Source organism: Lepisosteus oculatus, chromosome 2, assembly GCF_040954835.1.
Source record: "Lepisosteus oculatus isolate fLepOcu1 chromosome 2, fLepOcu1.hap2, whole genome shotgun sequence".
Lineage (NCBI taxonomy): Eukaryota > Metazoa > Chordata > Actinopteri > Semionotiformes > Lepisosteidae > Lepisosteus > Lepisosteus oculatus.
In genome coordinates this window covers 73,870,887-74,015,065 of record NC_090697.1, presented here as the reverse complement: position 1 = coordinate 74,015,065, position 144,179 = coordinate 73,870,887, and the positions used below count along the sequence as shown (strand labels likewise).

The 144,179-nt window shown below is 38.6% G+C and overlaps 1 protein-coding gene across 1 annotated transcript; it reads left to right on the top strand.

The window, feature by feature from the left end:
• Positions 1–23,883: 23,883 nt before the first annotated feature.
• On the top strand, positions 23,884–132,772 carry gfra2b (GDNF family receptor alpha 2b). The gene is made up of 10 exons (XM_015341258.2): positions 23,884–24,508; positions 27,988–28,302; positions 54,598–54,657; positions 62,571–62,627; positions 90,583–90,964; positions 108,532–108,641; positions 109,488–109,628; positions 112,559–112,740; positions 126,473–126,523; positions 127,037–132,772. Exons 1-10 carry the CDS (start codon positions 24,469–24,471, stop codon positions 127,178–127,180), a joined length of 1,482 nt encoding a protein of 493 aa, XP_015196744.2. The 5' UTR covers positions 23,884–24,468; the 3' UTR covers positions 127,181–132,772.
• The last annotated feature ends 11,407 nt before the right edge of the window (positions 132,773–144,179 follow it).

Below are 144,179 nucleotides of genomic sequence, written 5' to 3'. Positions count from 1 at the left end.
TATGACTCATAAAGTTCCTTGATTAACAGCTATTGCTTTGCAAGGCAACTAAAGATGTACTGTACAGTATGTGTCATTTTGTTGCTGCATTAATTTTCATGCTTGTGCACAACTTGATTCACACAGCAGGAACACTTTTTCTACCGTGTCTGGATGCATGTGAAGAGTATTAATGAGAAATTAGATTCAAAATTGAATTTAAAACGTATGTTCAAAACCAGAATGTGCAAGCCATTTGTGCCTTCGTTGTTTTCTTCTGCATTGCAGAGCCTTTTGGTGTAGCAGTTCTGCTGCTAGCGTGCTTGTGTCCACGAAGACACACTGAAGAGCTGTATAAGACAGATTTCCACTTACTTTGCACGTCACAAACGTGTGAGCAATTAACTAATGTGATATGGCTGAGGAAGAGACCATCTGACACAAAACTGTGCTATTTTTCAATGGTTATGTGGTGTCTGTAAATTTTAGAGGATATTTAAATTCAGTTTTCAGTGACTCCCCTTAAATTAAAAGTTTTACTCACATGTAAAGGAAATAGACAGTATATATGTGAAGGTAACAGGATCTTATAAAATTACCTGTGTGACCCTATCTGACAAAATTAATTTCAGATGATAAATGCAATTTTCTCCCCCCTCTGTAACCAAACATGGCAAGATTGCATGTAATAGGATCAGCAGGAGGCCCCGAGAGCTGTGAAAATTGAAATTGCTTACAGTAACCGGCCACAAAATTAAAGCAATTCCTGGTAGTATGTATAAACGGTTCTTAAAGGGCACACCTGCAATTTCATTCTCTTTCTTTCCAGTGCAAGGAAAATCACAAAAAATGATTGAAAAAGGTCTACAAGGCTTTTCAGAAACTTAGGGGCAAGCAATTATTCCTGTGTGACAGAAAAAAAGTTTACAAAAGCGACATACAGTACTGTACAGTAGTTATCATCTGTAAATTTAACAGCTTGTGATTCCAAAGATTTGTATTGCTCAGACGTGTCTTTGACTATAATAAAACCTGTATGGTAAGGATGTTACCCTGGGGCTCAGACCCTGTTTTTATTAAAACAAAAGGAATTTCAACATATTTTTTAAAACAAAAAAAAACAGCATCTATGTTTTTCATTATGTTTTACAAACAGAACTTCAGTCCGAAGTCTTTTGGTGTTTTGATTTGAATATGCTTTCAACAGGAAGATCGCACATTTACATGGGCAGAAAGATTAAGTGGTCTATCAGGAGAGTCTGGGGACACTCTTAAACCAGAAAGTTAAGAAACGTGCTAAACGACAAGATGAGCCTGAAAATGTTGTCTTTTCAACTCAACTTCACTGTAACTAACTGGATTATAAGCCTATCTAGCAACAGTTTACGAAGTCAAAAGACATGAAAACTCACTCAAGTTGTCTCATATCACTCAAGCACAATATACTGTATTAAGAACAAAAAACAATCATTCAAATTATTCCTATTTAATTGGCTTTGCCTGCTCTGGAATTGCTAAAATAATTAATTATAATTAATCCGCAAAACCTACCATTTTGGAAATTATTATTTGGCTTCCCTTACCAGTCTTCTGACTGAAATATCAGACCCACTAGAGCACTTTTCACAGTGCCAAGCAACTAACAAGGATTGCTGTTGTCATTCAGTGACCTGCGGTTATCTTGGCCATTTCAGCCAATGACATTCACACTTGAACCTGTCACATCTGGACTTGATGGCTCATCCTCTGTTCTGAATGTAGCTCTTTACATGCTGTGCCTCTTAAAATCAGCTGCATACTGCAGGGTGATAGGCAGCATTCTGTAAATGTACTGTAGATATCATTAGCATTTTCCAAGCTTCAAAGGGAATAAATTCCTTTGCTTCAGTTGGCATTGCTGAAAATCTCACCTCCAGCCAGACATTAGCCCACAAACAGTGTCTGGGAAGATTTGGCAAAGGTGATCACCTACAGGGACAGAGAGGCAGTCTGAACAACAATGGCTGAGTAGCACAGGGATGAAGCATAACACACACACACAACTGAAGGAAGGAGGGAGGCATGTGCTGTATTCATACTGTTCTGAGATACATGTTTCCTCTGCACTGAGCTTGAACTTCATTTTCCACTATGCTTCATCCACGGCCTTTAAACCCCGATTGAAAACCTGAGTGCATTTTTTTTTAAAGAAGAGTAACATTGGATATGTGCTGCAGAAAGCTGAGAGGCTGATTTCAGGAAACACAACACTCACAAGTGGCAATAGATTTCCATTAATGATTCTGTAGCCCACATTTAGGGGAGTCGGCGACAGTCAAGGAAATTGCTTCAGAATTACCACTGTAACAGTTTATAATGGCCATTGATTTTTGTTAAATTGTAGGATGAAAAAGTAAAAGGAATTGATGTATGTGTGGCTTAAACATACTGTTGCCTTAAAACATTAGCATGGTACTGTATATTGACATCAACAGATTTTTAAGGAAGACTGTAACTGTAACATACTGTACAATGTGGTGGAAACGTATGCACACCCCTTATGGTATAACATATATAGAAATATTTGTCCTCACCAAGTCCTAATAGTAGATTAAACTATCCTCATTTGACAAAAAACACAATAATTCTACATTGTCATTATCTATTAGGAAATTCTGGTTGCACCCTTTGATTCAGTAACTGATGGCACCCCTTTTAACAGCAATGACTTGAATTAAACATTTCCTTTAGAGTCGATCAGTCTCTCCCATTGCCTGGGAGGAATTCTGGTCAACTCTCCTTACAGAACTGCTTCCACTCTGTGATGGTTGAGGGATTTCTTCAGGTCCATTCATGGCATCTTGTGGGGTTTAGGTCTGGACTTTGACTTGGTCCAAAATCCTGAATTTCGTCTTTTTGAATCAGTCTGTTACAGATTTGCTTGTGTGTTTTGGATCACTGACCTGTTGCATGATCCACTTTCAGTGCAGTTTTAGCTGCACTGTTGTACTATGGATTTCATGGTAGACTCAACTATATCAAAGCCAGGTCCTGAGATGCAAAGCAGGACCTAACTATCACCACTGTTCTTGATGGTTGTACATTATGGCCAGACAACTCAACTTTTAACTCATCCGTCTAGAGGACGTTGTTCCAGAAGTCTTGTTTTTTATTCAGGTGCTGTTTTGCAAACTTAAACAATGTTCTTCTTGGAGAGAAAGGCCTGTAGATGCCTGGATGGAACCTTGGTGATCTACAGTATAAGGCTTTTAGGAGCATTTTTTAATCAGATCTTAGAGAGAATTTGCAAGGAATGATGGACTTCAGATTTTTTGCAAATGGCTTTGTACAGCTTCCCAGACTGATAGCAACAAATCTTTCCCTAAGACTGTCACAGATTGCTTTTGATATGGGCACGATGTATTTAAGACCAAACTGTCTAAGTTTCTGATTTTATTTACAGATGGAATCACTTCCTGATGACCAACTAATCATTTGTACATGTTTTGGTGCACCTAATTCTACATACCCTTTTCATTGAGATAGTTGAACTCAGGGTTTACTTACTATTTCACACAAAGACATTGAGTGCTGGCTGATTTATTTAAATACATAATGACAAAGTAGAATTTATGTTTCAAGTGAGTCGATACCTGATCAAATGTGCATTTCATGTATATACTGTATTTTGATAGAGAGCTTTGAAAACTGAAAGCTGACTTTATGGCTTTCATCCAATCCAGTAAGATTGATCTACAAGAAATGGGTTTGCTGCTTTAGAAAAACCCTATTGCAAAACCATCTGGGAGTAGAAAGTAATAGATCAGTACCTGAACCTTATTTGGATTCACTTTTGCTGAGTGACGAGATTCCAAATGTTTCCTGAAACTATTTTTAAAATGCAGTGAACACAGAATGTATGAGTTCAAAAACAGAGCAAATCTGCCAGTATTGTCAGAGTCTGGACTGTGAATCGTCAGATCAAAACCATTTTCCATGACCACACAATAGCCATACGCCACTCTCTAATCTCTAATCACTGAATAGAGTCAGGACATGTTGAAAGGAGCACTTCAAATCACATGGCCCAGTCACCTCATACCGATGATGGCAGGTATTTCCCAGCTACAGGGCAGATCCAGACATACCTGTCATCCAGGAACACCTTTTCCCAAAGCCACTTTATTAACATGGAAAACATGTTCTGGGTTCCCCAAATTCCCCAAGTCTCATTAAATAAATATTTTAATAATTTCACTCTTAAATCTTCTTAGATTCCTAGATGATTAAACAATCTATCTAATGTATATTAAATATCATCTCAAATCAAATATTCAACTTTTTAAATTACCAGCATCATTAGGCCACAATGAAGAGGTAAACTGGTGTAGTTGAACCTTAATTGGATCACTTTAACCCTTCTGGATTCCAAAAGTGGAAGAATATTGCATACATTAAGTGCAGTTAGGGTACGAAACAAATTCTGCAAAATTCTACAAATAAAGAATCTGGTAGTCACTTTTTTATGTTCTGTTGAAGGAGACTTGCAAGCATATGAAAGATTCCACAGCTGCACTAGAAAATCCCTATTGGAACAGCTTTTGGAAAAGAACACATGGGGTTGAAGATGAGCGCCAAAACATCCCCCCTCATTTGTGAGGAATGAACCAGAGAGACAGCTACAAGTATGAAGTTGGGATGGAGTGAGGGGATCTAGAAAAGTTGCTAGCAAAGTTGTGAGCAGCCAGTCAGTATTTATATTTAAATTCAGGAAGAGTGGAAGTGTGAGATAAATAACATAATTTCTTGAAGAGGGATACCCTCTTAAATGTTATCTCTTTTCCTGTCAAAACAGTAATAAATATTGAAAATGAAGTGTTCATATGCAAATGGCCTTCACAGCTTATACATGAATAGACTATCTATTTATATTTGTATCTGCTGTCTACAAAAAAAGGTGAATGCAAACATCTTGCTTTACATTTAAATACGTTGGGTGGTTGATAACTTAATGCTGTAGACATGAAACAGCTGTCACGTTATATAGCAAGATATCAGGTTTTCTGATTTTTCAAGACATTGCCAGTGTTAGTTTAGAATGTAAATGTTAGTAATGTATTTTCTTTTACAAAAATCTGAAAGGAAAATCTCAAGATATGTAATTCTATAAATTCTATGTCTCTGTAATCATGCAGGAAACATCTAGAGAACAGAGAGATCTCAAAGTGACACACACAGTACATCTAGCTTGTTTTAATCCAACCAATTATTACTTGCTCCAATTAAAAATCAGCACATGGTAGGGATGGTTAGAAATAACTAGTGTGATTCTTGCACTAAATGAGTGAAGACCACTGTATGATGCTGTATCTATTTGGCACAGTATCCCTAGGTACAGGGATAAGGGCATCCTTTGTAATTTCAAGGTAATTACTACACAGTTTGTACCGAATGGTGACACTCTTCAAAATGGGTTAACCCCCGATATTAATCTTCACCTTAGCAGGCTGACTGTGTTCACATTTATTGAATAAAGAGCACAGCTTTATCACTGAGAAACCAAACAGATTGAGTTTGATTACTACTGCCTTTACCAGAGAATAGACAAGGGCACATTAAGAACAAAAACAAAAACATTTGCACAATTGGTTTTGAATGACAAGAACTACAATAAGAAAAAAAAAATGTTTAGAAACATCTTTGATTCATGTATGCTGTTGAATGGTGCCATTTAGTTATAAAAGGAAAATCGCAGTGGGCTGCACGTTTACACTTGAAATTTTGTAATTTCTGCACAAGAGTTATGCATCTGAGACAGATATAAATCCTTCATCATTCATTAAGTCTTTGTGACCTTTCATTAACATAAACCAGGATTTTTATTAACCATAATAATAACTCCCTTTTGATGAGTTTTAGCCATTTATATAACCAAGCATCATATCAACGCAATCTCAGTCAAATACCTTGCTCAAGGGCTCAACAGCAGAAACCCGCCTGAGACATGACCCAACAACCTTCTAATTACACATCCAGAGCCCTCACTGCCACTCCACACTACTGCTGACCCAGGTGATGCACAGGGTTATATTATACTGTCTATAGAAATTAAGAAGTATATAAGGAAATAGTGCTATGAGTGATAAGCTAAGAGAGATACACAAAACATAATTTACTGTAGCATTCACAAATTCAGGAAATCAGTTAGAGGTACACAAACGCACACAATCAGCTCATAGACCATACTTTTTCTTAAAGATTTGTTAACCAGAAAGCATGTTAATGGATTGATGCACTCCTTTAAGAAAATGTACAAGGAATATTTAAATAATGGTTATCCGCCTCAGGTCAGAAAAGGGGGTTTATTGGGGAAAATGAAGTGATGGTGATATGACATGTACCATGGTTTAAATATGCATTTTGTATTCCAGTTTCAGATTCGACTAAATAAAAATACAAAGATCTACCCTTTCCCTGTATTCCAAGAAAGGCCTTAGTGCTTGTTTTCTATACAATATCAGTATCATCATATTGGTAAGAAAGCACACTAAACTCTTATAATATAAGTAATAACAAAACAACTTTAAATGACATGTTCTTTTTATTAAATCGGCACAGCATGTATTGGCACGTGTGCTTTAAGGGGATTTGGGATATAATGAAAATATGCTTTTTATTTCCAAGGGATATCAAACAAATGCATGGTGCTTGAATATTCTTGATGATAGAAATATCTTATTAACGCAAGCACACTTTTCTTCTGGATCCCATCATCTGTTATAATGGCATCTAAATTCTCGTGGCTTTTGCAAAAATGCCTATTAGTATCTACAGAGGAAGAAGCAGTCCGTTGTTAACAACACTGGTTCTCCTTGTTTCCTTAATAGATGGTACAGACCCCTTTTGGTGCAATCCGCTGGATTTTCCATTTTCTCATATGACGCTTTTCAGAAAAATGTCCCATCATTAAAAATGAAATAACCCATTTTTAGTGACAAAGCAATTCAGGTGTGAAGAAAGCCATGAGCAAATGAAATTCAGACTCCAGATTGTGTTTTCCTACTTTTCAGATTTATACTTATGTTTGTCTTTTTCATCTCATTTTGAAGTACCTTAAGAAAAAAACGTTCTACATTACTTGACAAAATTCTTAGTGGTTTTAACGCCTTAAAGAAGTAGTGGTAGCGGATGAAGTTGTTTTGCAATTGGAAATGCAGGTTTATTTTGCTGTGTATGTTTTTTTTAAAAAAAAAAAGCACAAGTCATCAGATGCTTGCACTGATAGACTCATTTGGAAGCCAAAAAACAAAGAAAAAAATCTGGCAGTGAAGCAGAGCTGTCAGGCCCAAGAACTGCACAAGAACAGACAGGAGGCTGAGATAAGTAACAGGTCAATTGTTTTGGTTGTTATCAGTGCTCAACAATGAATTCTGTGCCAATAAATTTAGGTCTTCAAATCTAATCACATTGTTAAAAAGACAACGCAGGAGGCTGGAGCTGCCCTGTGCTGTAATGAAATAGAAGGCGAGAGCTTTCAGACCTGCCTAGAGAAAGCAAATTGCAGTAACCTTTCATCATCCCACCGAAATCGGATTAAATGTGCTCCTGTTAGCTCTTGAAAGCCAGTACCCACAAAAGATTTCTGAAAGTTTATATATACAGAATAGGCTTGGATTCGTGTAATGAACGCAAATTCTGTGCAACGAAACCCTATCAGAGCACTTATAGAAGTTGTTTTCGTTTTCCGTTGATGCTAAAAGTCTGAATTTCTTTACTGGATTGTCTCTTGTGAAGAAGGTCCAAAAAGAGCCCTGCACCAAAGATTAGATCCATTTTGGTGATGAAAACAGAGGTGAAGGAACCATTAGGGAGCCACGATCACATTACAGAAGTACATTTAGAAATTGTACAGATAGCATCCCAAAACAGTTTACAATTTTACACTTTCAGGGAAGCAGAATATTGCCATGGCAAAAGAACAGCAAAGGATGGTGTATGGTGTCGTAGAGCCTCCCAGGAAGGGAGATGAAAGTTTAACAAGAAGGAAGTAGACATCATGCCTCAGGCAACGCAAAGGCAAAGTCCTGCATTAGGTAGTATTAGCATAATAAAGACAAAAGTGTTGCAGGTATTAGAGGAATTTCAGATCAACAGATCTCCAGGGCCTGTTTGTGTTCCAGTTGTACTAATGGACATAAGAGACGTCTTTCACAGAGCATTTAAGAATCTCTTCCAGCGGTGAACACAGGCAGGGTTAATATCAGTTGATCAATACCAACAGAAAATTGCCATTCTATTGCCCATCCGTTAAAACAATATTTGAGAAAAATAATTATAGACCCGTGTATCTTACTCCTATTATCTGTTAGGCTATGGAAAAGATAACACGATTTCAACATCTGTATAGCAAAAGGATTCTTGGGCATAGTCAGCATGGATTTGGAAAGACAGGCAATGCTTAACTAATTGATAGAGTTTTTTGAACTAGAACTAATGCATCCAGAGTAAGGTTTCTCAGAAAAGATTAACTACTGGCAGTAGGCATTCAGGAATTGAGAACTGGTAAATGGGTAGAAAACAGATAAGTAAAGATAAGTCAAAAGATATCCTGGAAGGTTAATTGGCTTCTGTAAAAACTGGTCCTGGCGTGAGTATGTGTTTGTGTCAGTGTGTACCCTGCGATGGACTGGTGTCATGTCCAGGGTGAATCCCGCCTTGCACCAAATGCTTCCTGGGATGGACCCCTGCCACCATGACCTGAATTGGATAAATGGTTGTTGAAAGTGATGAGATGTTTGAATGAGCTCCTGCATCAATTAGCAACTAGAAATTAAATGAGCTAGCTGGGCAGAATGCCCCCTCATTTGTAGTGTCTTTCTGTGTTCTTCAAGGAAATTCATCATCATTTGGTACAATGAGAATACTTTTGCACTCTGTTACATAAGCTTAGGAGAAACACTGTCACTGGAACGGATCACTACAGTATCTAAAGATGAGATTCCTGCAGGATTAGGTCAGGTTCTTCAAATCATGATATGTGGTCTCTAAGAAAATACACAAAGCCTTGAATTCCAATTTTAGCTCATGATATGAATTAAGTCTGTTTTTTTATGTGGTACTGTGACTGGAAAAGAAAAACAAATCAAGTTGCAGTTCTGTTTTTTTTTAAATTATTTACAGCTGTTCAGACTATGAATGTTAGCCCTTGGATCACATTCAAAAAAATTCACCCCCTATTAAAATGAAATAAAACAATCACAGCTAAAACTGCTCCAGTTTTTCTAAATTGTTTGTAAAAAAAAAGGCAGATAAAAAATGTGTTGCATCTTTGGATTTATTTTTTCTTCGAATTACTTTCAATTATTTCTAGCCTCTAGTCCCCAGCCCACCCACCTAGTGAGAGAAAGCCATTTATTTTTTCATAGAAAGGAAAGAAAACTATAAGTCAGCATCTGTGTGACACAGATGGCTTATCTAAATTAGGAAAGGGACACACACACTGCACAACACACTATTACAAATGTATGACCCCTGCTTCCTCGTGATAGAATTAGGCATAAATACCACATAGGCAGAAATGCAGGATAAATTCCCTCTTGTTTAAATTATTTTCCTCCAAGTGGAAGAAGGAAATAATCCAGTCACTCAGATCAATAGATGCTCTATAAGTGTGGAAGTAGTGGACTTCCAAATTATTCTGTTGCAGGATAGTGACACAACCAACTTGTTAACTGATTAATTAATAATGGATTCAATGCCACATGTAAGGAAGTGGTTTCACCAAAGACTGGGAATGGAATACATTAGGAGGTGTGTGTTTTGGATACTGCTGTCTTATAACCTAAAGCACTGTCTTCATGTTATTCCTTCATCTCCACCAGAGGAGTGCGACCACTGCACCCAGTACCAGTCTAGCATCATACATTACGTGAAGTTACAAAAAACATGTGTTGCTATTGTGTGCTTGAGCAAAGCACTTTATTCCCACTGTTCCACTGAGCTGTACAGCACGGGTATTAGCACCTCTGCAAGCAACCTGGCAGTACAGTAGTGTCCTGTAGAAATCTGACTCTGGCCTGGGGTCATTATTCCTGACCTGGCTTTTAAACAGACACCTGCTGTATGTCATGTGTCAGAAATAACTGTTGTACCTAACATCTCAGAAATAACCAAAAAGCAGGGTTGACATGATCAAGAACAGCCACTCTGCCGTAAATTCTCCGGTTCCAATATGCCACTCATAAACACTGTTCATGGTAAAAACACAGGGTGATTATGGCTGTACCTGGACTAGAATTTCTGCTGAAATTCAGGACACATTGGGGGATGAACCTCGAGTGTGCCTTCTCCCAGTATTCTCTGGAATTTTTTGTCACAAATTAAAACTCATCCCAAACGTTCACCAAACTGTGCTGGAAAACTCAACGCATTCCTAGAGTCCCTTTCAGGGAATCACATATCCACACTTCTCACAACACTACAGAAACATAAACTCCAGCCCGATGACTGTTTAAGTTCAGGTATGGACCATGCCACTACTTGCTACCTTAAAGCTACCTCTCTCACCTCTGGATTCAGTCACAACCAGTCACAACATCTACGACACCACAGACAGGCAGCCAGGCCAGCAAGACAGCGAGACAGAACTTTCCGTGACTTTCAACAGTACTAAAGTTACCAGGAATCCCAAGCTATTTCATTAAAGCTACGTAGCAGGGAGCTTTCTTTTTTAGCAATTCTCTTTGACTGTCGAGTTGGAATAACGACGCTAAGTCTGAAACGCTCTGCAGGGGCTACAGATCAAGGGTCATTTCAGTGAAGCAGGTCTTTTTCGAAGTGTTTTGCCTAGGGGCAGGATTTTAGACTACGATCTCCAGCTTTGGTGTGACAGTTGCCCACTGGCAGTGCAAAAATCTGCATTGAGAAGCTTTTCAAGCCCCATATTCACTGGATGTTGGGGAAATATTTGCATTATCCATCACACTAGTCTTTATTCAAAGAATCTGAGCGCACGAAATACTCACTTTTTTCCCTACATCCAAACACTTTGCTTTCTCATTGTCTATTTTCTTTTCTTTCATTTCAGCAGTTTAAGAAATCAATAAAGTATTAAAGGGTAAATCTTTAGTGTGCTAGTAAATGTATCAACATATAGATTTTTGGATAAAATACAGTTGTGGGAATGGTCCAGGTCAGAAACACCATTCACATTTGTTCTCATTCAGCTTGAATAAGCCTTTTTCCTGTTTTCCTGGTGCCGTATGGTAACATGGAGAAACAAACAAAAAAACAATTCATACACTACCACCTGCAACACCCAGGCCATTAAATTAAAAATTAATAACGTTCACAGCGATTTCTTTTTTCTAATTAAGATTGCGATTCAAAAATCATTTCTTTTCCACGTCTTCTCCCATTTCACATTACTAATTGTTAATCAGCTCCAGTCACCTCTTCGCCCGCCTGTAACAGGCAGAACGAATAACGCCAGCGAGAAGCCTTCTTAAGCTCGCCCTGTGCTGTGACACACTAGTTTGAGTGCAAAATAAGGGAAAAAAACACTTTGAAAGTTTGTTCCTGCAGTTCCCGGAATCAATAACACAAATGTATATACAGAAGGAAAAGTCTGCTGCTCTCCTGACACAAGGTGCTTCTTCTATGGCTCATCAGTCTTTTTGTCTGAGGCTTATGGCTCGTCTAGAGGCTTTAATATAGACCACCAGTGACCAGCTAGTCTCCAGTTTGGCTTCCCCACCCTGCTGAAGAGCGTGTCCATTCATATAGGGAGAATCACAGCTGCTGCTTGTCAGGGCTGTGATTACTGGCCACTGTGACCTCTCTGCCGAAAGGAGCTGACTGCCTGTCACAAGTACCTGGCTTTCCTCTGAAAACTGTCATCTTGAAGAAGTGTTCTCCCATTCTTTGTGAGCCCCTTGGAGTGGGAGTCAGGATGGGGCTAGAGGAGTGATCAAGCCTAATTGTGGTCAGCACTGGGATCTAGGAAAGGGCAGGATGTTGCTGTTAACAGTGATGATAGACCAGTAGGTGACACCTTCTCTTCTAGATAGGGCATTCCAGCCCAATGTCCTAGTTCCTGATTGCCTGTGGTCATTGAAGATGTCACAGCACTGTTCACAAGAGCAGTGATGTTAACTTCGGATTTTTAATCTCTGATCAGGCTTGCTCAATTCTACCCATCAACCTGTAAATTCAGCTGGTGACGCTGGGGTTGTAAAACGTTTTTCAAGTAGTGCGTGCTGCTAGGCTGCGAGTTCAAATCCCAGGTGGAGCACTACTGTTGTACCCTTGACTTAGGCTCTCCAATGAGAGTGCTTCAGTAAAAACTGCCCAGCTGTATAAATGCATACAAATGTAAGTCACTTTGGATAAAAGTGTCAAACAAAGACATTATTAATTATTAATAAGCAATTTCTCACTTCCTACTTGATCTGCTGTTTAGTGGGGCTTCTGGCACTGAATAGCCGCTGTGTGTCACAGTGGTCTGGGAAGTGCTTTTGACATCATTGGGGATGAAAAGCGCTATACAAGTGCAAGCAATTGTTATTAACCCTAACCTGCAAAACTACAGGAGCCAGGAAATCACGGGTTCGGCTGTCATGTGAAGCACCCCCACCGATTCACGTCCACTGAATCCTGGCTGCTGTCAGACTGTCATATAACTCTGCTTTGAGAAATTAGCCCAACTCAATGACATACCCTGCCTGGATGTAGTAATACCTGGACAACAGGGCTGAGCCTGTACTCTGAACTGGAGACTTTGCCAATTGAGTCAGTCAGGAGTTGTGCCAGACACGCAACGTACCATAAGAAAGGTAACAAATTAGAGGCTATCCTGGTTATCTGCTTTTACCTTTTGGTAGTACTGTAGATACTGTACATGATTCCAGGATCTTATCCAGATGTATCCTGAAAGTAGCCAGCTTCAACAGCATGGCTGGGTAGCTTGTTCCATACTCCCACCACCCTTTGAGGTAAACAAGTGCCCCCTGTTGTCAGTTTTAAATGCAGTTTCACTTAGGTTCCACTTGTATCCTCTGGTTCACGGTTCACTGTTCATTCTGAAGAAAGACACTTAGCTTTGTTAAGGCCATAAACAACTGTGTGAACAAGCCAGTCGTTCATGACCTGGATTTTAATGAATGCAAGAAATTTGTTTTTTAAAAGCCTGTAAAAGCAAGCATATGGAGAATCATATCATATACTTCATATGGATATTTACTGCTCAGACCTCATGCTTCTGATCTAGTAACTGAAAATGCTGTAATTAATGCACAGAGCATAAAATAAATATGCTCCATCCTATTAAAAATGTTCAAATAACTTCTGGGCATTGACTAATAAAACTGATAATATATGGTTTTCTTCCTGACTCTGTACTACACTAGCAAAAACAGTGGTAGCAGATATCCATAAATCCCAGGTTTATGGTGAATCAGAAATGTAGTTGAATTTCAGTTTAATCTGTCCAGAGAATCTGGAAAAGTTATGAAGAACCAGAGGGTTTAAGCTCCAGAAATTCTTGGTTGCCGTTGGTTAAACACAGCTATCTTCAAAGCTTTGGGAAACAAAGTTAACACTTTATATGCCAGAAAGTTACTGTAATGTCAGCCCAGGGGATCAGTTTTAGATTAATAGTAAAACAAAGTTTCAAATACAAGAAGTACTTTGTTACACAAAGGAAGAGGTACGTCAGTGTCCGAGACTTCAAAAGCAAGGTCCTGATTGACATCCGGGAGTGCTGGGTGGATCAGGAAGGCGAAATAAGGCCTGGAAAAAAGGAATTGCTTGGTACCATTGCTGTATGATTCACAAATAGCTCAACTGTGCGCAGGTCGAACACTATTATCCTGGTGTTGCGGGTTCAGGTCTGTGTCATGTCATTAGCTGAATATGACCAGGTTTGCCCAAGTGGTGGCCCACAAACAGATAACCACTATTGTGGCTGGGTGGGAGTAGTTGTCCTGGCATCTCCGGGCTATTAGTGACACAGTAATTCCTGTGGCCTATCAGGTGCCTGCAGGCAGGCAGTGGTGCCAATAAGAGACAAGTCTATCCTTGAATCAGAGCTGATCCTCCACTTGGGGGTGGTGCTACCTGTGATGTGTTCACAAATGAGTGGCTGGAAGGTGGGTGTGTCAGAGGACTCTGTATGATGTCACAAGGGACACAGTCATGACTGTGACGAGATGGGAAAAACACACAAATGACTATTCGAAATTGGGTAATATTCTAAAAATATACAGTATATTGTTTTTGAAAAAAAAAGTACAAAATCTTAGAATCCTTCTAGAAATGGGTAAATATAGATTTTTTTGATCAATAAGCTGTTTGCAACCAAAAATGTAAAATGAGCTGAGTGACTTCTTGTTTGTTAGAATTTCAATATGTAGGTAGTTTAATTTTAATATTTCTAGTATTCTAGTAAACGTGAAGCCGTGATTTCAGCTAGTTCTCAAGTGGGACATATTTCAATATTTTTAATCAAGAATATTTTGATACGGTGCTTTTATTTACGACTGACAGTCGTAAATGTTCATATCTACAGTACCTTACTTCATAACAAAGAAAGACAAATGTCCCCAACTATTCTATGCAGAAACAGTGCTGTGTCATTTTGTATTTAATGTTTATGTTACGAACAGAAATGCACTGGCAAAGGAAATGTGTGGTTTGGTGGTAAAAAGCATTGATAGCAGCATCTTAGAGAAAGCATATACTGTGTTTCAGTTTTCAAATGGACTACAACTCCAGAGTCCTGTACGTGAAATAAGCATTCAAGCTAAAATGAAGCATTATAAAATAATTCTCCCCACAGGGACAATGCTGGTAGAGTATGTCTGCAGGGAAATCTCAGCTGCTCATTGCATTATTACTGGTTCAGGAGACAGAAACATCCAGGTTGCATCACAACATCTGGGCTACACTATCCTCACCTGGTCAGGCATGACCTTATGTGCATGTTTTACAGAAATTAACATCCTGTGCCTATTTAATTCACTGGAAACAATGTGGTTGGTCTTATTCATAGTAAAACTGTCTCATCATGCTAGAGTATAAGAAAGCAACAGACTACTAACTACTGAGTCTTGATAGAGATTTCAGTCCAATGTCACAGTAAATGGCAGAAGTGACATATACTGTATAAATGGCACAAGAACATTGGAGTTTGTAAAGGAAAAGGTACAACAACTACTCATCCTACTATTTATAAAATGTGCCATATCAGAAATATTAACCATTGACTACAAAGTGTCACATTGTCTTCATTGATCTCAGCGTTTGAGTGGCATATGCAAGGAAACAAGTTTTCCAAATGTGAAATAAGGCTTCAAATCATAAAACCCACTAACTTTGCTACCTTCTAAAGTGCTTCTGTTCTGTAGCTTTCTTTTGGGCCTGTGCCACCACACGGTTTTTATTTCCTGACACGTCACCTTGCTTGGGCCAAACCTGTTGTCACCAACTGATTCTTTTTATTAGTCGTTTACAGTAGTGCTAAAAGAATATCATTCCAGGGCCTCTGATTCCTTATACTGTATAGAGCTCAGTGAAGACAGAAAGAGCAGTGATGTGTGGCACCCTAGTGATTTATTTGTTAGCTGTGGTCTGTACGTCGCAAACACAGGCACACAAAAAAAACACACAAAATGCTCCCTTAGAGAGACACTACACTTGTCATCCTGTTGTGGTGCTTGCACCTGCTATACAGTACTTGCATTTTCATCAGTCTGAAAAATAGGATTTTGGCCCGACCAGCCATCAGCTGAATCATTTCTCTTCTCTGAACAGCAACGGCTCTTGCCAAGATGATGCTTGCGCTGTGAGCAGAAATAGGCCGAGTTGCTTCACGAGTGGGGAGTCATGTTCACATAAGCAAGAGCACAGGGCCTCCCTTCGTGCCTTCCAGCCAAATGCATTACTCAAGCAAACTATTTTAGCTGGAGGTAATGAATCCATTCTGGAGAAGCGTCATTTCTGCATGCTTTGATATTTGTGAAATGATTATAGCGATGTTGCCGTTATAAATCTGGATTTTTTTTACATTCAGCATCCACCAGGTGGTGATACATATGAGTGTAAAATACAAACTTACAACGTTCTGTAGGAAGTGCACTCAGTTCTGTTTCAGTCACATACCCACCCTTTTAGACAGAGTGTGCTGCATTTACATGTTGGATGTGAAAACATTTTGGTGTAATGCTTTTAAGTCATGACGCTCAGTGCATACTATTTCATAACAGAAATGCAGCTTTTGGAGACTTTTGATGGCAGGTTGTTTATGGCTGTTCCTCTCCAAGAATAAAAAAAAACAATTTTTTCAACATGAAAAGTATTTTTTAGGCATGACACGGGTGAACAGATTCATTAGAGCTGAATGCCATGATAAGCAGTTCAAATTCATGGCATTAAATCTTCTACACGCTGTCGCATCTCGGCCAACTGAGGAGAGATGAAAGGTCAAGAAGAATACACATCAAATCCTCAGTGAAAGAAGACAAGTGGCACTTGATTAAATAAAGCAATAACAAAAAGCAGCAACATCAACATCTGTCCATTGCCCTCAGAATGTTCCATCACAAAACAGTCCCTCCCCAGAGGAGGATGAGAAACAGACCAGTGTCAACAACAGGTCAGGCCATCCAACAGACTCCTGCAATCGGCTGATCATGTGTTTCTGCCCACCAGCACAATCCCCGTAGTGGAAGGCTGACACAGCCCATGCCAGTCACACAAGGCCATCTTACAGTATTACAACGCTGTCCATAGGAAAGAGCGGCCGTCAGCCAGGACTTCAATCTGAGGAAGAGCTTCTTGCTCATTAAATAACAACAGCTAATGCAAATGAAAAGAAAACAGGATGCATACAGTACTATTTTGAGAAACATGATCACATGAGCACCAGAACAGCTTCAAGCTGTAAGCAAAGTCTGAAGCCCTGAAGAACATTATCTCAGATTTGAGGTAAGAGGAGGTGATTGCTGTTCAGGCTGGGCTCCAGTTGCTATCAGCATGCCAAACAGTCAACATATGGTATTAGCAGGTGTAGGAATCCAGATGCCCAGAGTCTGGCAGGATTTCGAAGCAAAATACTGGGTAAATAAGGGACTCACAGAAGCAGAAGGGGCTGGCTTCAGGATTCTCCACACTTAATTAGAATTAATTCTGACTTTTAACAGCTTTTATAACAAGGGGCATCTTCAGATCTCATCTAAATGATTCAGTGTAACACACTTTTTTCGCTCTGCAAGACCTCCATGTAATTCAAACAGTTTGCATTACAAGATGTTTGAGAAAGGGCAACTGTCCATATTGTGCACAACAGGTAGAAAAACACACTAATGACGTAAAGTTAACTCTTCCACCTTCTACAAGCAAAAAAGCAATAACTTTGTTGCTGCAGTGCAAGTTACTGTACTTTATCAGGCTTCAAGCCTCCTTTCATGTTCACCATTCACTTAGTTGTACATATCATATACTGTACAGTATATCTTCACTTTTGTATTGGCTATTTTTGCACATTTTATTATTTGCATTAATAAAACTGTGTATTGCATCCTTGTAATCTGCGTTTCTGTGTCACCATTTGCTGTGGTTGATTGATTCCTTGAAGCAATAAACATTAACTCACAATTTACTGTTCCAATTTCCAATTGTTCCAGGAAACTCAAACCACCATCACTACAAAATGTACCCCTTATGACTCCAACAAATTCACTAAGCCATTGTGAGACTAATGCCAGTCTTTTAGAATCAAGTGTACTGACATTTAATTGAACAGATAGTGCATAGGTAAATTCAGTATGCCTGTTGACTGGTCTCTGGGTCGTAGATGCCACACATTATCCCATCTCTCTCATCCTATAAATGTTCAACAGGACTGAAAGTCTATTATATGCTGGCTAATTGAGCATCTGCCACGTAACTGTCACATCTCGACATGAGCAGGGTGAGGATGTGCGTTGTCCTTCTGGAGATGTTGTCATGCCAGAATGAGCACACTGGAAGACCAGGAGGTCCCAGGACTGGATCAATGTAGCTCTGTGTAGTTAGGTTGCCATCAAGAACTACCTGTGGAGTTCTGCAAGTGAGTACATGTCTTTCCAGATCACCACACTGCTGAACACTACAATTACCATTACAGTATGTCTATGCACCTGACTCTCTGAAGTTCATGAGACTGACCTACACAAAACCTTGAGTCATCACTAGAGAGCATGGTTCCACTGTTGGTGAATCAACCAGGTGAATCAATCCCCCTAAGAACACACCAATGGCACAAAGGTATTGTTTGCTTGATAAGCAAGGTGTGTTGGCTGCTTTCTGTTATTCTTTCTAGAGTTTCACCAGGTTTGCCATTCAAATCACCTTCTCACTTAAACCCAATCAGCTCCCCTAATTATGTGGTTTACTGCACCTGCAACAGTCAATCACTGGAGTGTATCATGGTCAATGATGAATGATCAATGTATCAAAACAACACCAAAAAATAAAATCAATTTCACAAATTTGCATGCTATATTTATTTCTAAAACCATACAGGCATAGTGTGGGATTTCTTTAGATGCTTTGCATATACAGTAATAAAAAAGATCAAATCCACAGTATAAATGTAAATATATTATTATTTATTCTTGCTATTATTATTTTTTAACATCATGGAGGAGGGTGTGGATGAAGGCCACCCATCTTTAACACAAAGCTTAAACAGGCAGTCATTACCCTAGCAATAAAAGAGCATTTACAGTCTTAACATAAGGGAACCAACTTGCGAGAACTTAAGTCATATACTATAACTGTAAAAACACAACTTGCAGACAGAATAATGAGTACATCTTAATTGGCTTTATTAAGCAATTAAATTACAATGTAATTTAATCAAATGTGCAGTGATGCATTTACAACAATTACACAAATGACACAAAATAGTACTTCTCTAAGTCATTATGGACATAGAATTAACATAACACCTTTGTGGTGTTGCCCAAGAGGCTTGACTCAGTTCCTTATATTGTGTGCACACACATTCATTCTTGGTTCAGCTGTGTAGCAAAAAATATCTTGATGTTTCCCCACTGTCACCACGAAACCAGGCTATGCTCTAGCCAGTTAAACCAGTTCTAGGAAGTATCTGAAGACGTACTGAGAGAATAACACTCACTCCTAATAGCTCCGTGTAGTGCAGGCAAAAATGAAATGAGTCAGTTTTCCCCTTGGCCTCCACTCCCCTCTTGACCCGAAGATCCCTGATAATAAACTCAAATGAGAGCAGAGCCTTCAGCATCGCTCTGATTTCCAAGTAGTGTCATTTCTCTTTTGTGTATAAATTTGCATAGTTCTTGCACTCAAATTGTAGCAGTTTGTTTAAAGTTCATCCCTCACACATGCAACACATCTCTTGTGAAGAGGAGTGATTTTGCTTTCACCTGAGACACCCGGGGCACTTCAATCGTTAAACATCATACTGTAGGTCATTTTCCTACAATGCTCCGACATTTCAGTTACGATCTGTCTTTTTAACTATTCTTGGGATGAACAATCCCAATCAAAATTTTGTCTGACATCCACTAATGGACTTTTCGCCAAAAGAAAAAAATACAAATATCAAAAATAATATCAGACTTCTAGAACATCCGCACTCACAAGCTGACCTAGTTTTGCTGGATTGTGCTAAATCGTTCATAAAACGCAACAGAGGTGAGATGCGATGTGTAATTACTTGATCATGTCACTTCTAATCCGAAGTGAAAGGTGTGAAAAAAAGATCTAGAGCGGTCGTTCGTTCTCAGTCCTGGTCCTGAAGAGCCTGTGTCTTGTTTTTTTTTTCACCTGTGCTGATTGGTGCCTGTGACTGACCTGTTTTTAATTTCCAACATCTTCAGCACGAAATGTATGCAGTCTCTCATCTTATTTCTGACTCAACAACTCAACAAAATAGGTGATCAATTGATTAATAACCTCCCAACTTCAGTGACTCAGCGTTTTTCTTCTGCCGAAAACCAGCAGGTTATATTTCTGCTACTGTAGCTCATCTGAATCGGGGCCGTCCTGAAATTTGCTAATTAAGATGAGAGTATTACTGTTACCGATTACAAATCGATTACAAGCTAAAAGCATTTTAATAGGGGTCTCAAATTCAAAGCTGAAATAAACTGGACCGTGGTTAAGAACTGATGCGGACAATCAATCAGGAAGACACAGGGGTCGCCTACGACCAGGACTGAGAAGAACTACTGTGAATAGTTTTGAAACTGGGAGCAGAAAAAAGCCGAACCCAGCAAGCGGAGTCTTGAGTAGAGCTAAAGAAAAGAGACGTTTTTGAACGTTTGGGTCTGTGCTTGCTTGTCCTTTTGTCCGACGGAGTTGATGTCCGATTGGTTAGGGGCTTTTGTCTTGAAGTTTAATGGTCGTTTTCCCAAAGAGATTCGAACCCTGCTCTGCAAGGCAACCGCTGTTGTTGTAAACCGGAAGTCTCCATTTAGTTTGTTCAGGTTTTCGTCACTGTGACTGGATTAGGTAAACACATAAACGTTGAAACAACCCCCAATCTCCCGCAGAGTTAATCATGTAGCGACTAAACCGTCGCTGCTTTTCAAGTGCAGAAATGACAAAGCGTCCACGTACTGTAACAAAAACGACCAGCTGCACCAAGCTAAATGTCAATATAGACTTATAAATGTATTACTTCCAGCTGGGAATCAATTCAGACCTGTCTCCATACCACTCATTATTTTCGCTTACCTTCCGGGTGTAATATACTTAATTAACCTTTAGTACAACATCCAATGTGTTTATGAATTTGATACTTAAGAGACGTCTTGAAATAAACATAAATTTACAGGCTTGAGATCATCCGAGACATTCTCTTAAAAAAATCACCATTTCACCATGATGGCGCGTTAGTGAATTTAAAGCAGCGTGAGTTCTGATCATTAATTCGCAAACCGACATGATTGAACCTGCAATGAAACGTAGCATGCAGTTGTCTACAATGACTAGAGTTTCTGATGGAGTCTTTTGAAGTCACGGATGCAACACGCGTTACACGCGTTTCTGTGTCGCTTTGCGAGACGAGCTGTTCTTGTAGTGCTCCCGAAAGCGTACTCCAGAATGTACCGAAGAAAAAAAAGCGATCTGTTAGAAACGTACCAACGTGCACATTCCCCCGCAGGGCTGTTCCGGAGTCGATCTGGTCTGGCACATGTAAAGTAAAGGCTGCTGGTACTGTACATCATTGCGCCTGAGAGGGTTAAATAAGCACAAGAGCACCGGGGGTAATAGAAATTAAGTGTCACCAAGGACACCGTGCAAATCTGTCAGCGGAGCTGTGTCAGACGAACGAAAGTGATCTGGAAAATGGGCGCATTTCAAAAGCCTTACAGGTTGACTTTCGTTAGACTAAGGTTAATGCTTTTACGCTGCTGTGCAGTGCCCTTCCATAACTCAAATCAAATCAAAACGATACCATGGGATGACATTAGTCTTGACTACAAGGCAAAGGAGACTGTCTGCTCACTGCTAATAACGGATTTTTTTTTCTAATGCATGAAAACCCTAATACAATATGTCCTAATAACGCTGTAATCGCTGGCTTCTTTCGTCATTCCTGGGAGTATCTGACCAATATTCTGTTTCAAAGATTAATGTGAGGCTGATGTATTTTCGGCAGTGGTGTAAAGCAGGGCTTTTCAGTAATGTAAAACACATGGTTCTGGTTTCTGAGGAACTACTGCATCATGTGAGACGAGCTCTAATTTGCGTATCCTTGAGCATTTGTCACGACAACGATTCCTTTTTCAAACTTCCTTTATAATATATAAATTGTATATAGAAAGAAAGGGGAACAAAGTAGTTCTGTTCGTTTGTAAATGATGTATCACCCAGAGACGCGCGTCCATTAACGATTTAAGACCTACCTGTAGACATCAATTCGTTTCATCTGTATCAAGTCTGTTTGCATCTTGTCAAGTGGCGTGCAACAGGCGGTGACCTGGATAAACGACGTGTGCCAACGAGTCAGAACGGAACCAGTGCTTATATTATTTCTGATGCTTCAGTTTAACTGCTCCAAGACCTCAGCAGTGCTCCAAGAGCCTTCACAGACACAGTCAGGGTGAATGCATGGAGGCTCATGGTTTATGTGATATTTGTGGGTTATTTCTGTAACTAGTTGTTATGGCAATAACGTACAGTACTGAACTTGAACTGAACCGCATGAGGGCTTTGTAGAGAAACCCCTGCTGCAACATTGTATTTAAAAAGGCCCGTGCAGGCCTACTCACCCATGTTACGCAATCACAGGACGCAACTGCGTTTTGATTTTTTTTTGTCAACTTAAGGTGAAAGTTGTGTATCGTGTGTCATCATTTCTAGATGTGGTAGATGCTGAATCCAGTCATACAACGTTACGGTTGTTTGTGGTATATTTCAAGTGGTGAATGCTTTTGAAACGTTTGAAAAGGCGCTCCATCATTGTCGACCTCTCCTTATTTCTCATTTCTGATTCTGTCGGGAAGCGGGTGGGGAGATTCTTCCTCGTCTTGTGAAAAGGATTGCTTTTGCTTCCGTCTGTGTTTCTAGCAATGACACAATGCCAGACGGAGACGCTAGCCGATACCTCCAGCAGTCCTACACTATGTGACGTGCCCAGCCCGTTTATCCCTTGCAAGCACACCAGGCACTCGCTCAGTCTGTGTGCCTCCGCAGTTCACTTGCTCTGAAAATATCATTCGGACTGGTGATTTATCTCTTTCGCCAACCTCTGCTGGGAATCCCTTTTAAAATACGGGCTAAACACACAACAGAACCTCAAATGGTGTATGCAGGAAACATGGACTTTATTATATGCAGCACAGTACAAATCTTTCGTTGTTCAAGTGCCCAGGTAAACGCAGACATGCTCCTGGTTTGATCGATAAATGTAACCTCTTAAATTAACTGGGCGGGACAAGACACAGGTGAGGTAACTGCGTTATCACTGTTAGTCGAAAGAGATTGAAAAGGTGCCTATAGTACAGCAAGAGCCGACGAAAAGAGGACTAGAAATTGTTAAAAGGTATAATTCACAGTCTCCGGTTGTCTTGACACAAACAGAAACCTCGCACGCTGTGTGCCACAGACTTGACAAATTTCGGGATTGCACTCTACTTTGTAGCTTCTACCCACTGTCCCTCCTCTGTGTAGACGCTGAAGATTGTTAGTTGGGAGACAGCATTGGGTTTTTGGCATTGGGGGGTGTTTTGACCAGTTTCTGCTCGAGAGCCCGGACGGGAGCGGGCTACGGCGCTCCGAGCTGAAAGCGCCTCTCTCGCGTCTGTCTCTGCGTGCGGCGCCCAGCTTGGGAACTTGGGGACTCGTCACTGGCTGGCGAGGTGCAAGCAAGCGCGCCTCTCGCTGCGTTGGGTCTGACGTTCAGACCAGCCGAGGGGGCTGAAGCAGCACATTTAAGCAAAGAGACAGGGGGAAAAAAAAGATCCAGGTTGCTAAAAAAAAAAGAGAGAGAGGTCGAACACTGACGCCGCAGAATCCGGACTTTAAACAAACCCAACATTTTTCTCACCCCGTTTTGCTACCCACTTTTAAACAGATTGCAGTTTTGGCTTCTGTTGTGTTGGTTTTACAATAAAGCCTGCTTGAGAAAAAGCAACATGACAGCAGAATACCCTCTCTTTTCTGTGCGATGATCTTGTTTTCCCTTCCGAAGATGCGTGCGAGGATTACACATTGGTTTATGGAAACTGATGGTTGCGAGTTCTCTCCCCAGTCTCCTCGCTTTCGCTGTGGAATGCTGTTTGCTGTGTAGTTTCTCCGAAACCAGGGGCGCGTCCAGATAGCCCCTTGAAAGCTATTAACGACTTGATTAACTCACATGCGTTAAGGGGGCAGTTCGATCCTTTAATTCTAACGACGGAGATCTATAAGAAGAAAAGGGAAAAAACAAGTTACCATTTCCCCCTTTATACGCCACACGCCTTCTTTTCTGTAGATTTCTCCCGGCGTACAAAGTTGGTGGCTAACAGGATCCGTCTGATTGGATTTTCATTTAAAGAAGACAGTTGGATGAAGAAGCGATACACGGAAGAGGACCTCCTGTATAACTACTTCATTTGACAAATCATACCGTTTTTGTGCCGTGATTTGGAAAACTAATGCCCGGCTTTCGAAGGATGTTGCTTATTTTACGCTGTAGTGAATAAGCGCAGCTCGCAGGAAACCTTGGATTGCCTTTTCCTTATTCTTCCAAACTTATTCTTATTTTTTTCCAAGTTTTCCAGAATTGTGGATTATTCCGAGGCTGCGGGTTGTGTCCAGCACACCTATAGACCAATGTCGGGGACATGCTCGGATATTTAGATTTCCTCGCCGCTGGAATCGCACTGGAGTGCTAACAAGTCGAGGGGGAGAATTTTCATAAATCTGTCAGGAGCGAAGAACTCGAGAGGGGCTCCGTTGGTTTACAGTTCCCTGGCTCGAATTCCTGTTGGATTTATCATGATTTGTAGGAATATTTTCAGCGTCCTGTTTTTATTAGGTGAGTGTAGCTGTCTTCGTTCGAACGCTTAATTTCAATTTAAAAAAAAAACGTGAGCTAACCAAAAAACAGGGCAGTTACACATAGATCGTAGTCCAAAAAAGTCAAATAAAACTGCATGTGGTCAGTCTTTTCTAGTTTTTTTTTAATTTATTTTCAGCTTGTATATTTATTTATGTACATTTGCGGTCAGGTTATTTTTATGGCGAAGATTTCTGTTTTCTTTTTAATTTTGACGCGCAGCTTTTTGCCAAAATGAGCCTCTAAAATCATTTTGGGTGCTGAATATCTTTATTAATGGGAGACACGGTGAAGAATACCTTTACTAGCAGCGTATGCCAACGGGAAGGAGGAAATTGAGCAATTGCGTAAAAAAAATATTAACGTGTGGTTGTGAAGGAGCCGATACGAATGAGGTTTGTGTGTCTGGCACACTTTGTGTCAATTGAAAAGCTCTTCGATGCGCTAGCGTTTTCCCGCTTTCCGAAAGAATAATGTTATAAAAGCCTTTCCGTGAATAAAATTAGGCTGAAAACAAAATCCAAACAAGTGCCGAACTGGCAGTAGTTTTTAATAAATCATCACAAAGAAGGAATCTGGCTTGTGTCAGCCTTCCTTGGTCTCTCATTGAAACTAACCTGTTGTGAAGCGCGAACAGAAGTTGTAGCTTCACCTTCGCTTCCCGGCGAACGGAAAAAACCACACTGCAGGAGAAAAGAGAGCCGAGCGGCCGGTATCGTTCTTCACAGAGAAGTCGCGACCGTGGCGACTGGAACCGTGCTGGTGATCCAGAAAGTCATTTAGTTACAAGGGTTAATTTGCTGAACGTTTATCATAGTATGAAACATGTCACTTTCGAAGGAATAAATCTTAGACACCTCTTCTCTATCCAGCTAATTCGGGACGACAGCTTCCATAACACCCGATTTCCCATCGTTATGGCAAAATAATAAAAAACGGAGCATTTTTGCAAGCCGAGATCACGGATTCGTCCCTTTAGTGTGCGCTGTGTACGTGTACAGTATGTGTGCAAGGGAATTCTTGAAAGTGCGTTTATAATAGTTATAATACAGGAATAGATTTGTTTTGATTGAGTAGAAACATTGTATTGCTCTGCATTTAAATCTGGCTTTTGTTATGACATATATATCCTGGTTGTTGTTACTTTGTCAAACAATTGTAAACCAGTTTCAATATTGTACTTTTTCGTCGTCTGTTTTAGTCAGCAACACAATTAGTTTACTTTGAGGACTAGCAACTGTATCTCAGCCTAAGAACCGTCAGGACAATCCTGTTAGCTTGGGTTCCCATAACCCGTAAACAACACGCGACTCAAAGGTAGTGCAGTCATTTCAATGATATGTAAAATTCTACTTCTTGTAGTGAAAGTAAATACACATTTTGTGCTTAGCATCGGTTCTGGGGGAAATATGAACGGCACTGCTCGGTTAATATGAATAATCCTGCGTTTATGGTTGCGAAATTAAATGATGCTTAACTCACATTTAGTGTTTCATTCAGAGATTACAATCTGTACCATCTAGTGGCGCCTGCGCTGCAGCCTGTAGGTGTCACTCGTGTCCAACTGTTGGAGCTTTTATTTTGGTCTTGAATACTTCAGCAGCGCGACTAAATGTTAGCTTTAGCGGAGAAGACCCAGCAAATATTTCAAGAGATTTCGTTCTTCATGCGCAAGTTGCATTGACTAATTTGAACCGATGAACCCCCCCCCCACACACACACACGTACACAAACAAATATGTGATATGCTGTTTACTGTTTCTCTATTAGAGTTTTATCAAAACTGCATTTAATCATGACGTGAGCTGTCCGTTCCGCTTTGGAATGCACAGGAATCATAACTCTTAAGGCTACACTGTACGCTGCACGCCTTGTAAGACGATGCTCATGTCCATACCTTAATAGCCCGCTGTTGAAACCTTAGACCTCACATAAGTCGTTAGACGACTGTAATACCTTACCGGGGTATAGTACCTTCTAAGGTAATTAGTTGGCTTCAGTATGGCCAGAACTGTAGTTTATGTACTACGTGCGCAGAACCAGAACACAGGTTAACACAGGTTCTCTTTAAATTACACTGTCCCCCTGTGAAATGTGTCGTAGACTTTAAGGTCTTCTTGCTCGCGTACAGGGTAAAGCTCTCAGTGGTGTAGCGCCGAGGACTTACCTCAAGGATTTACTGCAAAACCACAGTATAGTACAGCTTTTAGCCTTCGATCCACACAATGCTCCATACAAGGGGCGATAGAGCCTTCTTAGACGCAGCACAGCGTGTTAAACCTATGACTACGTGTGTTAAGTAGAGACACTGCGAATGTACAGTACAATACGGTAGATATTTTGTAAAACGGCGTGAAGACTTTTTTTTTTACTAAGCTTTTAATGAGTGGTTTAGCTTATCGTAGCTTCTGGATCTGTTGCACTTTTACATTTTTCTGCTATGCCCGCTGGAGAAAGTGTTGAGTTTCCTTGAATCGAGTTCAGCAATAAAAGGTGATAATTATAATTATCAGTATCAGTGCTAGGTTAATCATGCTTTCCTTTGAGTTTGTTCAGATTGTTCCTGTTCGCGAGCGGTCTGTTAATTGTAGCGTACGTCTCTAAATCAATGGTGGTAGGACGCAAAGTAGAATAGGACAGAAGTGGGTTTTTTTCCCCCAGATGATTGCGCATTTTTCTGATCATTAACAGGCTTTTGAAAATGAATAATTGTCGCATCAATCAGAGTGTTAACGCCCTCTGCACTTGATGATGGTGCCGCGACTCCGTTTTGTCAACCTCGCCGGTTTGGGGGCTCCACTAACGCGCGCTGAGGCGCTCGCTGGGCAACACCGCGCAAGCTTCCCCAGTGTGCGTGGTATAAACTCCGGAACTCTCCTCGACTTTGTTTCCTGCTTAGTGTTTCTAATCATGTTACGCTTTTAAACAGCGCGATTCTGCCAGTGTCGATCAAATCCAATAAATATCCCTAAAATTCATCGCGTTAAAATATAATTTACATTCTTCTTTTAGATGAACACACGACTGAAAACACACGTGAAGCTTCCACTTATTTGTTTGAAAGCCTAGGCCAATGGGTAGGTTAATTCATCCAAATAGCGTATGACCTGCACACCAGTTATTTCTCATTGTGCAAAGTGCCTCCACTGTTAGGGCGGTAATCCCCCAAAAAACAAAACCGGCACAACACAGTACTGGCTGCCCTTCTGACAGAATCCTTCCGCTGCCCCTATAATCCTGTCCGTCTGTCTGTAGACAAAGACCAACCACTCGAGTCAAGTCCCATAATATAGACGTCAGTCTCTGCAGCCTTTACTGTAATACCAGAAACGCCAAGTCAGAACGAGTGGGGGATGGATCCAGGAGTGTTTCATCAGAAACTGCGGTCAACACCTGTCAGGCGGGGCCCGAGACCCGTGACGGCCCCCCGGCGGTCACCCTTCTTTCTCTGTCCGCAGATGAAGCCGTGCGCTGCGCGGGCAGCTCTGCCGCCGTGTCTGGGAGTGGGGCTCACGGCTGGAGGGCGCCGGTGGACTGCGTGAAGGCCAGCGACCTCTGCAATGTCAACCACCAGTGCAGCTCCCGCTACCGGATCCTGCGCCAGTGCCTGGCGGGCCGGGACAGGAACACCATGCTGGCCAACAAGGAGTGCCAGGCCGCCCTGGAGGTGCTCCAGGAGAGCCCGCTGTACGACTGCCGCTGCAAGCGGGGGATGAAGAAGGAGTTGCAGTGTCTGCAGAACTACTGGAGCATTCACCTCGGCCTGACGGAAGGTGAGGGCAGAGCGCCGCCCCTCAGACAGGAAACCCACGGGTGGGAGAGGGGGACAGCTGTCACGGACGTCCAAAGGGACATACCGTGGGGAGCAGGAGAGCGGAAAAAGACCCATATGCGTAGCGGCGAGACGGGAAAAAGGCCCGGGCTCATTAGTGCCAAGAGTTCAGGAATGCCGTATAGAAACCTATGCCCTCAGGGAGCGGACGTGGGGCGCCCTGGTGCTAGGCGGGTCTCAGGACATCCAAACGTCAATGCTGAGCGAGGACAGAGTGCAAGACCCGGAAATATATAGCCCAAGGGAAAGAGAGAGACAGGAAGGACAGCAGACCGGAAACTAGGGACAGGACAGAGAAGGAGCGCCCTCTGGCTGCAGAGGGCGTGACAACAGCGACGACGGGCTCTCCCCCTTTCCCTTCCCAGTCGGGTTTTAATTCTGCTTTCCCCACTGCTCGTGTTTCTGTGTGGAATGTTTTGAGCAGAATACGGGATCCAGCCTTCGTTTGTTTCTCCCTTGACTCTCTTGGCTTGTCCGCCCTGCTTCTGTTTATCTCGCCTTGTGGACCTTTTCAACACCCACTGTATGTATCTACAAATAGACCATAAATAATGTTCTCTCTACACACGTACTGCAGGCCCCTGCTGGCTCTGCCGGTCGAGCACGAGACTCATGATCTCGGGGTGGTGGGTTTGTGTCCCACGTCGGGCGCCAGGTCCTCCATGTTGGAGGCTGGGCACAAGGCTAACCGCCCTGTCCTGTTAAAACAGTATATGGAAACAGTAACAGGATGTTGCTGCCCTAAATGCCGGAAGGCATAACAGGCAAACATCCATCCATCTACAGTATACACACATAAGTGAAGCGTTTAATCCTGCAATAGTAAGTGCATTTAGCATGTCTGTAGCGTGTCTTTAACCCCTGGCTGTAGGGGTGATCTGGCACTGACGATGAAGACTCTGGCCCAGATTAAGGTGAGCCACAGGGCTTCACACCGAGGCAGTGGGCCGGGCGTGATGAAGCCGGCTGAGCAGCGATTGCAGGAGAGGAAAACTGCTCTTGTGTTTATCGCGATGTGATAACAGGTGATTGGTAGGACAATCGGCATTTGTCTCCCTCTTAAACCTTAGTTAATGACTCTATTTAATGACTCCATTTGATAAAATGTCACCATCTAATACACCTACCTCTTTACCCACCACTGTGTAAACATCTTCATCGTCTTGCATCTTGTTTTGTTCCTTTCACTCAGTGTTTACGCTTTTTTATGCAGAAGTGCGATTCAGTGATGATGATGATGATGGTCTGTTGAAATGCTCACCCATTATGTCCAACAGTTCATTCTGGAAGATCTGTACTTTACACTACAAAACAAAGCGGCTTTTGAGCTGGGTGGGTGTGTAGTGAGGATCAAAGCTGTTAACAGTGAGGGACACCTGGCAGGAGTGAATTCTATTTGATTAGTAAATGTGATTGATTAGTAACTACAAGGCTTCATATCGACTGCTCATATAGTTTATAGTTTACCTTGAGTTATCAGATGTGTGAAGATTCTGATCAATGTGAATATAAGATTGCTACTCTAAATGGCAACACAGAGTTGTTATAGTAGAAGAAAACACTAGTGGAAGCTTTGAGTGAATCACTCGTGCTCATATACAGTACTGTATGGTAAATCCTGAATGTCTAAGACTTTTGCATATGTATTTGTGGTGTGTATAAAACATATGTTACCAGCTATCCTTTCTTTGATTGAGATTTCAAAAGCTGGTGTGTAGCAGGTTTGCAAGTGCAATTATATTGTGTTTTTTGGTCCTTCTCTTACTTAATTTCATGCACCTTTGCAACTGTTTGCAAAGCAGGTGGGTTTGCATTTGACTTTCTATTCCACTCAGTTTACAGCCATGATGGTGAGTTTTAGTATATTGTCAGTGTATCGTCAGTGTTTAAGGACCATTCATGGTTACATTTCTGAAAAATTGCTATCTATGTAATAGTTTTCTGTCCTGTGGTTATGCATTGGTATATTATATATTGTATATTTAAAGGATTAATATTTTCTTCTCATACCTTTGCACATTGATAACTTTGAGAACATGTTGTTTGTTTGTGTACTGACAGAACAGACTTCTTAAGATGTGTATTTTATTTGGCTTTTTTCTGTAAGAAGGAGACTTGCTGAATGAGTGTAACTATAGGCTGCCTTTATAAAAAGCATTGAAAGAGCTGTAATCATTAGCTTACAATACTGTTAAGCACACATTTATTTTGGACACCACTACAATGCAATTTGATTTATAATTGTCAGTGCTGGCAGGTTTTGAAGACCACAACAAAAGCCCCCTATTGATACAGCTAATCAGAAAAAGCTTTTAAAGCAAATGTTCTTCTTTAGCTAGACATTTAAATGGAGATTTGAGGTCCATGTCTGTTGGAGCATATTAAAGTGCTTGGGGAAATGAGTACATGCTCAAATATATCGGTTTTAGTCTAGTGCAAAAGCTGCCTCTCACTTTCAATTTCAAAGAATACAAAATGTGCAACTTAAAACCCCCCCACAAAGGTGCGACTTCTGCCACCAAAAGCAACCATTCCACAAGTTTCACTGATGATTCAAGGGTATTTCACTAACAATTGAGATAGATGGGAGCTGTTCTTTCTTCTGGGGTGCTGAAACTGCAGTTCACCTGAAACATAGCTCTTTCCTCACTCGGTAAATTCCAGTAGACTGTCCTTTGAGAGCCGGGACCTTATTCCTAAGGGGAACCTCAATATCTGCTGTTTTGTGTTCCACATGGGCTGTGTAGTCAGTCTCTGATGCTAATTCACACCTTAAAGTGTTCTCCATGCTTGTCTAAACATTTGTTTTGCTGTCTCTGCATTCAGTCACTGGTTTTAAAAGTATAGAACTTTAACCATATTTTTCCAAGAACCCCAGCATATGCTGTCACTCCTCAAAGTAAAAGTTCAATTCCTTATTTCTGTCAAAACATCTCAATCAATTTCTGATGAACAGACACAGGTGGAATGATTTATGAAACACTTTTTTTCTTTCAGCAGAGGTCCGGTTGGTAACTATTAAGATAATGCAGGTTCTGTTGCTCAGATATTAAGTAGTCACAGAGTTGATACCAATTACACGTCCCATACAATTCATTTTAATGCTGTTACTGATGTTATTACTGCTGTATATACTGCTTAAAATGAAATGAAAAAATGAAAAGCGTAACTATTTGCAAGCACAGCTGAAGACATTTGACTTCTATATGTGCCAGGTTTTGGCATTCAAAAATTTAATTTTCTTAGCATTATAAAGCATGTTCCAAAATGCCAGAATGCAAACAGATGGCAAAGGATATTAATTCTAATCAGGAAATGGTGGGATTAGAGTTAATTGTTAAATTGCTATGATACAGTTTCAGCGGTCCTTCATGAATAATCAGTTGGTTGCATTTCAGTTGAGCCCCTCAAGATCAACTTCAGCTGAAGTAACACTGACAGAGGAGATTACTGGAGTTACATGGAATTACATGAATTACTGGAGACTTGAGCAACAGGGAAGTCCTTTAATAATGATAATTAAAGGTGAATTGAAGGCAGAAGGATGTGATGCAAAACAGATTATACTGTCAAAACATTGCACACCACCATCACACAGGTTTTATTGATAGCCAGGACAATTCAACCAATGTGAGCATGTACTTATGCAATCTAATGTTCTGTACATTTCTCAGAGCAAATCTGAACAGAGCTTGCTTATAGAATGCCATATCTAGATTGTTCTGATTGTAAACAAGCCATTGTTTAGATCCTTCTAATGTTACCAGAGTACATGGGATTCTTTTTAAATGTAAGCCACTTTTTAACTCTTTTGTTTCACCTTATGGTTTAATTATAAAAGAACATATAAAAAAGCACTTTTCAGATTATGATGCCAAAGACTTGGCTGTATGAAAAGGTTTTCTGCCAATCCACTACCCAGCCAGGCTGATTTTATTAATGGGGAGCCATTCACCCTGCTGCAGATCATCTTCATTGAAGTCTTACTGTACAGTATATGCCATAAGCACAGAAGGTCATCCCTTCAGTTATGCTGGACATTCACAGCCACTTAAAAAGTAATTCAAAACACTACTGGAAGCTGCTAATGTCATTGAGCCAACACAAGCACCGCAGTGTTTCCTCAGCAGGTATGCACACATTTATAACCCTGCACAGTGTTTCCTCTGGTCTGGTGCCAAACAGTATGTGGACAATACCAAATAAGGAGAAATCAAGCTGAACACATAGCTCAAGATCACATGGGCTTTGCTGTGTTGTGAGATTCACTCTGAGTCTTAGTACACAGATAGCTAATCTTCATTTATTTCTACGATTTAAAGGCTATTGAGACACACCATAGGGCAAAACTCACTGCTTACCACTTCTGTATTCCAGGGGACTCAATACATTTTCCCTTCAGTCTACACAATTGCTGCATCTTGATTTAACCAGCTCTTTTAAGATAAGATAAGATCACTTTATTGGCCGTATACAATTTCTTGTATTAGGAATTTGTTTTTTTGCATACCCCAGCTTGCTCTCCATGAGACACACAGACAGGGAGAGAGAAGCTGGGGGTCAGAGCGCAGGGTCAGCCATTTATACGGCGCCCCTGGAGCAGTTGGGGTTAAGGGCTTTACTCAGGGGCCCAACGGAGTGGGATTCCTCTGCTGGCCGCGGGATACGAACCGGCAACCTTCCAGCCACAGAGCCTCCGCACTGCCCCCCCAAATTTATCATTCTAATAATCAATTAAATCATTATGAACATGGTCGTTGCAAAGTTGTAGAATGATACAAATTATATTTGTAATTTTGCTTTAAAAATGTAGTCCATGTACACAGGTACTTCAGTCCAGGAACATTGAGGAATCTGAATGTCATGCTTTTGGTTTACACTTGACCATGGATTCAGGAATCCAGAATGCTGAGCTTGAAATGTCCTGTCTGACACATGGGATTGTTTTCCAATATCCCTGTTGAGGATACAGTACTGAGAGAAAGAAAGTACAGCACTCTGTTCTCTATACTGTATATATCCAGAGTAGTGTGGATGAAACATCCCATTTTGTATGGTGTAATAGTATAGACTGTGCCTAACAGCAAGTGTTACTAATCTTTCCCATTTTTAAATTTAAAATGTATGCATTGGATGATTATGCACTTCCTATAAAATTTAAAAAAGGTACCATTTAACCTATCAATGTGGTGTCGTTTTGCATTGAAGCAATATTTGATTGTGCTGGATTAGTAATTCAACAATTAACAGCATTTGACTGCTGCTATGCATTCAATTCATGTTTTTGGGAAAAGGAAAACATAAGTGATGTTAATTTCCTTGCACAGATCTGGTAAGATTATTCAAGAGAACCCTGGATATATCAATAACTTTGGCTGTATGGAGTTAAGTGTACCAATACAAAGAGCACCGCAGGCCTTTTCTGATTAGTACATAAACCAAGGATGTTATAAACATGATGACCCTCCCTTGACATAAATGTAGGGACTGATGAAGCATTTGCTAGCTCTGACATATGGACAATCCCACAATGATAGGAGAAGGAGACTCTTGTAATTAAATTAATGAGCCTCACTAATGGGTTCTAATATCCATTGTTTTAACTCTTAACATCACCACCACAGCTTGTCTTTTGTTTTATCCTTTCCTTTAGTATTACTGAATCAAAGTCCCTCAAAATATACATGATGTATATGTCAAGCATAGTAATAAAAATATATACCCTACATGGCACTTCTTGAAAGAGATCAGTTTAAATGCAACATGTACGAGGTTTATCCTGACAATCATCGCCAAAGACAAATGCTCCACATAACCGCTGCCAGAATTTTAGTGTTTCCCTAATGAGGACGTAAAACACAGAAATACAGGTTTTAGCTCATGAGACTGTATAAGAATCTATACTACTTGTATCCCCATCGATTTTTAACCTTTAGATGCAATATTAAAAATTAAAAAACATTTTCCCAGTGATGTCACAGCAGTAGTTTTCTTTGTTTCTTGTGAATAATTTAATGAATGCTGCGCCAGAGCAGCTGAGGTGCTGATATGATCGTCTCATTACCCTTTGGGGTTTGCAGTGATTTATCTGATTTTGCAGTTCGAGACAAATAGATCTTTCTGTGACAAACCCCATCCTGCAATTTGCAAATTTGCAGTCGCTTCTAATTTACACTCAGTAAATGTAATCTGCGACTCCTGGAATTTTCCATTTGCCATTGTTGTTAACATATGCGGACAAAAAGCAAAAAGACAAGAGAGATGCAATTATATTTTCCTCGAAGAGACATGAGATTCTGTGCAGCTCCTTGTACTGTATTTGTACACTGAGAGAGAATAGACATTTTTCGTGTCCCTCAACCTTTATGCAGTATTGGTTTCTCAATATCTAAGATTCAAAAGGTTGAATATATACTGTCTGTTCAGTGGTCAAGATCTGAATTTAGAAGTCATGTACTGTTAGGAGGTGGAAACTGGTGACCAGAAACTGAAGACATTACTTATTTGAGAGTAAATTTGGGCCAAAGTTGCCACAAACAAACTGTTTCATATTATTGGAAAACAGAATGGAAGGCTCTTAATGAAGCCACATGTTATTCTCTTCCTCGTATACTATACAGTAGGTCCTTTGCATGATTGATTTGTCATTTGTTACATCTTTACATCTCTTTTATTTGCTTTATAGTTTTGCATGGTATTGTCAGCTGGTTTGCTATAGGGTGGAGGGTATTGTTGTTGCTTTTTATGTTTCAGGGACGGCATGTCTCATGATGGTATGGGGAGCATGTTGGGGTGGTGGGGGCTAAGGGACATTTGGGGGAGACAAAATCTCACCCCTTGCTATCATCCCCCTGTTAGGTCGTATAGGAATGTCAGGTTTTTGCTGTATTAGAAACCTTTGTGTTTCATTTTTCACTGTAAGAAAACTGATCATGTTGTGAGTGTAATGAGGAAGTGACAGGTCAAATATAAACAGGTCATTGTATGGAATTACAATCTGTTCATTCTGTCGTCCCTGCCTTTGCCTCATATTTTCAGTAAAATCAGAAACTTTAACGTAACTGGAGATTTTTAATTTCTGTACGTACAAATGCAGAGTTTTTGATAGATGTGTTCAGCTGGAGTTGGCCTACAGTATATGGCAGCTGGTTTTTATTCCAATTCAATAGATAGATTGATACTTTATTGATTGCAGTGCAACAGCAGCTTAACACAGTCAACACAGCACAGTGTAACGAATGATACAATAATAATAATACAATACAATCAGTACAGTGAGAAGTGCACTAAGAAGAGTTACTCACAAACGAACAAACCAGAACAGTACACAAAAAGTTGTATTGCACAATATAAGTATAAATATAAATGTATTGCCCAAGTCCCTGGCTTATATTGCACAAAAACAGTTGTAAACAGGAAAGCCAGATGTAGCAGACAGTTTACTGTTCAGTCCAAAAACAGGTCAGTGTCAATGTTGACCCTGCCCAGATGCAAAGTGGATGCGTTGCTTAAGACCTAATATGCCATCCTGCAGACACATCTGCTTTGCTGGACCAGAAGGCCTCTTGTTTAGTAAAATAAGTTTGGACAAAGTGGAGTTGTGTTATAAACGCAAGAGAAGTGCAACAAAGGAGAACCATTTTTCATTGCTTTGCATGCAGTAATTAAAAAAAAATGAATGCATGATCAGTTAAATGAGAACACAAATGCTAGTGATGCTTTTAGTTAAAACAGTCTGAAAAGTATCAGTATTTATAAAAGTATTTTAACAAACATACTGTACCTATTTATTACCAGACCCATTCCAAGCACTTGGCAGGTACTCCCATCATGCATTCTTCACATTATAATCTAACGAAAACATAGCCGTCGATCCAAATGCTGTAAAACAATAATATCAATATTTAATTGGTTCCAGTGATGGTCTAGCAAGCTATTTAGCTGTTTTCCTCAGTTCCATTACCACAGACTTGAGGCCATATCAGTCAGAGCCCACATCAACACGAATAAAAGGACTAATAGGTTTGACCAAAGTTATTACTACTTAAAGATATCTTTCAGTTTTCACATATGGGTGAGGTCTGAGAATGTCAAATAATATTTGCAGTGTAGTGAAGTAGGTTAGAGGAAATGTTTGTTTATACTGTACATTAATTGAGGGCAGGGTTGATCAGCTTGAATTGTAGCTCTATAAGGACACAGTGAATGAGAAGTGACATAATGTTAAAACAAGGAGGAGGCTATGTCAAAATCAGAAGGCAATCAAAGCCGTTGTTTTTGCCTACAAAATTTAAAATTCACATTCAGAGAAGGGCCTGAATTACTATACAGACAAAATTACAATTAGCAGCTTGTTTACCATAAAACTATCAAAGCAGAAAATAAGGCCAAGCTGTGTGAAGGATAACAAGAAAATGGTATCAGACAACAATCATTTCTGATGGATCAGTTTTAATAATCATCATTAAAATATTTAAATATAAAACCTCTAGGATTTTGTTTTATTTAGTTTGCCTATTTAGGATCCACTGATCTTTTTTTTTCATTTTAATTAAAAAACACTAGCAAGCAATTATTCCTGGTGATGATCAGTGATCATTCCTCTTCCGAAATAACTAGGACAGCGATCTGAGTGTGTAAGCTTTGTGGATTAGAGAAACCTAAAATAGGCAACATGTTCAGCAAAACAAAAGCTCAGCAATCATGAACCATTGTGCATCATCACATGTTTCAAGTATACAGTATGCACAGGCTTGTACATTTGTTTCCCTTAGGCTAAACCTGTTCTGATCATGTTTACTTTATGTGGTAAAGATTTCAAGTTATTTATTTCAAGGTTTCCTGGCCACTGCTTTGCCAAAAATGATCTCTTTCTAACTCCTTAGAGTGGATCAATGATGCAGGAGGTACAGTATATTCTTTGGCCCCTAAAACAAACTGTAGTCTTTTAGTGGCTGATGCAATGCATTTGATGTTTTCTGCAGAAAGCATGAAGTTGCTATTGCATCAATTCCTTCTCATCTATGACTAGGTACCTAGACAGAGCTCAAAGATGGTCAAGAGCTTGACACAAGCTCTGTTTCCACTGCTAAAGCCACTTACCTCCAAGACTTTGATAACTTAAGATGACAGCAATTTCTTCTCTGCCCCTCTAAGGCCATTTATAAGCACACATTGGAAATGAAGCTGAATGTCTTCTTAATTAAGGCAATAAGCCTTCTACCCTCAGGCAAATCATTTTACAAAACGGCTAGGAAGAGATTTATTAAATTAATGCATAAGAGCCTGAGAGCTGTTTAATAACATAATTGTAATAAGGAAAACTACAATCAATGCTTATATAGGATTTCCCTTAAGCATGCTAATGTAAAGGAAATGATAGGAAAATACCCTTTTAATCTGCAGTTTACTAACTGTATAAATTTGTCTCATACTGAACATTAAATCCAGAGCTTATTTTAAACCCACTCTTAAAGCTGAAAGCTCCTGAAGCAAAATGCTTGGATATACAGTTTGTAAGCATGATTCTGTGGGAAAAGATGAGTTGATCTTAATTTGCTGCAGTAAATTTTAATGAACTGATTTTATTCACCATCAGGCACAATCTGTTTCAGGGCTGTTGGAAAAAAAATCATGTCGTGTCAAAATAAAGGCTTTTTATATTATTTTACATTCATCAAAGTGCAACGCATGATTTTTTTATTCCTCTTTCTCCTTTTTCTGTAGCGGTGCCAGAACATGCTGTGTTTAAGTTTTGTTTGAATCTATAGAATTTCTTTCTATGACTAGAACATCCTGTTCATTTTTGTGTTTGGTTTCATTTTCATCTGCACCAGTGGCCCTCTATCCCAGCTACTGGAAGCCTCACACACTGGCTGGTTTCTATTCCAGCAGAGCTCTTTATCTGACTAGACCTTTCAGAGATCTAACATAGTGTTTTTGTGACAGAAATTTAAAGTTGAATTTTAAATGTATTTATTTATTTAAATTGTGCAATCTTGATGTGTTCTATTATTTTATTGCCCTTATGTCACGACTATAGTCCCCCCTCCTTAAGGGTGCTCCAGCCCTTTCACTAAAGACTTCATTCCCTGCACCTGTTTCCCATTCCCTGCCCACCTTAAAAGCCAGGCGCTGACGCTCTTCCGGGCTCTGCTCTGATTTCCATATCGTGCGAGTCCGGGACCAGGAAGCGCCTGGTCCCGTTAAGGTTTTAACCTCCGTTCCCGTTCCTGTTCCCCGTCCGCCGGTTCCGACCCGGCCTTCGTGGTTTTAATTCCGAGTTCTGATGGATCTCCTGGTTTTGGACTTACCTTCGTGTTTTGGATACTCTATGGATTACTCTCGGATTGTTCGCCTCGGCCACACCTCCCCCGTGCACCAGCGCACCTTGGACACGCCCCCCTGTCTTCAGCCCCGTTTTCCTGCATGACGTTTCCCCAGTGTTCCCCCACTTCGTCGGATTGTGTCGTCCGCATAGGGTCCGGAAAGAACTGTTCGTTACAGAATGCAGAGCCTACACCTGGACCCCGCGGACGGCACCCTGGCAGCCTGGATTCCATCGTTTTTTTTTTCTCCCTTTTTTTTCTTAGGGCTTCGGAGCCGCCCTGAAAAGGAGGGGCGTACTGTCACGACTATAGTCCCCCCTCCTTAAGGGTGCTCCAGCCCTTTCACTAAAGACTTCATTCCCTGCACCTGTTTCCCATTCCCTGCCCACCTTAAAAGCCAGGCGCTGACGCTCTTCCGGGCTCTGCTCTGATTTCCATATCGTGCGAGTCCGGGACCAGGAAGCGCCTGGTCCCGTTAAGGTTTTAACCTCCGTTCCCGTTCCTGTTCCCCGTCCGCCGGTTCCGACCCGGCCTTCGTGGTTTTAATTCCGAGTTCTGATGGATCTCCTGGTTTTGGACTTACCTTCGTGTTTTGGATACTCTATGGATTACTCTCGGATTGTTCGCCTCGGCCACACCTCCCCCGTGCACCAGCGCACCTTGGACACGCCCCCCTGTCTTCAGCCCCGTTTTCCTGCATGACGTTTCCCCAGTGTTCCCCCACTTCGTCGGATTGTGTCGTCCGCATAGGGTCCGGAAAGAACTGTTCGTTACACCTTACTTACAGATTCCTCACAACATCGAGGTAAAGAAAGTATTAAGTCAGAATGGACTCCCATATCCTTCTGATACTCTGTATTACCATTCCTGGATCAGTAACACCCATGCGATATCTGAAATACTGTACACATACTCCATTCCTCCATATAATGCCATGGATTTTTCCTTGTTAAATTTCCAGGTACTGTATCTGCCCAAAGTGTAATTTTCCCTGAACGAGTCCTCTTGAATTGCTTGTGCTGCTGCAGCATTATTTGAGATTCCACTTATTTTTGTGTCATCTAAGAATTTGAAAGATTTACTGACTGTACTAGATTTTAAATGATGGATATAGATTAGGAAGTGCCTCAGTCCTGAAAGTGATCCCAGCGGTACCCCACTAATTTCCTCACCCCAGGCCATAGGTGATCAAACTATTTATCTGGCTAAAGTTTTCGTATGTCTTACGTCAACTAAAAGGCATAATGGAAGCATGAATCACTTTTAATGCCTTCAAATAGCAAGGATAACTACTACCAGAAACAGAAAATAGAGTGCCAGTGAAGTGAAATTAAATTATAGGACCCTATTGTAATGTGTCGAGCGCAGACAGACTGATTAATGATATAGCTCTCCCTCTCCTGAAGTATAATTTCTGCTTTCCAATTAGTCTTGAATGGGGAAGTGAGATGAGCCATTGCAATTTTAATTAAATTTATATCTCTTTAAAAACAGGGACTGGATGAAAAAAGAATTGCAAATCCATATGCCATAATTACTGCATGTATATTTGTATCAATACTTATTAAATTTACATCAAACAGACTGCAATAGTATATGACTGTAAGTTTGATGTTAATTACTTATGGACACGAGGAAAGGGATAAGATCTGCAGTTGTTAAACACTGTTGGGAAGTACAGGGAGGCTGTAGGCTTTGTTTAATTCGAACTAAGAGGAAAGGTAATAAATATACTTAATTAAGGTGGCCAGAGGAAATTATAGTGTACATTTTATTTTAAAGTATTTTTGAAGCAAAGAAACCCACCATCATTTCTTTAAGGGCACTATATAGATCATCAGTTGTTACTAAGGGGGAAATGTTTTTTGTGATTTTCATGTTGAGAAAGTAACTACTGTTATTGTTACAAACATAAAGAAGCAAAGCAAATAATGGGGTGTTTTCTTCTATAAATGTCATGTCCTTCCACAGCAGAAACGTTGTGTTTCCTTTCTTCTCTTTTCAGCATGGAATAAACCTTTACTTGTTCCTTTGCAGCCTACGCATGCTGACGCAGTGACCTACTTGTGGTGTGGAGTAGCTTAGTTGTATGGTAGTAGCTGGTCACGCCTTTTCCACCTGGCAATCAGGCTGGTTGCCATGGAAACACAATTAGACAGGAAGCTCGCTTCACCTGTCTGTGATCATGTCAGCCCCTTCCTCCTGGTGTGGCCAACTGTTTTAGATCTGACCAAGCAGAGCTCGGCACTGTGTTGTAGTTTCACTCTGAGCTTCTGCTGTATTCCCTAGCTTTGTCTACGCTTTGTTTTGGACTCTTGGCCCAGCTTGTCTCCACTCTAGCATCAGATGTCCCTTGTCTTCTACTCAGCTACATGCATGCTGTGCTTTGTTGGACCTTGGTTTTCACACATTCCCTTCGCCGTGTCTCTCCGGCTCTGAACTTTGTTTGTTTCTCGACTACAATTCAGGACTGTGCTCTGCTATGCCTGCCTGCGGCTCATCAACTCATCTATCCCAGCTTTAGGATTCATCTTTCAACCCACAGTCCACTGTTACAATTCCACCTTAAGTAGCGGTTCATTACAATAACCTTTTTGATGTAGCATTTTCTACAGATAAAAAAACAGCAAATGCTTCTGACAGTGAAGATAATCACCTTTTCCCCTTCTATTCAATTTGTCCTGAAAGACTTATTTTCTAGTTTTCGTGTTAGTGGTTCTGCTTTCTTACATGTCTTGGGGAGAGTCCACACCAGGTGTGAAAACAAGACAAAGGAACCATCAGCGTTCTGCTTGATATCCAGTCAGAGTGATTTAGGGATTTTTTAACTTGTCTTTAGGGGCACTTGCATTTAGACTAGCATCTGGTCCAGGGCGTATTCTGTTTTATGCATAGGTACTGTACATACAGTAGATGTTCAGGGTTATGCTGACGAAGATCAGCCAGTCTTTGTTATGGTGTGAGAATGAAGGTGGTCCTCAGACATGCCCCATTATTCATGAGAATCTGCTTCTTCGCAGTTTAGAATCTGGTCGTTCTGAGCTGTCGATGTTACTGTCAACATCGGGCACTTCATGATGCATGAGGCAAGTCACTCCATGTTCCTTCCTGCTCCTTGTTCTATATGGTGTAATGCCACATACACCATGGCACTGTGGTACTGAGCTTTGTGTTAATGAGGTGGGGCTCTCTTTGCACCAATCTGTGAAGAAGTTTAAGATGCTTCACAGTTATCTGCTTTTTCCCAATGATTTTATGAGTTATCATCCATATTAATCCATGTGGCCTTCTGTTTCTCAGGGTCTGCCATAAGCAACCACAAGAGCCACACTTTCCTGCTTTTCCATGCTCTAATAGGTCTTATTGCTTGATCCCACTGTTTTTTAATCTAGTCTGCAGAATCCCCTTGCTGCAACTTTCCAGTTGGAGAATTACATTATTGATATTCTCCTTGGTATTCGCTCTTTCATTGTGGAGTTGTACTTTTTGTGTGCACATCTCTTTTAACCCTCTCAGTGAAGCTGCAAATTGATCCAATTACCCACTTGCTTTTCTGAGCTTCAACGTCCCTTACCAAGATTGAACATGCAGGTAACACAGAGCAAAGAGATTGAATATACAGTACTCTCTGTTGTGTTTACAGTACAATACATCCTGTAGCATAAAAGCAAGTACAGTATGTGCTCAGAAAGCTGTGTGCACCATTCTCCATCTCTATTTAAAAAACATATAAATCATGTGTAAAATCTCTGACAGAAGAGCAAGTCATTAACTTTCTTCTGCAGATACAATCTATCAAGAAATCTCTTTCTAAAAGAAATAGGGAAAGCAATTTGGGTCGTGTGCATGGTCTACAGCAGGGATCTCCAAATCTGGTCTTGCTGAGCTCTGTTCTGGCAGGTTTGACAGGTAACTATCCCTAAACCCTGAGGATAAACTGACTGATCACATCAGCAGCTAATAGGTTGAATTAAGTAATTTAGAGATCATTGGAAACAGAAATTGGAATAATTACATTCCTTAAGAACAAGAGATTCTTTAATTGAGCAAATGACTTGCTTAATTCATAAGTATCTTACAACCTTTTTCTGAGATCGTTATTTTAGGGTGACCTACTGTATAAGACTGATTAGATTGTGGCTGAACAAAATGAAGGTTGGAGGCCTTTGGTCTATAAAATATTTAAGAGACATCTATGCTTACCCTTTTTGCAACTTGGCTATACTGAACATCTCCAGCTTTGTGTTACACAGTATATTGTGTTAATTAGACATCTGTTTTTGACCTTGTGAAGTGCTCTGGGTGGCATGAGTGAAGTCCATACTCCAGCCAAGGGGATCAGACTGGGTCTTATTGACTGGGTTTTATCCTGGTTTCTATAACAAAGTATATCACTGCTTGCTGGATGTGTGGTTAGGCCTTGAGGGGGATAACCTTCAATCAATAACTTTTCTATTGCTGGGTGGACTGGGAGAAAAAAATCAGGATTTTGGTCATTTGTTAAAGTTAGGCTTGTTTCCATGCATTGCCTTCCACCATCTTTTGGCATGGGAACAGAACTGTTTGCACAACGTACAGTATAAGGGAGTCTGCAGGTGCTCGTGGTTGCTTTGTTTTAATTTAACCTTTCATGCTGAGCTTGTGGTGCAGGGCACAAGGAGCTTGAGAAAATGACTTATCAAGATGGAGTTTAATGCCAGTAAGCCGTTCCCTTTGTGCTTAGCTGGGGATCCTTGTTTTCCCCATTAGCTGATAATATTCCAACCAAGCGACAGCAGGTGAAAAAGGATAATTTACAAAGATGAGAGGATATTGAGGTCAAATTCTGCCATTCCTGTACATCAGTACTATTATGTTTTATAGACTTTAATAGGATCAATAGCAGAAAAAATACTGCTTACCTGTGTGTGTGTGGAGAATTTCTCTGGAAGATGTTCAGATCAGTGAATGAAATGAGGACAACCTACCTTATGAACTTGAAAATTAACATTAAAAATATTTTTGTAATAGTTTAACCTTTTAATGTGCACCTGCTCACAGCTCTACACTATGGGAGCGGTGCTTCAGTTGTGTTAAATGTATGCTATATTTGTGCATTTCAAGTTTTTTTAAAACCTTTTCCCCATGCCAGCCTCTTTCTGTGGCCCCTGTTTAGAATTTGATCACAAGTCACCTTTCTTTCTTCCATGACTTCCTCTTAATCCAGTTCCCTTTCGGCAACTTCTAGTGTTTCACTCTGACTGAGTGGCTCAGGTCGAATCGCTGTGCACCACACATCACACCAGAGAGGCCAGCTGAGCTCTTTTAAGCAACCTCATCTTCACATCTTTCAACCAGATGATATTTTCGCTTTTATGAGATCTTGTCTCTGTCAGCCCTTTTTAGGGAAGTCAGAGCTGTGTGGAACCAGCAGGGGTGACTTTGTAATTGTAGCAGTAACTGCTTCTGAGCTTCGGCTGTTTGCTTTTGCTATTTTGCTAAAGGTGACCACTGGGGATTTATCTAAATAAGCCAAGTGTACAATAAAGCAGTAACAGACTTGAAATGTGGCTGTTTACACTAGGGCTCACCATTTTATTTCCCAAAAGGACTTTGAGAGCAGAGTGGGGTCAATAATTAATTTACTGTAAATTAAAATGAGGTAGTTATTTTGTGTAGGTCTATCCTAATTATTACTACAGTAGGTAAACCTGTGTAAAGTGGTGACTAATGAGCAGGGCTAAGGATGTACAATACACAGTATTTTTATCAACTGCAAATTTAACTAGTTTTCTAACTATATCAGAACAGTTCATACCACTGCTTACAATTGCCTAATTAGCAGTTGTGCCCTTTGAGATAACTTGCTACCCTCTTTAACCAGCTCTTGATCCAAGATTACCTATGCCTTTTCATTTGAAAGTCCATTTTAGAGGACGTTATCAAAGTATTTCTGGGAGGTTACAAATATCACGTTGGATACTTTAGTTTTATCTACTGTCCTTGTTGCCTGTTTGATGAATTACAGAAAGGCAGTTACTGTAAATAGGGCATTCCCTATCTCCTGTACATACAGTACTATACATGTAGCATGCCTCTTAAAATGTTATTGCTTTCTAAGTATTCTTATAATATAGTTCTATCACTTCTAAAACTTTACCTTTTGCAGAAATAAAATTGATAGACCTATATCTAACCTTTCTTTTAATAAACCTTTAATTAATTGATGTTACAGCTGGCATTTTCTAGTCTGTGCATACTCTTGCCAAATCTCAATAAAGGCTGAAAAATTCTATTTCTGTGAATAATATCCCTTATTTTGTTATACAGTATATGATTGGGAATATACCATTATGCAGCATGCTTACTGTTTTTTTCACCTTCTATTATGAATCCCTTATTATCTCATAAAGCTTTACTTGTGCTTTTACCATTCATCTCAGTTGTACTAAGAACAAAAAAAATGCTTTGCATCGGGAAGGATGATGAAAATCACGTTATTTTCACCCCAGCTGATCGAAATAGTCATCATTCCAGATGTCATTTTCCGAAAGCCATGTATCTCATGAGTAAGCCCGCCTTCTTTTGTGCTTTCCTCCTCCACCTCATCTCCAGCTCTGCAGCTGCCCCTTGGTTACCTCTCACTCTGCCTGGGGGTCCTAGCCTCCTTCTCCTGGGACTCCGTCAGGCAGCCTAAGCCAAATCTCACTGTACCTAAATACCCACCATCAGATGCATCTAATCCTTGGATGTCATTCTTTATCATGAAACAGTAATAATACGTTAACTCTAGAGAATACTGTATATACATACAATTGTAGTTGCAGAAGTTGTGGTGCCAGAAAGCAATTTCACTGTAACATTTTAAAGTATGTTGGCATGAATGTGGTTAACTGATGCTACAATAGGCTTAGTTCTTGGATTAGCATAAACGTGAGTCTCTGCAGCTCAAGAATGCAATATTTGTGTTGCAAGGGAGAATAATAGCATAGGGCTTTTGACCACTGGTCCTCATACTTTTCACTTTATCTCGGTGTTTTGACAACCAGACAATTCCGCTGTAGCGTTGATGAGTTGATGAGACTTGCAGGCTGCTGGGGAGAGGCAAAAATCAGATCCATATATAGATCTTTAGCATGTACAAATACACAAACGCATACACACATTAGATATAACTGTGTAAATATCTGCACGACTGTATTATTAGTCCCTATTTGACACACAAGACCAATTTTGCAGATGTTATTATTGTTTTGTTTGTGTCTCTGCTCCATTTCATGGTTGATGTTTTGCCACACTTTGGCATAATAGATATACACTACCATTTGCGTTCTTACTGAGAACAGAAGGCATTTCTTTCCACAAAGGGCTAGGGGAGTCTGGAACAAGCTGCCTAGCTATATTGCAGAGCCAGTACCCTGGCTTCTTTCGTGAAATGGCTGGATGAGATCTTTGGATTTCTTAGGTGCCAAAAACCAAATGAGATAATGACAGGAATGGCCTCTTCTCTTTTGTAACCGTTTATACTGTACATATATTCAGTCTCTACAGCTGTTCATTTTAATATAGAAGGGCAGTATACTTGAGCACTGAGACTGATGATGTATAGTAGTTATCTGTTTCACTCTTCTTTTTATTCATAAATTAAATGAAAAAGATGCAGCACCATTTGTGAAACAATTTGAAGCAGATGTCAGGGTTATGACCATGTCTGCTGTGTACCACACTCTCACTCATGGCTCAGAATGGAAATGGGGAATTTAGGATTTTTTAAAAGATGCTTTTTCCATCCCGAATACAAAACCTGCTTTGCATCAGCACCCTGTACTCGTGGTGAATAAAAGATGGCAGTGTTTGCCCCTTATTGTGTAGGAAACGTGCCTATGCAAACACCAAGCTTTTGTAGAGAGTACATCAGGAAGGCAGCAAATCTGTAAATCAATAATGAGGAGCTTAGTTCAGACAGCTTAAAAATGTGGTTATTGTTCATTTTTCTATGTTAAGGGGAGTCCTTGTGATTTGTAGTACTTTTAAATTCCCAAACAATTAATTTACAACCAATTGTGCATTGTTACATTCTGAAAATAAATTGTAACTAACAAATACAGAATGTTACAGATAAATGGGACTACAAATGGTTAAGCACCCAGCAACATGTGAATATCAACCAAGGGACTTTTTGAAGCATTTCTAACCTAGGTTTAACAAAACACACTCGCATTTCTGGGGGGTGTCCTGTGAAATTGATCAGTGGCGAAAGGAGTATTCTGGGAAGGTGGGGTGACCTTTTCTTGTACTTGTTGGAAAAAAAAATGTCACTGTATTGAGCCAATATGAAATATTGTCTTTGAGAATCTAATTAAGAAATATTATCTTTCATGATCTAATTACAAAGCCATGGGATTTTTCTTAGTTATCTGACGTACAGTATGCACTGTTTGCTTTGATCTGTGTAAATGAGACGCTGTGATATCAGTCTGCTTTGGCTGTATAATGCTAAGACACTATTTTCCCACTCCAAAGTGAAGTTGTTTTAAATTTTGGATAAGCATGCAGCTGTCCTGTCATGGGTCTCTTTATTTTTGGAAATTCTTGAGTAGGCTTGTATTTTATTATTGACAAACACATGGCAGGCTGTTGGGGGGAAAAAGCATCTTTTGAAGAATAAAGAAGCTTTCTCTTCTGTGTCTTCTGACTGAATGCCTCTTCTGACTGAATATCACTGGATATTTTAAAATAATCCAGCACACATTTATTTTATATTTTTGATATTCATTTATATTTTATTAACCTTGGCATCAGAATTAGGATTAAATGAAAAAAGGAATTATTATCAGCAAAGCCAATAAGAAAGAAGTCTATGAGAGACTTTTTTTTCCGCTGAGTATTGATCTTTTCAGCAATTAAAGTCATGGCCTCTCCTGCTGTATAAGGTGGTTTAACACAGATATTCTTATAAACCACTTAATCTCACATGACAGAGAGCACATGGAAGAGAAAACAATTTGGGGAAAAAAAACTTCACATTTAATTCTTACTGCGTATCAAAACGGATCCATGTGAAATCGAAAGGATTAAAAAAATAAATTCTATTTTATTGTTTAATTCTACAGATCACTTTTTTCGGAATCAAAAGGAGTCGATTTTGAGCGTACAACTTTTGTTTTAATCTCCATTTGGCACCATTCTTTGCTTCACCTTTCTCATAGGTACTGTGTGCACCTCTAACTCAGCTGGCACATTATATGGATAGTGTCATATTTAGCACAGCACAGGCTATCTATCTTTGTGCTTCGTAAAAAGGCTAAGGAGTGCTTTCAGTACCTCGGGGAGTTAAATAAACGACTTATTCATTGTTCTCCTCATCCACGCCTGTGTCACGCATTCGTGCTCCCTCATCCCGCTATACCGTCCGCCTGCAAAGGCTCCAAAAACATTCTTCATTTTCACTTTTCATCGTGGAATTAAATTTGACACGTGCCTTTGCAGCTCGCACGCACACGCAGCTCCCCATTCTCGCGTGTTCCTTGAGTTGCCTGTAAAAAATAAACCCGCGCAGAACTTGCGATTTGAGGTGCTGCAGTGAGCAGATGCGTATTTTGTACAAATTAACCAAAGTGCGTCATTCGAGTGCGTTCTAACTTTCTGCACTCTTACAATGTTAAGCCTACAGTAGCTACAGCCGCCTACTTTAACAGGGGAGTGCTACAGCGTAGATTGAATCTGTCCGCTGACTCCCTTGTGGCCTCAGCATAGGAAGTAAAAAAAAGCGTAATTGTTAAAGCCTTTGCTCTTTGGTAAACAGTGTCTTTCCTTTGTAAGCGTCGCAGTCCTAGGCTTGCTGCCTCTCTCCAGAGAGCCGCCGAAGGCAGGGAGGAGGAGAGGCAAGCTGCAGAATGATGGACAGTTGCGGCTGCAATCCGAAATCCAGGCTCCCTGCGGTGCTGAGAAATAGCCACTTACACTATGTTGCCATTATTGTTGCCTGTTATAGAGATGTGACAAAGCTGACTGATGGGCTTTCAAAAAACCGACAGCAATAGATAAATAAAGGTAAATGAGAAACAGCAAAGATAACGATGACGAGGATAATAGCACACATGGTGAGCTCTTAGTAATAATAATTTTGGTGGTATAAAAATGTTTCATCGTTTCTCACAATTGTACATGTGCACAAACATTGTGACCATTATATAGGACAATTATTGAGCTACCAGATTCTAATTAACCCCTTAATTGTGCTAAATAAACTACATGTAGGAGTTCACTTCACATACACCAATTATTATTTTTTCTACTTCATCAGCCAATTGGTAAATATAAACCTTTTTGGTTATTTAAGGAAAGGCCTGTTTAAATTAAACAAATATCAAGGTAAGCAATTATAATTCCCATAATTATATTAGGGGTTCACAAACTTTTTATCTGCATAGTGGATAAAAAGGTAAATTTTTTATCATGGTGGTTCTGTACGTCTAAAATAATACAGTCTCAATAAATATCTGCAGTTGATTATTGTCCAGATTATAGGTAATATCAGTATATCAATATCAATATCAAACCACACATGGGAAAGAAACTTTGGAGTGACTTCAAAAATCAAAGTCTTGAACGTTATAAATGAAGAAGTGGAAATAACTCAAGTACAAGGCATGAATGAGAAGCAGTCAAGTGTAAATTGTGGGCTCTCATCCACTTGTCTTCAAGGTCTGAGCCAAAAGTAGACAGGCATGACCAATTCAAAATGCTTCTCTTAAAAGATTTTGACATTTCATAACGTTTGAGAGACTGAAAGTCTGAGATCACTGGTTTGGCTTAAGGCTAAAAAATGGAGCTAATACTTTTTTTACTGAAAGTATTCTAAAATTAAAGAAAGGATTGTGAATTGTTTCAGGTTTCTGTGTTTGAGTAAAATTCAAGGTAAACTTTCAGCAGTATTCCAGGATATACAGTACAGTAACTTTCACTTCACATTGGTAGCTTGAAACCTGATGCACACATACTGTACAGTACCTGCCTAGTCTTTCTTTTTAAAAGCAGGATTGAAAAAAATAAACTTCATGGTGGTCTGATGTAAAAGGATATGTTCAAAAGTATTTTTAAATATTGGAGTCAAATATTAAAAAAATACTGCCGGATATAGATTATATTTTATTATACAGTATGTGTTAATGTGCGATACAGTGGCGCAATGTTGAGCATTTCTGCCTTGCAACTCGGGGACACTGGGTTCAATTCCTGGCGTGCTGTTTGTGTGGAGTCTGAATATTTTCCCCATGTCTTTGTGGGATTCCTCCAGGTGCTCCAGCTTCCTCCCGCAGTCCAAAGACAGTGGTAGGCTAAGTGGCTTTTGTAAAATTGGCACTGTGTATGTGTCCGTGCTTCAGACATTTGTTAATGTATTAAAGCTGGATAACAGTGTACTGTACCTCATTTAGTGAGGTAATGCCTCCTTCTAGAAAAAGTAGTCTGATCTGTGGCAAGTTACTAGAGTTCTTTGTGGATTTCAGATAATTCCAGGTTAGGATAGTAACAAGTGTAAATACAAAATGCAATTCTAGCTATTGATTTTTAGCAATAGCGCTGGATCTTATCATTCTGTAAGTGGTTCACATACTTTTGATTTGATGTCACCGTGAAAGGTTCTGATCCTTTTGATATCACTGATAAAATAGACTTTGAAGTAAGGACCTTTCTAATCCTGCTCTCCACTTGAGATAAGATGAAGCTGAAATCCATCTTAAACACTGATTTTTTTTGCATCCCCTACTAATAGATAAGCGCCTTTTATGGTTATCAGGAATTAGGATACTGAAGTCTGTTGAACTTCAGAAACTCTGCCTAATTTGGGTTTTAAATTTGGAATATATGGAGGTACATTATCAATAAAATAGCTACAAAACAAAGGATTCCAGTATGACATTTCTGATTTTTTTTTTATTGAAACTTTTTCTGATCCGTAACTGATTCTGTTACAGTATGTGATGTTTCCTCTGTGCGTTGGGGATTGAAACACTTCAGGAGGGCACTGCATTTAAGAGGGAATATATATAAAGAAATGTAGGTATTCATGGAAAAAGAAGAACATGTCTAAATCACTTCAGTTTATTGGCAGGATAGATGTGCAAAGCAGTTAAAATCTATATTATATACTACACATAAATAAAATATAACAGAAATCCTACCATAAGAGGTGTGTGCTCAACAGATAAATAAGCACTGAAATGGACATGCTTGTAGGTCTAACTTATAGACTGTGATGAAGACAATATAGAGTTGTGACAGATGAAACCAGTAAATTTAAGATGCAAAGATCCTAAATTGATTTATCGGGCTAGCACACACAGTCCCCTTACTTGTGCGGCTGCTCTAATGAAAGGGAGATTAATTAGGTAACACTCAGACAATGTCCTTATCAACACCTGTGATGTATTGCAGAAAGGAGGGTTGTGTTATGTGTACCGTGATGCCGAGAATCTAGGGATTTTAGAAAATCTAGGGATTACAGCTAAGAACCATGAGCCTCCCTGAACATAGCTTTGCTGGAAACACAAAATGTTGTAGTTGTCTTGCAATCAGGGCTGTTGTGTGCTGAGCTGATTCTGGCTTTGAGTGAGTTGAGGGTCGGACATATGCAAGATTAGCACAAGGGGCTGTTCTTGATGGAAATAATGGCACTGTCTCTTGTGCAACTCAGGTCCTGTCAGGAGACAAGGCTAAATATCTGTCTTTTACAGGGGGTACCCCTTCGCAGGATCTTTGTAGGAAGAGGTGCACTGATAACGAGACCCTGGTCACTGCACCTGTGTTCAAAGTCTCTTCATTCTCTCTCTAGAGCCATGTTATCAGTGCTAGCCTTGAATCTCTAAAATAATGTGCTGAAACTGCTAGTTTCATCACAATATATTCTAATTGCATTTCCCACAATCATGATGGGGAAAGCTTTTGCATAAATTATATTTAGACATGCAGGAAATGGCAGAATGGTCAAATCATGTCAGTCTACCGAATTTCTCAGATTTCTCACAACGTGAAAGATTGGTCCATTTTTCAATGCATTGTAATTAGCTACCGGAGGAAATGACACATTTGTCATTCTGGTAGCAGACCAAAAGAAAAGAAGAAAAGAGCTGCAGTTACCAGAATTGCTAATCAGCCTTTTTGAATGTCCAGCTGATTGGTCCTATGAACAGAACTCTTCATTTTTGGAATGGCTCTGTCTTTACATATTTTCCATGTTTCTTTTCAAACTGCTACCCCTCTCCCCAGCACAAACTACAGAGCTGTGGAAGAAGTGGCTTGGAGATGCCCAGCCCACCGCCGTAGCCACTGTCACATGTCTAGTCAAAGAAAACCTTTTCTGGCTCCATACCCATTCTGCTCGGGGAGAATAAAGCCAATTGAGCCTGGCTCTTTGGGAGCTCGTTGTCACAGATGGGTGCTAGCACAGCCCAGATTGCAACCAGCGATCTCAGACACGTGGCACCCTTGTTGACCTTGCAGGATTAACCATTTTCCCCTCAGATCAGCTGCTTCTGAAGCCCCGAGGGCCAGCGTCACAAAGCTGTTCCCAGAGCTATTGTGCTGGAAACCCACAACAGTGTCAGACTGGCAACAGAATGAAAGACCAGCTTCAGTGTTTGTTGTAGATGGGGTTCAGCATCCAACTTAAATAGATCTGAACACACCGCAAGACAAAAGGTTACAATAACTTTGGAACCAGGCAATTTCAAAGCTAAAGCTTCCAGATGCCTTAAAACTCTCTTATTTATCCAAAGAGCTGTACAGAGCTGTTTTGGGGGGGTGGTTCATACCATCTTTTGGAATATTTTCATGAAAAGGTGTGTTTTTTGCTTATTATTTTGGGATTCCTTAATTCATGATCAAAACGAACCAGGAATAAAGCTAATCAGTTTTCTCTCATGATGTATCATGACATCTTAGATAGCTCTCATCTTCCCCGCTTTTGTTAAATTCCTTTAAGAAATGTCCAAGAAATCTTTTATGATGTGTTTGTTCCTTAGTTAACTTCCTAAGTTAATTTTTCTTTATATTGATCATCATGGTCCTTGTGTTACATGAAAGTGTCCCATAGATGACATTTTATTTTTCAATGTTCCAGTTATTGGATCATCTTAAGGGTTTGCTAGTAGATGCTTTCACCCTCCTCTGTGCTCCTACAGGGCCTGTTCTCCTAGACACTGGGCTTGTTATGTTTTTATTAGGATCAAAATGCAAACCAATTACACACTGGAGGGTTTGCTCTAAATCACATAGAACGGCTGTGAATTTTAAACAGCAGATTACGAACCATCTGGGAGTGATGTGCTGGTACACTACAGGCAGTGGATTGCTTATTCGTGATTCTCCATAAATACTCTCCCCGCACTTAAAATTCTAGGTCGCTGTTTTATCACAAGACAGACGGAGTGTATACAAAGGGAGGCATACAGTGTCAGTGCCCCGAATCTCTTTTCTTTGTTAGACATTACCACATCACTATTTTAAGCCTTCTCTTAAAATAAACAAGTAATTTGCTTTTCATTTTAACCATATCATCAAATGATCAAAGCCGTAGAATAGTTTTTAACTGTTGTGTGCTGAGCTGGTTCTGGCATGTGCAGTATGTTCAATATTTATACCTATTATCATGGTGGCTCAGGGAATGAAATAAACCTCCCATTGCACAGCAGTTCAAAACATTTCTTCATTTTTTTAGCTGTAGACTGTCTAAGTCAGCTTCAGGTGCTGCATATTTTAAAAGATTTGTACATTTGTGCAGTTCATTAGCACAAATTGTGCAAGTGCCTACAACCAAGCTAAATCCAGATGGAACTATAAACTTTGGAAAGCAAGACTTATTTCCATTCCTATGCAGGTGTATTAGTGCAACATCCCAGTTTGGCAATTTGGTCTGAGATTTTTGTGTGAAAAATACACTCACCACTGCAGTTTTTTCCTATGATACTCTATGGTGGCCAGCCTGGTGGTGCAGTGATTTGCATTGCTTCCTTGCAGTGCAGTGGCCATAGTTTAATTCCAGACCTGGAGTGCTATTTGCATGGAGTTTGTACAGTATGTTCTCCACTGGTTCGTGCTGGGGTTTCTTCTGGGTGCTCTGGTTTCCTCCCACCAGTCCAAAACCATACTGGCAGGTTAATTGGCTTCTGGGAAATTTGGCCCTGGTGTGAGTATGTATGCATCTGTGTTTGTGTCTGTGTGTTGCATTGTGTGTCTGTGATGGATTAGCATCCCTTCCAGGTTGTCCCCTGCCTTGTGCCCATTGCTTGCTGGGATAGGCTGTGGTTCCCCTGTGACCCTGTATTGGAAGAAACAGTTAGAAAATGGGTGGATGCTGTAATGTAAGGGTGCCTAGTCCGGAAGAGCCAGAGTCCAGCAGGAATTAGTGGGCACTCCATCAGTTTGGAAAGAACTGTGAGTTTTTGGTAAGTTAATGAGTTCAGTTAAAACCAAAATGTCCAGCTGTAGTGTTTCAGAGATACATACGTTTAGTATTTTCCTGTCATATTATCTCTAAACTACTCAACATAACCTGCCTATGCGGCCAAAAGCAAAATTGTTCCAAGTGTTCAAAAGTTGATGATTTCCGAGTGGCTTATGAAACCTGGTGGACTGTGGCTCTCTAGTAACAGAGCTGGCTGGGCTCTATGGTGTAAATAACATGCAGAATGTCATTGAAGGCGTGGTGACGTACAGCACAGGTGGGCTCTTGGAAGTTTGGCTAACCAGGTGGTAGAAATCGTAGTGCAGAGCTCTACAGTTCATTTTCCATTTTTAACCCCCAAAATATAGAGCTCATTTAAATTATATGGCATGCTCCAATATGTTGTCAAACATGTTCAGCGGGGGAGGTCTGGCTTAGTCCCTGTTTTACACGGTTTGAAACTTGCTCTCTGTTTTTTTTGTAGGAGAAGAGTTCTATGAAACCTCCCCGTACGAGCCTCCTCGCCTTGCTTCTATCATCTCAGGTAAGGCCAAGTGTTTCCTCTCTTTCTGTGGAGGTTTGGTGATCTGCAGTGTAAAAAATGAGGTTTTGCAAGCCCGCACTCTTTAGTTAATGTGATGTTTTTCTGTTTTGGAAGAAATCCTTTTCAGCCTGCTGTCCACTTTTGTATCGTGCCTGCAGGGCCCATTTTTCACAACTAGGCGTTTGAGATCCACATTTAATTGTTTTTTTGAATCGTGTGACTTAAGATTTGAATTTGATTTGAAGTTTGAATGCTCATTCACTGTTTGTCTAAGTACTGTTTATTTACGTACTTTATTTATATTTAAATATAAATGAACATTTGTTATATGTTGAAAAGTCCTATAAAAGCAGATATAACTCTAGACACAAACATGGGGAACTTTTATATTGACTATGGCCTATGTTTGGAGTTATTTCATTTTCTTGGGGAAGTCAAAGATAAATGTATTCCAACTTCTCTGCAAGTCATGCAAAATAGGAAAATATTTTATAATGAAGCTTGTACTCTTTAAACTATCATGTTCTTAAATTCATTTGAAATTAAAAAAATAGAAAAAGGTAAATGTACTAATGTCAGCCACTACATTTTTCAACAGAAGTGCATTGAATGAAAACATATTATGTGCCATGTTTTATTTTTTTTAAATGAGTGATTAAATAATGGTTATCATTATTAATGGTTATCATCTAATTTGAGAAACCTAGTCTCTAATTTTCTCAAATTGAGAAACACAGTAAAAGCTCAGGTATTAATTGTACTTGGCCATCAAGTGTTTTCCAAAGCAGTAAGGTTATGAACAGCATTCTAAACTAAATCAATTATATACTGAGCGTCAAAAGAAATATACCACTTGTGATTGCATAGCTGTAATTAGGAAAAGACAAACTTATTGCTAAGGGACACTGATATTCAGCAGATATGACACAGGTCAATGTATTACTGTATGGTGATTAACATTTCCCAACAAGAGGGCTGATCATCAGGGGGTTTACTGTGACAATGACAGGTTAGCAGTGTGTGGCCACTGTTGAAAGCCATATAAACAGTTCATCTTGTCTTTGGTACCAGGCTTTAGATCTTCAGATCTTTAGATTTTCAACTGCTGTCTTTTGAGATCCGTGACTCTCATAGAGCCTGGATAAGAATGCACCTGTTCCCTGATCTCTGAGCCATACGTCATGCCAGCTCATCACACTTAAGTTTAGTGTGGTTCAATGTGGCTGTTATCTCACAAGAAAGTCATTGTTACTTGAGCGCCACGAGAACATGCATTGTCCTACTGCGATGTTGTCACATGAAGATGAGCTGTCAGCAAAGTCAGTATTTGAGTCCCAGGATTTGATCAGTGTAGTGCTGCACAGTCAGGTGGCCAATAAGTGCCCAAGTGTTCTATAGGCACTAGACTCTTCTATGACGAGTATAAGACTTGGACTTTAGCAACGATCTTGGTGTTTGTGTTTAGATACGTCATCCTGACATCTTAAAAACTGTTGTCTTTGACACCCAGTTGACACATTTTGGCACTGATTTAGTCCAGCCAACCAATTGCTGATAGCATGATGGTTTTGATCCCTTCTTGATTTTCACCAAGGTTGACATTCAACAGCTTAAATTATGCATCACCTCTGCCCGAATCAACTCCCTCAGTAATGACCAACCATTATAGATACTCAGATATCACATTCATTATGAACGATCAATTAATCAAAATGACCTCCAAAACAACTAACTGCTATCCAAAATCCATATGCTGTACTTTAGTTTCTAAAAAGGTACAAAGGGAAGTACACATACAGTAGGCGACAGAAATGTCCTACACCAATGATAAGGTCAATATCGAGAAATAAAGATGTAGGAGACAAGCCAAGGTTGCTGAAATGCCAGAACATGTATTGGTAGAGGGTGTATAAAATAATTAGACTACTGCCAAGAAACTGTGGACTGATTACATAGAACCTGGAGCTTCCGTTCACAAGAGAACAGTGCAGTAGTGTCTAAATAAGATGGTCATGAATGGGCCTGTGTAGACAGATGTGTTCTTTGACAACTTGCCCTCAGAATTATCTGCTCAAGAATAAAGAGGCTGCATTCCTTTTATCTGCCTGCACACTCTTATCTGTGTTTTTTTAAATGCTTCCCAGCATGATGACCAAAATTGACCAGAATATTTCAAATGAAGAGTCATTCATAGATTTTGGAATTTTAGAACATTTTATAATCTGTTAAAATGATATAGTTTTCATGAGGTAACCCTGCATTATTTCCCCACACTATGTGCTCATGTAAGGATTGCATGAATAAGTAAATCAATGTAATGCAATTTTTTAATGATACTGCAGCAGAGAAAAATATTTCTGCACCATGTATGCTACCATACAAGTGTGCTACAGTAACTTTTATTATACTAATCAAATGTCTAAATTTTTTAAAGCACCTCTATGATTTTACTTGAAATTGTCTTTTGCGGCATTTGCTAATTAAACTTTAATTGCCATTTAATGTTTCGAAGCACTGTAGCTTCACTCAAGGGACCGACCTTGCTTATGAGTTCTATCGTTTAATATGCAGGTTATTGCAGTGAGCTCATTAGGAATTTAAGCTTCTTGTTTTGCATACACAACATTCCTGCATCGATGTTACTGTGACATCAATTTAGGAGTCCCACACTTAATGCAGTGAGAGTTATGATCATAAAATCTGTTGACTTAAGAGCTTGTAGAAGATCATTGACTTTAAGCCATTAGAAGATCTATACAGTAACTTGCAATCAGTTCCTTTCAGCTGACTCAAAAAAGATACCTATGGGATAATAAACCTGGCTAATATTTTGCCTGGAGCTTTGTATATCAGCAAACACATCTTTTGAACATCAGTTGAAGTGCAGTACTCCATTTTCATATCTTGAGGATACAACTGAAGCTTATTTCTTTCATTAGAGTCTGGCATCACCTTCCTTGCTGCTAGGCTCACCCGAGCAGTAGCTGATGAGTTAGAAAAGTTGCTGGGTAAACACACCGTGTGGGAGAAGGTTGTAACAGGAAGAATCTACTTTGTTTCAGTGTTTTGCTCCCCAAGGTATTTTCAACCTTTTTCTATGAGCAAACAACCTGCTGAAAAGGGAGGAAGTGAATTGATTTAACAGCCCCGGTCTTTCTAACCCCCCCATAAAGTTAGTTTTTTTCTGGTGTGTGTTTCTAACAAATGAACTGCTTATTTTTTATTTACATTTTAGTCACATTTTCTTAGATCTCTGCCCAAAATATGACCTGACTTTGCCCAAAATATTTTGGAGAAATAATGTGTATCACATGACCCCAAATAAGTTGTGTAGATTTTTCAGCACTGTCTCACAAAAAAAAAAACAAGTTTTCCTCCCCAGAATTCTGTTGCACTGAAGCCTCGTTAGTTTTTTAATAGTCTTCTTGCATGGTCCAGAGTTCTGGAAATGTGAAAAAAACATTATGGGATGCAGATCCAAGCAATTAGGGTTATACCTCTTATGTTGCTAAATACTGTACTGTAGGCTGGGTAACATGGCTGAACCTTCTTTTTGCTTATTTACTTCTTGACAAGTTTTGAGACATGACATTATTATACAGTACATGACATGAATCCAGCTCACTAGCTTTGAAAGTGATCTGTCCTTCAGTGCCATGGCTAATCATTCTGTCCTGCTGTATGCCTGATGTCATCCGAACTATCGGACAAAGTGCTTTTTCTCCCAGACGTGGATGCCCTGGAGAGAAATGTAGCTGGAGTCCCTCCAGCAGGAGTGAGTGACATCAGACAGCCCTGTCACACCAATGGGAAGGTGCAATCGGGAAAGCGAGCAAACCTGGGATTTATATTGAATTGATTTATTCAAACACAGGACAGTAAATAAGGAGAAGGATGAATGCTGTTGGTTTTCTTAAATGCTGTCGACAACCTGCAGTGATGCAAAAAAAACATTTTTTGGACTCTTCATAAAACCTGCATTACGAATAACCTTCCATCTGAAATTGGGAGAATGCTTTTAAGTGACACATGGATGTATCAGCTAAGACTGGCGTTTAGCCAGAGCATCAGAGCAAGACAGAGCTCAGGTCGAACAGAGTTTGAATGGCAGAACTCCAAAGCACAGCAGACGTTGTATGAAAACAATACTGGCGGAACAAATTCTCACCCCTTGGGACAGATTTCTGCCAAAAACTGTGAGCCTGGCATTGTGGGTTAGCATGCTCAAACCACCTTCCTACCTGTATTTACTGTGAATTGATGTCCTTTCTGCGTCAATGATGCTTCGAAGGTCTGCTTTACATGGTGTAGTTTGTAAGTATTCTGAAACATCAGCATGAAACCTTTCAATAAATGCTACATAAATTCTGTTGATGCTTTAGCTAATGAAAGAAAAAATATCTTTTGAACAGGGGAATACTACAGAATGTTTGTTTTTGTTCTCTTATGTATGTATTTTTATATAAAAATGAGCTGTTCATTTTTTTTTTCTTAAACCTCTGCCCCAAATATGTCCTGGGGTATAGGGAGAATAACTTGCGTATCAGATATCCCCAGATACAGTAAGTGTTGAAGGTTGCACAGTTCTGTGTCTCAAAAAAGTTGTTTTTCCTCCCCTGTTTTCTGATGCACTGACTCCTCATTATTTAAACCACAGAACTGGTAATCTGTAATCCTATTTGAGAGAGACAAGGTTGAATACGGTCGGAGTCATTTCACTTGTGACTACGTTGATCATCAATTGCAAAAAAAGATTTTCAGTCATCCCCCTCAGCCTGTAAATCCTGATATGTGTAGCCATAAAGCAGATTTCCGGCTGCTCCTGATGACACAGAGAGAGACAGTAAAATATGAGAGTCTATGAAGGGATGGGATTTTTATTACATGACATGGGATTCATTTCATGGGCCATTTCAATAGCAGGCAAAGTTATGATTTCTATAAAAAAACTGATGTTGTTTGTGGCATGGTGGTGCAGTGGTTAGGATTGCCAGCTTACCAGCACTGGGGTCCTGAGCTCAATTTGTGTGGAGCTATCTGTGTGGAGTTTGTGTCTTCTACTCATATTTGTGTGGGTGTTAATGAGGGTGCTCTGTTTTTCTCCCATGGTCCAAAGACATACTTGGATGTTAATTGGCTTCTGGAAATATTGGCCCTGGTGTGAGGGTGTATGTGTTTGTATCTGTGTGTCTGTCCTGCGATGGACACATTTTCCATCCAGGGTGTATCCTGCCTTGTGCCCGTTGCTTGCCAAGATAGGCTCGGCTCGCCCGCAACCCTGTTTTCGATAAAGCTGTTTGGACTGGATGATTGGACTCCAGTATCATAGAGTTCCCTTTTTCTGTACAGTGTGTGTACCACACTTAGTGTTTAAGTGATTAAGTTTACGTGTTTAAATGTACAGTAGCTTCCAGTTATTGGCATTTTTGGTAATGTAAAGGAGAAATGCATTTATTTAGTTCCCTTGCTTAAAGTTATGAATGCATTTTATATAGTACGTTGTACATTATTATTGACTATCTGAAATTATATAATGTCAATAATAGTGATCTCTAGAGAGTGATCATATGTTTTTTAGATTGTTCTGTCCAGTGTTTTCTAATGTAGTGGCTCAGCATAGTGTGTTGGTCCCTGGTCTCCTGGCTGTTGGGTTGTGGGATCAAGTCCCTGCTACAGACACTGCTGTTATACAGTAACTGTTAAGAGTGGTACTTAACCCCAGTTTCTCCAGGCCACCCAGCTGTACAAATGGTGACCAGCACTGTTGGGATGTGTCCCATCCAGCAGGGGGAGTCATATGCTCTCTTCTTCTGTCTGCTTAATGTCATGGAAACCCTGATAAACTCTGGCTCGTGAGCTGATTCGACTCTGATGTGGAAATGACCTACTGCACCTGTGATACTATAGGCCAAAAAGGTATATTAAACGTGAAACATTCTAGGAGGCTGACACTGCGTAGTAGAACCATTGGCATTTTACAAACTGCAGGCATTTGTACTGATGAAGCAGAAAAGCAGTGCATTTATTATTTTTAATTGAACCTGCCTGACTATGCAGAGTTGGATAAGGCAAAAATCCAGGACTTGATGGCTCACATAAGGGCCTGCAGTAATAAAACCTAAAATAGTTTAAATGATTGTGCAATTATTGTATTATATGTATCTCTGCGTATGCATTTTTTTGTTTAAAAATATTGTAGGTTTGCACATACAGTAAACGATCACACACAGATGCCTGATGTTAAAATTTTACAAGTGAACAAAGAAAATTGAAAAAATAAAGTACTATTGATTTCAAATTCTTTAATGCAAAGTCTATCAGTGGCCCATGAAAAGTTACTTAATTTCTGAAAGGAATCATCAGCATCTTATAGTTTCATTTGCGAACCATAAATTAAGGCCGGAAAAACAAAATATAAAGAAGGTAAATGATACGTTAACAGAAAAGGACTGCAAAACAGAAATCTGTGTCTTAACAGGAATGAACCACATCTTCAGTTTCTTCTGGGCTTTAGCTACAGCCCTTCTCAAGACTTTTACAAGTGATTTACCAGAATCAGGTGCCATCTTTGTGAAAATGTTTTGATGAACAGCCCATTCAAATGTTTTTATTGAAACTACTTAATGAACCTACAGTATGTAAATTTGTGGCAATATGTGTGTCTAAAGAAACGTACATTTTTAAAAGAAACAATTACTTCTAACAGTGATCTCCAATGAAAACCTGTAGAGAAAGTTACTAAGTTATATTGTTTCCATAAAAAAATTGAAGAAATAAATAATATTTTCTTGTGGCCAAATTCTGAGACATAGTGAGGTAGAATTCCACTTTTATGCTGATGGGACTCAATTTTATTCTGTTCAGCTACAGTAAATCTGATGCTGATGTGCTGTAGTTGTCTCAGTTTTGACCAACTATTTTACTGATTTTTAGTTTTAGGTGTAACAAAACTTTTTGTATTTAAAGTGGGACAACGCTGAGTTCCTTTTAAAACTCGTGTTTGGAACATTGCTATCCATTTTAGGAATGTTGATCCTTTTCATCCTTCCCTGTAAATTCATGACACGGAAAGACTAGCTCACACCTTTGTCTCCTCCCAAACTGATTATGGAAATGCTTGGGTTTAGTCCAGTACTTGCTGGTAAATCCTTATCAGATGTCCCCTATTAAATCTGTTCTTGAGTCTCTGCACTGGTTTCTAGTTGAGTCCAATATTGTAATTTTTAGGGCTTCGAATGGCTTGTCCATCACTTACTGTACACCACTGAACTTTTGTCCAGTTATATATGAACCCTTTGACGCAGGTCTCTTGTCTGTGCCCAAAAGCATGCTGTGGAACAGTGGTGGTTCAGCTTAGGTTGTCTTTGACTTTCGAATATCCTACCAATAGTATTGGGAAATGTGACTCATTTTTTCCCCCAGTTTTGAATTCCAGTTAGAATGTCTTCATGTCTTCATGACAGCTGCCACGATCATGATCATGGTTATCGTCATTAAGATATGTACATCATTTATCCCAGGGGGCTGGCAATCTTGGGCATGGGGGGGGGGTCTGTCTGCCTGTGGGTTTTCATTTCAACTCAGCTTAGCAAGCTTAATCTGCTCATTATTGAATTAATGAGACCAATTTAACAATTTAAACTGGCAAGCTGCTGCAATGAAGAGCCTTTGAAAGCCTGCAGAGACAGCAAGGTGTCCAAGACCAGGACTGGACACCCCTTGTCTGTACCACTGCTGTGCCACCAGTGTACAACATTGGAACATTAATAGCAGTATATAAGCAGTCAAGTTGTGAAACTCAGTTGTGGAAAACATTCTGGCAATATTCCACTACTGATCACATTATCAGTTTATCAATGATATTCCTGGTATACAAGTAGATGTGTACATCTTGATCTTTTTAATTATTTCAGATCCTCCTGGCTGTTTCTTCAGCATTGACAATGCAAGACTTGACCTCACACGAAAAGGTAATACATATTTAAATGTAACCTGATAAAACTGTACTGCGAATAGTGCTGGGAAGAATATGTGGATATTTAATCGGATGTGCAATTTGAGCGCACAAATACTAAATGTGTTTGTAAGGAGCAGAAATGATTCACTTGATGATAAGTATCTCACTGATATGCTGTTCCACCTTTCTATCCATTGATTGGAATTGGAGTTGATGTGGAAGCTGTATGATACAGTACAAATTGGTGAAACATGCAGTAACAAAAAGTCCCAGACTGATCCAGCCAAAGATGGGATATCAGCAGGGAGAGCAGACACATAGATAGAGAGGAGCAAGGGCAGAGGCAACAAGACTTCAGAGCAAATGTGCTTTTCCAATACAGCATTTTCTAAAAATAAATTGTATGCCCAATCTACAGAAGTTAATGTCTAAACAAGTAACAAAATCACAGACAGGTATGTGAGCATTTCCATATGCTAGGATTGTCCCAGCACTAATTGCAAATGTGCTCAAATAACTGCAGACAGTTTTGTTACAGGAAAACCATTCCGTATCAATGAGATGAAGGAGACGGCTAAGGCCAATATATTCAGTGTCCAGGATGGTACCTACAGTAGCCCAACATTTCACACAAATACAGAACTGTCGTAAGCCAGCTGGAGTTGGGGACATAAACAAGTCTCCATCAGAAACAAATGTCTTCCTTTCTGAAACTGAATCGCACAAGGCTAAGCATGGCAGTCAGTCTGAGGGGCCACATTTCAAATTCCTTTATCCTTCAGTCTGATGGAATTCAGCAGCTATCAGTGAAGACCGAAAGTGTAACCACTGACTGTGTGAACCTTCAGAGGGAGCTGAGACAGCATAGAAGATATCCTTAACTGAGCTGATAAAGTTTTAACAAAGAAATACAGACTAATACTATATGGAACAGTAAAGCAGAAGCCAGATGTTAATGTAAAAGAGCAGTGCATGAATGACATACAGTAGCAGGCAGAATTTCTTTGGTACTTGGTTACATGTTAATCTACATTAGGAGATATTCACAAAGTACATATTTTCCTTTATACTATGCAATGAATTAGATTAGCTAAATTTATACTGTAGCCTGTACAATATAAATATGTGTATTAATAATGAAAGATTTCTAATAATATAATTCAATATTCTTGTTAATAATAATGCCACTAAGTAACAAATGGGCTAGATAGTCCACATTACCTCTCATTTATTATTTTTCTTCTGTACTTTATGTTCTTGAAATTATGCATTCCAAAATACAGTAAATTAAATGAAATGATCAGTGATTTTTGATTTTTCTTAAAATGGCAATTTGTTTCCACTATACTGTATGTTCATTTTCTGTATTCTAAACATACTAAACCGTGAAACAGTGTGTACAGTACACCACCCCATCTCAGTCATGCTCATTTCTAAGGTAGTTTTGTGAACACAGGCCACAGTTCAGTCATCCCAATGAGATGCCTTCTCTTCTCTGCCCCTAGTGATCTTGTTCAGTCTGCTATCTTAAGTAAAGCCCAGCTGCAGTGATTTCCTAGTATGTTTGTAGACTTGACCCACCCAGTTTGTGAAGACGGATCCAGGAGCTTGAATGCAGAATGTTCTGCACTAAATCCTTCTTCCGTTTGGATATCCTGGTTGGTTCAGCAGACTGATTAAATGAGGTTTCAAGGGATAGATGGCAGAGCCCCATTACATGTTTTGAATGACATACTTCTGTTACTGTAAGTATTTAATTGCAGTTACCCACCAAGAAACCATCACAGCAGCTTCCACTTTGATCCCGAATGGAGGCAGCATGCGGAGATCCTGCTAATTCTTTTCTTTCACTTGTATCGATAATGACAAGGAATCTTTGATAATATTGATACCCAATTGAATAGGATCAGACTTGTACAGTATACAGCAACAGAGCTAACAAAGGCCTGTCAATGGAATCTGCCTTCAACGTTGACAAAAAGCATATAGTATGTTGTCAAATGGAAGTAGTGTGATCACTCTTCAAAATACTAATTAAAACAAATTTTATAAGGTATATTAGTATACAAAGGAGATTAGTATTGTGATCCTAATGTTCTGATGAAGGTCTTCGGCCAAATTAGTAGTAGCTTTGTGTCTCTTTCTGCTATAAAACAAGAGTTTTGCATACCACAGTGCATTGGAGTCCCCATCTTTCTTCTTTTCAGATGAGTTAATTAATAAGTTAAATACCAAATAATTACATTACATTACATTACGTAACTGCATTCACTATCACCTGGTCATGTACCATGCTATATGTTTTAGAAATATAATCCTTGCCTTTTCGAAAGCTCTTATCATGAAACTGTGGAAAAAAATACTGATCATAATAATCTTTGTAAGAGAAAATGGGGCTTCTTGTCACGCCCACAGCTAACCAGATTCCAACACGGAAACGTCCTCACCCTAGTTGCACTCCAGCACTGAGCACTTCCGGCAAGCGACATCACTCTGGCCAATCAACCAACCATGACACTTCACAAATCACCGCACCCTCCACCTCCCGGAATACTTAAACCTGCGTTACACTCTGTTCACAGCCCGGTATTGGTCTCTCCTTTACCAGCTCCTTACCTCACCTTCCAGGCCGGGTTCTCTAGTCTTTTCAGATTTGAACCTCGGATCTCGCCTTCTACCAAATCTACAGCCTAGCCCCTTTCGGATAAAAGACTGCTGAACCTTCTCCTCCGTCCTGTTCACCCACTCGTCTTTGACTGCAAAGAACACCGCACAGGGTCCAACTGCTCAGCTGGCCTGCTGGCCTCTGACACGTCTGCACTCTGAAAAATAGTGACCACTCTTAATTTGTTCCAAATAAAGTGGCCTGCTAGTCTACAAAATGAAGCTGTTAAACTGCATTACTTGTATTCTTAATCATTTTCTGCATTGGGAATAAGAATAGAGCAGAAACAAGTTGAGCAGAAGTGGAGAACTGATCTAAAAGATGATGCATTTTTTGTCAGGTTTGGTAGAGAAAAATAAACACCCCGATAATTTAACTGGCTCTTCAGAAGGGAGTTGTAATTACATCTGTGAAACATAGAATCCAATGCAATATTTATTAGGTGGATACGAAAACATTATTCTGTTGTAAAAGAACCATGTAAAAATCAGTTTAGCAGGCAGCGCGTGTCACTGTTTATGACCTTGTTATGTGCACAGGCATTATTAATTAATTCATGCCTTAAGGATATTTTAGTGGGGTGCGTAGAAGCTTGTCAGACAAGCTCTTCCTAAGCTATCCTGTTTTTTTGCACTGGCACCTTGCTTACAAACACTAAAGCCGGATGCACTGTAGGCTTGGCCTTTGGAAAAAAAAAAGCTGCAGAAATTGTTTCACACATTTTGTAATGGTTGTTACAACATTGGAATTTAAGATGTCCAGAATGCTAGAAGGCCCCAACTGCAAGTCGAGGCATATGAAGAACGTTCCCACAGTAAGACAGTGCAGTTTGTAATGATGATAGGATTCTTCAAATTCTGTTCTTAAATTCTGGAAATGCATTTTCGTAAACTGGTAGTTTTGGAGAGGAATGTCTTTCTGAATACAGTGAATTGTATGGTGATCTAACTGGATCGATGAAAAACCAAATGTCTAATCCTCAATTAGTTACTAAATCCCAAGTGTACCAAATGACCTCCTCTTGTTTGTAACCTTTGTGCTCTTATTAATCCATTTGGAATACACTGATAATCCTAGTATGGGGACGAGAAGCGTGATACAAATATCAGTACAGTATGTCTGCAGTGAACTCTGCCAGAATTCTACCTACCATCTCATCCATCTTTTCAACAAAAACTTTTGGCTTTTTATGAAGGCAATGCCATTCTCTTAGCAATACGCAAATACATTTAAAATAGAAAGCACAGTATGTGACCTTCTAGCAAAGCACGGAACCCTTCCGTTTGTATTATAGAGACTCATCAGAGCGTGCAAAGGAATCATTAACGAGCTAATTCTTCAGCTGTGACAGTTACGTAAATTCGTCATAAACTCACGTGTGGTTGAAGGAAAAAAAGAGAATGACATATTTACTAATTTAAGGAATCATTATAAGAAAAGTTCAATTTCTAAATCTAAGAAAACATAAGCAGCATGTTACTCCTTTATTTTAGTCTACCACATGGTCACAAGTGAAAACTAGAAGGTGATAAAGGCTGTAAAAAGGAAATACAGACTTTTCAAGCCTCATTCTTTCCTTAATCAAGCTCCCCAAGTATATATATTTTTTTATCAAAGCAGTGCCGGTATATTGCAAAACAGCCCAGGTGTATGAATGCATAATATTATATTAAAATGTACAGAACATGTTAGAATAGCAGGGTTTGCAGTGCATTCTTAATACCAAATGATACGTAGATTTTTAAAAAATATATACTGGAGCACTGAACCATGTGTTCAATGTGCTCTTTGAATGCTTTTTAATGTCAGGTAGTCTTTGTTAAGTGTGCTGGACAAGAATCTCACTATCAGACAGTTGACAACACAACACTCTTTCTCTTCAGGTATAATGTAGGATTGTCACTCAGTATATGTTTTTTGAATGGTTTCAAATGTACATACTGTACATGGGGAGATGGTTCAGACGGGGACATTGACTCTTCTTAATCTGGATTTTTTTTACTGAATACTGAAATGAAAATATTATACTATGCCAATGCTCTTATATAACAGTAGTATATTACATCCAGTCCTCCTTATTTATTCCTGATTTGTCTATGGATGATGAGAAGTACTGTACACCGGGAAATAGCATTCCTGTACACAATATTTACCATGGGTATACCTAATACACTGTGCAAATCAATTTAAGTAACCAAATTACAAAAGAGCATGATGGGAAATTCATCCCTGCACTGTTTCCTGTTATAGAAAGGAAGAGTATTGAAGTGAAATGAAACACGCGCCTTGACAGTTATCAGTGCGGTCACCTCCTGGAAGACACGACAAAGGAGAGGTGTGATGGGTAACGCGGAGGAAAACAAGCGCAAGTGAATTTTGAATAGAGCCTTGGGAGACAGTCTGAGAAGCCTCTGGCCTCTGTGGGTCCCTGGGAATGTTCTAGAAGATTGGAGAAGGCCTCTTGGGTCAGGCTTGGCCTGACGCCATGAGTACAAGGAACTGCAGATGAGGAGGAAGGGGAGTCGTTGAAATGTGCTCTAAGCATGGGATTAACCGGGAAGCTCTGGGAGTAGAGAACTACTACACATACTATATCAGGGTTTCTGAAAATTAAAGTAAATACCTAATGTAGTAGGTAATTAGTAAGAAGATTGATGGTGCACGTAAAATATTTCATATTAATTGTCAGTGTTTAAGAAGGGCATTTGCACGTCGACAGATCGGTAAAGCAGTTCTCCAATTCCCTTCTGAAACATCTAAAAATTTGCTCTGACGAGTCACTCTTTTTCCAGACTGACTGAACTGTCACAATGTTTATTATTATTCATTTGTTTTTAAGGAAAACTGTGCAGTGTAAGGAAGCTGCGTGTTTGTTCATCAGAATCGCAGACGTTTTTGTCCTCCTTAAAAAATGTTTCCCTGTAATACATGCAAACCCGCTTTTATCAGGTGTGTGACCCAGAATCCTGCTGCAGGAATAACTGTGGGAGTTGCAGGTGTGCTGAGTGTAATAAGACTCAGATAGGGGAAAGAGCTTTGGCAAAAGTGCATTTGCCAGTCTGCAAGGCAATGGCTCATTGTTTTAAATTTGAATGGAAATAAAAGCAAGTCCCTGATGATATTACAGGAAAGTAACAGATGTGAGAGGGAAACATCTAGGATTTAGTCTCATTTGTTTCTAATTCCAGCTTTGCCCGAAATTGGGAAAAAAAACATATTTACAACGAAAACAAAGCAAAAAACAGCTGCAAGAAAAAAAGGAAGGTGTTGACGAAGATAAAAGCAGAGTATGGTTGCAATCCTGTGCCACTTGCCTAGAATTTTCAAACAGCTGTGACAAAGGAGGTATTTAACACCTCGCAACAGAAAAAAAAAATTAAATCCTCAAGATTTAATTCCCTCACCCTTTCTTCTGCAATTCTGTATGTAACCTGTTCTCTGCTTAGTTATGTGTGCTGTGTTGGAATCACTAGAGGAGCTCCTGAGGGCCCAAGCTGTGTTAATAAGCTTGTGGGAATCTATAGAAGCTCTGACAGCAGGTCAATGTAACTGTCAGATTAGACAGATTGAGCTGGTATGTCGATCAACGCTTTGCCCCAGTCTTCTACCTTTCACTGGTGCTGGGACAGTGCACTCCAATTAGCTGTAATAGCAGCCCTCCACGCTTAGACAATTAACAAGAGAAGCACAGTTGTTTTTCAGATTCTTGAGACGGTACCTGAGAAACTGCTTCTTACAATGCCTATTTCTTTTTCTGATTTTCACTGCACAAAACAGGTACAGCATATTTCTATCTGGACTTATGAATACAGATTTTGAATGGATTTAATAAGGACTTTTATGTAACAGAGCTCCAAGTTTGCTCCATTAGCAATTATTTAGCTTTGTGTGGCTGCTCTGTCCCTTCTGGGTATAGTTAATGAGGCTAAGTTTATTGAGCAGCATCTTAATTGTTTAAAATAGTACTTGAGCTGTAGTACAGAAAGCAATATTTTAACTAGGTGCATTAAAGGGAATTGATGATGATGCTTCATATCAAGAAGCTGTTCTATATTTCATATACTTGTTCTGTACTTCAGTTTTGGTTTATAACATCCACTATATTGTGCAATGCAGAGTAGTGCTCAGGGCTCCGTTATTGTAAGCAAAGGGTTGCGGGTTCAAATCCCAGTGGGGACACTGCAACTCTAGTTGCAGGAGGAGGTGTGTCACTCAGTTTGCTCCAGTAAATATCCAACTGTATACATTACAGTATGTGGGTAGTATGTACATTTCTTTGGATTAAAGAGTCAGCCAATTAAAATACTAATAATGAGTATATTTTTGATACAAGGGGAAAGAAAGATCTTTAGAAAACATTCAAAACAGAATATAATGAACTGCAAACTCAGGAAATGGTATTGCTTAACAGAACTTCGAGAGGAGGTCCAATTCCAGTCTTGCATTTCTGCTCTCCTACGTACTGTATAAACCCTCGCTGACTGCCCACAACGCTGCGTGCATCTTATCTAGCCCCCATCCTTCCACCCCCAACTTCGTTCTTGTAGCTGCCTCCCTTGCTCATTTCTTGCAAATGAGGAAAGTTGTCACAGCACTGATCTTTGGCCAACGCTGTCATTTCCTCAGCCAGGCACTTTATTGTGAAAGTATTAAGTTGCCTATTTCTTTACATTTGTAAGCTTGTCTTGGCATTGCTCGTATTTTGTACAAACGACAGAACAACAGGGTAGTAGAAAGGTCAAAAGAAAGAAAGGAATGCTGCAATATAACATGTAAATGTAAAATAAAATAATATAATTTTTAGCACTATAACAAACAAAAGACCAGTGAAGCAAGTAGTCAAGTGTGACAGTGTTAAAACTTGGAAACATCAAAATGATGAAAGGGAAGTGGCTGATGTATTAAATTAATATTACACTTACCTTTTGCCACAGACAAAGGACAGAACATGCCTCAGGTTAAGCAAAACAAAGTATGACAGGTATTATAAGCACATCTGATACACAAATCACTAGGAAACAATGGGCATCCACCCCATTGTTCTTAAGGAAATAAAATATTGTCCATTGGCCATTTCCAAAACTCTTTAAGCTCATTAACTTCCTGAGACAAAGGCAATACCCATTCACTGGAAAATTGCTAATGTAGTGCACATCCATAAGAAGAGTAACACAACCAAACCTAATAATTACAGACTAATAAATCTTAGTCTTCTTACATGGAAGGTTAAGGAAACAGTAATTAGGACTAAATTACAGCATCATCTAAATAAATAAGGTTTTAGGAGACTGACAATATGGCTTTTAAAATGACCAGGTCTTGGTTAGCTAACTTGTTAGAGTTCTTTGAACAAGATCAGCAGTAATGGATAAACATTCCTCATGAACATAGTGCTGAATGTGGTAGGTATTGTGTGTACTTATCATAGAAATTCTTTAATGGAGAGCAGACAGAGAAGGGGTGCGTGCTGAAATTGGGAGTGATGCAATAAGTAGAGAACTGCTGGGATTTGGATTTGGATAAGGATTTTATCTGGGATAATTAGTGAACTAGTGAGGTTTGTGGATGATGCCAAAATAGTGTAGAAGCTGTGAAAAGAAATTTAAGACTTAGACCAGGACTGTGCAATCAACTGGCAAATGGCTTTTAATATACAGTTGATAAGTACAAGGTATTGCACGCAGGTAGAAAGAACAATCTATAAATAGAAATTGTGAAACATTGAGCTGGAAGAGGTTAGAAGAATTTAGTTTGACACATCATTTACATCCTCTAGACACTGGGTTGAAGGAATAAAAAGGAGAACAGAATGTTGGAATTGTAACGGACACGGACTGGAATCCGTGTCAGATCTTGTAGAAGACCCTATGCGATGCGGTAAGAGCTGGAGAAAACAGGAGGCGTGGTAAAGGGAACACACAGGGGTTTAATAGTGCACAAAATAATAGTGACAGTCCGTGAGACAGTGTACGGGGAAGACAAAACGGCATCCAAATCCAAACGGGTCCAAGGGCAGGTCAAAGCACGGTCCAAAAGTCCATAAACTGGAAATCCATCCTGGGACGCGACAAAGTTAAAATCCCCGGGAGGGGGGAGCACACGGACAAACGAAACATGGAGGTCCAAGGGTGACGGGGCGAGATCCTCCAGACCCCGGGCTCAGGGAGCGGGAGGTGTCGGGGATGAGGCCTATGCCCTCAGGAGACGGACATAGGGTTTCCTGGTGCTAGGCGGGCCTCGCGACATCTTACCCTAATGATGAGCCCCGAGGACTGGAGGAGCTGGTCATTAAATAATAACGCTAAAAGGGTACACCTGGAGAGCTAAATCACACGAACAATAATGAGAGCAGTGGAGCGCCCTCTAGGGAGGGATGTCGGGCGTGACAGGAATATATTGTTTGAATAGAGAAGTAGTACTGAAATCAAGGAAACCCAACGAAATGTTATGTTAATGTGATGCAATGCATTTACAGTAGAAGGTCTCATTCAGATACAGTGTACAATTTATGGCACCATGTTGTACAGAATATATTGATGCTCAATGCAGAGAAGAGCAAACAAATGTTTTCTTCTCTTACTGTAAGAAAATGTCCTACGCTTGACAGGCTCAAAGAGCTTAATCTTTTTACTTTTGACCAGAGAAGACTGCAGCCTGAAGACTCCATGCCTGATTACTGCATTTGGGGACTTGATTCAAATGCAGTAATCAGGCATGGACAAAGACAATTTGTGGGTCTTCCTCAGAAACTGCAGTCAAATCTGAGCATTTTAAGACTGAGGACATGGGATGCGATGGGATTTTTACACAAAGGAGTGCTGGAGTATGGGACAAACTGCCACATTGTGGAAGCTGAAACCCTGGTTTCTTTCAAGGAACAGATGGTTGAGATTTTTGAATTATTTAGGTACTCAAAACCGATTTAGCTAAATGACTACACGTGTGACTATGCACTTTAACACCCACACATATATCCATCTCACTCTTTAAAGTGTTATTACTGAGACCAGAAATAAAACAAAAACTAGGCCTAACAGTTTTTAAAGGATGTGTTTGTGATAATGGTGTACCTAAAAGCAGTATGGCTGACTGACAAAGCCAGACAACTGATTTTTATGGGGAATACAAAACAGCTCTAAAACAAAAACCTTTCATAATACGATTCTAGAATTTACATGTCCTGAATAACTAAAATATAATTTTACAGTCCAACAGTGAAGCAAAATAAAAGCCTCGCTCCGTTTCTTTTTTCACTCTTCAGTCACCAATCTTTTTATCAGTGCCTCTGACATCTCTTTTCACATGAAGGTATAAACTGCAGATATGATTTTCATCTCTCTCCTTCTTACAGCACAATCTGTAAACTAATACAAAAACCAAATACTGATAAAAGGTACAGTACCAGCATCTAATGTGAACAAGACAAACTGCGTGATATGAGGCCATTCTGAAACTGATCATTTGTTCTGAGACCAAAATCACTTAACAGAGAGTTGCTGCCTGTTCCTTTACTGAAGGTGGGAATACTGACTCTCTGGTTAGATTTTTACACAAAGCTCTGAAATATCTTGATTTTGTGCTTGGAAATTGCTTAGACCCATGATAAGGATCCTTCAGACAAAAACTGTATACTGAAGATGGAGTTTAATGCTTTTTTCATTCTGCCTTCTGTTTTGTTTTTACTTTCTAGTTTTTTAAACACACCTACTGTTTACTGTATGTGCACAAAAAGAGCTAATTTCAGAACCATATTCTACTGCCCAATTGTCCAGTAGAAAGTCCTTACCTGTGGACTGAGTGACCTTATTAAGCTTCTGCTTGACAATGTTCATCATGTTCTGCCTGAAGCTACAAGGCAAAAATGTTTGTGCCTGCTGTGCTGTGTCACTGGTAAAGTCAAAAGTTTTTAATTTCTGCTTTTGTATTTAGGCAAGAATAATTGAACTTGTCAACGACACCTCAAACAGTGCCTTGAAAATAATGAGCAGGAATTAATTAAACTGACCGCTTCATATGAGAGTAAATGAGACTGTTCTCAGAACAGCTTATTATGAAGAATAGTAAAATTTAACAACAGTTACATGATTTTTTACAGCTGTGTGAAAGGACAAAAGTAATTATCTTTGAAATGAAAATCTGCAAGTCCTCTTTAACCCTCCTAATATGATTTGGGTATATTTAAACACCAGACAGGTTCCTAATTAGCTTTTGTTGAATAATATGATGTGACATTTCCTAACTTCGACATTTTTTTAAGCAGGTCTGGCATACAAATAAGATGTTTCAGGTCAGGATTCAGGTGTGACCCATTACATTTACTGTAGCTGTGAAGCTCTGCCTGCAAGAAGAAAACAATATTTTTTCAGCCTTTTAGTCTATGGTGTTTGTCTTATTGTTATGAAAATGGATTCACCTGTCTGGAATATTTCTAAACATAAATAGTGAACACATATACACAAGAGGTTAGTGCAGGAGCATTTGAACTGCAAGGAGCAAGTAGGAGTTAATTCCACAATGCAAGTAAAGGGAAAGAACATTATACATATGTGGAGCCTAAAGTACTTTACATTACCCCAAAAAGCCAAGAATAACAATGTGATGTGACAATGTACAAGCATCCAGCACTGAGTACAAGGAATGAAGGAGAAGCTACAGATAAGTTACTTACCTGGATAAAATACTGTACTGTAACTGTATCCTACATTTTCCGAAGCATAGCTGCTTCGTAACTACTCATCATCTCCTGCAATGCTTTTGTTCTATGGATTGCTATTAGCAAGAGATGTGCAAGATTTACCCTTTAAGAAATGAAAACAGCACAAGCATCTTCTGAATGAAGAGCAGAAAGCAGCTGTGCAAATATCGCTGTTATGTTGTCCCTTGGATGGCCTACCTGACTCAGGCCTACCCTTTTCTGGTGGCAAGTCGCTAATGGATCACCGGATCTTGGGAAATGCAAGTCATGATTGTTAATGACCATATTGCAGGCTTGATCTGATGATTTATGGACTCTAGGGCCTGGAAGTGATTACTCTGACTTTGGACAAGAATAACATTCATTACTATGAATTTGTGCTTCCAAAGAAAGTGTGTTCATTACCTTGAATACAAGCAGTCCTGTTTTCACTGATGTCAGAGAAATGGCTATAGAACCATTCTTGTCAATGTTTCATAAGGCTATAAGAAAGGCTGCAGACGAGAACAGGCCATTCACCTAACCTAGCTCATTTGATTGCTACTTGCTTAATTCATCATTCAAAGAAACTTGCTTCTTTGACAACATGGCAGAGGAGATTGTTCCAGACTCGCACAATCCTTGTTGGAAAAATAATCATGTTGAAACCTAGAATATAAAGTTAGGTTTAAGATCGGATTGAAAAGTAATAAAAAAATCTCCTACAGGCAGGGAGATCATTCCACAGTTTTGGTGAGCAGGAAGCAAGGTCTCTCAGTGTTTGGAGCCTCACATTGGGAACTTAAAGAAAGCCAAACAGGCCAAGCAGCATGTTGATGTTTGGGAAGTTAACAGTTCACTGATGTAGTCAGGAGCCAAACTATTCAAGTCTTTAATGGTAAGCAGTAGTGCTTTAAATAATCTTATTCTGAAATTAATAGTGTGCCAGTGCAAGGAAACAGACACAGGTGATACAGGCTCCTGCAATTTGGTAATGGTTAAAGTCCAGGCGTGCTGCAACTTGTTAAGAACATATCGCTTTGACACTACTTGCTTGATTATTGATATTAATAATCAAACTTGTATTAGACAAAGGCTGGAACTGGATTTTCTTCAACAGACAGGGAGAGAAGTGTATGAATATGCGCAGTGCTATTAAGATAACACTTCAAAAGTCTGTGAACATGAGCTTCTAATAAAAGGGTCAGACACAACCTTGAGTTTCCAGACCTGACTCTGTGGGCAGATTCTGGGACCAGCAGAAGCTTAACTAAGATAGTCTCCGTAACTTTGGTTGTCAGGTTTCATATGTAAAAAGCTCTGTTACATTCATTTTTTATATCATATAAGACTACACTTGATTAATGTCAGGATTTCTGCAAACATTAATTAGGATGTCAATATCATATGAATGAAGGCTAATGTCATATCTGACATATATTAATATATAGATACTAAATTCTTGGACCAAGAACAGATCCCTGTGGGACACCAGATGCACACAACTTTGTAATTGGGTAATACCAGCACCCTTCAAATCTATTCAGCAACATTATATGATTAGCTGTGTCAAAAGCAGCACTGAGGTCCAGAAGGAAAAAAAACAACATAAAAACAGTTTTTCCAGCTGTCTGAAAGATATCATTATTAAACTTAATGATAGCTATTTTTGTACTGTGCTTTGATCTGAACCCAGACATAAAAGGCTCATACAGCTTATTTACAGATAAGTAACAGCCCTTTCCAGAACCCTTGCTAGAACTGACAAACGTATTGTATTGTAAATGCTGAGTAGCCTTGCATCCTTCCTCTGTTCAAGACTAGAACAAATCAGTTCTTCTAACCTGTCAGTTTCTTTAAGCACAAGAATTAATATGATACAATTTTCTGGACTGAATCCAGGAAAGCAATATGTTTTTCATCATCTGGTTGCCAAAAGTGTACACTGTATTTTAAATGATTATAATGATTCTATAGGTGTTATTTGTAATTGTACAATTTTAACATGTTGTTCCATAATTGATTTTGTTACAAATGGAGAGTTGCAAAAATTGAGAATATCAGGAAACTGACCGAGTGGATAAATCAGAAAGTAAAATAAATTATGATAATGTGCAAATTGTAAATGATTTTGCCAAGAATATACAAACATTTGGTACAGATAGAGGCATGTGAATTATTTATTCTCTGGCACAGTTTTGGTTAAAAGAGAAATAATTCAGACACACTGGGTTCAACTATTATTTATTAACAGTGACAATACACACACTACACTACACACAAGTTTCACTTTGTACAGTACAAGTTTACAGACAAAGTATTCCAGCAATATCCCTGACTCTTAACCACCAAGAAATATCCCAGACGCCTACCAAGTATTCAAGTCTTAATAAGAGAATAAGAATAAGAGATAAGAGATAAGCTATCTTCTAAACTAAATAGAATAGAACCTGTTGTTAAATCTCTCTCTGCAAACTCGCCTGCCACAAAATAAATGGGAAGCTATTTCCCTATTCTAAAATGTTTATCCAAGGCATTCTTTACTCAGAAAATCAGAGTTCCTTAAAACTACAGAATCACAAGCTCTCTTAGCAAGGTTCAAGTACTCAGCTGCAATCTGATCTTTTTGTGGGTGAACTCAAATAAGTACTGTACCTCTCACCTGGCACATGCTTTATATTCTGTCTCCTACTGTCTGTCACCCTCTGTGTTCTGTTCTGTCTTGATGTGATCTTATATGGCGTCTTTCTGGACTGTTGATTGACACTTAATCATTTACCCAGAACTTATTTCACTATGGTAAAGCAAGGTTAACTTCACCATTGCTTTGAGCACTGAAAGTGGACTCCCTACATCTCAGCAAACATCCCCTTTGATTTGAAGCTGGAAATTACCTGTTGTTTCTAAATTCCTTGTCACCTACAGCTGTAACAGATTAGCTTCTGTATATATTGTAACATTCTGTTCTCCTTTATTGTTTTTAATATTTTATGTATCTTCCTCTGTTCTTGTATGGATTAAAAACCATATCTTTCTGAATGGCTATTTATACAGTTCATAATCAACTAATTTGAGGAATTGTAGCTCCGCTCTTAAGAAATCACATGACTCACTTTTTTATTGACCCAAAAAACAATACTATTCAAACCACTAGCAAGCGTCAAAATCAGTTTTCATTATACATTACTGTACTGTGTCCATACAAATCTAGTATTATTCACAAGAAATATAAAGTGTAAATATAATTCACAGGACAAAACTGGTTGAGGATAGCTGAAAGAAGCTTGTGAACTAAGCTTGGGGAGTCTTACATGCAGGAATGGATCGATAAAACAAAACATTTTTGTCATTTTTATTCGGTGTTAAAGCACATAAGGATCTTAATTGGATCCAAGGACACAGAGAGAAATTTTAATGCCATCTCTAACCAGTTTCCCCAAGAGTGAAAAAGATTCTGCAGTGGGAGCTAATCGGAGAATTTGCATACCAGTTTCTCCGTGGGTTGACCTTAACTGTGACCCAAGCATCTGAGGAGCACGCCTGGATGTAGGATTGAAGTAATTTATTGAGAATAAATAAAACTGTTGTGCTAGATCACAGCTCTTGAATCCTAATTTCCAGTACTGTGGCTTTAATGGATGAAAACTCTGCTACCACTGTAAAATTAATATGATCTTTCTGCCAAAGCGTAAGACACAACTGGGTCATATCTACCTATGCGACAACCCTGAATTTTCACTTCAGGGAAAACGCCACAGGTGCTTTCTAATTTTTCTCTTTCTAGTTTCGCTCATCTTATTCTTTTGAATCGCTATGTTTTTCAAACAGAATGGCAGGAGACATCCCTACTTTCAAATGTAGATCATCTTTATATACTGTACTGTGTAGCTCTGGCTTTCCTGCTATGGGTCGAACTCTACTGTTCTACTCTACTTTCTGCAGAAAAGGTTTCTCTTCATGCATGGTTTTCTACATCTAAGCTTGAATCCCGAAGAGCATTTCCTAATTCAAGGAGACCTTCTTCTCCGACAGTCGGCCTTTCAATACAAAAATGAGGGTCAAAATATAAGGCTATAGAATATACATAAGGGTATACAGCATACAATATTCTGCATATTATCCAAGATATCAAATTAGTTAAAAACATAAGAAAGATACAAAAAAGTGGCCCTTTGATCCATTATGCTTGTTAGGTTATTAATAAAAGATAAAAAGATAGAGATATATAGAGCTATAGATACAAAAGATGAAGTCAGTGTAGTATAAAAACCAGAGCTGAAACTGAAGGAAGGCCAGAATATCTTTTGGTGTCACTACCTTTCATACTAGCATGTACTTTGTATCAGTAGACAGGAATTTCCCATAATGGAAAAGGCATGCAGTATTTATGCCTTTTTAAAGGAGATTTCTCTATCTCTGAAATCGTGCTTGCCTCATATTGTCATAAAGCACATGGTAATACATAAATCTTAGACACCCAGCACTATACAAGATTGTTTATATAATAAAATAAATAATATATATATAGTCGGGCCTATAAGAGCCTGTGGGCTCACAAACTGATAAGTGCAATCTTATTATTGCCTTGGCTTTGTCGTAACATGAGCCAGGAAATGGGAAACATCCATTGTTTTAGTTTGCAGTGGAAAAAAACAAAAAACTTCACAAAACTTCTGGTCTGGCACAGTCGCTCTTTGCCTTTGCCTTGGCTCTCATTTTCCCTCTTCTGTGTAGAAAATTGCAGAGTATTGTTGCCGAGACAACAGCACCAGCAGCACCTTGACTCCCCCATGGGCTCATTCAGGTTTGGAGTGGCGGTTGAGCCCTGTCATATAGACGTTACTGATTCAGGTCCGAGCTTTGTTCTTAAACAGCTGTGACCATGTTCCCACAAGTAGAAACACACAACCTTGCAGAGCCAGGTGGTTCCAGACAGGAGTCACACCTGACACTTGCAGAGAACCTGTGAACTTGCAGTGTTTAGAGACAGCCACGGTTTCCCTCCATTTGAAGCCAGCTTGGCTGTTGGCACTGGAGATTACCATGTAAAACCAGACAGATGGATCAATACTGGACCTTTCAGAGAAAGGCATGCACAGTTCTTCACCTCTCTCAGTTCTTTGCGATGATGAGAATCATTTTGAAACAAAGCAAAGAAGCAATGATACCTAAAAAACATAATTAAGTCCTACGAAGTGGCTTACAATGTGGTCTTAATTTAGTCCCTTCTGTAATTCTCAGGAATTCTTGAACTGCTCAGGAGGGAATGAGGGAGAGTAAATGTTTAATGCTGTCCTGCTAAACAAGACATTGCCCCAGTTTTTAAACTGTCTCTCTGCCGTCCCCCGTGAGTTGTCACGAGGAAATTCTAATTATTTAATCTGAGAAAAAAATGAGAATTAAAGCAAATCTAGCTATTAGGTAGATTAAAAAAAGATCTCCATCTTACAAAGGAGAAAACTTTATCTTCCTCTTCAAAAACATAATATAAAATATGCCTTCTGTAGCTCCGCAGGCTATATGATGCGGATTATTATTTTCAGAATTCTTTCCCCAGAGCATATTCAGTCTGCAGTGCACACATTTTTCATATTCCAGGCAACACATGTTTAATGTCCTTAAGGTTTACTTTTTTTTTGTAGGGTTAGTTATAAGATGGCCATATATGTAGCACAGCTCTGAAAAACATCCCACTTGTTCCTAATAGGCAGCACCTTTTGGTATGTTTAAAAAGCTAGTCATTTTTCCTGCCAAAAACTGCATGACAAATGTCATCCTTGTCCAGGGAAAAAGACATTCCTTGACCTCCTTATTATTACACGCCAGTAAAATTGTGAATTGGTGCTTTAACATAATTTATAACGTGCAGTGCTTTACAGTTCATGACCATGAAAACACTTGGCAGAAACTGTTTGCAGCTGTCAGGCAGAATGAAACACTGACACAGTGAAAAGTGCACAAATATTAATGTGTGCCCAGACAGAAGCAGACACCTTAAAAAGGCAGGACTTGCAGTTTTGGTTTATTTTTTAATACATCAATAAGTCGTTTATTAAAGAATATAATTGCATTTAGATTTGGTTTGGTGAAAATATATTTTTCTGTGTACTGTATTGTGCCCAAACATTTGAATGTTTTTTCTATATGTAGAAATAGTGCTGTACTGTATAGTGAATGGTGAAAAATGAGTTTGTTATTAGACTGCCCATATATACTGTACTGTTTTCTTATTGTAGAGCTTTCAAGTGGTAATATATTCAGTGCTGTTCAGTGAGTTTTCAATGATTCAGTTTATTCTTAACAGGAAAGGAAAATACTTAATCAAGGAGAAATTACTTCTGAGTGAAAAAAGAGAAATTATTGTATAAAGTTTTTGAAAAATTCAGTCTGATTCCTTTAAAATATGAAATATGATGTGATCCATAATCTCTTAGTGTTTTACATGACTGTTCACAAATGTATTTTTATCATGAAAGCTTAAGTAAAACTCCACCAAAACATTCTTTGTCATTCTGTGTGTATCTTGCTGTAAAATGAGACAGTGGCTGTTTCAGCCCAGATTATTCATAATGTTCTTGGGTGTAAAGCTTCGGTTTCATTTTGAACAGTGTCTCTCTTGCTACAACTGGTTTCAGACAAGTTTGTACTGCTAGAATGGAAGCACGTGTCTCTCACGTTGAGATGGAAATGATTCTTCTCCATTAAAATGACCTTGACCCTTTAAGGTGGCTGGTTTAAATTTCCATCTCCTTTCCATTACAGATATAAAACGTGGGAACAATTTGAGGGAGCCCGAGAGAGGGCCTGCATTTGAGAAAGTTAGACCTTTGCATGTCAGACAGATGTCAACAAATTTGCTTTCTGTGTTCAGCTTTATTGCCTCAGGAATCAATTAATTGAAACGTGTTTATTCATTTCTTTCTTTACCCTTTCATTCATAAATAGGGAATAGAAAAGCTTAAAAAATCAGATGGCATTATGCCATAATAAGGTCAACCTTATTTTTCATTTATTAATTTGCTGTTTACATTACAGCCAAAAAAGCGAGATCATGATTTGGACTAAAATAGACTAAAATGGATCTCCTGTGGAACACAGATTACTTGTTGCTTTAATTGCTAAAAGCTTTAAAAGATCAGGAGTTGGTAGCTGTTTAAAACCCAACTGCAGTTAAGAAGATCTCTGTGTTAAGACGTTATCTTGCCTTAATCACCAATAAAAATCTCTGCATGCAGTCAAAATGGCATGTTTTATACTGAATTGAAAAAACCAACAGTGCCATTTCAGTCGATTTAGTAGAATTTTATTACTTTCAATTATTGCTTTGCACCACGCTATAATAATTATATTCTGCTTCTTTGCAATCTATTTATGTATGATACAGATATGATTATATGAAAAAAATCATCATTTCACTCGCTTGAGGAACCTCCATTTCCTTGTTGTTTTTTGTTCTTAAATAAAAATAAGGTGAAAAATATAGCAAGCAGAGGAAAGGTCATAAATACCTCAATGGGAAAAATTGTCTCATACCTAACAAAATCAAAAGGAATTTTTTTACAGCTAACACCTTAGGTTTCACCCGTGTTTTATGTTCACCTGCAGACAGAATCTGTGCTCGTCTGAGATTTCCTGCTGTGGGTTTTAGTGAGTTTTAAGGCCTTCCTGCAATCTTGAGAGCACAAAGCGGATCTTTCTTTTTGCCAAATGGGAATGGATTATTTCTCTCCGAGAAAATGTTTATTATTATTCAACTGCCCGGTCAAAACCCAATTGTGGCAGAGAGGAGGCATGGATTTTTTTGGGGTAACTCATCTGGCTAAGAAGAACGACGATGTGTCCAAAAGGTTGAAGCAGTCAAAATCCTCGCTTTTGTAATGAGGAATGAGCCAGGGGAGCTGCAACAAGGATGAAGATGAGGTGAAGGAAGGGATGTCAGTATGAAACGTTATATTATGTAGGCAGAAGTGGGATAGATTCAGGTTTCTTCTCCTGAACTTTTGTTTTAAGCACCATTTAGTATTATTATCATCTTGCCACCCTCTACCTTAGATGCCCCACATTAACAGCTGCAGATGGCCAAAACTGATCCAAGAGACTTTAATTTTCTGGAGTCTAATTTTTCACCCAGCACAAAGCTGCCTCTAGAATCTCTCAGAGGAGCAAAGTAGGTCTACCGTTTACTTAACCACAGGCATCGCTGTCTGACAAATCAGTCCTGCTTCTTAGGTAACTTCCTAGCTTTCTGCTACATCTTGTTCTCCCTTGACGCGTGGATGGTGTAGCATCCAGGAGATTTTTATTTTATGTTTTAAGTAAAGGTTCCTAACCCATGCAGAGCCATCGCTTTTTCACCCCCTTTCTCTGCTATCTCTACGTCTCATTCCTTTGAAAAGCGTAAGGCAGATTGTTCTGCTGAGCCGGGACCATGTGTTATTCTAATCTAAAACCTGATAACACCCGTTGGATGTAATAAACTGATATTTTTACCTGCTGCTGCAACCAAGATGGGTGTTAAAACACACTCCGTGCCTGAAGATCAGATACCCTGCTAGCAGGAGGAAGAGAAGGAGACAGAAGACAGAGATTGTTTCAGTTTTTCTTTTCCTAATTCATTTTATAGGGAACTCATGCTAAATACATCTGGAGAGTTAAAGTATAAATCTTATAAGCCGACTTCAAAATAAACTCAAATGGCTAAAGCAACAGACAAAAACAGGGGGTACCCACTATCTTTAGTGCTGCCTTATGTTACAGTTGTTTTACTTGGGGGAAAAAACAGAAGAGATTAGTATAAAATAATTGATGACAGACACCTAACTATTTAAACTATGCCAAATTATAATAGCTATTGAAGCAACAGGAAAAATTACACAGAATCTCTTAAATTGGGTCTTCAATAGAAAACACAGTAATTGAGTGTAGTGAATGGAAGTAACTGATTACTAGAAGTTAAAAGTTGTCTCAAAACATTACAGTGTGGCCTGTATTTTTATCCACTCTGGCAACATCAACATCAATCCAAATATTCTGCTCTGTTATAGGGAGTTTTAATTTTTATCATTTCATTCATCAACCTCAAGAATAGTTTAAAGCAACTATCTATTCTACATTACTTAGTGAATTTAAGCGTGTATGGACAGTAAATATAGGAACCAGTGTTCTCCAAAGAGACTGTGTTACAATTCAAATTATTTCTGACAGGCTCTTGTTTTAAAAGATAAAAGAAGCCCTTAAATCTGTTTGAAATATACATCATTTTTCAGAGATTAGACAGGAATAGATCAATTCAGTTAAATGACAGTGATAAATTAATCTTCAAGGCTGTGATTATCTTTCCGTGTAGCTGTCTCTTATTTCTTACTTAATATTGACATCTGCATAAGGAGAAAGGTTAACATTTTTCATATTTCCTTTTATTCCATGCATCTGCTATGTGCTTATCACTTTAATGAGCTCTTACTGAACAGAATGCTGTTTTGCTAGACATTGTGATATTAGACAAGTCATTTTCTAGCTTTAAGCTACATTCCGAACTCTATACAAAAATGAACAAATTCATCGGAGTCCTACAGCACTTTATGCTAATCTTTTGTTTGCAGAAGCACATACATTTTGTGAGAAAACATTTATTATGAATATGATTATTTTCTGAAATTAAACACAATTTTGTTTTAAAGACTCCTGCCTGGGAATGTACTGTTTACTTCCTGAAAAGTGAATTATTCATAAAGCCCTGTTTATTTATTTTTAAGATTTCTCTCTTTGACAAGGCATTATCAAATACACAAAATATGTTTCAAAATCAAACGCACAGCCTTGGAGGTCTCCTCTGGTTCTTAAACTGGCATGTGAGGGTTTGTGTACGTGCTTAACTGCATAATTAACACCTCATTTAATGGTGTTACTTAACAGAGATTCAGGAGGAGGCCAAATTCTACTGTCTTAATCTCTCCTATGTACAGTATGAATGCTCGCTGGCTGCTCACAACTCTGCTGGCAAATTATCCAGCCCCCTTCCTCAACCCCAACTTCACCCTTGCAGCTGCATCCATAGTTCATTCCTTGCATGTGAGGGGGGAGTTATGGCGGTGCTGATCTTCAGCCAGCACTGTCGTTTCTTGAGTCGAGCGAGTTAACGTCAAAGTTTTACGTATGCTGTCCCTTTACATTTTCAGGCCAATTTCATCATTAGAAGAATTTGACAGAACTATTGAAAAAGCAGATGTAATCCTCATTCACTACAATTTCATAGTTTTCCCTTTGGTGTACTATAAAGTTTTTTCCGCCAGTGATTCATATTTGTGTCAATATATGTATCAATAAATCTTCCAAATGTTTTATTCACCCCCCACCCCCCCATTTTTGGAATAGCCAATTCATAGTCACACTCCTCTGGCACACCCACCTTCCAGACACTCCTCTGTTAGCACATCACAGGCAGCACTACCCCCTGCTGGTGGATGAGCACTGACTGGGAAATCCTAGTCACAGTCAGCTAGTGACACAATTCAGGCTTGAACCAATAACCACGGATCCTAACCTGTGGAGAATGCACCTTTACTACCAATGAGCCATTTTTTTCTGTAGCTTTCAATTCTACAATATTTTCCATTTGCCAGGGAAAAAACATGGCACATTAATTAAAAATCATGTTTTGAGAGCTTTTAATTTTGCCATACATGACTATACAGTAGCATACAGAATTATTATAGTTTATATACTGTATCTCTTAATAGTTGTATAAATGGCACACTTTTCAGACACTTTCTTTTAAATATATGCATTTCCAGAGAATACAAGTTTTTGCAATCTCCGCTTGAAATCTGACCTTACTTTAATGGGGAGTTAAAATAATTGAATTAATTTTCATGTTCAGTCTGTTTCTTTCGAGTTACAGTAAATCCAATTATGATTGTTTCTCAAAGAACAAGGGGTTGCAACATCAATTAAACCTCTCGGAGACGACATCCCTGTCTTGTTCAAAAGTAAGAAACGCTCTGAATGGCCAGGGAAGGTATTGGCTGGGTGACATCCCTCTATAGACCTTCTGTTACAGAAAACAAGGTCATAGCAGAAAGGCATATTTCAAAAGACCTCTGTTTGCTGCTTTTGGATATAAGGTGATATAAGGTATAAGGACAAGCAACCATTCACTCAGTTTTAAATGAACAGAACTGTCTGTACTGCTTTTCTTCAATACTTGGCAGTGTATCAGTTTTTATCTACGGAAGGATACCAAACCCTAGTATCAACAAGTATACCCACACAGACTGAATTAGCTGCACCTTAGCAAGCACTGCTACTGTAATTCAAGTATTAAATCAGAAAGACTAAACATTCCTGATATACGGCTTAAGGGTGACTCTTATACCATCCTTAGCAAAACATAGATAATGACTGGAGAGTCTCCCCACTGCATGCTTTCATAATAAGCCCCAGAGGCTGAGAGAAGAGGAAGCCCCAGAGACCCCAGCATGTGCAGACACTGACAGAACATGTGAGGGATAGCCAGACTGCCAAGGCACACCACTAAAGGCCTCTTTGTCCTGTATAAATGCATATCAGCATTGCAGTGCTCCACAATAACAAAGTTAAATCTTTGCTGTAGGGAGAGAACCAGCAACGCAGGCTGGCATCTCCAGTGCTCCTCTGAAGGCCAGCCAGCACCTCCTCGATGGAGCCAGCCAAGTTCGAAACCTTTCTTTAAAACACCCAGCTTTTGATCAAAAACCCAGTCTAAATGTCACAAAAACAAGAAAAAAACGCCCTCAGGGTTTCACTGTTTGATGTTTCATGAAGCGATTTCATGATTATAAGATGAATAACACCAGTGCTCATTATCTGGTCTGTTTCATAGTTACAAACTTTGGAAACTAATGAATAATCTTGAAACTTGAGGAAAATGAACCATTAGAAATAAACCAGCTTCCTTTTATTTTTTGCTACTGGTGGTAATGTTACAGCTTTTGTACATGATTCTACTTGTTTTGATATATTGGTACAATGTTAGCGTGGTTTAAGATTAAGGCATAGCATCCATAATCAGAAAGAATATTCTGCTATAAAGCAGGTTTAAATTCTTCAGCCTCCCTGAAAAATCAACCCAGGACTATTTTAAGCAGAGTCACTCTTTTCAGACATCTTTTCAGACAAACTGGCAGGAGTGCTGCTATAGAATTTTAAATTTCAGTGCGAATATGCAGTGCATCATTTTGAATTGGCTTCAATTTAGCAAATCCAGTTGACATTAATATGTTGTGTCACAAATCCTTTCTGAAAAAGGGTTTTGCTGACAACCAATCTCAATAAAGAGTTCACTTTTGCAAGTGTAATAATACAGATCTTTGCTTTATGGTGTTGAGGTCAAGTTACAGTAGAAAATTGCAATTGTGCTCACTTATAACTATAAGAGACAGACATCTCGCCCAATTTTCATCACTCACCCTCCTAGGACTCTGGAATAACCACAGTCACCCCTCCGTCTCCTCTTTTCAGCATCCAATCCACCACGCCAATGGCCCCAGCCTACTTAGTTGTTTCATCTTCCGCATGCTTCAACCTTCCTGTTTGCTGTCTACAAAGAAACTCCTCCAGTTGCAAATACTCACTCCTCCACCTGGGAGAATGTTTGAACTGGGCTCAGGTCCCATGTCCTCAATCCTTGACCCTAGCCCATGCAGTCCTGGCTGATATCCCTATGAGTCCCCTACCCATCCTAACCCCTCCCCCTCCGCTATAGTCAAATACTATTGTGGTATTTGACTTTCCCCATCCTACTTCCCAGAAAGGAGATAGCAGTGGCCTCTCAAGCACACCAGACTCCCGTCTGTCCTTAGAACCAGCCCTTTAGCGGTTATTGTTTCTTCTCTTGAGGGTTTCTGCAGGGAACATGTCCTTGCTCATTTCGTTCAGCAAACGGACCGACTCAGGGCCCTCACATTCAGTTCACTGAACTCAATTCCACTATAAGGCTCATGTGTGTCTCATGAGTATTCTTATTACTCTCTATGCTTCTGTCAGGCAGCCATTCTACCTGCTTACTGGCAACCATCAGCAAGTGGAGACTCACCGCCAGTCCCTATTCAACTTCCATGTCAGTGCAGATGATCTCACTCTACTCTTTCCGGGTCGGCACAGTGTCTTCTACAGCTCACCACAGAATTCCAGTCTCCACCAATCCATGCTGTCTTCTTTTCTGCAGCCACCTGTGTGCTGCCTTGTGTTCCGTAGCCTGCATTACACGTGTTGCTCATTCACTTCATTCTCTATCAACGATGCTCTGAAACATCGCATATTCGAACCGATGTGATCAAACAAAGTTCACACGCCATTACAGAAGAAGTCTGCATCTGTGTTTTGGCATTCCTGTATTTTGCAGGGTTTTCAGCCTTGGACTTATGGCTACGTCTGTCACTTCCTTGTATCAGGCGAGTTAATGCCAATTGTTAGAATATCAAGTGTGTTACGCCTTTACGTTTCATGGTCTCGTTGCACTAATTTGATTTTGCTCATTACTTTCAGAAGAAAAATAAGATACTTAGCACTCAAACTTCAAGAGCGATGCTGGGAATGAAAGGATGAGGATGAAATGTTCAATGTTTTAACATTCCCCACGGCTGTGATTTAAAATAACAATTATATTTAATCAAATTTCTTTTGCAAGAAAAGAACCAATCAGTCTAATTTCCTCTTATCAGTAGTGCCTTTGCAGACTGAAATAAAAAAAAACTCGGATCCACCTACTAATTCCAAACTTCAAACCTCTTGCCAAGTGCTGAGTCACACCCAGCCTCAGGTAAGCAGCTACTCACTATGAAGCACTGGATTTATAGTTCTTAATTAGCAGATCCTTTTTTTTAGACTGAGTTGACTGAACATCTATAATCCACAATAAAACAAACTTATTACTAAATTCACAAAGATATCAGGATGAATCATTTCATTGAGCAGTGTATGTTAGTGTGTGTGATCTTACTAGCATCAGTGTTAGTAAAGACCCTTTGAAACTGCTAACAATCTTTCTAATGTAATTTACTTTGACTGTACCATCCATGGAAAATCTACCATTTTGTTGCTTCAGAGTAATAACATCACTTCCATGATTTGATTAGCCATGATCTCTAGAGCCTGTCTGTGTATTACCTAAGCCCCAGCCCAACTGGAGATAACATTGGTACCTTTTTTTGACCTCGCATGACTGTGTTTGAATTAAACTTCTCCTGTGAAACACTCACTGGCTTCCAGCTGCTTCTTTGATGAAGGAATGTAATATCAGCTGTTCTTATTAAATGTGCTCTTCTCACACCTCTAAATCTTTAGGACAAAAGCAGCTACAGTGTTCTGTATCTGATATACAGTACAGTACATTCCAGTTGAAATGCAAATGTCTCAAATGCACCTTACCAAATTCAGAAACTATTCTAATGGAAATTAGATTACACATTCTCAATAGAGCAGAACGTCTTTATAGTGTTATAGGTGGCTTATGAAATGTTCATTTTTGAAGTCGAAAGCATATTAAATAGCTTTTTTATTAAAAAAAAACAAACAAATGTTATCCAAACATTTATCTCCCTTGCTGCTTTCAATCTCCAAATAGTTCCTCATTTGCAGTAGAAACTGCACCTCATAAAGCACAGGCAGTATCCCAATTACTTATTATGAGAGATTTAATTGATTGTAGTTTCATGTTCATCCATCCATTTTAAAAACTAATATTAAGGAACCAAAAGCATTTGCAATTGAATATTGAACTTAGCGAATTAATTTTGCATGTGTTTTTTTAGGGACACATACAGTACAGTAAATGCCAGCCAATAGACAAACAGCTACTGTATATTGTGATTGTCATATCTATCTCCATATTATTAAACTTTTTGTTTAGAATTTGATACAAATTTACCATCATTTAGATTAAGCTGTTTTACTTTTAGATTGCTTTGAAAAAATATAATTATTTTACATCTACAATTGTGTGTCTAGTTGATGACTTCATTAACAATAGTTATCCAACTCTGCAAATAGATTGGTAATTAATGATGATTTTCTTGAATCTTTAATTAAATGCTAATTTGAATACACACAATGATATACAATAACAATCATTGTGCAAGATGCTTGCATTCACTGACTAAGGTAATTTTACTGAAATGCTGGCTGTTTTCATAAATGTGACTAATGAGGCTTTCAAAACTTAATGTGAATGAGCTTCTTCTACCCTAATAATGCTATGTGTTTATGCCATTGTGTTATGGTAAATTTTAGTTTTGTAGTTTAATGTTCATATTTAGAAGATGGCTGACAATGTGGTGGGCTTCATGCATCTGACAGAACTAAGCATCATGTAGCCACAGAGCTCTTGTAAAGGGAAACTACCCTAAAACAAATTCAAAACTTGTACACAAATTGTGATGAAGTAATGATCTCCTGGCAATCTGGTCAATTATCTCGTTTCTCTAAAAAAACTTGTAGTCTAGACTTGTAGATTTCTTAGTAGTGTATTTGTACTGTACATGTACGGTATGACTCATACTGAAGGTGGTGGGTTGTGGGTTTAGGTCCCTGCTGTAGATACACATTATCCAATGATGGGATGATAATATGCTTTTTTAAAGTTTGTTAATTCCTACATGCTACATGGATGTGTGTAATCCTCACTTACCTGATGGTACAAAGGAAAATAAGCATAGCTCCCAAATACATTTTTTATTGGACTGGAGAGGTCAGGATAAAGGTTTGGGATGTTGTTTTGTCAATTTGCAAATTGTCTCTACAGGAAAAATATTTCAATTACACTATTTAAAGTAAATTATTGTGGGCTACATATGGATTAAATAGTTATTAATAAGATCCCTGAACTGGATCCCTTTTGACCACAGACTTTACTGAATGTAAGGCATGTGAGGTTTTTCTTCTGTGGCAAAGCACTGGCATTTATTAGCAAAACAATAATGCAACTGATCTATAAAAACACATCATTAAACATTCAAAACAAAGCATTTCAGATGTCTACATTCTACAGACCCAGAAACCCAAAATGTAACCCCGTAACCTGAAATGCTTTGAAATACCTTGAGAGACCAACTAGAGAAACACCCTGCATCCTAAATAAAATAATACATCCCAAGACTAAATCTCCCTTTCTACAATATGGATGCCAAAATGTGAATAGGCATCCATTTCCCTATTCTAAAGATGTATCACCAACTAGAAGAGAATGTCTTTAGCCTAAGGATTACACAATATGGAAAATCAGAATTATTCTAAAATAATTAGGACAGCAAGCTCTCTATAACAAAGTGCAAATTAACTAGCCAGAATATAGTAATCAAGACCTGCCTTTAAACTCGCCTACTGCTAAGTAAACACTTCAAATTGTTTTTAAATTTTATGTCTGCCCCAAACTGTAGCAGAATCTGTTAGATAAATTTATTTCACACCAAAAAAGACCTGCACACTCCGTAAATTGATCAACATGTGAACAAATGTGTCTCTCTGTCCCCAAACACCTCACTCTTTTTTATGTTGTTTCTGAAAAATACAGTGTAACAGTTTACCATAACAGAACCCTGAAATGTAAGTGAAAATGGTTGCTAGGTAGATAACCAGATGCTGTTGTATTAACAGGAATGGACTCCACTGTCATGAAGGGGAACCACTGTTCAGACACAGGAAAGCCCTGCAACCCTTGCTTGGATGCAGCCAAGGCCTGCAACTTGAATGACACCTGCAAGAAACTGCGCTCCATGTACATCTCTGTCTGCACCAGGGTCAGTCCCTTTCAGTCCCCAGAGCCCTGCAACCGCAAGAAGTGCCACAAAGCCCTCCGTCAGTTCTTCGATCGCGTCCAGACTGAGTATAGCTATCGCCTGCTGTTCTGCTCCTGCCGAGACACAGCCTGCGCTGAGAGGAGAAGGCAGACCATTGTCCCTTCCTGTGCCTACGAGGACAAAGTTAAACCCAACTGCCTGGAACTGAGGACGACTTGTAGAAATGACCCCCTATGCAGGTACAGGGACTATCGGGCTGGGGATTTGGTGGGGGGAAGAAGATAAGGATCTGTTTAGATTAAATAATCTGCCTCTTAAATATGCAACATTTAGATGGGAGATTCTTTCCTCAGAAGATGTTTAAGGAGTTGAAGTCACTGGCTACATTAAAGTCTGATCCACCTCAAACATGTATTTCATATACAGTAGCATACAGTAGGTAGTGATGCTGATGTGGGTCACTCACCTCTTAAAAGCAATTACCATCCAGGAACTGTAATGTTGCTCTTAATCGCTAATAATTTCAGGATGTTTTTTTTCCTTTGCTGTTGATTGGAGGCAATTTTTCTCGCATTTCAATAAAGAAAAGGACAGTTCTCCACAACAGCTAGACTTACTGACCTCTTTGCTTTTCAGGACATTGAAGTGCTGTTTTAGATGTCCTACCACTACACAAACTTATAAATATTCAAAGAATTGAATTGTGTACACTTTCTTTACTTTCATTCCATCACAGACTTTGCTGCAGTCCAGTCTCAAACAACATAGTGTCTGTTGATAATGAACATTTATGAATGAGTTCAATCTGTGAGTTCAATCAGTCTTCTTTGTTTTTATTTTTTGTTTTGTTTTTACTTTGCTGCTCCCAAAAGAGACATTGTAAATTGAGCAATACATACACAATACATTGAGCGTGTTGTTTCTGTAGCCAGCAGGAACAGCTAATAATCTGGAACTTGCACAACCGTCTTGGCAAACTTTACCAGCAGTAGACAGGCGTACAGTATACACAAGTTTGCATGTGCATGGAAGCTCAGTTCTAATGACATGGAAAATTGGTCCAGTTAGATTTTACCTAAGATGCTCAAACATTTTTCATGCAGATTTATTAGGAAATTAAAAGGGAACAATTTGCAGATCAGACAGAGCCCTCTTGTGAACCTTTAGGCCATGTGCCATGTTTGCCTTTGTCTTAATTACAACTTGATGATGCCAGAATGGGAGACCTCTTAGGAAAAACAGGCAGTTGCACTCATGTTGGTGAACCAGTAGGTGGTACACTTCCTTCTGGACCACGGTTCCCAAACTAATGTGGGATAAAGTGATGACGTGTTAAACTGAGGTCCTTGGATGTACAGTATTCTTGGTATCCTGGAGTCATTTGTCTATGAGCTTTCACAGTCTGACCGCAATGTTCCTCTTTAATTCAACCAGTACATTTCTTGCTTCCCCATCTGATCTGTTGGGCAGTGGGGCGGCTGGTGCAGAAATACTGCCGTGTGTGGCCCAGGTGGGGGGGCTGCACTTAATTGATGGATGAATAGAGTCACCTGCTACAAGTGAAGTGCTGTGGGATCCTTTGGGAGGAAACATGCTATAAAATGTAAGGAAATCATTCATTGCCAAATAGTTTGTTTAATTCATGATACAAACCAGGTGTAATCCATGGTTTATTTTGGTTTTCATAAAACAAGAAGGAGCCCTTATGGAATTCATCACTGCACCTGAGATTCAAATGAAAAGGATGCAGCCCAAGTGTCCATGTATATTAGGAAACCCACACTGAACCTTTCTTAATAGGAAAGTCCATATCAGTGTTACAGTTTAAATAAACCAATGTTTTATTTCTAATCTAGTTCGCATACTTAATAAGTTCAATGGATACCAGTCCATACCAGTGTTATGGCATATTTTGAAAGGAATCCATTCTTATGTGTTCAGATACCTGGAAAATTACGAACACAATTTGTGCTTTACCAGAGGCCTTTTCTTTCTGACAGAGGTTTGTTACACATTCCTGAATCAGTGCCAAGAAAATTAATTGCAGACACCCAGAGAAACCTCGCAATTAAGAAGAAAAAGTGAAGAGTGGCTGCTTAATTGAGGGGACAGCGTTCAATTAGGCTGAACTGAAACATTAGTAGATGACTTTTATTGCGTTTCAATTTAATTTAATGGGTGCACCCTTCAATTAACACCTGGTTCTCCTTAAGTTCCATCTTGCCAAGAGAACCCAGGGCCTCATTTCTTGGGATGTTTACAAATGGACCTGTAAAACTAAGCATTTACAGTAAAAAGAATGACCTGTGAAAGATACTTGTTTTAAGAGCTGCATAGTCAAATCTGTATGCTTACAGACAGGGAGGAAAAATAATAATCACGTTCAAGGGACATTTTTGTAATCCTAAAATCATTTGCACTTCTTGATTGATTAAATCATTAATTGAATAACCATATGATGCAGCTGTCCAGCTGTGTCATAAGTGGCCCAATTCAGAGGCCCACTCACATTGTCTTTTTGAACACTTCTGTGAAATTAGTCTGCTTTTTTGAGTGAGCTGCTGAACATTGTTTTGGTTTTATACAACAAAGATTCAGTTAGCTTTAACTCTCCCATAGTTCATGTGCTGATCATATCTACAGTATTTTGTTTAGCTGTTAAATGTTTGGCATGTTTAGGACTTCTGCTTGAAACTTCGGTCGGCTTCAGTTTTCGATCGGTCACATTTGATTCTGTGCAGTAATAGCTGGACAGAGACCTCTGGCTCTTCTACTTCAGGAAGGGGCTTGCTTTACTTTGCTGTCTCCTGCCTGCTGCTGCCAGTGCTTGACTCACAGGCAAACCTGAAGTTCCAGACAGAGCAGCAGCTGGGTTGCAAGGAGTCGCAGCACAAGTCAGCGTAGTCTTGAAATAACTTTATTACAAAAACCCTTCGGTGAAGCAGACAAAGAGAGATAAACTTGCCCAGACTAGCTCGGACCTTGGATTAGAGACGCTGCTTCTCTGGATCAAGAGGAGCCAGTTGAGGTCCTTTGGGCATCTGGTGAGGATGTTCCCTGGGCCCCTCCTGCTGGAGTTGTACTGGGCATGGACTGGGAGTGTCTAGGAGGCCCTCAAGAGGATCTGGAGACAGTTGCTTGGGGAAGGAAAGTCCCTGCTCTGGTCAGCCTGTTACCACGGTGACCCTCACCAGGAATAAGCAGTTAGAAAATGGATGGAGAATGCCACATTTCAAAAACAAAGATATCCAAATATCATTCCTCATTCCTCAGGGGCCCTAGTCACCCTAAATAAAGACACTTCACTGCTACAGAGTCATACAACAGGCTTTCTAAATGTGAAAAAAACTAACCTCTACAGTATCAATATCAAATGGGGGAGCAGAGCTGAGTGTCCTTTCCTCATTTATAACTATTTTCAGTTCTCTGCTTGAAAGCACCTCTCTCCAGTCTCCCTCATCCTCCAGTGATGCTAAAACACTCTGTTGTCTTTGTATCACACAGGGTATTCACTTGAAATATAATATAGCAAATACAGTAAATGTGTTTTGTAGGAAGAAAATCTATGGGAAATTCTGTCATAAGTGTAGGGATTCTATCTAATAATTTGGAATCCATGATAGGTTTCAAAATGATCATATCTGTAGTGCCGATAAACAGGAAAATGTTTCATATATATTTATTTTAAATGTCATTATTCTCAAATGGCAGTATTACCAAGTTGCAGCACAAAGGCATTTGGTATAGAACTGTAGCAATACCTCTTAATGCAACCAGGGAATACTCCACAGAGAATGGCATTCAGATGGATTTCTAGGCACGTTCCACAGCACCTCCTATTTAAAATTCTGTTTATTTCTTTTTGTTTTCACAGCAGTAGAGATTGGTCTGCGGATGAGACTAGCTGTGAGATGGAATTACTATGGAAGCAGAGGTTAACAAAACTTTGAATGGACACTGTTCTGCTGTTGAAAGACAGCACTTACCTAATTACAGTGTAATAGTGACAAGCCATGTCAAAATATATCCAAAAGCTTTTCCCATTTCTTAGTTTGACATGTACTGGACTAGAGCATTTAATGATAAATCATTATGGTTAAGGGATGAGAATGGATATACTGTACATGGAATGTCTTGGGAACTGAAGTGCTACAGTACATTGTATTATTTCAAAATGAAATAGGGACTGGTTCAGGAACAGCAAAAACATTGGTCTTATTCTGTTAGAAAGATATTGTGACAAACCCCCTCCTGTTGACATTCAGAGCTTCAGCACCCTAAAACGCATACGGACAAAGCATCTTCATTCTGACAAAATCTCTTCCAGTACACACACAATAAGTACTCTTCAAATACCACCATGAAGCCTTTTATATCCCAAAGACTTGATTACTCCCAGGTGAGAATGTGCAATACCTACTCTTAACCAATTAACGAATTATTAAATAACTCACCTCAAGTGTGCCTGTCTGCAAGTATAAGAGGCCTAATCTGGCTTCTAGTGGTAGACTGGTTGAAACAGTCTCTTCTTGTCCTGGCCTGTCACAGGTGTCAATCAATAGCCTAATTGGGTAGGTTAATGTGGTGGAAAGAGGATCCAATTAGGACAGTAATAAAGTTTCCAAGCGGATGTGACTTTGTGTGGGTTATTAGGACTGTGTTTGGTTGATAATGGCAAAAAAATATAATAAATAAAAAAAAACTGAGATCAATGGTTTTGCCTATTTGCTTAAAAAAAGAAAGCAGGTGAAAAATGAATTTAGGTCAGGCAAGCATTGTAGGCTTCTCCCTCTTCAGTGCTTTGGTACCAACTCTGTGGTGAGTAGCCACTTTGCTCCCAGGTGACTGCACTTCCCTGTCTTTGCTTGATCCTGAGAACAGGCAATTATAGCTCATTATGTCCTTCTGTTTGAATCACAGCTGGGATCAAGTGAAAAACACCTCTGAAAGAAGTAAAAACGACAGTCACTAAGCTAATAAGCCTTTATAAATAGCCTTCATAAAAGCATTGCCACAATTTGCATGTGCCGTATTGCTGCGTTTTTAGAGGTTTGGTGTGAAGGTAATACTTGGGTTTCATAAAAGGATGAAAGTAAATGGATGTGTTTAATGAATAACACAGAGAACATAAAATATTAAAATTAGGATGGAAAAATGAATCATCAATGTGCAAAACCTTCCTAAAGATGCAGGATTCAAATCTAGTCAGAAATGTGAAAGACTCTTGTTTCTGGTAAGAGCCGTGATGACCCAGGGCCTATGCCAGTGATATAGGTTGCAAAGTAGGACTGTAACATTGATGTTACTCCAGTGCATTATATAGTGCAGACACAATTTAGAGACACCCAGCCAACACCCTGAGAAACCTCATGCAGACCTCACGCAGAAGGCGCACCAGACAGTAATTGCATTTATGATCTAAGAGCTATAAGGCTTCAGCTCTTGGCACCCCATCCTTGAACAGAAAATCTACTGCTATCTAATAAAAACAAATCTGCTTTAAATATCTGATCCTTTTCATGGGGCATAACTCCAGGCTGAAAAAAATAGAGCATCCGTTTTTTGTTCTAATTTTCTCGCACAATGGAAAGTTTCTTTTAAAATCACTGATGATTAATGGCCTCGCGTCTGACACCAGAGACGAGGCGCTATTGTCTTCTCAGCACCTCAATCCCTGTGTGCCCCCTTCGCTGGTCTGAAAGAAGCTGCTCCTTCAACCGTCGACAGCCAAGTCTGAGGCCCAATACAAACGGGTAGTGCTTCCCGATAAACAGCCAAGCTTGGTTCATACATCACCTGAAACACAAAATCATATATTGATCAGAGAAGAGCAGAGAGCCGGGGGTGTAGTTGCAGTTCTGTGGGTCGGTAAACTTGGCTCCAGAGACCAATCTGCAGAGTCTCAAGCCTATTTAGACAATAGCAAGTAGGGGAGAATCTATGTGAGGTGGCAGTAGTTTAATTATTTGCTGCAGCGCAAGAGAAAGACTTGCAAGGTTACCATGACAGTTGATTACCCTCTTTTTTTCCTTTGTAGGGGAGCTGCATAATGTGCAGATGACAGGTGTTTAGAGGGATGAGTGGTGTGAAATGATACATCACATACTGGAGCTTTCCTTCTAGTTCACCTGGCACACCATGTGGTTGAGATTTCTTCCCCAAAGTCTGTTAGGTGTCCGTCCAGATTGCACTTATTTAGGAGTGTGAAGTAGGGTGGTATGATGGCACAGTGGTTAGCACTGCCGCCATGTGGCACTGGGGACCTGGGTCCAGTCCCTGGTCTGCTTTCTCTATGGAGTGTGTATGTTCTCCCTGTGTTTGTATGGGTTTCCTCCCACAGTTCAAAGACCTACTGGGAGGTTAATTGGCTTCAGGGAACACTGGGGGTGAGTGTGAGCATCTGTGTGTTCCAGGGTGTATCTTGCCCTGCACCTCGGGCCTGCTGGGATCACTCTTGGCTTCCCTGCAACCCCACGGTGGATAAAGTGATGAGAAAATGGATGGAAGTATATAATACCTTCAGTGAAATTAAGAAAGATGAGCTCACTATGACCTTGGTGCAACAGAGAGGAGTGCTTGTAGTAGTAAATACCATCTGTTACTCTTTCTTGGCAATGTTAAAATTCCCTCTCAGAAATATAATTTTGCTTTGTCACATACCAGCTAAATGAGCAGCCTGGAAGAGGAACAGAACACCAATGTGTTTTTTTTTTACTTTATTATTAAATATTATTAATATTAACAAAAAGGGCATTAGTTATGAACAATTTAGTTTTAAATTAGCATTTATTATCAAGTGATAGTTTTAGACACAATACCATCTAGTGGCAGTTCATGTTTTTCAACAGGGTTGTATAAACAGTAAGAATATTTCGAATATATTAAATATCGGTGTAAAGCTTGTCCTTTGTTAAGGAGAAGACCTAATTCTGAGTGTGTGGAAAGTCAGTAAAGACAGGAGAGAGAAGCTGGTGAAGGGAATGAACACATTCTGCGGACTCTGAGCAGAAAGGTGGTTCATCCACATTATTCACAAGGTGTCTAGCCTATGGGGAGGAAGAGCTGTCCTTGAACAGTTTTCTTCCTTGTCGTGTGGGCTTCCATTTTGCTCCGTTTTTTGCCGTTGGCTTGGGTTTTATAATGTTTCCATTACTGGTGCTCATTTTAGAGAATGTTCGAGGGACACCCTAAATTTTAAACTTTAAATCATTTTGTCCTGTCTGCATCTTGATTCATTTTGGTCAAAAGTTCAAGTCTCTCAAACATTATTTCAAGTTAACAAAGGTGTTGTAAATAACCTGTCTGAATTAGTCAGATATTTTTAAACCGCTTAATCCCATACAGGGTCACAGGGGAATCAGGGCCTCCCCCAGCAAGCTAATCATTCAATTAACCCCTTTTCCCTAAGTCTACTGGAGGCACTGTATTTGTCCAGCAGGGTGTGCTGTACAAATTCGTCAGGGACAGCTACACTCCGCAAGTCCACAAAAACCTTCGGGCCTGTTGTTGAACTGGTCTGCCTGAGACACTAATTTGTGGAGCTTTGTGTAACGGTTAAATCGAAGCCTGTAAACGCAGTGACCATCCAGATCCAGGACTGGACAACCCCTGTAGGACAATGCACACTTTTCTTCTGTTAAGTGAACCATCTCCGCATCTTCCTTTAAAAGACAAATCCATTGAGGGGCGTCTACACTCAGACTCCCACTGTTCCTTTGTCAGATTAGACTAAAACAAAAGTGTAATACATGACTAATGAGACTTACGTGTTACAAATCATTCCGAATGAGTAGAAGCAGGGACTTCACAGCTGCACCACCTACTCCTTTCACAAGGAGCGTGTTTTAAAATTATACACGGGAGCTAATTTTGGCATTAGAATGGTGGCAGGAAATGGGCGCTACAGTATTTTGCCAACCCAGATTTTTTTTTTTCGCTGTTCATTTTTTTCTATAATTTTACAGAAAAGGGGCTTTATTAAAAGCCACTTAAAATAGTCTCACTTTGACAAATAACTGTGAGAGTTTAGGGTGTGACAGATTAAAAAAAAAGGATAATCCTGTTTGGAAACATTCGCAGGCCCATTTGATTTAGCATAATATTACATTTCTTGTCTACTGACAGCAATGAGTCACCAAACACAGGACCTTCATCATCTGTGTGGCATTACAGAGTGTGACTTGCTGCCATCTGTACAGTAGGCAGGAAATCAGAGCCGCTGGCCTTCCAGCAGTGTGGGAAATGCGACAGGTCCCACTGGCATGGTGTCCCAGGCCTTAAAGGGCTTTGTCTTGTGACTACGCAGCAGTTTCTAAAAAACAAAGCAACCGAAAAGTGACGTGGTTTCAAGTTGGGTGGGAAAAAAATCAAAACAAGTTGGAGCTATTGTCATATTGTACGTATTCCTTTTCTTTATTATACATATAAGGGCGAATAGAGACATTTTGTGTCTTTATTGACGTTTTTAAAGATCTCATGGAATGACTCACGGTAACTGCATCCCATCTTACTTCTTCTTTATCCGTTCCTTTTATCTTCCCTTTTATCTAAAATTGCTGCTGGCACGTCAGCAATGCTTTTATACTTTTGAAGATGCCTTTGTCGCCTACAAAATCTGTGGCTTGAAAGACAGCAAGTAGATGGCTTTACTCCTTCTGAGAGCACTTCACACGCAACCTAGGTCTTCCCTCCGCAAACGGGTGGATGTCACAGGTGGGAAAAAAAAAGATTGTGTTTAAGCGTTGCTTTTGTATGGAAAAGAGAAACCACATCATGACATTCCTTTCCCTGAGAATGAAGCACTGGGTTCTCACAGGCGTTAAACAATTCAATACTAATTAATGTTTCATGATGAATTATTGATGGTTTTACATGTTTGGTCTGTGTCCTGTTCCGATTTCCTTGATTTTCTTTGAAATACTGCCACACAGTTTCTCATGCAGCGGTGCTTTTCTGCTTTGCTCTTAGAGCTGTTGCCTCACAGCTGCTGGGGCCTGGGTTTGATTCTGGGTTTGGGGTTTTTCTGTGTGCTCTGTATTTTGCATGTTCTCCCCAGGCCTGTGTGGTTTTTGCTGGGTGCTGTGGTTTCCTTCCAAAGAATTACGGGCTTGGATAATTGGTGTCTCTAAATTGTTCTTGCATGTGTGTTTGCTTCCCACAATGACAGGAACACCAGTCCAGGCTGTAGGGAATTTTCAAAATTCTCAATGAAAAGTGCTCACCCTAGGGCTGTGGCACAACTTGAAAATGTTCATGAAGATAATTATGAAAGGATTGTCAGAATACCTACCGTAAGTCCTAATATATAACTAGTATACCATACCTAATATTTAAAAAAATAGATATTTTTACAGACAGATCAGTATAGTCATTTTAGATTAAACATAATTTGAAACTAAACATATACTGTGCTGTAGTTTGCAATTCATTGGCTGTGTCTCGGGGCCATTATCTTATTGGAATATTGTAAGTCACTATGATAGCGTAATGGAAATTAAAGTGCAAAATTTAGGTGGATGCTTGAATCCTATTGTTTTATGATGCCAGCAATTACCAGCCTTGTAAAATATCCCCATACATTTCACTGTGTGGTCATGTGGCCCCTTTCTTTTACATGTTACATTCAGGTGGACACCTGGCATATTAAAATAATAGAACAACCTGATGAATTCCGTGTCAATTTGGACAGTTCTGAAGGGGTTTTGGCTAGATTGGTTTGATGAGAGATTCTAATAAGTTCGAGCTCTTGTTGTCTACTTCCTCCACTTCCCTGTATCGGTGAAGTTTCCTTCCAAATGACCAGATATGACGCATATGTTACAACTCTATAACCTTGCACTACATCTACTGTAGTTTCCAAAGTTTTCATGCCATTATAAGGTTGCGACAGGCCTATCAAAAACAAAAGCATTTGACTTTTGCACAATGTTATGAGCACTGTATCAAAATTATTTTAGGGAAAATGTATCTGTGTGTAGCAAGGCTACATAAAGTGTATGGAAGAAGTAATGTACAGTAGTTATTGAATATCCATGGTTGTCACCCAATTTTTTAAATCTGTTTTTTTTCAGGAAGAACAAAGGGTGGAAAAGACAACTTTTAAAGGCAGTAGCTTTTTACTGTTAATGGGAAACCAACAAACAGTGTGCTGTTTATATCGGATGCTATTATAGTGTCTCTAGCCCGGTAATCATCCTGATGCATTTTCTGCAGTTTCTGTCCATTGCAGGAGATGACTATTAGAAGATCATCAAATACAAGACTACTACCCATCAATAGTCACACGGGCCTGGAGATAAAAGCCATCGGTTTCCCATTATAGCTAAAAGACATAGATAGCTGCTCTCTGCTTACGGCAGATAACTGTGTTTTAACCATCTGAAATTTTAAATGAATCCACTTTTACAGAGGTTTCATTTTTGCCCTTCAGAGCCGAGTGGCTGAAATGATAACACATTTTAAAAGGGAGACAGCCTGTAATTTTTACATGAAAGATCTGAAATCAGCTCAGGTATGTGGAAAGATACCATTTGCATTTATACACTGTTTTTGTATCACCATTTCCGATTAGGAGCTGAGAGTTGCTTTGTGTCTGTCTGTGGTCTCCTCACTTTGGCACTGTTTCTCTTTAAAAACGGTGTTTTTCATTCAGGGATCTTGCCCTTCATCTGTTGTTCATACAGCTCTTGGCAGATCATTGTTTCCCTTATTCCCTTTGAGAAATGTCTGGATGATATCCTCGGATCAATTCCAATAAAGTATTTTCCAGTAAAGTATCAAAAGTATTCACCCTCCTTCGGCCTTTTCAGATCTTATTTTGTGTGTTTGATTAGGATTGTTTGCCGTTGATCAACACAAAACACTCTACAGTTTGAAAGTGAAAACAAAATTCTACAGATTCCCTGAAATTAATTAGAATTACATACATTAGTACTAATAGTAATTAGTTACATACTGTAGATCGAATCTTTTGGTCAACAAGCAAATTTATCAGCCTTGGTGTGGTTGCTGCTGGTCCCGGAACCAGTCCAATGAGGAATCCTGGGGTCATTTTGTTGTCCTGGCCCTTGCAATAAACGGTCATGTTTATAGTGTTGTGTACTGTACAGTATGTATTTTTTCATCTTGGTAACGCTGCGCATATCTGTACAGATCGCTACCCGTCTGATGCAGGAATTGTAATTCCAGAAATTTTGTCTTTTCCAGACTTGATTTTTGTAATGTCAGTGCTTGCTTGTGTTTCCAAAAATGTTCTTAACAGGCATATTCAGAACTCAGCTGCTTGAACTTTAACCAAAACTAAAAAGCAAGAGTCTACTGACCTTGGTACGGTTCCCTTTACTGGCACCTCGTGAATTTCAGAATAACATTCAACATACTCCCTCTCACCTTGAAGTTCTTGAATAATTTGGATCGATGGAAGACCATACTTTCTACTCTGTTACTCCATGATTGTGGGATCTCCTTCCCCATACAGTATTTTAGATCTTGCAGGTCACTTTCACAGCACCTTCAAATCCTGTCTTATAACCCACATTTATACTCTAACCTTTTTCTTTAAAGCTTCTGTATTTAAAACATTTTTTACGTATCCTTTTCAAAACCACAATAAAGCTCTGTATGTATGTTTTCTGAACTGGTACGCTCATCTTTTGCAGCTACATGAATGTGAGATATTGCTTTCTGTGTTTCAAAGATAGAATTATTAAGCATTTGTCTGACTTTAAACGCATGGCTTGCATTGGTACTACTCTTTAACAACAACTCTTTGACAAAATCAACAACAACAACCAAAAAACAGCAGTACATCTTTCTCCAAGTATAACTGTCACAGTTTCATTTCTTGCACCAGCGTAACAAATGTGCCCCCTTCTGTGCGTAAATTGAGCATTTTATAGGAATCTGCAAGTGGATGTATTTACAATTATGTTGACAAGTACAAAGAAGTCAATACAGCCTTTATTTAACCTTTACACTGATTCTGCATGTTCTTAATAAATTACAGTTGGAACCATTCTTTAACTACTGAGCAACGCTACAGGGGATTAAAATGGAAAAAGAGCAATTAGCAAAGTTTATTACAGAAAAAAGGCATCTAACTTTTTTTGTGAAGTTTATTAAATGTGGAATGCCCTGATTTCTGAAACCTATGGGAGTTATTAATACAGATAATACATATTTAACTTTCAGATCCAAGTGTGTGGTGCAAGGAATTTGAAAACTGTGCACATGAATTCTATTTTAAACAGCATGTAGATTTGAAATTAGTCATGTAAATCATGTACACCATTACAAGGTGTGTTAATTAAATGGAGGATTTACATACCGGTAATTTCAAAACAAGCAGAGAATGGGCCTTAATGAAGGCTTCTCTGTACTACATGCTAAGAATATTATAAATCCCCTGAGCTCATTACGCTGAAACCTTTCGTTCTGGGACTCATCTCTTGACATGAAAAATAAAATGTATCTGCAAAGTCTTGTACCTTTCAAAGCCTGTGCAGCTATCAATGAGAACATGTTTGTCTTTCCTTTGATGTACTAGTCAACAGTACAAGTTTAAATCTTTACATCCCCATCTCCTATGAAATCAAAGCTTTGCTGAACATATACTGTACAGTATTGTGGTATATTATTTCCTTAAATTGTGTTAATACATATTGTATGTCCTAACCTAATACTCATTTTCTGCAACTTAGTTTTAAGGGACATGCATTATTGGATCATGGCTATTTTATCTTTAAAATTAATAATATTTTTAACTTTATACACTGCAAATTCTCTGTTTTGAATAGCTTTTGATGGACTGGATGACCTGCAAATTGTATTTATACACATATACAGTACATATGTGCTCCTCTCCTTGCGATATAAAGTGAAAATGCAAAAAATAAATAAAATATCAGCTGGACTTTACTTAATTTATCATGGACTAACACAAACTGTAGCCAGCTGTAACTACTGTAGGTGGTAGCACACTATAATTGCAAAAGATTTACCTTGAATTCTGCTGGGAATGCAATTCTGAAGTGACTATGATAATACAAGCACAGCAGGAAACCCAATATTTAAACAGTTGGTACTGGAGTTGTTCTTCTGAGTCTTTTAGATTTTTAACAGTACACTCAAGCAAAAGAAGAAATCCTTTTGACTTGTGGATGGTATTGTATGTATTCTCTAAAGTATTATACCCAAGTGGAAAATACCAGAAACAGTTAATTATTCTATATTTTTTCAGCCTGTGTTCCATGGAGTAACAGTAAATTGAAGACAGTGTAAGCATTTGTTGTATCAAATAAACATTGGTATTACACAGCTGCTGTGGCTCAAATTAAATAAAATTCTGCCCCCTTTCACTCAAAACCAACACACCCAGGATGTGATAGAATTGCATTCTGTCATTTGATAGAATTAACAAACCTCCATTATAACTTGAGTTTGAATTTCTCATTGTCAGGGGTTATAAAGTACTGATTAAATCTTTTCAGTTTAGGGAACTCTGATTACTGAGGACTGAAGAGATATGTTCCAAATGATCCCTGTTTAAATAAATCACCCTTTGAATTGAGTAACTATTGTTCCATGTCTTTAGAAACAGGTTGTTTAATTGTTTCCTTTAACAAGTCTAGAACGTTTCTCCTTAGGAGCAAGTTTGGGAATTCTTGCCTGTAAAAAATTATCTGCTATACTGTCTTGTAGTTGACTATTGTTTTGATCCTCAGACATGTACTGTACAGTGTAGGTCACTGACAACAGGGATACCTTTGGTGATTTTGTGAGCATCTGCCAGCTCATTCCCAGGACCATATGGTGATTTGCATTATCAGTTTAATCAGTGTTAATACCACATTCCTCCTTGATTACCAGTTTCTTCCAAGAGGCTTTTTGTGTCCAGAACTAGTTCTGGTTGAAGCTTTTCTTTTGTTGATCAGTCAGTGTTTTAGCCAAATAAATGTGGTACAGCTTCTTATGAAACAGAAAGTTTGAGTTCAGTTGTTTTCTATCTGTAGCTTGAAACATATGCAGATACGCAGAAAAAGGAATGATTTCAAATCATAATGATAACATTTTGAACAAATGTATTTGTGCCATTGCCTAACTGTTTACATGAGATAGGATGCAAATGAAATTAATTCATATGACTCATTATCTTGTTTGGTTGCTCATAGATAATTTATCTGTGGGTCTCTGTCCTATTTTTCTTGAGTCTTCAGGGTACTGGCTTAATAGATAATCTCCATTTTAAATGCACTTTCTCTTCCACGTAGTTTCCAGGTGTGTCCTCTGGTTCATGTTTCACACTGGTGTCTGAAAACATCCATGGAGTCGACTTTGAAAATGCTGAGATTTTAGAATATACAGTATTTGGACCAGATCTCCTTGTAGCCTACTCTGCTCAAGGCTAAAATGATTTAATTAATGTCTTAAGACCTAACCTAGTGTAGGCTAGGAGTAAGGAATGTTTGAGCTCAGGAATATATCTGGTTGCTCTTCTCTGGATTGATTCCAGAGCTGCAACATCTATTCTGTAACATAGTGACCAAGGTTATACACAATACTCTAAATGAGGTCTTACTTCTGTATTACTATATACCTTACATTCTTCATTACCCACTGTTAAATATAAAAATTGTGTATCAACATAGAGACCTACATCTGTAGTTAATATTGATATCAATATTGGTTAATATTGATATTAATTGTTATTTTCTATACTGGTTTGTGTGAAATGTGCTCAGCCAGGGGTTTGTCTAGTCATGAATTCCAGCTACTATAAACTTCCTTTACAACTTCTTCACTGTTGACTAACCCTCCTATTTTGGAATCCTATGAACTATAAATTGTTCATGTTACAATAAGAGCATTTGATATGCAGCAAGAAAAGAGTGTAATAAAGACACCTAAGGAATGTATTTTCACTTCAATGATAATTCACAGTGCTGATATCCCCGAAAGAGTAACCTTTAAGAACCTGAGTCCCTTTCATGTAAACTTCAGAAAGCCACAGTGCTGTCAGTTCTCTTTCTTATGCAAAATCCTGAGTAATTCTAAATGCATGGACATCCCTGGCACTACAGTTCCACCACATTCTCTTCAAAAGATCTGACCTCCCAGGCATATACTGTACAGTGCCTTACTCTGCCTTCTGGAGAAACAGAGCGCCAGGCGATCTGTGTGTTGTGATCTCAGGGCATACAATGATCTTTGACATGGAGGACAGGGTAAATTAGAACGAAGCAACTTTCATACAATTCCGTTTGAAATTTCCAGTTGCGAGGTAGGAGAGTTCAGTGAATCCAAAAAGATTAAGTAATCAGCTATTGGCCACTTAAAAATTAATTCTCTAATAATGAAGGACATTGATGGCCCTGCTACAGGTGAAATTTTTGAAGATTTAGAAATAATGTAAAAGAAAATATGTTCAAAGCACTGATATGTTGTTATCTATTTTAAAAATACTGTTTTTCATTTCAAAAGTCAAAGCTAAATTATTTCATAAATTTGTCTTGGGCATTTAATCTAGTAGATCATGTAAACAGAGCATTCAGGACTCATCATTGCAATTCTAGTTCCTTTCTAAAGGATTAGAGTAATCATCCAAGATGTGCTGTCACAATTAGTGCATTTGGGTTGTAATTACCTACAGTACCTTTTTAGCTAAAGGTTTGCTATTAAATTTATGATAGCAAAATATTGAAACATTAATTCTGCATGGTTGCTTTGTACTATAGCAGCACTGAAGCATATGTTTATATGGTTTAATTAATTAAAAAATAATACATGGTTAAATTGCCTAAAGACTGGAAAAAGAGTTGAGCTTTTATAACTAACACATTTTAGTTGGCAGTAAGTAACACATTCTTTTGTGATGACAAAAGGCTTTCTGTTTATTTGTCATCACAAAAGAAAAGACTACCAAAGCAGATCCAAACAGAATGGAAAAATGAACCTCCCAAAGGGAAAGAGCAGTGCACCCTGTGTGGAAAAGACAAGTTTTTTAGGTTTGTGTTTGAGTTTAAATTATGGAATTTTCTGGAAATGTGTTACTTTTATCCTTTTACGTTCTGTAACACACTAGTTCTGTATCAGGTTTGAAAAACTAAAAAGCTCTCGGTGGAATGTAAAATGATGTTCTTGTGTGCTTTTATCACCCAAATAAAGCCAGGCTTGCCATGTTCAATGCAGTGTGCACAGAAACAATATGTACAACTCTAATTATTCTGACACATCAAAATTACTGCTTGCAGCATAGCTAAAGTGAAAACAACTTTCATCATTCCCTCACACGAGAAGCACAAGTGGTTAGCCATCCCATTTTCATATAATTAAGTCTCTCATGCTATTATACTGTATAATAGAAGTTAGCTGGGGAACTGTACCTCCCATTTCAAGCAGACTGGATTAAATACACACTAATGGATGATCTGCTAGGACAAAGGGCTAAATGACCTCTTTCCTCTGCCCATATCACAGGGGCAAAATGGAGGTTATCCTAGGAGCCTGAAACATAGATCTGTATGTGAAGACTGCAGAGGTGTTTGCAAAGGCTTACATGAAAGCATGGTGTTATACTGATTAATAAACATACTGGCTCTAACCTCAGATATTCAGGGTTAGGAACATATGGCTCTTTATTCAGTTTAGGCATTCAGTTCTGTTAGAAAAGAAGCTGTCTCTGAGAGATAAATTGGGGAAGGATTTATTGCCTGTCTTTATTCCTGCCATAACATGAAAGAAAGACGTTGTGTCCATAATCTTTAACTTTTGCCACCAAGCTGAAATGTGCTAAGGATTTGCTCTGATGCTTTTAAGTGATTATTTGCATTATAAGTATAAAACTGTACTGAGTGTGCACCACCTGTATAATCTATAATGTTTCAGATGCTCAGTAAGGCTACATGTATATTGACTCTGTACTGGATGGGGGACTTGGAAGGAAAAACAGATTGCTGCTGGAAGCAGTGCTGGTGAACTCTTAAATATGACTTCCCTCTAGACCACAAAATCCAAACCAGTTCCCAGTACAAGAGACACTGCTGAAGGAAGGGCTATGTATGGGATAACACTGAAGACGTGACTGCTTGTGGTCAAAAAATATCCCGCTAAATAAAAGCAGGGCTGTCTTTTCATCTAAACTGGTAAAATTGCAGTTTAGACTTTCAGATTTTTTATTTCTTAATACTCTGTAAAAACATAAACCCTGAGTGCTGTTCAGATAAGGATGTTTGGTGTACCTGAAGTAAACACCAGTGCTCTGACTTCTCTGTAAGACGTGAGAAAAAGCCTTGCTGTGGGAATCGTTCTGTACTGCACCCAGTACACAGTAAGCAAAGAGAGCTGGTATAGTTCTCACTGGCTGCTTGACAAATAGGCAAAAATCAGGGATTTCTTAGTTTTTGATTAAGCACCTGGGTGTGAGCCATGCAGGAGTCTGAACATTAGTATTTCTCACTTCTTTCAGAGTCTCAGGTTAGATGGAAATCAGGATTCTGCAGTGTGAAAAAGGTCCAAATTTAATTCAATTTTTTATTTTAAGGAATGATAATTTCGACATAATATGCAGTATCATGTACTTTACTTATAATGAAAACTGACAGTCTTTCATTGCAAAAATTGCTAATCAGATATTCAAGTAGAGAAGGTAACGGTAGGATGAAATAAATGCATATAAAATAAAACAAATTCAAAATTGTAAAGGGACACGCGGTATACCCCTTTATTATTATTTTGTTTTCTAAAGTGTCAGATTAAAGAAACAACACACCAGCCGTGCAAATCTGATGGTGGTCTCTCTGTTTGTGCCCAGATCACGACTGGCCGATTTTCACGCAAACTGCCGGGTAACTCCACATTCCATTACCAGCTGTCCCAATGACAACTGCCAGGCATGTCTTGCTTCCTATGCCGGACTCATTGGTGAGTACCTTACATCATTACGAGTCACTGCTTTCCCTACCTCTCTACCCAGCAATCCGAGAATTCCATTTCTCCATCACTCCCCTACACCTCTTTCTGAGCATCGTGGTACTTTGAATATATTACAGCTTTTCTTCCATCAGGTTATCTTTGTGCTGCTCAGCTGTTTCGGTATTAAACAAATTAAAGCTCAAACGTGTTCCAGTTACAATTCCACACCATGGTACAACAGAACCAGTAGAGGCTGCAACATGGTGCAACTCTTAAACCCCTATTGTAAATACATAAAATAATGCAAATCTACATTCTTTTATTTATTTATAATAGGAAACACTTTCACAAGATTTCAGAATGCCGGATTTTAAAGACAAATGTGGCGAACCCTGTACAAACTACATATGTGACAAAATGAGAAAAACAGTTGTAAAGCTTGTTCGTCAGATGTAGGGGAAGGATCAAGCTTCATGTTCATAAGAACATACAAACATAAGAGGCTATTCTGTGCATCTAACCTGATTGGAAGTTTGTACTGTAGTTAAGGATTTGGGTACTGGCTTCAACAACCTGGTTTCTTATTCCATAGTCACACAAATCTTTGGGTGAAGAAGTCTGCATCAAGTTCCTTTAAAGAAAGAAAATGGTAATTAAGCTCAAACCCAGGGTCAGGTTCTTTATACACAAGCAACAATAAAGACAGAGGTTCACTCACAGCTTCAGAAGCATGCAGGAGACCATCCACTGCATGAGCACTCAACTGAGACAGAATCAGTCAGTGGTAAACACTGCACTTTCATTACTGTGCAGTGTCTGAATTGTGAGTGCCGTGTGTCTGTGTGTTCATGGCAGGATCTGATATGACCCCAAACTACGTTGACGCGAGCTATACCGACATCACCATCTCTCCCTGGTGCACCTGCCGCAGTAGTGGGAACATGGAGGACGAGTGCGAGAAATTCCTGAAGGATTTCACGGAAAACACCTGTCTAAGTAAGTGTTCTCTTGAAGAATAATGCAGGAGCGTGTGGGACAAAGGAGCAATTTCACTGTATTCCATTACGTTTAGGAATCACGCAAGGGTGATTCAGATTAAAAAATTGTATTTTGCACTTAGTGCTGAGCATGACATCAAGTTTTATTCTGCACTGAAAACATGCCATGTTGTGTACTGCTATAGAAATTGGCTCTTTTGGGGGATTGTTCTGCAACAGAATGAAGAGCGACAGTAGCACTATAAAAATCCAGTGGTCTATACATTTTCCATCATTCCTAAGGTGTTTTAGAGCAATTAGAATATGATATTTCAGTTTTTGTTGCTGCATGTGTAAGACAAATTACAGCAGACCCCAGTGAAAGCTATATTATTATTATTTATGAACTCCTGTCTGCTGGCACTATGGACAATTTACGGCCTCAGCCGCAACTGTAAGATACCAAGTTGTATTGAAAAATAATAAGAATTATAATAGCTTTGTCTTTCATATATATATGTTTGTGTGTGTGCATTTATAGTACTCATTAAATTATAAATCAGCAAGAGCCTCATGTTCAGGGCAATACAGTGGCAGAGTTGTTAGTAATACAGCCTCCCAGCATAAGGATCCTGCTTTTATTTCCAGCATGGGGTAGCTGTCTGTGTGGAGTTTGCATGTTCTTCCTATGTGTGTGGATCTTCACTGGATTCCACAGTTCTTCTCGACTTTCCAAGGATAGGTGCAATTTTATCGGCTACTTTAAATTGTCCCTTTCCAGTGGGGGAGGGTCTCATGGTGGTTTTGTAGTTTTGGGCTTCTTTCCAGGATCTGGTACGTACCAAAATATCAAGCCAGAGGGAATGATGACGCTTTTGAGAGTTTGACCTCCTCTGTTACCTTTCTGACGTTCTGGTATTTTAATTAGCAGTGAATTAAAATAATAAACTGCAAACGACATTTTACTTTCAAAGAGGAGGTTGAGTTTAAGGAATTAACTGGCTCTCTACACCAACAGGTTTTGGAACTTACTAAGTGATCAGCTACAGTTCTACAATCTGTATAACCCACTGAATCTTCACACAGCTTCCAAAGGTCTAATATGTTAGGTGTCCGATAGTTTAAAAACTTATGGTGGTGGGAATGTGGAACAAGTTACTCAGCCATGTTGTTAAAACCAATATCCTGGCTTTCAAGAAAAGGCTAAATGAGATTCTGGAACCAGAGAGGCCCCATAGACTCCTGTCATTAGTAAATATTCTGAAGTGGCAGATTTGATGTAAACTACCCTGCAGATGCAAATGAACTGCACATTTTTATTTTGCCACATCCAAATGTGGAATATAATACAAGAGTTAGCCCACAGCTCTGTTTCCCAGACAATGCTTTATCAGAGTTTTAGTCTGCTGGAAAATGTCCATTCCAGTATTTTTATAGTGGTATCTTTCACTGTCTTGCATGTTATGTTGACCTTGTGCATTTATTAATTTTCATTTTTAAAAGCAAGTAGAGAGCACTTCTTCTTTTCGTGCTAATGGCATCATGGGCTGGAGAACAAAATATGCTCTGGGGATGTAAACCATAAATATCTACCAGGTGCTGCTCTGTTGTCAATAAGTGAGTGACCAGGCTGAAAGGCTTTTTCAGCAGAAATGCTGATCGCTACCGTTCCCTTGTTTTTTACTTTTAATAGGCTGCAAGTCTATGGGGGCCTTATCTGTAGTATTTACATATACTGTAGCTGCAAGCTGTGTAATTTTATATTACATCCCAGTGTGAGCAAAGACACAAGATAAAAAATAATAAGAATCTGTTTAGTTAACATTTGATGTTATTGCTGTCATTATATAAGTATACAGTGAATTATAAAATGAAAATCGTGTAATGTATAATTTATCCAAGTCTAGCTTCCGTTATTGACCTTTTGATGGGCTTTTCTAACCAAAAAAACAGAATCTACAATATTTGCATTTCATAATGATTAAAATCAAACCTGTATATAAATTATTAAGTCAGTTATTACTTGCTAACACATCATTTGTATTAGCAAATAATAACTGACTTCTTTGCAGGTAGTTCTTAATATACAACATAACTATAATATAACAATTAATGTAAATGGCATTAAGCATTAAGCCATGTTTATTTTACAATATTCCCTACAACAAAATACATGAAAAGTTGATTTATAGTCTAATAATCGCATTGCTGATGCATTTGAACCAAACTGAAGAACAATAAGAGAAAGAAACTAATTACTCACCACATTAAGGTCTGTCACTCTCCAATATTCCTTCAATAATGCCTCATTACGAAGGCATTTGAATCATAAAAAACGATTGATATTCCATTAACCTGTATCTCACCGGATGCAGCTGTATTTTTTAACCTTGTTTAGATGAAAGATGAATTATATTTTCATTTTGGAGAAAATAATTTGCTGTGATTTGATTGCTCATGGACCCAAGGCAGGGAGAAAGAAATCAAGCAAAATGTGCATCTCAAATAAGTGAACACATGTTCTGCAATGGTGATCCTAATAAGACAGGAAGCATGTAGCACATAGCTGGTGTTTCCAGATTGATGGCTAGTACCAGCAGGACAGTAACAGAATGCTCTCATGGCTTACTACAATTTGCTTCAGGTCTGTGTTGACATGTGTGTTACATCAACTTCCTTCTGTCAAGAACAGCTAAAACAGAGTTTGGAACAAAACAACTAAGGTACCACACATAAAAAAAACCACCCTCTCCAACCACTAGAGGTTGACACTGCTTTAACTAAATGTAATAATCAGACAGAAATCAAGTAAATACAGTACATTATACAGGCTGTCGCACATGTCATGAAAGGCAAGAAAGGAAGTCAAAATGTTGACTCTCGAGAGTCAAATTTTCTATGTTCATTCTTCACATGTCACTTGCTAACATAGTCTCCTCGTCCCTTCAGAAAATGCCATCCAAGCATTTGGTAACGGAACAGACGCCAACTCGATAGCCAGGACCCCGTCTCTGCCAGCGATTCCGTCGGTGAAAACGAAAGCTGAGACGGAAAGATTCACCGAGCCCTTGGTGACCCTCAGTACGCCCGGATACAACATGTGTGTCTCGTCAACAGGAGCCAACCTCCTGGTAAGGCTACTTTATGTAGCAGCAGCTACGGGTATCTCAATGTAAGGTTTTAAAGAAATAAAAAACGGTCATGTATGATTTACTTGTAAAACGGAGCTTTGACGCATTAATTGGAGTTAAAAAAGACTCCAATTAAAAAGTAAGAACAATTTACTTCATACAAAATGTTTGGGAAGAGGACAGACCTCAGTTTCAACCACACATCTGCTCCGTACAGGATAAATACAGACTTTCCTTTCCCACATTCAGACTTGAGTGTTTCTGTGCTCACCAGTCTGTTAGCGTGCCACTCTCCTTACTCTCCAGTGGCTTCCCAGCATTATGCCCATTCCTGCTCACAGCCTGGTATCCTTCACCTTTCATCCTGACAGCCATCCTGCCACCCAATGGTACCATCTTCCATTGCTGCCTGTGGTTTTATGAACCAGCTTAAGTAGTTTCAACAACTTGCCCATTGAAATCAGTCAGCAAAATTCAGATAAACTCTAAATAACCACTGAAAAGAACCCTACTCAGTTGATTGGATTGGATGACCAGTGGCTCCAAGCACAAGTTCATCAAGACATCAATGCTCTTACCAGACGTCAAACTCTAAATCATTCTGTCTTCCCACCTGGCAAGCACTGCAGGACATGAACATGTTCTCGCATGATTAAGGATTGTTCAATTTTTAATGCTTCAGTAACACAAAACCTGCTTTGGAATTTTGTCACATACAGTAAATTAGGCCATACAGGGGTTATACTGTGGCTTCTGGTTTAAGCTTTCCGACATGGAGCAGACATAGTGCCTCCTGACTCCATAACCAGTAAGGATCTGCTCATTACATGCATGTATTAAAATTTCGGATTATGCCCAGGATGTCTAAGACTTCTGCAGAGCAGTGCATGGCACGGGGCGATGGCACAGTCTTTTGATAATACAATGTTTTTTGAGAAGTAATGTGTCTTTTGTATGCAGTGCATTCCCCAATTTTATAGTTCTACACAATGCTTCAATATTTAAAAGCATAATATCTAGATCTGACATATTGCTCCATGATGGCTTAATTGATTGTATATCTGCCCTCACCAAAATGGCAGGGCAAAACACGAGGCCAGCTGCCTTTACTTTTGGACTCCAACATCTGGCACCAGAGTTTCATTTCTGTGCTTAACATTTGTTTGCCAAAGTACCTCACAATGTTTGATTAGTTTTAAATAATTTATAATAAAGCTCTCCTTTCAAATTGCAATCAGAAATTTGCCTGTGGCCGATATCCCATCCAAATTGAAAGAAAGCCTTATTCTTCATAGTAAGAGTCCGTCCTCCCTTTTACCTTTGTAGTGCCCTTCATGTTCTTCGTAGTCTAATCTAAAAAAGTGGCTTGGAGCATAAATGTCTTTCACCTTCTGATTTCTTCTGTGAGTTGTACATTTTTGAGATCATAACAGGAAACAGAATTTATAATACGCACCCATTCTCACTGTAGATCAATAGTGTATTATTTTTATTACTGAGTAGTTTGGAATTTTTCATAGAACCGTTATATAAGGGGATTAGGCTTATTATTGTCCCAAAAGCATAACAGAACATTTCTGAAAGTGATCTGGAGTAACACCTGGTTTCATTAACCTTGAAAGTTAATGAAATGTTGATGAGATAGTAATATAATTCAACATAATCTAGGGAGAGCTAAGGGCTCTCAATATAAAGTACGTGTTAGTCTAAAACTAAAAACACTCCAAACAGCATGAAGTTTGACTTGCAGCTAGCAGTATTTTCACAGGAAGAAGAGTGAGGATGCTCACACAAAACACGGTGCTGGGAAAAAAGAGAAACCATCTAAGGTAAACTTGCACTGAGAACCATGCATCTACAGCTACATGCACCTAGTTGCGTGAAGAAAGCGGAATTGTACAGTAGATGCAAGGTCTTCTCCTTACATTTGACAAAGCACTTCTCCTTAACCATGTGGGAAAGAGGGAAGAGGTTATATAAACTGCGCATTAGTTTTACTCAGTGTATTATGGTTATTACAATACAGGACCAGCACACATACCACAAAAAATGATTTATCGCTTTGCAAAAGAAAGAAAACTACACCTGGCCAGCCTAACGCTATTCAGTTATGTACAGTACTGTACATCTCTGTGTGGCAGATGCCCTAATTTTTCATTCATTTACTTGTTGGGTTTTGTCTGTATCTCCTTAACTGGAGTCCATTACATACAGTATATTCAGGATAAAGACAGCCCCCAGCTCCTGACAATAATTTTATCTCAAATTCATCTTTTGTTCACAACATCTTTTGTTCATGTGGCAGTGTGCCAGCAAGTATGGCCATCCACCAATCCCACTATCACCCTCGATGCAGGAAGCCCTTTGGCTTGGTTTATAGTGGAGATCTAACTACCATGTCCACATTGCCAGCCTGTCATCCTTCAAGCAAAGAGATTAAATCTTCATTTATTTAATACTTTTTGGAGCTTGTATCTCCTGAAAGCTATGATTTAGTTTTGCATGTCTAAGTTACAATGGATAACAGCAACTGCTAGGCTAATAAAGCGGAAAATGTATAACAATTACAGTAATAATTATACTATGCAATTAATATAGGAAATTTATTATTCATTAATAAATAGGATAAAAACTCTTACTCTCTTTACAAAGTAGTTCAGGTGGGTAGCTGCGTCAGCATGCGTAGTCTGCAAAGGAACAAGTAATAGGTTTATTCCATGCTGAAAAGACGAGAGAAAACGCAGCATTTCGACTGTGAAGCCTTCGTCAGGCGTGAGGGAAGAAGAAGGCTTCACAGCCGAAACGTTGTGTTTTCCCTTGTCTTTTCAGCATGGAATAAACCTGTTTCTTCTCTCTTTACAAAGTTCTATTACCTTCATCAGTTTTCTTTAGTCAAATATTTTGTAAAACATCAGACAAGCTACCTACTGTATGTGGCTTTCACAGTCAATCTCATGAATCAAAAACTTTGACTTAGAAAGTAAACTCGATGTTCCTAATTATATGAACAAAATATTTTGTTTTTACCCACAACAAAAAAGTTAACAAGTAATGTTATGAAATTTTCTCCCTTGGAAAGTAAAATTGTGTACAATTAACTTTAACTGTAGGTTGCCTGTGAGCTTGTTTTTATAATACTTTCATGTCTCACAGATTCTAGATGGTGAAACACTGAAAATAGCTGCTGAATTGGGTTTAGTCGATCAATCTGTGTCTACATGGAAACTTGACCCTAAAATAGGACATTCACATCCTGAAGATGAGCAGCAAATGTCAACATCAACAGGAAAAGAACTGTAGTACATTCAGATGAACTCTAGTTTTGCCTTTATATTATTTTATACTCTTAAGTCTACTATAAACGCAGTTTCAAAACGTAAAATGTTTAATCTTAGATTGATCTCCGTACTGTATAGAGGCCATATAGCTAACCAAACTATATTTGTATCTATAATACAATAGTTCTCATAGTTACATGTATTGTTATTGCTGAGGTATAAACTCTTAGGAAAATCAATTTACTAGCTGTACATTAGGATTTTCTGACCAGTCACAATTTAATTGAATTTAAGTGAAACTGAATACTGTCTGTACCATTTTGTGCATGAATTGCATTTTTTAATTGAGCAACAAGCTGCTCTAGAAAACACGTTACAGGGATAAAGAAATAAATGTGTTACAAAATAGTAGAAAGAACATAACATAAGGACATAATGTTCAGCAAACATAAAAAATGGTGAATGATTTTACTCTTTGGAAAACAAACAGTAAAATACCACAACAATATAAAATTATATACAAAACTTCACACTTTATGGACAATCTATGCGTTCTAGAATTCTAATTACTATGGGTCTAGGAAATCCAGAATTCTGCCCCTGTATTCCAGATACAGTACATAACCAAACTCCTTAACAGGCCAAAGAGACTGTTCTGCATTCTAAGAAAAATGGATCCTATTCAGAACCAAATGTCTCTTCTTTCAACAAAGATGCTCAAAAGTGAATGGAAATCATTATCCCTAACAATTCTAACAGTGCATCACCAACCTAGGAGAGAACATTTTTCAACCACAAGAGAGGAAATCAGGATTTCCTAAAATGAATTAAAAGTCATGCTCTCAATAATGATGTTCAGATTACCTAGCCAGAATCTGGTCTCCAAGACCGATCAGAAGACGGATTTCTTGCACAGCTCAAGCTTTGGGGGTAATGGATGGTGATGTTTCTTTTTCTCTCAGCCTGTTTCTCCCTTCTGTCTCTCTGTCTCCCCTGTTTTTATGTTGTGGTCCCTTCCTGTGGAAGCTGGCCCAAGGTCTTCCTACAGTAGCGATGGTCAGTCATGTCCATTCTTGGTTTTGGCGCTTAATGACTTTCTAGAGTAAATCATTAGAAACACCTTGTAATCTTCTGTGTCTTACTCTGTGTTTTCCTGCCTTTTAGCAAACAACGTGCCAGACAGAAACAGTTATGCTCTCAGTGCTGTAGGATTTTTGGCCATATTAGAACAACAGTGTTTTCGATTTATGTTTCCAGTAGTTGCCATGGAGAGGAGTTCATGAGTAATAGAGTCAGTATAATGTGCTTGCAATGACACAGAATTCTCCCATTTAATAAACTTATTTTTAGGTACGTCACTTCTTTTTCTCTATACAATTAACACTCCAAAACAATACCCTTTGTTCTAAGACTTCTAGCTGCAAAATGCAAACGTAGCTAAACTTTGCTATAGTCCCGACCTGGTAACAATAATGAATTCATAACAATATTTATCACCATTCACTTATTAATTGTTCATAGGTGCCCTTTTTAAGAACACTTGACCTTGAGAAGTCGCAGGTTTATTTTGAATAAACTTACAACAATTTTTGATAAAAAATAAAATGTAATTGTAAAAAATCATTGAAGTTGGTTTACACTACCTTACTGTAGTACACTTACAGAAACTGCATTTTTTCATGGGCTCAGCATCGCTGTTGAGGATTCGAGAATGAAGGAGGATTTTCTGAAGCTACTGTATGCATGTGAACTGCAGATTACAGAAAAAACTGCAGATTATAAACTAAATAGCAATCAAAATATGAGGTTGTGGATTGAAAAATAGCCAAGATCTAATTTAGATAATTATGATTGGGGAAAAATATTTTTTCATTGCTTATTCAGGAGATGTATTGGTAGTGGAATATGTCCTGATTCATATTTTTCCTTATTTGTCATTAATAAAAGTTAAACATTTTGATTTAATCACAGTGTTACGTTTAATGTAAATACCCCCTGCACCCAATCAGTAATGTACAGTAACATGTTTTTTTTCCTCTTCTATCTATAAAATCTTGATTCACATTCCCTTTAAGCGACTGTGATGACGTCAAGAATTGGCATCTCCTCCTTTTAGATGCCACCACCTTTACACTGCATGAAACATCATACTTCAACTGCATGTAACCAATAAGATCCCTAAATGTCTGTTCTGAGTATCACTGAAATGTGTTTTGCTACATGAAGGGATTTTATATAAATATATATTGAGGACTGAAGAACCTTCAGTTCCCTTAATACATTAAGGACAAAAAATAATAAGGTAAAAATCGAATAAATGTTTTCAATTAAGGTACCTTTTTAAGAAATATATTAATTTTAAAATGTGGATTGAGAAAACCAGCTGATGTAGATGTCATCTTAGATGAAGAGGCTGCATAATTAATGGCAGTGGATCCATTTCTGACTAGGCTTTAAGTGGGACTTAAAGCATTAATTAATATTAAGTTGACTTGTCTTGTTGCGACTCTGACAGTCTCTAAGAATGTTCCATTGGTTAAGCAGAAGGTTGTTAAAAAAATATTTATTAACTGATGGAATTCAGATACTTTAGAACCAGAGCCCCTGGTCAGATTTTGCCTAAGAAAAAACATATTGGCACATTTGACATGGGTCAACATGATCTGCTTCTGGAACCTCTCTTTGAGTTCTGCTTATCATATATTTCTTATCACAATCAATCCAGCCCACTGTGTGTCAGTCCATACAGTAGTTGTTCATCTCTGCCTTTGTTGAAGGTTGTAGCTGCTGTATTTGCAGATGTGTGCGCACTGACAATAAACGAACAGCAGAAGTGTAATCGTTATTGCATGTTTTCTAAAATTGGGAATGATCAGATCAGTCATACAAACAAAATTATTATTCAAGCTCTGAGCCTGTTTTGAGCTTTTCAAGATGAGGAAGAGCTAATATTATTTGATAGAAAGATCTCCTAAAAAAGTTTTGTGTACATATTATATTAACACCTTTAATTATCAGGCAGCTGATCCAGATTGGTAAAGTGCCAGTAGCTGGAAAAGCGATGAGTTCTTTAAAATGAAAAACAGCAAACAAAAAGGCAACTAAGAGCCAATTAATTAACAGAGGCACTGATGTGTGGGAATTGAATGTTGACGCAGCTCCAGAGGCGTTAATGTATCTCATCCTTCCATTTATACCCAGCACAAGAATCGGGGAGTGAGAGTGAGGAGGAAGGATACAGTTGGATGTGTCTCAGGATCAATTCGAGTTGCTGTCAGGGGCGTTCAATTCCTGTAGAAGCCACTGTAAGCAGTGGATGCAGACAAATCGACTAACAGGTGTAGCTGTCCCTCCGCTAATCAGCTGTCTTGCTTAAGAAATCAATCTCAAAAGTGTCTTTTGCAAACATGGGGTATATTTGAAAATGAGATTAAAATAAAAATTGGCACATTATATTTAGGAAGCCAGCTTTTTAAAAATTTGAATGATTTAAAACTGGACATGCTGGCTTTGATTTGAAGGCAGCTGTTTTTAAGACCCTTTTCTGCTCCTGCAACCTGAAGATGGAAATCAGAAGAAGTGAATGAGTTGTTTGTTCTCTCTAACCAGAGACAGACAGGTGCACAAAACAAAAGCACAATGGATGCTCAGTATGTACTGTACCTGTGCATTCGGAGAAATATAATTTGGTAGGTGGCGTTCTAAGCGAGGGAGAGACTCTGTTACAAGGGATGTAATTGAGATGTGTACATGACTGGGTTTGTACTGGCATGGATAAGAATATATACTCTGCCTCCTTCAGTAAATCTAACAGGCACCTGTTTGACACATTTTAATTGCCATGCATTAATCTGGTGAATAAGACAAGCCCCGCAATGTCACCCATGGGCAAACTCTAATTATAAACTGCATGGTTGAGTAATTACATGTCCTATGTTTTCTAATTACCATTTTTACAATAAATTAAGCATTTCAATTCTGCGTCAGAGCCACAAAGCTCCAAATCGATACTGACGTACAGTCTCAGAATTCTTAGTGAAAGTTTTTTTTTTCTTCTTTCCGTTTCTGTTTTTAAAGCTTTGTGACCGGACCAAACTCCAGAATAAAAAAGAGCATTTTAGAATTGTGTTTAAAAAAAATATGATATTCCGGGGCAAATGCAGAAGTTATTTTTGGCCATCTGCACACTTTTTCCTCTGTATTTTTACTTTATGTTTTTTCCTTATTTGTTCTGCAGTTTCATCCCCCCTTGTGTCTTATAGAAGACAAAACTGTATGGGATTCTCCTGGGAATAAGAAACTAAATATCCTTTGTTCGGATGAAACTGGTAATGAGGCAATGGGATGCAGCACAGCACAATTACTTTTTTAATGTTTACTTAAAAGCGATACCACTTTTAAGGTACACATCTTGGTGTTAAATAAAACAGAAGAGCACTCTTGAAATGGCATAAAAGAATTTGACACTGAGAATTTGTTACAAGCTTATTCTTATAATTTCTGTGACAAGGTATTGATTATGAAAGCTCTTGTAAAGCAGCCGTCTAGACAAAATGTGAAAAATATGCCAGGAATGATTCTTCTCAGATGTGTTGCGCAAATGTATTCGAAGGACAAGATCAAACTGACAAATCAGTCAAATGAAAGCCAAAAAGTGGGAAAACAGTGTCTCTGGCAGCTTTTACTCTAGTCTACAGTACGTAGATCCACCACCATACCCTTGATCAACTCTTTACGGCGCTGCTTTGAATATATTTTTGGACAACAACTGAGGGAAAGCAGTTATCTGAAAACCAGAAATAGGAAAACAGGGACATAAGGAACATTAAAAAAACATTCTAACTCATTATTTAATGGTGTTATCGAAGGTCAAATTGTAATGTCATGTGTCCATTTCTGAGCTCCTAAACTCCAAAAGCTCACGGGCTGATCATCACACACCATGCATCCTGTCAACCACATCTCCCTCCACCCCAACATCATTGTGGCAGCAGTTCTCCCTGGTTCGTACCTTCTCAATGACCAGGGGGGTGAGGGCTCCGATCCTTGTCCAGCACTGTCGTGTCTTCAGCCAGTTAGTTAAAGTGAAAATACTAAGCACGCTATCTCTTTATTCTTCAGGTTGTTTCATCCTTATTAGAATTTTACCAGCAACTGAGTTGGTAATTAGGTGCTCATATATCTGAGGATCTAATCCAGCCATTTCTTGAAGGAAGCCAAGGTACTCATGGCCTTCGCTGTTGCTTCTGAAGAAGTCCATTGGGTTTACTCTGTCAGTGCTGTTGAAGATTTTGAATATCTGGATCACAAACTCTTTCTTTTTGTTTTGAAATGGACAAAATTAATTTAGAAAATGAAGTAAGCCGTTTTCAGAAGAAGGATATTTACTTTTCTTAAACTTTTCCTGAAGTTTAATTTAAAGGTAAGGTTTTCGGTAGGTTGTGCATAGTAGGATTAATGGCTTTCTCATTACACTTTCACAATTGGTTATATAAATACACCCACTGTCAAAAATCACATTAATAGACTACAAGCTAATTTCTGGGCTGTGTGCCTTATTCTTTGATTTGTAGGCCCACTTTGCATTCTAGATAAATGCTTCACTGGTTTAAGTTCATTTATAAAACTGTGATTAGACACCTTCCATCTGTATTACAGAACATTTCTCAGTGTCATCATACAATTTAAGATGTAGTGCTTTTATTAGATTGAACCTTTCAAAAGGGATTACTCTTTTTTTGACAGCTCGTTTGTTTGCTAATAATGACTGGAACAATTTGCATGGTAAAAAAAATCTCTCCTACTTTGAATCAGAAGGTGCCTTCGGTTGTGTGGTTTCATCCTTTCTGTTTGATATGTACAGTACACATGATTAAAATGATAGTCCTTTCTTCCTGTACTCTGGTTTCACAGCAGTAATGGTGTAAATCTCTGGACCAGGATGTCATTGTGAATGGGAATTTGCCCTCGACTGACTCGAGTACATAAAACAAAGTAGATTTAGGAACTCTCAGTCACAATAATAGTCAGTGGCAGGCAATGCAGTGAATGGCTTTAGGAGCGCCAGACAGATTTCCTTTGCCTTCTCTAGAAAAACAATCTCCAGGTCCCCATTCTATGGAGAACTGGTGGGACCAGTAGAGCATGATTAATTCCACACACCCTTACCCTCAACACTACCTCAACTAAACTTTAATCCTCTTAGGAGGATTGGATGCAATGATGCGGCAAATATTTCAGAACCTTGCAGAATACTCTTACTGTACAGTATGTCCCAAGTCGTGTTCAGTCTATTCCTGGTACTTATAGAAGCTCAGCACTTTTTGTGATTTCTTAATACTGTATTTTGGCCAGTGAGTGTACAGTGTATAACCCTCCTGAATCAACACCCACTTATTTTCCATCATGTGCTGTATATTTTGTCACATGCTTATAAATGTGTTAAGGTTTGGTTTCTAGGTCTGTACATATAGTATGTACAAACATGCACACATACAGTTTTTATGTGTACTGTACGTAGCAAGCAGAAGGTCTACCCTCACTTGTATGCAGTACTCTAGTTATCAAAGTTTCAGGTCTTCATTAAATTGTATAAACTACTGTGTACTGGGTCTTATGTCCTCTGGGACAGACAGGCCTAGTCAGCCAATTTGAAATGTATTGCTTCGGTTTTAATGAAATGTGGGGCAGTTTTATAAGAGATATTAGATATTGTCTCATAGCTCCCTTCCATTCCTCATCTATTCCAACACTGCAATCTATAAAAGGCTTATTGACCTAGCTAAACAATTGTGATTAACGCCAGTCTGCTGTACCTGTCTGTTCTCTCATAATAGCCTATAAACCCAAAGGAAAAGAGACTGTTGGAAGCATATTCAGAAACTTAAGACACTTAGCTTATTGATTTTAAAATATCTTTAAAGTCAAATGTTGTGGCTCAAAGCAAGGGACAGGTATAACATATGTGATCAATAGTGCTAATAGAACTAATAATTATTGTGTATAAGGTGTGCTTTTACCATGTATACAATGTAAAATGAATAAGAGTAATTTATTATTATGGCTTTCTAGAGACTTTACAGAAATGTGTATTCAAATACAGCCTTGGGAAACCTCTTCATCACTTATTTTGCAATAGTCCTACTTTGAAGCGTGATGAAGAACAGTAAACATTTCTGTTAAGGAATAAACACCCAAGTAGAGGTAATTAGTGTATTACAGTCAATGATCTGCATTTTTAATGTTTATTTTACTATTAGTTGGTATTGTGTTGGCTAATTTGTCAAATCTCAAAATGCAAGTAACATGGGCTCTCAGATTAGCAATTAAAAATCAACAAACCTGTGATGAAACCCGAAAAAAATGAAATGTGCCAGAATCTGGGTTTCAGCCTTCCTCTCACTCAGACTTACACTATTATTCAGTTACTTGTTTGAGTTTAACCAAAGTGTTTAAACATATGAGAATGTTTGACAGTGTCAGTCACAACTGGGCCTGTACCTTATTGATTGATAACCAATGAGAACTGTTTGCAAGGTTTAGAGGAGCATCAGTTTTAAACCTCGTTGAAACCAAGCTCGTCTCACTCTAGACTTATGGGAAATAACTCTCATAAAGCAGACTTGGCTGCAGAAAACAATTAAAAGTCAATTATCTCCTTCATTTTAGGATTGAATACTCTTAATTGATTTAGAGCTTAGCTGGACCGAAAACTAAAAAACACATGGAGGAGTGACGGACCAGGATTTGGAAGCACTGCTTTAAAGTTTTAAGTGACAAAAATGAACACAAATTATTGTGTGTACTAATTTATTATTTTTAATTTTTTTGTAGGTTATTTCATTTTATGTGTGTATTTTTTATATATATATCAAGGCAAACATAATTAAAATAAGCAGGCTTTACTTGGAGATAATATGTACCTGTATTTACTGTACACACATGTACTGTATATGCTGCTGCTCCTTCATGCCGGAAGGCATAAATGAGCAGACCTCCATCCATCCATATACGTAGAACACAGAGCAGCCTGAAACACAATGATGACTGGTATCTTGAGATCATGGGGTTATGGAAGTACTCATGTATACCACAGGGCACAGAAGTGGGCACAGAAGTGTTATAAAAAGAACATAGGAGTGTGAGAAAGGTTAGGGAAGAGATGTGACTATTCCAACTTGTTTGGTTGCTATACTGTAGGTAGCTGATTAGAGGATTTCATCCAACCATTAATGTAAAGAAGTTGCCTTTGACAACATAGCTGATAACAAATGTTTCAGCCCCCCACAACACTTTGTGTAAATTGGAAAAATTGGTCATAATCCTCTTTGACTTTGAAAAAAAAAAATCACTGCAGTATGTATGGCTTTAATTTTAGCTTGGAGAAGTAAACTAAACAAAAAGTCAATTTTAACCTGACTTCTCCAGAGTAAATCTAACTATGAACACTGCTCTGTGGTCCTTCTGTAATTTATAATGTTCAGACAAAAGATCTTCTAATGAATTTATATGGAGACATTACAATGTCAGTTTCTTGATTGCCAGCCAGATGTTTTTCTGCTATAAACTGGGTTTCCTTGTAATTACCTGGGCACTAAGTCTGTGAGTAATTGATGCTGCCATTATTGAGCACGTAGAATTTGATACCCAACACCTTATTGACCTATGAATATAAATTGCTAGGTTTCTGTATAAAAATGGCAACAACATATTCATTCTTCTTTATCTCCTAAGCTGAAAAGCACACAGATAGCACAAAATGCAAGCTTTTTATTGCAAACCTACCCCCAGAAAATTACATACTTTGTGCAGTTAAGCTTTTTATATTCATTTTCACACAGGAACTAACGGGGAGGTGGAGGAGAGTGAGGTGCGATAGGTTCAGCGATGGTGGCCTTTGCCACCAGTGAATATTCATCATCTATTCACTGTGTAAAATTACAGAGTTAACTTCTAGCTCTCAATTAAGTTTTTTTTTGTCTTTTCAGTGACTTAGAATATCTAAGATATTGAAAAGAAATGTTTCTTCAGTTAATATATTGTTCAGAAGATTGCTGGTATAATTAATGCATATGTCCTTAATTATGAGGTGCTACAATATACAGTATGCAGTGATAAGAATATATAATTTTCCTACAAAGTGCCCCACATAATTACCCTAGCCTTGCAGCTGCTGTTTTCATTTTTTCAGGGAATTGAAACATTTTGCTAAACATCATTCATACTTATTGATTATTTCCTAATGAAAAATGTCTCTTTTCGTTTTGTATAACAATTACAGAAATCTTACATTTTGAAGGTTTTAACATACAGTGCTGTTGCATACTTGTGAGTGGTAATAATTCTTGCGTATAATGTGCGTTTTACCATGTATACAGTGTAAAACAAAATAAGAGAAGTTTATTAAGGTGGCTTTCTAGAGTCTTTACAACTGTGTGCATTAAAGTACAGCCTAGGGAAACCTCTTCATCACTAAATTTGCAATAGTCCTACTTTGAAGCTTGATGAAAAAAAACCCTAACACCTCAAGTGTGATGATTGAATTAATTCTAGTAATCATCACAAAATCCTGATTTAAAAAGACACCCTCTCCCTTAGTAGAGTTTGTAAACAGATGTTCGGGAGGAAGTCGAATTATAATCTCGCGCTTCCACTCTCTTATACAGTACATAACTATCTTGCCTGTGTTCTTTCTCATACTTTCTACCTCAACCCCATCTTCACCTTTGCAGCACCTCCCTGGCTCATTCCTCATAATTGAGGGGGGTTTGTCAGCTTCAACTTTATGGCCAGGGATGTCACTCCCACAACCAGGCGAGTGAACACCCAGGAGTAAAACAAATTAGTGCGCTAACCTTACAAACGTCATTGGTGCATAGATTAGAATTCACCTCAACTACTGAAATACACTTCAGCAAACAGTTAAATTCCTTTCGCTTGAGGGTCTGTTTCATCATCTTACGCAGTACTGGGTTGACTTTGGTTTTCTTCCTGCAGTTTACGACATAAGGAATGGTCTAAAGAACTAAGATCTTAATTTCTTTTAATTTCTTTGGAATATATTTCTCTGGATAATGTTCAATATTATTGCTTGGTGCAGACATCTTCCTTCATGCAGCAGAATGTGTTATTAACACAAAGCAGTGTGGTTTGCTTGATCAGTCAGATGTGCAGGGCCACACTGTGGTTTGCACTGTGTATGCTTGTTCAATAATTTCTCCACTTAGCAGAGGAGGAAGTGCATGACTGTGCACTTCTGATGGATGCAAGTTGAAACCAAATTCAGTACTTTTCTCCCAGCACACCAAGAAAATCCATATGGAAAATGTGATGTTGTACTACCAGGGACCAAAATAAAAAAAAGCAAAATAATTAAATCTGGTAGATGTGTTGTAAAACTAGACGTCAGTATGTGTTTGAAAATTCTTTTATGCTTTTTTTTCTTCTTTTTACAGGAAAGTGGAACAAAATGTAACCCCTCCAAAGTGTATGTTTTCGAACCTGAGGTAAGTGATTGAAGGACTGAAGTTCTTAATCTAATGCATGTAACGTTTGTCTTATTGAGTGGTTTGTGTTTCACTGTTAACTCTGAAGAAGTACACTGTAGTTTTTATTGACAGCGTTTAAGGATTTTGGATACTTGCATCAGGTCCACTTGTAATCTTCTTAGTTCAAGACAAAAGAGGTTCAGATCCTTCAGCCTGTCAGTGTAGTACTCTCCCTTAAGCTCCAGAATGTATCTCCAGAAAGTATCTGTTCTACACTGTGGTGGCCAAAAATGAAAAAAAAAAAAAAACTTATTAAAAATGTATGTTCCCCCTTGCATATTAGTAACGAAATGTTAGGACTGAATGTTCTGAAAGCACAGATGTTAAATGTATGGGGTGTTCTACAGCCAGGTTGAAGTACTCTTGCCTCTGGTTATTTACTGCTCTTTAGTGAAAGTTAAAATGAAAGCATTTTTGCACACACCGTCTCTCAGCATGCTGACCTGTCACCAATGTTTCTTCCTTCCACAGACTCAGGTTCATCCCAACCCCTTTGACCTGGAAAATATACGAAATGTGGAGCCAGAAGACGTAGACAGGTCTGACAGTGTCCATATGTCCAGCAGTGTGGCTCTGCTCGCGCTGTCCTGTTTAGCATTGAGAATGGCTTTATAAAACCTGAAGAGGTCAACACACTGACCTGCAAAGAAAAAAACAAGTCAAGCAACAAAAAATGACATATGGAACTTCAGAAACCTTGCTGTCTCTCAAGCTTTCCCTCTTTCAACAGCAACAACAACAATGGAAAAAACAACCAAACAATTTCTCCAGAAAATTGATCCAAGACTTCTTTCTGCACTGTAGCCATGCGGGAGAGAACGGTGGTTCTTGTTCTTGTCGATTTGCCAACTCTAGATTCCAAAGTTGAGACCTGAAGAAAAGACTAAAAAAAAAAAGACTAGTACCTTTGGGTCTCCTTCCTAGCTGCTTGGTAGACCAGTTGCTAACTCAAGACAATGAAGAGCAACGTCTTTCCTTGTCGAGACGTTTTCCGAACACAACCTGAAAGACATTTTGCTTTTTTTGCGGAATCGGTTTCCGTTCGCCTTCCCTGCATTCTCACCCAGCCTGGGAGGATTCTGTCTGCGTGTTGCAGTGTCCCCAGTGCTCAGACTTCATTATTTACTGTATTTCACACGGCAGTCTTTGTCCAGCCCTCTCCCTCCAACAAATGTGCATTTTCTTTTCTTTTTCTTTGCCAAGTTCAGCCGTACTTAAGGAATGACGAGTTCCTTCCTTCTTTAAAAAATAAAATGATTTCAGGTATAAATCTTTATTCTGTTAACTCAACACGTAATTAAATTATATATACATGTGATATATATAATATAATGTAGGTACAATGTCATCCTACTGCTTTTATTTCTATTCTGTATTGGGTTGAAAAATAATAAAAAAAATAGTTTAAGAAAAGGTTAACTGCATAAACTGACAAAGTCCGTATTTGTCAGTATGTACTTGTTTGAAGTTGACGGAAAACCCTGCCGCCTTCTTCTTCAATGTGTTAAAGTCTGTCTGTGAGTATAGCTACAAAGTGTTACACTTCAAATGTACAAATGTAATTTCTCATGAACTAAAAACGAGATGTTGAAAGGCAGGATGGAGCTCTGATACTAAAGAAAATCAAAGGAGAACAAAATGGCATATGTGTCTCTGAAGAAGTGCCAATAACTGTAGTTTTAGGGTGTTTTGTGTAAGTATTTTTTTTTGCAAATATGGACTTGAATTATTTTCAAAGATGCTCCTGGAAATGAAAACATGGTTTCATTTGCTTAGAAAGTAATCGTTAGTGTATTTTCTAGTGTGCAATCTTTTGCGTGGCCTTACATTTTTTGGGGTTTTAATTTCTCCTTTTCGAGGTGAGATCTGGTCCTCTTTCAGGCTTACTGAAGTCCCAGCCTGTATTAGTTGTGTTTTAAGGTTGCCAGGAGAGGGTCGGTGCCATGCGCCCGTAAGGAAGGCTTAAATCGCGCCTTCAGCAAATGTACAGGGTTGGCTTCAGCCAAGTTTGGCACTTTGACTTTTCATGTCCACTAAACAACACACCATAAAGTATAACATGCAAAACAAAAATATGAAAGGCATGTGTGTATTCTGTTTTTTGATCTTGATTATAATTCTTCCTCTTATATTGGATTGACATTAAATTCATTTTAATACTGAACAAAACGCAGGGAACTGAAGTCATTGGAAACACTAAAGGCTTTCTGGTGTACAGGTGCGCAGAGACGTACAGTCCATGCATAGTGGTGGCAGTATTTCAAACACCATTTTTTTGTTCAGCGGGGCTCTGATCAGTTTTCTGGCCCTAAATTAGGAAAAGAGCTCTACACGTCTTAATTGAAGTCAGTCAAAAATAGCTTGATATTGAACATACTTCAATTCAAAATAATTGCAAACGAATTCCTTTGATTACAAGAAATAAAACAGTGAAATTGTCTTTCATTTTGCATCTTTATCTCAAAATTAACACAGTGTTGCCTCTGGTTATTTAAAGAGTACACAGCTTACACAAACAAAACATGATTCGTCCACATTTTATGTAGTATCTAATGAGCTGCCACCAACACATTTATATTTTAAAAAACATCTAAAATCACATTTTAGTGTGAAAGTTAATGTAATAGAACTGTGATTTGAAAATGCCTTCATTTTACACAGAAAATGGTGTACAGTTGTGTTAATAAAAGAGGTGTGGCACAAGAGATCTGTGAGATTACCACAATGGATAACACTGCAAATAGTATTTTGCAACTAATATGTTTTAGAAGCAAACTCTACTTTCAAACACTGGTGTCCTAATGAACTACAGATTCAAAGTTAGGTACCTCATAACATGCTTATCGATGAGTGTTCTGGCTCAGGTGAGGATAGTACGTTTCTCCTCTGCTGCTACCACTTTAATACATTAATTGTTACTTGCAAATTTAAATCATACAGTAAATTAAATATCTGTTCAACCTAATAGAAGATAGCTTAGCAGCAACAACAGCAAAATAAAATCCTATTTTGGTAAGAGGTTGATGTTTCCAACTACGACTAACATAGAGACTTAAAGTTACTCTTTTTATAATCTTGTTTCTTAATTATCAGTTTTAATTAGGAAGGGTTAATTGGTTAATGTTCTGTATTGGTAACACTGATCTGATTCTGCTGTGCACAGAGTAGAACCACAGCTTTTAAACTGTAAAACCACAATTTCACAAAATCCAGAAGAATGGTAAGAGTTTGCTAAACACCACATTCTGGAAAAGATCCACCACAATCTCGAATAAAATAAGACTGCATCATTTTGTAAGGTGTCATGTGAATTGCAAGAGAATCTTGGTGTTCACATTTATAATTTTGTCCTGTTGGATTTGAAAATGGTACATGTTCCTAAGAAAAATGTAATAGATTGATTGGAGATTAACAATCAATACAATGAGAACATAATTTTATCTATGACATTGTATGCCTACAGTATATACAGTATGTTGTATTTAACGTCAGGTATTGCTAGACTGGTTCACATGAAACATATACAGAGATAAGGTATAAAGGCTTAGTATATCATGATCATCACATGCTCAATGTATCCTTTGTACATACGTATGCTTTCACTACAGTCTGTGAGAATCACATACAGTATGCAACTAATGTACGACATTAAACATTCGCATTTTGACTATCTTTTCATTTCCACTGCATAGCGTGTTACATGCTGTTCATGAAAGAAAATCCCACTGCTCTTTCATAAGCAATTCATTCACATTTCATATACTGTACATCACACACAAGTAAACTACTGATGTGAACAACATTTATAATAGAAACCCTGAAGTTTTTATAAACTCCACTCATGGTAAATATTAATGAGATCCTCAATATCCAGGAGCAAAATGCTGACACTGTACTCTCCTGTATGTGAATATAGAAGTTAAAATGATTTTTTTTTCATCTGAAATGAATTCCCAATACAAGGTTTGTGAGCTGTTCGCAAAACCATATCAGTTTGTTTCTGTCCCTGTGCTAATGGCAGTGATAAATAAATGACCCTAAACTTTAAACAATTTGTAGAAAAACCATATTTTTTCCTCCCAGTTGAAAATGACATCTTGGAAAACAAAAGAAATTGGTCCTCCAAGGCTGATGTAATTTCCTACAGTTGAGCAGTGATATAGAAAACTTTGTCAGTAACAGGAAGCCCATACAGAAAACAGAAAACAAATAATAAAAGGGTTATTAAAAACAAAACAATCTGTGAAAATTGTCATTTTGTAGGGAACATTAAAGAGAAACGTTTGCACAACACTAAGACAAGGGAGGTTGGTACTTGGAACTGTTCATTTTTCTATGAAGACTCACTGGCGATTCTTTGTTACATTGTGTATAGTGCTTTGTGTCTAGTGTTCGGTACTGCATTACAGTACATTTAAAGGGTTGTCATTCTAGAATCCTGTGTCTGCCCTCTTTGTACCCTGGAAAGCTTTCAATTCCTGTTATATCATTTCAGAAGATTTAAACAATAGAAAAAGTAGAAAAGTAAGAAAAGGGAGTATTAAGAATTGTTATGCCCAAATGTGCTAGCTAATAAGATGGTCAACGGAAACATTTGAGGGACACTTTCATTTCCTGTAAAATGTATTATAGGAGATGCTCTAGGGAAATATCAGTATCAGTAATATCAGATCAGTATTTTTCTTTCAACAATTAGGACATTTTTTTACAATATACTTACTTTTTCATAAAGGTGTTCTACTGAGCCATCAAGCATGTAAGCGCTCACACCTTTTTTTCTTATGAGGAGGAATCTCCGTTTACAATTGGAAAACAGATTAAAAGACGCAGGCATGCAAATCACACTGTCCTTAAAAGGTTTAATGATCACATCCCAGTCAAAGCAAAATGCTGAAGTAGTTGAAATAAGGTCACACAACCATCTGTGAATTTGAGCAACTAAGAACTTATTAGACAAGCTCCAAATGAGACAAGCTACTGTATACAGCCCATCTTTGGTTGCTATTACTTATCTGATACTTTATAAATCATTTTTTCCATAAAAGGGTGTAAACACACTGTCACAGATCTCCATGGAACTACAGAAAGCAACTAGAACTATCATGTCAGATTTCAAATAGACAAAAATACGTTAAAGCAGATTTCAAGGGTGCAAATCAAGAAAACAGCTTATCTGGAGTTTAACCACAACTAAGATTCCCATGTAAACCTGTTGCTTCTGTCGGAAAAGTAAAACTATAAGGAAAGTCATGGACATTACATTTTCAGCTTAGTCTTCACTCAAAAAAATGTAAAAATGTCAAAACCTTGTTTTTAATGTCAAGAAATAATGGCCTACACATACTTATACAGAGTATCGGGGTGTGCTTAATAATGTTGAGTTCTTTGTTTTGGAAAACCAACATTCTTTCTTAGATATTTGAGCTTTGCCCTTGAAAGTATAAGCCAGGAACAGTGTAGTTTAATAGATTCTTAAGTAGATTCTTCTTGCAGTACTTCAACAGAGCTACAGTATACTACAATGACAGTTAAAGGCTAAACATCATTCCCAAAGAGATGGAGAATTGTCTGTCTGAGACCAAAGGAAAACTGTATTATCACAGGAATAGGTCCTGTTCTGAGAAATTTCTTAAGAAGTTGTCACATCATTTTTTTTACTTCAATATCACATCTAGTGGACAATATAATCTGTATCTTTAAAGTACAACAGATGCTGTAGCTAATGTCTTCACTGTACGCTGAGATATTATCTGTGTGGCTTCCATTACATGGGCTGGAAGGAGTTATAGTTCTTACAAGCAGTGGAAGTACTTCTGTTAAACAAAGAAAAAAAATGGTTTTCTGATTTTTTATCCAGACAATCATATGCGACAAAAAGATGGGTAAGAAATTTACAACAAACCAAAAAAGAAGACAGTTTGAAACTAAGGGGCAGGTTTATCTTACTGCATAAGGGTCATGTAAAATTATTTACTATAGATAATATTACAGTCAGTGTTGTAACAGAGTAACATACTGGCACCCCCTCTGCCAGAGTGGGCAGAGGTCATGCATCAATTTAACGTGATCAAATTACGCTATGTGAACAAAATAACCCAGCACTGTAACAATGTTAATGTCACCTAACCTTTGTAGATCGCAGTAAGGTCCAAACAATGGTATTGTTGTGCTTGTTTCTTTATCAATAAAATGTTTTTTTTATTTGTATATATCCTATTTTTATTTGGGGATGATGTTCATAGCAATGCATCGACCAATACATTTTAGATTCAATAAAATAATAATTTCCTAGAATCATCCCAAAACATATGAGTACAGTGAAATGAGGCTTTTACCACTTGTGAATCCCTGGTGATGTGATAGCATTCTTATATTACTGGCAAACGACTTGCAGTTTTCAGTGAAGCAGCTGTCTTTTCAGTTAACCTAGCTGGTAGATAGCAGTGATGGTGAGCAGGATCCTTTCCTTTCAATAGAATTTCATATATACAGTAGAACCCATCTCAATATTGATTTAAATTTAGCAGATATGTCACCCTTCAAATCACAAATAGCAACCCACTGAAGCTCAGCAGGTGTGAACCTGGTCAGTACCTGGATGGGAGACCTCCTGTGAAAGCTAAGGTTGCTACTGGAAGAGGTGTGAGTAGGACCAGTAGGGGGCGCTCACCCTGCAGTCTGTGTAGGCCCTAATGCCTTAGTACAATGACGGGGAAAGTATATGGTAAAAAAAGGTGCCGTCCTTTGGATGAGATGTAAAACTGAGGTCCTGACTAGTATCCTGGTAATTTTTTCCCACCCTTTCCCAATTATGGCCTCCTAATAATCCCCATCTCTGAAGTTACTTTATCAATCTGCTCTCCCCCCCACTGAAAGCTGGTATGTGGGGAGTGTACTGATGCACTTTGGCTGACGTTGCATCATCCAGCTGGGAGCTACATACTGGTAGTGGAGGAGAGTTACCAGAATTTTGAGTGTAGTGTCCAGAAAAGCCCTATATAAGTGCATGGAATATGTATTATTTACAGATTTTCTCTTCGATGCAGAGAAGTGAAAACGTCTGCACTGTGAAGACCCTGGAAGTCACAATCCGTACCAGATACCACAGAGAAGAGCTTTGTTCACCATCACTCTTAAAAAGTCAAGGGGAATTCAAAACCATCTGAAAGAAAGAGCAGCCTTAAAGGATGGTGATGTGTTTTTTTTCCAGGGATTTAAGATTAGATTGTCACAAAGGGAAAAAAAGTGTATTCTAAGAAAGAAAAAGACAGAATAGGGAAATTGTGGCTACAATTGATGATACTCCTGACAAATCTCTCAGGTAAGACATGGAAGAAAACTGGAAGGTGGTGTATTGAGATCTGACCCTGAAAAAGATTATTCTTTTTTTTAATTGAGCTAGAAAAGTAGAACATCCAAGTGCAGTTATGTTCTAGTGTTGTTGCTGGTTTCTGTACCTGTCTCATGTGCAAACATTGCTTTGCTTCATTTTATGTTCATTCTGCTTGAAGACAATATGACGTTTTTGAATTCAATTAATTGATTTTTAATTTTAGTGCCAATTCCTATTATAGTACTTGATGACATTGAGGAAGAAACACAAAGCCCCTGGCAAAAATAAATGGCTACCATAAAGTAGCAGGTCAGTGATTTTGAACAGGTCTGTTTTGAAGCTCAGATTCACTTTGGGTACATGACAAGTTATTCAGCATGAAATAATAGCACAAGTCATTCCATTGCCCTAGGAGAGAATTAGGAATGATCAGCTTAATTTTTATGTTTATATTCAAATCTTTGTATAGTTTTAATTTACTTCAAGGAGACCTGAGCACTTTGTCACCTAAGGTATGGATGCATCTTCAATTCCATGTAGATGTATCTTTACCATCATGTCCCTTCATTACCATGTGGATGAAGGCCTTACCTTCATGGAGATGTAGCCTCTCCATCATGTGGATGTACCCTCACAATCATTATTTTTAGTGTTCTATGTAACAGATCTTTCAACAGTTTGCTTTTTCACTCTATGCTATTTACGTACAGTATATACTATACCCCTCCTTATAAGCTGTAAACGAATCAATTTTGTAGAAACAAATGGAAAATATGAATGTTAAATAGTTTACAGCTCCATGCAATTTAAGTTAATTATTCCAACTTTAGCACTCCCTGTTCAGTCCCAAAGCATGCAATTATTCAAACTAAGGCAAAATACATTGTTTAATAAAAGCCTTACTTTTGTGCCGCTCACTGAATTGCCAATCATTAGCTTAAGATACAAATCTCCAGAGATGAGATTCTGTCAGCAATGAATTTGAACCATGTTTCCTTCAAGTATATCACATTCACTTTGCTTGTACATGTTATCACAGGATCAATAGTTAATATTATGTAACAATGACCCACAGAGTCATCATCACAGCTGGCCCTCACAGCAGCTCCCAGATGTCAACTATAAACAATTATTTAAAAAGGAACAAAGTGTAACTTTTGACGAGCCTCGTTAAAATTCAGGACTACAGCACTCTGAAAGCAGAAAATGGGTTATACAGCTCTAAAATATTAAAGGGAAAACCAAACATAAAGGAAGCCAAGGTTTAAATAGACTATTCATACAGTATATTGAAAGAATAGTAGCAGGGCAAATTCTGCTTCCTTTAAAATGCAGCCCAGTACTGTACAGTATGTCTCTGCAGAAGACTTTCTTTGTTTTGTTTTGTTTTTCACCATTAACAGCAAATACATATTGACTGAATGTTAGATTCAGGAAGAGAAACTAAATGGGGTCAACTTTAACAAATGTGGAGCAGACAATACCAGCAGGATGTAAGATACTATATGTGAGACACACTGGTGCTGGCTTTTCTACCACGACAATGTTGCCAAAGTGTGTGACCCTCTTGCTAGGCAGTCCTGATCCCTCCTCAGTTCTGTTCTATTTCAAGGGCTGGCACTTCAGCTGTGCTATTGTTCCTGCCGTTATTGGAACTCTGCATGCAGATACTGGCATGGGCTCACCAGCAATGGCACTTGCTAACATCTCTGTATAATGCTTATCTATGGGAGCAGCTGAGCACAGCATGGCCATACTGTAGCTGTTCACTGAATTACAAACCCAGCTTCCCGAACGATATGGTGCTCAGTGGGCCCCTAAGATGGTACACAAAACAGTTGGAATGTAAGATGCTGTTGTAGAGAGAAAAGGCTGCAATTCTTCTTTCTCTCTCAGATGGTCTGTAAATTATTTATTGAAATTGAAAAAACTCGTGCATTCGACAACAACTTGACAGCTTTCTAACAGTTCCAATTGCAAAACTTCAGTTACGTGTTCACACATCTTTATGACTTTTCTGAAGTGAATTTAAATATCTTCTGTATGCCCCTGTTGAGTGTTTATATACAAGCGTCCATTGAAGTGGCGCCACCTGATGGGTTGGCTGACCTATTGCATTTTCCACTCCTGATAGACTGACAGTCCAGTTGGAAGCGACCTGGAATTTTACAAGAGGAAATCTGGGATGACTGTGGGGACAGGAACCAGGCTTCTTCAGTACCAGATGAATTTTCCTCCATCCTGGCTGACAGAATATAGGCTAGCATAACCTGCTGCTGCACAGAATAAACCTCATCAGCCTGGTGGCTGGACTAATGCAAGTTGAAGTCTGCAAATACTATAGCTCTGAGTTAAAGAGAAACACAAAAAAATGTTCTGGGCTCTACAGCAGGGGGTTGTGGGGTTAAACGGTGGCTGGGATGGAATACACTTGCACCCCCAAGCAAACCAAGAACTTGGTCTGCATTTGCCTTATCTGGTTAAACATGGAGTTAAAGTATTAGTTTTATCTGCTTGAAACTAGTACTATTGCACTTATACTGTACCTTGCCAATCCCAAATAAACATACAAATCCTGGAAAGATTTTTCTCCACAATCCATTTGAGTTTGACTGAATATTGTTTATGGCTCTGGGAATCCTATAGGAGATTTCCTTCGGGATTACTTTCCCAGTAAAGACAGTGGAATTATAAAGGATGCTTACAGGATTATGTACAGTATAACACAACATAACATCACTTTATTAGCCCCTATACAATTTCTTGCATTAGGAATTCGTCTTTTCGCATACAGTATGCGTCTGGGACAGCAGAATGTATAGTATGTGTTTGTTCTGCACAATACTTTTGCTGCAGTCTTGTGGACCTTTTTATGCGGCCTTCAGTTTCATAAGTTAAAAACAAATCTAAAATAAATAAATATGACATATAAGACAAAGCAGCACCATGGCAAGGTGAGTCTACATCCCTTAAGCTTTTGCACAGAGTTCACACAATCAAACTCCTCCGGTTCACACAGCTCTAACCTCATTATCCAGCACAGTCTGCTGTACAGTATCTCACTGGGGATTTCCCACTCATGAATTTCCCATGAAACGCTCCTCAAAATACAAGTTGAGGTCTCCCATGACATCTTACACATATCGCATATACTGTAGATGTGCCTCTGCTTCCTAGAAGCCCGATATGTGATTTGACACATTGCCAATTGAAAAGAAATCCTGGAACCTGACAACCATAGCCTTTCTCTATGTGAATTCTACCACATATTTTTCTTATCCTTTCATTTTTTTTTTAGCTCTGGAATTTGACAGAACATGGGGCAACATTAGAGTGGGAGACATGGGTCGAGAGTGTTAAAAAGCCGGGATTTCTTCCAGTTCAGGGTGGCGGGGGGCAGAGTCAATTCTGGCAAGAAACTGGTGTGAAGCAGGGTACACCCTGGAAAGGACCAACACAGAAACAGTCGTGCAAACAATCACACTTAAACTCAATTTTCCTAGAAGCCAATTAACCTACCAGTATGGTACTGTAGGTTACCTACTGTACCTACCAGTATGGTTTTGGAATGTGTTGGAGGAAACTGAAGCACTCAAAGGAGTGGTAAGGGTAGATGTCATTCAAGCAATTAAGAGACTTTATTTCATCACCATGTGCATTTCATATCTATTAACATATAAGAATACAGTATTCCTGTCCCTTTATTGATCTAATTTGGAAATAATGCTATGAAAATGCAGTAAATTCCAAATAATTTGTTTCTATGTCATATTGGAAACAAAATGTTAAGGCATGTAAAAACATCATTAGAATCTCATTAGACAGATAAGAGTTTTAAAACTCTAATTAAAATGCTTAATGTCATGGACTTATCTACCATAAAAATGTCCCCCAGTCATTTACATTAAGGGTATCTACTCCCCATCTGCATCTTCTGAATGTTGCTGAGAAAGTGTTAGGAAAAGGTCACTGTGTCCCAGCAGACTGAAGAGGAACACAACCATGCTGTGGTAGATTTTAGATCTTTACAATAACACGGAGCAGCTTACACTCAACAGTAAAATTATAAGTGGTTAAATCAATTGGCTGGTATGGAATTCTGATAAAAACACAGTGACTTCCATGAGCTCTGAACAGAGTTTATAACAGAAGTTCAGGAGGAAAGTTTGATTCTAATCTTACTTACATCTACTCTCCTATGTATAGCTTGCATTCTGGACTTCCCTTTGTGCACTCCACAAGCTTCACTCTTGTAGCAGCACCCTGGCTCATTCCTGATGAAAATAAGGGTGTTCAGTGGCCTTCAGTCAGCTAGGTGAGATAACCTCTAAAACGTTCATCCCTCTGTTGCATTCATGAGGATCCAACCAAACTACTGAAGAAATTCTGAAGCTTTGGAGTAATTTGATATCTATAGTATGTGGGGAAGCAGTTTGCATATTAATGTCACCAGACTGAATTTAGATAACATCACTGAAGTACTGCTAGCTTGACTTTATTGGTATTTATGTTGTAAGTGTTGAGTTAAAGGGTTAAATGGCTTAAGGTAAAGGTTTTAACATCACTGCCCCTAATTAACAATTTGGCTACGTTTTGTAACTTAGGTCTCATTTCCTAATTTGTGTACAGATCCTGTGTGCTCAATTGTGTAGCTTTGTGTTATAGAGATTAAGTTTTAATGATCTTTAACAGTACAGATATGCTTATCTACCCAAAACAGGCAAAGTACAGTACATGTAACATCTCTGTCACTCAACCATCTTATTCAAGGAGAATGAAAATGACATACAGTACAGTACCTGTATTTTTTTAAAATCTGAAGGAGTAGGCCAACTTACAGTATACAGCTGAAGATCAATGACTCTCCACTTAATTTGTTCTGAGATATTTTTGGAAGAGTAAAAATAGCAGTGTTTTATCTTATAACGTTAAACAGTGATTCTGAAGCTTAACTAATACTTCTGTAGTAAAATGTCCGTAATCTTGTGACAGGACCTAACAATATATCCTATCTTTCTTGTTCAAGTGTCTTCATCGATATGAAATGAAACCATTCTGTAAGATCATTTCATATTCTCATCTGATCCTTTCTTCTCATCCAATAGATGGCCAAGGAAAACTTACTAGATTGACTGTTATTGGTATTAATTATTGTTAGTATTACAATACATTACTGTTTAGATATTTGTGGTGGGTGCTACACATTGATGGTGGTGGAGGGGAGTCAATTTTCCTGTAAAGTGCTTTTAGTTGAAGTTTCAGGAATTATACAACATATACACATGGCTGACTCAGAATCCGATAAATAAATGGTTGGTGGCATTAGCCAATTAAATGGTCAGACCAGAGCTTCTAACCCTATAATGTAGCTTCTTTGTGATTCCTTTTAATGGATTTGAAACACTCGATTTACTCCCTCAGAGCTAGTAAATTATACATTAAGTAACAAGGTAAATAATTAATTCCTTATTGCCACAGTCAGGATAAAGCAAATAGAACAAGATCAAGGCCCAGATAAACAGCATTCCTTCTGCCAGCAAGAGGAACATGCTAAAAAGACAGTGAAGAATTGGTTGTTTCACAAAATGTCATGGGAAGAATTCAATCAATTTGCAAAAAATGTTTTGTACCCCATATATATTTTTAACACTTAACAATTCAGTGTCACATTCCTTCATTTACTTGACACAGATCAGTCCACAGAGTATTGAATTAGATATTGCATGAATTCGATAATAATAATAATAATAATAATAATAATAATAATAATAATAATTGCTTACACTTATATAGCGCTTTTCTGGACACTACGCTCAAAGCACTTTACAGGTAATGGGGACTCCCCTCCTCCACCACCAATGTGTAGCATCCACCTGGATGATGTGATGGCAGCCGTTGTGCTCCAGAACGCTCACCACACATCAGTTTTCAGTGGGGAGGAGAGAAGAGTGATGAAGCCAATTCATAGATGGGAATTTTTAGGAGGCCATGATTGATAAGGGCTAATGGGAAATTTTGCCAGGACAAAGGGGCTACACCCCTGCTCTTTTCGAGAAACAAAGTCACTGTGAGTAAGTTACAATAAACTTTGTCACCCTGCAAAAAACAAGTAATGGGTATTACCACCTAAAACAATATGGAGCCCATCTAATGTTAAAGGTCACATTTTCACAGCTTAGCATATGAGTGTGGTTGTAATGATGAATTCACTTAGGTGACTTTAAGAACATCATTGTGTGATTTATTTGTATTTTAGTAAAAAATAACTAGTCTGTATTATGCATTCAATAATATTCAAACCATTTCTTCATCAATTAAGCATATCGTTCCCTCTACATGTTGCTCACAATACATGCTTAGTGATTGCTAGGCAACTACTGTACAGTGACTAAAAGCATTACCAAATTAGTATAGCAGAACATCACTGAATACCTAATGGAAATGTAGGTAGTGAAGAAAGGTGCTTTAAAGAATGGGAAAAATGTGAGCAAGATAGTGCAAATTCTTTCCTGCAGACTCTAATTTGTGGTATGTGTTTACAAATTTTTTTCACATCATATGAATTCAAATTATGGTGCAAAAGTGCATCAACAGAAAATTGCATGAAATAAGATTCCAGTAAATGTGTTGGATCCCAATGAATGCGATAGAAAGAAAAAGTATTTGGCCTGACTTATCTAGGTAAAGGACTATAATAATAATAATAATAATAATAATAATAATAATAATAATAATAATAATAATAAAAATAAATTTTATATAAATTTATAAAATTTATATAATATTTATATATTATTTATATTTATATATTATTAAAAATAATAATTGCTTACACTTATATAGCGCTTTTCTGGACACTCCACTCAAAGCGCTTCACTATTTGAGAATTGAGCTAGGGAGCTACTGCAAGGGTCTAGATGGGGAGGTAGAGGATATGTGAGAGAGATATGCAAAAGAAAGACCTGGGTGTGAGACTTACTGTGTATATGTACTGTACCATACTGTAGGTGAGTGGACATGTTCGGGATTAGAATCTGACCTTTCTCCTGAATTTCAGTTATTAACATTAACATTATAATTGCATTTTATCAGCTCCGTGCAAAATGTTTCTTCCAAATTTGATGAAACAAGAAAAATATTAATTATATTTAAAGAAGAAAGTGCAGGTTTAAAAAACATTTTTTTTTACACAGGGAAACATGGTTGTTGTGAACAGGAGGCCCTATTTTTATACAAAAAAACACAATATCCCGGCTTCTTTCAAGAAGCATCCGAGCAAGATCCTCAGATCAATTGAGCTAGATGGGCATCCTCTCATTTGTAACCTTTCTTACATTCTTTGGAAAAGATGGAGATGTCAGCTTTGTGCAGTACTTCCATTTCAGTACATATATGAAATGAATGCTAAATAAAACCCCTGTTGCAATTTAAATAGGAAGCAAAGTTTATTGTAATATTACTGTAAGAATACAACTGGTATCATATTTAACTCATGTGTTTCACTCTGTCATTTATTATTTATTGTTCTCATTTCTCTTGCTTCCAAAATGATTTGAAAAGGCAATACAAGGTGTACAAAAGTTCCATGCTTATTATCACAGGCTGTGAACCCTTATCATGTGACACTTGGCAGTTCAAAGCCTGGTGTCCAGTGATGTTAGCCTGGCTTATATTTCTCAATAATGTGATAGAATCTTCCTGAAGATGAGCTTTGCGAAAATCAGAATGCCATTTCAAGCAGAAGTTTGAAGCAGGTATAAATGTAGACGAAGACTCTGCAGTATATTGTAATTCCTGAGGGTGTTATATAAAAAAGCTTCAAAGGTAAAATCTTAATTTGTATGACATGTTTTATAGATCACCCTTTAAAAGTCAATATAATGTAAGAAAATGCATGCAGTCTAAAGACTGCCATGAAAAAGCTGCCAGATAAGCTTGAAATTGAACTGAAGTTTGGGAGGGATGACTACAACAAAGCCGCTTCTTCTTAACCATAATCATTCCTGACATCATTTTCAAAAATGTAAATGTATCATACATACTGTAAAACCCTACTTTTTCATTTCTCATGTAACCCTTCTCCAAAATCCCAAATAAGCAAATGTATATAATTCTTGGGTGTTAGTATTGTTTGTGAAACTACTGTTAAAATAAGTGAACTCAGTCCTGACCTCTTTTGTACTGGCAGCTTGTGAAAACGGCTTTCCCTTTGAAAATGATTCATTCTAAATTCATTGCAAATGCAAAAAAGAGCAACGTTATTACAGACTGTATGAACATTTTGACAAGTGGGTGATGACATTAGCAGTAAAATGAAATGCACAGTTTGCGCTTCTGAACACAAGACGGTATGCAGAATGATTTACAGAAACAGAAATAAGATGCACAGCAAGTGTTATGCTTGGAGGATCTTGAAAGTATAACAGATAGTGATTAAACATGCACAGCTGAGTGTGCTCTCAACACACATTTATGAAGTCTGCTGTCAAATCTATACAGGCATCCCAGAACTTTAATTGACATGTAAACTTGTTACAGAAATGATTTTTGTAAATGGTGGTCAAAGTTTACTAAATTTGAGCTAACACAATAGAAATTGTTATCCATTAAAGCACGCCTCTGCATTCACATCCAAGAATAGGCTCCGACGTTCAATCTTCTACTCTGAAAATATTTTTTCGATTAAAAATTACCATACAAGTAATACTGCAGAATAATTCAGTGTATTAATTTGCAGATAGTCAAAATAAAAGCTTGGCTATTTAAGCTTGAACCTGCAAAACCCCTTCGTTTTTATTAAAGTCCACTGCAATACATTTTCGTGGTTATTCAGAGAATTATTTTGCCATGTTTCTAAAAGGTTTAACACTTAATCCTTTCTTCCCCAGACCTGCAATTATAGTCCTGCCTTATCATGTATACAGTATGTGTATGTATAAGATATACTTTACAATGAGACAGGATGCCTAAAATATCCATTAAAAATTGAAATGAAAAATAATGACAGACACAGTCAATTTCACCCAGCTGTTTAAAATCAGTCATTACTGATATTTCCTCAATATGCAACTTACCTTGCACTTGATTCAAGTATTATTCTTTATGTGTGGATTGTGCTCCAAACTTCAAAAAGAAATATAATCTATTGTATTTTTGTATATATGCATTTTGTCTTGTGCATAATTTACCATGTTGACTGAATAAAACAAAAACAAAAACATTTACAGTATACTAAACAGCCAAAACCACAGAAGGAAAAGAAAACTCTCTACATGCCTCTCTGTAACCTTTAAACTGAACACTGAACCCTAAGACAGAAGGAAAGAAACACAGCTCTGTCCTTTTCAAAAAGATTCCTCGTCACTATGGATTTGCATGTCTGTCAGAAGAACTTTCAGACTCGAACAAGAATTTCCAGCTTCTCATTATGAGTGTGGTATGTCGTCTCCCTCTGCCCCATTACTGTTCCTACCGCAATTTAGCTTTATTGCACTCCCTTACATAAAAGACTGGATTCTAGCTACATTGCAAAGGTCTATCTACAATCATTACATTCCCTCAAAAAGGGATTGCAGCAATGATATTTTTTTTCCCATAACAATCCATCTCCTTCATCCTTCCATCTTAACTCTGGCTCAGGTGGCATGCGTCCTACAGTTTTTGATGTTTGTCTTTCTTCCTGCCTCTGTCCCCAGTATCCAACACTGCCCTGGGCTCTATCTTGGCCTCTGCTGCTTCTGATGCCACCTTCTTGGCCGTGGGTCTGTCTGGGGTCCCTCAGTCAGCAGGTGTCCTACAGCTTTTATGCATGCCTTCTCTTCAAATGTCTGCCTTCTCTTTTAAACGTAAAGTCTGCATTTTCCTACTATGCTATTTTCCTTCTTTCTCCGTGTCTACATTGGTGGTTCTTGCGATTCCCTTTTATGTTTTTGGGGATCCTAGCCTCCTCAATACTTTAGCCAGAAAGCTACCCTCTTAGCATGCAGGTTCAGCCAAAACGTATTATACTTAAGTATACAAATTAATTATACTTTAAGTTCACAAATGTTGAAAGGGATCATAGATTGTACAATTCAGATTTTGCGCAAGTTTATAGTTAAAAATAATGTTTTGTATTCTGTCATGAGAATATATTTCACAGCAAAAGAATAAAAATCAAAATTGATTTTAAGACAATATGTTGCCGACAGTGCTAAAGAAGTGATGATCTTTATAACATGTATTTAGAACTAATAGAACAAAAACTACAAAACACGTTTTATTTGAGGGGTCTCAGAAGCC

Bases quoted from the DNA above. Each gene is read 5' to 3' on its own strand.
- gfra2b (XM_015341258.2), top strand. From the start codon at position 24,469: ATGATTTGTAGGAATATTTTCAGCGTCCTGTTTTTATTAG. The intron at 28,303-54,597 runs GTGAGGGCAGAG...TTTTTTTTGTAG, and splicing joins TCACCTCGGCCTGACGGAAG to GAGAAGAGTTCTATGAAACC. The intron at 112,741-126,472 runs GTAAGGCTACTT...TTCTTTTTACAG, and splicing joins CAACAGGAGCCAACCTCCTG to GAAAGTGGAACAAAATGTAA.